Source organism: Chroicocephalus ridibundus, chromosome 3 (genome assembly GCF_963924245.1).
Source record: "Chroicocephalus ridibundus chromosome 3, bChrRid1.1, whole genome shotgun sequence".
Classification (NCBI taxonomy): domain Eukaryota; kingdom Metazoa; phylum Chordata; class Aves; order Charadriiformes; family Laridae; genus Chroicocephalus; species Chroicocephalus ridibundus.
Window position 1 is genome coordinate 79,273,922 of NC_086286.1, and position 144,179 is coordinate 79,418,100.

Consider the following 144,179-nt stretch of genomic DNA (forward strand, 5'->3'; position numbering starts at 1 on the left):
GTTTCAAAACCGAAAATCAGGGCTGCCGGCAGCACTAACTGCGGAGGACAAGTCGAAGCTGCCTCTGGAGGAGGACCTTTCTGACAAGCCCTGGATACACCTACCAAAAGCTGAGCTGCGTGCAGAGCAACGGCCCGCGGTGCTATGGCTCAGCCAGGCAACCAAGCACCCAGAAACTGGCAGGGCTGCCAGTCCAGGGTTGCCCCCTGGAGAGAGAGACAGAAAAAAACCCCTCTGTCACCAAGTAATTAACACAAGGCCTATCTATTCAGAACAACATACCTAAAAATAGCATGAACAGTAAGTGAAACGTTTAGAAAATCTGGATTTGTTAGTTTTTCTTTATTACAACATAAATTCTTCTCAAATAACAGAAGGATTTAACAGTGTTCAGTTTGTTATATATTAGACTCAAAATTATGTATTTTTTAAAAAATCTCTCAGTTTATAACACAAGGAAAATCCCCACAGAACTTATAAAGGCACTGTAGTTCACAAGTACTGGAGCTAAGGCTGTAATGAATCATATAGGAAATTTGTCATTAAAGGTAGAAGAAAAGCCACACGGATTGGTTAGGGTTTTAATCACAAACTTTTTGTTTTTTCGTTTTTCTTTAAAATAGATGCATTATACAAAAAAAAAAAAATCATCACTACAGAGGGGCACGTGGTGTTTAGTTGATGGCATTAATTCTGTAACCCAAACAAGGAAACTAATCCACTTTGAGTAGCTAAATTATTTTTTGCACTGTTTACATACTTTACTGAAGTATTTTCATCCCAGAGCCTCAGCAAGCATCTTAGAATATTAATGAGTGAAGCCTGGCAGCACTCCAGCGTTACCAAATAAGAAAGTAACATCGTTCCCACTTTAGCAACAGGGAAACTGAGGCACTGGGATTATTCAGATCCGGGTAATTGCAGAAAGAAAACTCCTGGATCTTGATCCTCTTAGACAGGTCTTGATGGGGAGGACTAGTCTTCCTCCTTGTTGGATGGCTGGTGACTGTGCTGCGCGCTGTTGGAAACCTGGTCGGGTTTTTTCATGTTTAAATTGCTGCAAAATAGGTGACATCTATCCAGCTATAGTGACATTACGATCACCTTTACTCAAAAAAAGCTCTTAATGGTTTTCCTTTATAGATCAAATAGCGACAACTGCAAGAAGTGCATCTTCAATCCCTGCAAAGACCCGTGGAAGGCGGCTGTCTCGTTATACCCAAAATACTGCAATTGTTCCCTTGATCTGTGCAAAGGTAAATACTGAAAACCAATAGCTTTGAAAGACAGGATTGCAGTATTTATTAAAAAAAAAAAAAGGTAAGTAAGAGCTACTGCACAAGAATATGAAATGAAAATACAGCTTTAAAGATAAAACGTCTATATGGATAGAGCAACTATGCTCGCAGAAGCTGTAATTTAAATTTTCAGGCACAGGGATCATTCCTTTGTCAATCAAGTATTTGAAGTAAGTTAGCTGAGAGATTCTCAGCCAGGACGTGGCCTTTATATACCAACATAAAATGTTGCACGTGGTCCGTAATCACAAGGATTTTACTTCTTGTGACAGCAAAATATCATACCACATCAATATGGTTACTCAAAAAGACCTTTAAAAATAACTCAGCAGTAATGTTTGCTGAATGACTAAAAGGGAAATAAGAACACGTTGCAGATCTGAGATGAAATGAATGTGCAACACTTGAACTTGGGACAGAAGCATCCAGTATAAATCCAGCAATTTTAAGGCCACTAAAGAGTGTGCATAATTTATTCACAGGCATCTCACTGTTTACATTTTGCCAACTAAAACGCCTTAAAGCGGGAATAAAAAGTCATGGAGGAGCAAGCCAGACAGCAGGGGACAGGACTGCTGAGAGCGTAGGTGACCCAGCGCCCTGGGGCAGGAAATACCCAGCGTGGGCCACCGTGCCCCAGGGAGAGATTCTGGCCAGCGCCAATTGCCTGGAAGTTGTTTGGCCTCAGAAGAAGCGCCTCCAAATTTCCCTATTGGAAAGAAACTCGATACATACCACAGCATTATTAGCAGCCTCATAAAATAAGCACACGGGGCCTCCATTTTTTTAGGGAAGCGGATGGACATAAGTATGCTTCTGTGGGTACTGTGGGGATCTCTGCCCTGGCATCCGGGCTGGCTGACAAATTGGTCCCACCAGTCTCTCCTTCTGGTCTTGACCTAAAAGTGGCAATCCACACTCTGCAGTGCAACCACAAATACTGCACAGTCATTCGGGCAGTTTTTCTTGTTTTCAGCCCCCAAACACTTCTATAATATTCTTCATTTCTTCTCCTTGATTACTGCCAACACCTACCAATGGCTCCCAACACACAGTTTCCTTGGTGGCCAAGGAAAGACTGCACTATGGGTTTTTTTAGCAATAAGCCCTGGCAGCAGGGCTGGCTCTGGAAGCTTTTAGGAACTTCCCTCCTGTGGTTTGACAGAGCTCACCTATATCCCAGGAGGCTTACAATGATTCCTCAGTCCCACTGCATTTAGAAGCTTCCAAAAACCTGGGATATCTGAGTTTGGGATGGGTGCTCAGATTGCAGAAAACCCTCAAATACCAACAAGGCAAAGCTGCACCATTTTGAACACAAACAGATCTGCCCGGGGGGCTCCAGGGGGCCCCTGGTTAAATGAGGTTGGTCATCGCCCACACAGACCACAGAGAAACTCTGCAATTCCCTGGCCTAAGACAGTCTCCATGGGAATGCAGAACCTGCCAGAACCTCCTCTCTCACACGTCCCGAACGTCTCACCTGTGTCGTGCAGGATTATGCATTTCCCCTGTACCACGTGACAGAGGTGGACATATAGGCTAAACATATAAACAGCTTTTAAAATAATGCAAATAAATATCAAGATGCTTCAGGGTATCTACCACCACCTCCCATTTTCCCACAATACGTTCTGGTTCAGACAGGGCAAGAGGCATTTGAATGCTACTAGAAATAAAGTCAAGGCTGAAGCTTCAGGAAAGTTACTGGCGCAGGCCCAGGCTGATGCGTATAGACTGCCATGTATAAATATAGAACCACACACACTTAAATGACATATATTACTTTTATCTATATTTTTATATATATGTATAAATTAACATATGTGTGTGTATATACAGACACACACATGAAATCTCAATAGTCTCTCTATTGAGAAACCTAATAAAAATTTCTGAAAATATACATCAATTATTTGGATATTCTTAAGTATAAGCAATATATTCAGATTAGGTGTTTCATAAATACGCTTTAAAATTCTCCATGGTAGTCGCCTTTGTGGGAATAACAACATAGTTGCATAAGTTGTAAATTATAAATATAGGCTTTTAAAATTCTTTGAACAACGGGTATAGCCAGTATAAGGTAACTTCCAGGACAACCAGAAGTGATCAGAACAGAAAACCAGACTTGAGCACGCGGCTGCAAGACACCTGTATTGCCGTAACACACGCAAACGCACAGGACCTCCAGTGCTCCCCCACCCCCAAAAGTCCCTTTTAAAAGCTTTCTGTAATTGCGATGGGGGTTACAATCGAAACAATTTAATTAGGCTTAAAGGCAGAGAAGAGTATTTGTGATAACAGATACAGTACAAGAAAAAGGTCACATTGCAAAATCCAAGAAACCCCCTCAGATCTGGGGACAGCGTGTTATATATTTCCTCCCTAAGAAATGGGGGCAATCTTTTTCAGTCCATCTGCATAATATTTTTTCCCTATTCAGGGTTTCTAAATATGCTTTTAAAATTACTTTTTATAAAAATACAGTATAAGCCAATATGCACGATACCATATTTTGGTTTAGTTAGATTAAAACCAAGAATGACACAATTGTATTTTTACCTAAAAGAAAGTTTCCAACTACAAACACGAGGATGGGTGATGTGTTTTGAGGTATCAGTGAATGTCCCATCTTTTCCATAAAACACATCCCTATCGTCACATGATGAATTGCCTCAGCAGTACTACGTACTGCTCCTCCCAGATCAGAGCAGGTGTGCTAGCAGCAACCGAGGGTTTCATATAGATGAAGTCTGAGAAAATTCAGGGTAGAAATATGTCACTGGTGTTAGAGGCAGCATATCCAGGCTTGCAGGAACTGCAGAATTTAGGAGGAGTATTAACTTGCAGTGTTATGTTAGAGTATGACCTGTCTTATCATAGTTTCTTTTCCCATCCATGATTACTTAGATCTTAATCCTATGCAATTTCCAGTACCTTCGAGCTCCTCCTCAGGCTTCTCTCTTGGTTCAAACCATTAGTTTTCAATGAACCAGACAGAGCAACAGTTTGATTACAAGAAACTCTTAGAGCTTGAAAATCAGCAGATGGCTACACACAGGAAATAGGAAAAAAACCCAACCCCTAATACACTACAGAGGAGTTCCAGGATTCTAGCTTGGACCTATACAATATCAGGAGTTTTATAAAGCAAGCATTTGATTCTTCTTTTGTGCAAACGGCATTGTACGTGACAGAAGGCAGTGCACGAACCACAAAGCGCCCTCTTCACATGACGTTATAAATCTACTGCGAACCCTGCATGGCCCATTAACTTTGTCTCTAGACCAATTCTCCAGAAAAATTCTAATCCCATTAAACTTCATGACTGTCAAAGTTGTATTTTACAGAAAAGAAAATGAAGGCAAAATTTCACATGTCCACAGACTGGTGGTACAGAAAAGTAACTGAGTCCTCATGTCTTAAGCACAAAAAACAACTGATGAAAGAAAGGCATGGTCCAGATGATAAAGTGCAATTATTATTTCAGTTGTGCTAAAAAGCTTTCCAATTCTGTAGTTTTACTTCTTGGTGATTTTATTCAACTTTTAATTATGAAGTTTTTTTGCTTCTGTCCCCATCTTTCCAGTACTGTTCAGTTTGCATTTCTGTAAGCCGTGAGACAGTACGCTGAAAGGCAAAGATTTCCTCTTCTCCTGTAAACATGGAGAGTCCTTTGGCAGAATCCTACATTAATACACAAAAACAGTACCACAAAACTGTGAGAGACGCAGCTGTACCGAAGTGCATCCTATCTAATTCCTAAGGCCGAGCGCTTTACAGGCTTTGACAGCAGCATGGCACCAGAAAACTAACATTAACATCAAAAATTAAAGAAAACCAAAACAGCTAGGTAATCCTGTGAAGGAACATAGCTAAACAATAATTCGGATTTAAAACAACACGATGACATGTTCACCATCTATTTTCACTTTTCGTTTGACTAATTGTATGCTGATTTAGACAAATCATTTAAAAATTCATTAACAATAACTATGTTATAGGGAAAAGGAAAAACAGAATAAGCAGCATGCAAAATAGCACCGTTTGTGAGGCAGTCCTATACAGTCTAGGAAGAAGTAGAACAATCTTTTATTTCTGTATTTTAAATGTAGGAGATAAATCAGTATTTTCATACATGACTGAACGGATATAATGATTAACAATTAAAATGACCCTAAAACTTACGCAAAATGATCCTATATATTGTGACATTTTCTTTGACTATGAATAACTAACATAACATGCAATTATGAGTGACGGATACACTGCAGAAAAAGCAGCAAATCACTAGTTAAACGTTTACTTGATTCCTCTTCCTGAAATGCTGCTGTAATTATGAGACCAAAACCAATTTTGTTACAAAAGGGAGACGATGTTAATATCATGTACCTGGCTCAAGTCCAAATCATCCATCAGCACTCTGTTGTCCTCTAGCTCACCATTGTCATGTTCTACCAGGAACAAGCTTTGGAGAGGAGTCACTGCAGAACAAATAATACGCACCTGAGAGAAGGAAAACAGGCAATACTATCATCACTTGGGCTTTGCAGAAAAGGGATAAAATACATGTTTTATGAAAAGCAAACTTTAAATTATAACATTGGGGTTTTTTTCCAGGTATTTTCCCTTTCTCTTATTAGGACTGCTGTTAAAGATTTACCCGACTTTGTCATTTTGAATATTAACCTTACAGGATCTTTTTCTCAAAAACAACTCATGTAACTTTTACTGAGGGAAGAGCATAACTGCTATTAAATACTCAGAATCTCTACTATATAGGCAATGAGTTCACAATCAAGTTTACTTTCTAAAATTAGAGCTATAAAGTATCAGTAACCAATGCTTTCTTTCCCTCCATAGTTATACTCCTCTAAGCAGGTAAGTGCACCACTCACATATTTCCATCTAAAGAATGTTTAGATTCCAAATTTCCCAGAAGGCTGACCTGAGCCACTCTCGCTTTCACCTATGCCACTCAAGTGCACATTATTTGCTAACAACAATAATGATGCTGCTTTCATGTCTGCTGGGAGGAGATACAATGTGCAGTGAGCTACAGTATCTCTGGGGGGCTGCAATGAAGACAGACTGAAGGATTACTACAGGAGACACTTGTTGAGAGCATGCAGGCAAAACGTTTGCGTTGTGGACAGGTCTCCACAAATACGCTCTCTCAGGTAGTTTTTCTAAACAACTACTTGTGATGGGAGTTTAACACTCACAGTTTTCCTGTGGAGGAAGTAATAGAAAGCAGCTGTTTGCTTGCAATTCTTAATGACAGCACATACATAGAGCAGATCACACATTCCCCCCTATTTCTAATACACTATTACTAGTTTATAAATATAGAGCATATCCTCTTAGAAATTGTCCACTTCCAAATCATAAAGCACAAAAGTATCTGGCTGACCTGAATGAAACTACTCATACACTTCATTCAATACCTTGCTGAATCAGGGCCTTTCTAAACATCTTGCCAGGACATTCTTGAAAAAAAATCTCAATTGATATTTCCTGATTGCATAAATATTTAAGTGTGTGCATATACAATCACACATAAGATAGGGTTTCATATCTTGTATTACTTTTTAAAAAATCACCTTAACTATGAACTTCTCTTTGTTTTAGTAGTGTTGATTTTGCTTCCACGATTGAAACCTCTGTAAATCCACATGAAGTGCTACATTTATCATTACTATTCCATTAGCAGTTCTGCAACCTAATGTAAAGCCTATAGTGACTGTTTCCTTTAAACTGAATGATGTAACGATACTATTAATTCCTCAGTACCCTGTTCAGGAACACACTGATTCTTGACCAACTGCCCATACAGATTAAAATGTAAAAAGTTTAAATTTACTCCAGCCCAGTTGGCAGCACAATCTTTCATTATTAAAATGATGACACGGCTTCTGCGGTTTTCCTGGGTTAGAAAAGAAGTAACATCCCTATTCAAGAAAAGCAAATGAGCTCAGGCTTATATTTATGGTCATGCTTAATACTCACAGAATTAAAAAAAATCAATACCTGCTTATTTGCTTTTATTGCAATGGGGCCTTTTTTGTGAAGCTGGGATGATGCTTCTTGGCAGTGCTCATTCATTCTGTTTATGTTTTCCAAATCATTACTACAGAAAACCTTACTTCAAACCAGTTACAACAGTCAGGTTTTAGGGCTCCCAATATTATTCCTATACGTACAGGAAAGGTTTGGTTCTCACCTTATGCTCATAAAAGGTATCAATAAGAGTAATGAAACGACGAGCTTGTGTCCTTTTTGCCATTGTAAGAAGTGGTATGTCACGAACAAAGACGGTGTCAAAATGCTTTGATACTTCCAAATAGTCACTGGCCCCAAGTGGCTGAAACAAAACAAACCATAAGAAATGGAAACCCAGGATAGAATGAGACATAAACACCGTATCTTGAAATACTGTAATTACAGAAGAGAGGGTGTAAAGTCCTGATCATATTTTTATTTTTGTTTCTTCATATCTTGCTTCAAGAATGCTTGTTTGCCCTTACTGATATAGGTATATATGGGTGCTCATTCATACTGTTGGCTTTACCTGAACAGTGTTCGATAGTTAAAAATGTGGCTCTTCTGCATCCTGACAATGTTACGATCTCTCTGACAATGTCAAACAAAATAATCACTATAAACCATAATCCGTAGAAGAAAACAAAAAACGTGGTTATGCTACAAAGTCAACCTAAAGCATAAATAATTTGAACAGCTATGAGGATGCTTTCCAGCAGCAAGATTTTTAAAAACAAATGCATAGGCTAGTTACTAAATCATAAGCTGACCTGCATTAAGTCCACCCAAGACTAACATAGACTGAATAAAAATCTTATGTTCTAAGTACTGAAAGCAACAGGAAACAAACAAAAATACAACTTTGTAGCAGTTCCTTTGTTCATGGTTTCACCTGTAATGATGAAATAAAAATCTGTAATAAGAACTTACTAGTTTCTATTTGTGTATCTAAACCATCAACAGAAGATATGAACAAAGAGTAGTAGCACATTCAAGTAAACATTTAAATATATTAATTTAAAATTACTTTTTCATTCCACGGAAAGTAATTTTTTCTGCAAGATCTACCCTATTAGTACTGCAGGCAGTACTTTATCTGGAGGTATTAAGTTGTCATATTTAGGAGAAAAACTTAATACGCCTGAAACTCATCCCATTAGTTCTACTTGTGCAAGTACTTCAGTATCTTGGACACAACTACTCCATAGAGCAAGATCAGCAGCATTTTGCATGAAAATGTCACAGCTCCCTTCCCAGGTAATGAAATGTGCTGTACCAACAGTATAATATGGTTATAAAGCACTGCAATATTGCTTATATCTTAAAAACAGGAAATAAAAAATATTTTCTCTAACCGAAATTGCTAAACAAATTTGCTGTAGGCCAAGCATAACTACTTAACTAGAAGCCTTCCGCAAGAAGATATTTTGAGCAATTACTAAGGGCTGTCCATGACCAGGGCTTTTGGTTTTATTTAGATGCAAGAATGAAAAACCCATAGAAATGGTCTATACGCAAGCACAGGAGAGTGAAGCCCTGTAGGCATTCCAAAAATTCTTCTGAAAATTAATGTGAATAAGATAGAGCTTCTCACTAGCTAACCCTCCAGGCAGGTATTAAAGTCTCTGACTCTAAGCCAGTTCTCCCATTTGCAGTCTCACGAATCGCCCTGCTTTCCCATTCACACCAGCACAACTTCCCTGCGGCATCTATGGAAAACAATTATTACAAAAACTTTCAAGTGTTTTTAGCAGTGTTTAAGAGCAGTATATACTATATCCTCTCCTCAAAGTTATGTATACTATTTATTTTCTCCCTCCGTTTCAGGCCCCCAGCCACTATTATGAACTTCTTAACCAGGAATCAAGAAACTGATCATCATGAGGGCCATCAGCAACAGCTTCATGCATCACCTCTGGAAAAAAAAAAAAAATCTCATCTCATCGAAGAGTAGCTGAACTTGAAATGTTTTGATGAAATTAAGCATGAAAAGGTTAAAGAAAGTGAAAGGAACTGGTGGATAGCAACATCAGAGAGCTAGCCCACCACCTATCTCACCATCAGACACAAGTAATAGCCAGCTGGACAACAATCATATCAAGTGCAAAAGAAAACAAGGGAAGCAATCAAAGCAACACATACTAGGATGCTGCTGGAGATTTTAAGATTGGTGGTAGGCAGTTTAGGTAACGGTAATTTTTATTTCATACTTTGGACTGAAGTACTGGTAAGTACAGAGGAGATCAAGTACGGCTGTGTGTACCTGAATACCTGAAAGGAACAACAGCAGCGATACAATTATGTGTGAAAAAGGAAGTCATTTGTCATGTCTCTCTTTAGATAAGAAATCATAGACACCACTGCTATTCAGGTTCATTCATTTATCACATGAAGAGCCCAAGCACTCTCCTGCCAAAGCCCAAAACCCTGAGGAATTACTCTGTCTTGCCCCAAATGTGATATACTTTCTCACCTAATCCATATGAATACACCTTCCTCAAACACAAAGTATCAAATATTAACAGCAGAGTCCTAAAATAAATAAAGAAAAATTAAAGGCTTAAAACTTGCAAAATCTGCAAACTGAAGTGCCAAACTGCTGAGCTATATATATACATCTAAGAACTTTGTGGGCACCTTGGTGGGCGTCCAGACAGGAAAATGGAAAAGCTGGGGAGTTGGAGGGCAGAAACAGGTACAGGACAAAAATAAGGCTAGTGCATTTCAAATGGGAAGAAAGGATGATGGAATAATACTTCTGCTTTTTATACAGACGTAAAACCACAGTTCATAGAGGGTTACAATATGTATCTTTATCATGGGTTAAAAATAATTCAATCTACTTCAGCAGTGCAAAAAGCAGGAAATCCAAAAATTCCTCTAATTAAGGAACTAAAAGGCAGATCATTTCGAGCTGTTTAACAAGAATTTCTGAAACCCCTACACCAGTGCTAAAAGATAACATCCTGTAACTGTTGGCAGAAACGTGCCTTTGGAGACTTCAAAATCTTATGATCAGAAAGATCTGAGCCTAGCAGCCATGAGTATTTTAATAGAGTAAGTTTGTACCTCCCTGACAAGACTCAAGTTTGGTGAGACACAACTGAAACTGAGTCAGCCAGTCTGTTGCTATGTATGGCTCAGCTGTAATTCTTTACATAGAAGAGTTCTCAAACCCTCTCCTTTTAGAGTTTAGAAAGACATAACCCTGGAGATGAAGACAGAGCTTTTAATATTGCTCTCAAAATGACGTACTCTCTTATTGGACAAGTCCTTTAATTCCTTATTCCTTACTCTACTTACTGTAAAAAAGAAGGAAAACCAGCAAATTTGCAAATGCTACAGGGACAGTTTAAAGCCCTTTTTGTATTCCTCTAACCTTGGTATTGGCCCAATTTCCATGCTGTCTGCAATTGCTTCGAAGCTTTTCTAACTCACCAGCTACACTCACAATGCTCCAAATGCAGGAGGACTGTGATGCAGGGGCACCCTGACAGCTTCTCAAGTCACATTCTCACTGAAGGCCTGTTGCCCTTGCAAAACTGGCATGAGGCTGGCACAAGCGCCCATCTGCCAAGTCCGTGCCATGCAGCAAAGAGAGCCAGGGAAAATGGGTTCAAGGCCAGATGACACCACTGCTAGAGATTCTGGCCGTACAGTCCATATACAGAAGCTCCACTGATGAGCAGATTTCTGCTGTTTCAACAGACAACAGCCCTCCCCTCCCCTTTACAGTATTGCCTGCAGGCTCTTTTTCCTCACTTTGCAGCAAGCTACTGGCTGGGCCCCGACTGCCAACAATGCAGGCTTGGGACAAGATGACTAGACTAGTGGCAAATGATTTCAGACACACACCACTGTCCTCTGTATAATCCTCCAAGGCTGACATTTATTTTGCAAACCTCACCCAGTCACAGCAAGTATTCCATTTTAGTCAGCAGCATAAATGAAGGTATTACTTCCTCTGAAGTTGCTAATGAAGCTACAAATCCTCCTAATATTGACAGATATATATGCAATCCTCTTATTAAAACTTTAGCCTGATTAATCTGGTCCTCTGAACAACATTCTAAAAACAACAACTTGATTTGATGTGTGTTTCTGGTACTGTCTGATCTTTTTTTGTTTTGTCAATTATCGATCAACACTCAACCATAATACATTTATGTAACAATTGTCACCATTTGTTACCAGTTCTTTCACATGCTGCAATATTTTATTTTTTTAAAAAAACAAACATTAACAGAGAAGAATCTTTCTTATGGTATTATTGTTCCTGCTTGTCTATCTAAGGTAAAACTGTTGTAGATTTTTGTCATTAACTCTGATGCCAAGAGTCAGTATTTTACAGGCATCATACTAATGCAAAATGCATTAGCACTAACAGGGGCTACCCTCCTCACAAAGTGTTTACTCCACTTCAGGCTGCTTGACTGAGTTCTCACCTACGTTTGGTTTTGTTTCTCTGTCTACTTAATGCATTTTCAGCTATCATGATCTCAGTTCAAGTAGGACGTTTATTATTTGGGGCTCTCTGTGGACTGTTTTAAGAGTTAGTTGTCTCCTGTTTCTATTATATATTCCATTTAATTAAAGTATAAAGCATCCTTCTTTGTTGATACTCATCAATGACAGAGTAGCTCATCTTTTAGAGATTGTCTGAAGAATACAGAACACTTTACATATGTTAGAAAAAGATATTTCATCTCAAGAGAAAATTTATTTTTGTTTATGTTGGAAGATATTCCAAGGCCAGTTCCAGTAACGTCCCGAAGAGTTGTGACTGACAATAACTACAATTTAGTGCAGACACTTCAACACTCCAAAACTTCCTAAAACCAACATACAGTTTAAGATTAGATAATATCTGCAACTTAGACATTAAGCAAGAAAAGAAAAATAAATATAGAGCTCTTTCTGTTATTTCCAAAGCAGCCACACACTATCACTAGTAGGGCTGATAAAATAGGGCATTGAGGTAATATTTCAAGATCATATTTCAAGAAAGGAACAGAAAAACCTAAGGTGTGTTCTGTGAGGCAGCTGCCTGCTGAAGTTTAAATAAAATATGTATGATAGTTAGGGCATGGCTAACTTGGTTAAAAAATTTAAAGACACTGATGGCAGTGCAAATCTATCAGAAAACTCCGTAAGTTACAGGCAAAGATAAGAAGTTCATTTGAAACATTACTAGTGGAATGAGAATTTAATGAAGAAGAAAATTTTCTATCAAGTTTTACTGAAGTTTTCTGGTGGGGAAAAAAAACCCAAAACATGTCACTGTGTAATTAGAGATCACATCAGAGGGTATACTGAGGAAAGATTAAAATAACATGCAGTTTTGTTTTGAGGCTTCCTAACTAAGCATTATGAGTTGGCCCGTAACTTTAAGATCATTATTTTAATTTGTTTGAACACTACTTGACATGAGGCTAAACAACTCGTTTGTTAAAATATTCACTAATTGATTCACTATTCTTTCTTTTAAAATGTTCTTTCATGTACTTTTTAGTTACTAGGAGGGAAGACACCAAAAATAAGCAGACCAACGATGTTTCCAGCAGTAATCACACAAATGAAAGCTGCATTTTAAAAATGGTATTAAAGCTGAAAAGTCAGACACAGATGTTAGACAGCAGTTGCCTGTGCACCCTTAGTCTTTATCTCTTGGATACATGCTATAGTTTTGACTTACATTAACTGATGCTTCCCCCTCTCCCAGGACCCTTGACCTACCCAGTATGCAGAACAGTGGTTCTCACATAACACATGTTGAAAATTGTGCGTTTTGTCCTCATTTCTGGTGTGTCACAAGATCTCGTTTTTCACAGACTTTTCAAACGCTTGTGTGGAAGAAGAATTATGCACTACTTCTTCAGGTTTTGTTACCACAACAGCTAAATTCATCACTGCATGTGAAGTACCTATCTCCACAACTACAGCTGTGAATCAAAAAAGTGATACTACCTCCATTTTACAAACAGAAGACAGAGAAATTCAAGTTAAAAGCATATGCAAGCTCTTGGTGCCAGGTTAAGGACTTCCAAAAGCTGATTTTTTTAGGTTTCAAGCAACACTGCCAATTCACAGTACAACACCCACTGACTTCAGTTAGACTCATCACTACAGCAGTCTAGAACTCAGTGCCTCAAGAAGAATGTCCAGAAAAGATTACAGTTGCCAGCAGTGAAAAGGTGGGCGTTTGGTTGCGGTGTTTTTTGTTGTTTGTTTGTTTTAAATAAGAATAGTATCACGCGCTAACTCTGGTGCAGACTATGACAGAAGCCAATTATGCAAGGCAGCATTCAACTGTATGTGATCATCCGCTTACAATATCACATAGCAATGATTATTATTGCACCGCCTCTACAGAAGGAGGGAAAAACTCAGATAACACAAGCCACAGCCACTCTGGAATTTCCTAACTGCATTTTGGTGTTGATAGCACCTTATCTTATACCTACTGCACATCCTTTGTGTAAGTTGTTTTCCAGCTTTGACACCCACATGGATAAACAGTACAGCACGAATCTGAGATTTTCTACCCTGGGGTAGAAGATATTTTCTAGAGCAAATACAGCCCCTTGCTATCTCAGGTTACCTCATCACAGAATCCTGCTAATAACTGATTTTGCTTGATCTTACAGCAAAAATTTTTTCAGTCACATTTCTCATAGTGGAAAGTTGTTTCAGACCTTTGTTCTTCTGATGATTAAGATGCTGCTTGTAACTTCCAGCTTTTTTTTTTTATTTATAAACAATTTTATATTTGTGTATGACAGTGCTATCTACCAACTGGAATAGTGCTTTTCCATTCTTGGTCTTTATTTGGGGTGACTGATGTGGATAAGGTTCTCACATTTATTTTATTTTTTTCTCCTGTGGGGAGAACATGCACGCCATCCTAGCCTAGACTCTCCCAAGTACACCTTTTCCGCACCTGCTCTGCTTGAGTTCATTTTCTTGCAGACAGCTGAATACTGCTTTAGTCATTGATATTTGCCCGTTTCCCCGTTTTACCCCGAGTTGAAATGTGTCAGTCTCACTAGAGCACACTCCTGTGTTCATTCATCATTCAGCACAATCACTCCTGCCTTAGAAGAGCTTACCTACTAAACAGCAATGGACATCCATACTGAACCCACAAGAAGTGAGACATCTCAAAGACCTATCAGCTGGTCAAAGCTGGCTACAGCCTGGTGGAACAGCAAAAGGCGTGCTTCTGCTCCCAAAGCCCTCACTGACAAATTCCCAGTGCCAACCCCAAAGGCATTTGGCAACAAAAAGGTCTCCAAAAATACTTACTTGAAAAAAAAAGTTTCTGTTACTTTGTACAGTAAGCAAACAAGCCTACAACCAATTTCAACAGGCATAAACAGGTAAAACACAAAAGACCATAATGAAGAAGTGTATATATATAAAAATTACATGTAAGTTCCCCTTAAGTAAGCTACTAGATCACAATTCAAGTGATCTGGTGATTTTTTTTAAGTTTTCAAAAGAACCTGGATTTTCAAAAGAACCTACAGGATTTATATATGGGTTTATAGGTTATTCTATTTATAAGTCTACTTAAATATTGGCACTTCCTGCTAAGATTTCAAAACCATGGCCAAGAAAGCTTTAAAAAAAAAAAAAAAAGTACATTCAGGCATTTAAGAAACAAAGAATTGAATTAAAAAGGCAAACCCATAAAACTACAATCAGCTTCAAAAATCTTGTCTTTGTGTATTCCCCCAAGGTTTATGCAGCTTTCACTGGAGGGAGTGCTTTCTAAAATTAAGCCCCGATACACATAAAATAAGGTATAAAACAGAAAGGAGGTTTGACTAACAGTATTACTACATTACAATATTTCCACCTGAAATAACTTTCTTACGTGTATTTCATAAAACATACTTGTGAGTTACATAAGGCAACTTTTTTTTTTTTGGGGGGTGTAGAAACTGATTAAATTCCACAAAGAAAACGTAGCTTATGAAAGACGGGCTCTCAGTCCAGATGTTAAGCTGCAAAAGCTAATCTCCTGATGGGAATAAAACTAAGATCAAAATCAAACTAAAGAAAACTATGATTCTAAAGTTACTGAAAACAGTGCTCATTTCTGAACAACTCCATGGTATGTTTATTTACACCCAGCAATCCTAAAGATGACACCAAATTATACAGTGGATACATTTAGCAGTTTTTAATTAAGGTATTTTCCTTGAAATGATTCAGAATCATTAAACTGCAAACGCAGCCGAGTTGTGTCATCATGTAGGGGAGACAGACAATTGACTTGAAGACAGACACTTGCATTCCTAAACCACTGGTTGCCTGTGAAAATGGTGACTTTTTTTCTTTTTTTTTTTTTTTTTTTTTTTTTTTTTTTTAAAGCTTAGTTACATCTTTCATTTTGAAGTGCAAGCTATTCAAGTTCAGAACCACATCTACCCCCTGGTCTGCAGAGTGTGCCTTTTGCAATGGAATAACAACCTAACAGAAACTGTTTGCCACTTCTTTGTTGTGTCAATCTACACAAATACTGTGTTTTGCCAATTACAGAAACACTAAACAACTTATAGAAAAAAAAAAATCACAGTGAGATAGCCTTTTAGAACATAGATATTAAATTTATTTTCTTAGCTTTCTTATGCCGTAGCATGTTTGCAAATGGTTCGTAACCCAAATTCCCTGGCTCTGTTTTCCAGCTCAAACTGAAAACATGACCTTACTTAAATTACTTTAAAAATAAGAAACCCCATAGATTCATCCAGCCCCATATTCTCTAACAGGGGCCAGAGGCAGTTGTCTAGGGTGAATACGGGAATAGGATATGCATATGGCAATACTTTGCTGATAAACTTTCCTAGGTACCAGTAACTTGTTGTTCATGAACTTCCATGCATTTCTGTATTAAACCTTTTGCATTTAACATGACTGTTTGTTCTTTAGTTTACCCACCCACAAAATCAGTTATATAGATATCCTTTCCTATCACGTTAAGACACTATGCTCATTGGTACTTGGCAGCTGGATGAAAGCATATATTTACGTAGTGAATTTAATTACCTACATGAAACAAAGTTATTCAGCTTTTGTAAAGAAAAGGCTAAAATGTCTTTGAGTACACTAAAAAGTCAGTATTCCCAGCAGAGGGCAGTAGTTGCTATGCACAAGTGAGAGGAAGACTTTAAAAGATAATATTCTGAGGGACACTGTATCTCCTTACGCCCTTAGGACCTTGGAAGATTACATATACGGTACACTGTTGTCTAAATTATTTATACCAGATCAAGATTCAAGTCAAAGTGTCACAATTACCAGTTTTTAAGCAAAATTTTAGAAGGGAAGTGAAGAAAGAGGAATGGCAGAGGGTGATTTTTCTAAGGCACAATGAACACTGACTTTTATGTGTAAACACAGCGAAATGAAACCACTTTGATGGGGCAGTAAGACCGACATTTGCGTGATTGCTAGTTTAGGACATTGAGATTTTTAAAGTCAAGTTAATATGCACATTTGATTTTAAAAAATATTTTCATCTGAACCTGGGATGTACATACAACTGCTGAGAAAAGGGATACGGGAAAAAAAAGTTTTTTATAAGCACATTGTCAAGTTCAATTTATCAGACCTGACCATCCAAAAAGCTTACCAATATTTGTCAAGGACAATTACAAACTCTACTTGCTTGTGAAGAACTAGCTCCTGAGAATCCACTATCACAGCAATCTTTTATTCACGCACTAACTCAATGTTAATTAAGCATTAACATTGCTTAAAAATTAACAAATTATGTTTTGAAACAATCTAACTCCATTGGTAAACTTATCCCTCATTGTATAGATGGAGAAACTGACAGGAAGAAATGAATTAAAGGCCATGACGTATGGGGGAAGTTAACATTAGCATTAAAATTCAGGAACGGTATGTCAGTATTCTGCTTGGTGCCTCTCTCAGCCTTCTCTGGCTACATTTGTTCATTTTATGGGGCCTTAGAGAAGATGGTAAGATAAAAACATTTTGATAAAAAACCACCACAGTTCTCCTGGATGATTACACTGGAGAAGCACATTTACAGGACTCCATTCTAGTGAGCAGGTAACTACTTCCAAGCCACGACAAACGCTACCACGTGCCATACCGCCACATAAACCCAGGTGTCGCATCTGAAAAACGACTTCTCGTTTTGCTCTGAAGCAACTCAAATAGATCAGTATCCTCTCGTCCAGCATTTTTTAGTTCTCCACGCGTTCACATAAGCCAGTAATGCAAAAAAGTTAAGTGTATCGATTTGATCTTTACTAAATTAGCTAAAACTTGTAATTTTCCTCAACCGAGAAATTATGATTTAAAAATTTCTGTAAACAATAAAGTAACAAGATGCTTCCTACCAAGTCAACTGCATATTGCACCAGCGATCAGCACTGCATACAATATATTCTCTGTATTTCATTTTTAGAAGTAGTAATGGGCAATTAGTAATTTACCAATCTCTGGTGCCTTTTTTTTTTTTTTTAAACGCAAAATACCTTGTTATTTTCTTGACATGAAAGAAATTGAGGCTAACCCATGAAAAAAGAAAACACGGACTATAATACTAGAAGGGCACTAATTCTATCTCCCAAGGTCATTAGGTATTAATTACAAACGCAGTTATTTCAAAAATTACACTTAAAACTAGGAGATGCTTCAAATAGTATGAAGTTACAAATGCTGATTTTCTATTTTCATCTATTATTTATTGGCTGACATTTCATGAAATCATGTGATACCAAAGTGGAAAATGTTTTAACACTTCCCTTTAAAACAGAATTTTGATTTTATTTCAAAGCAAACATCGCTGAATTTGAAAAGAGTTTCACAGACTGTTCAGATGAAATGTCTCATTACAGAAGTTACTGTCTAAATAAGTAATCGTTTGACCAATTTCAAATGCATCTCCTTAATCCTACACCAACAAATTTAGGTCTGGATGCTTACCCCTCTGGACTGTGCAGTAACAGTTATCCAAGACCAGACTGTAAGACATATTGTTGCAACTATGTGAAAACAGAGTCATTTGGGCGACAAGCTATTTCTCAAACGTAACAAAAGCATTCATCCTGTCGCACACTGACTCTTGCAAAACTTAAATTCTTCTTTCTGGAATCACTAAAGGTTATGGATGGCCAAAGGAATAAATTCACCACATTTCGACTACGATGTTGTTTGTTCGTGCTGCAATGACTATTGAGAATGAGCACTGGTATTCACCAGTTTCAGAAGACTCCAAAAAAATGTCTTCCAAGATATTGTTGCAACAATTCAATGTAATCAAAAATAACTTCCTAAAACAACTGATACCTTTCATTACATTCACGGATCCCTCTACCTTAAGTTATATACTGGGTTTGGAATTATGAACCAAATATTACAGAGGAAATAAATTTAACCGCAATTAACCGCATTAACTAAATCAAATTGTATGGTATTTTAAGTTGTTCTGTCAGAAGATTTTGACAATGTAAACTTTTCCACACACAAAAAAAAATCTTGCTATCTTGTATTTAGTAGATGGGAAACGTGCAAACAAAAGCCAAGCCAGAGTTGATATCCACCTTATATTATGAAACTAGTTTTCATCTTCAAACTTTCCCATTCTGAATGGATGCCTCAAACTGACTTCATATGGACATGCATCTCTGTGTGTGAGTGAATATTTATTTGTAAATGTTTCGGTCAATTACTGTATTTCTGACAGTAAGGCTATTACACACACTGCTGCTTAAGCTAGACTTTCCTTTAGCAGTGGCTTTGTGAGAAGTTGCAGTTCTTCCATGTTGTGGACCGGGAATGTCAAATTTGGAGGAAAGGTTGCTTGGTATTGGGGAAATGTCTTATATATGTCCTGTGAAACCTCACTCAAACCCAAGGAAGTTACAAGCCTCAGAAAAAGGCACAAATTGATAGACTAAGCATTGTCTGCTCCCAAAAGCAGGAAGGTGCTGAGTGCAGGTCATTCCCTCAAGACAGACTGGGCACGTTCCCCTGCCAGCTGCTGAACTCTTACTGCAGGTACAGCGAGACAGCCGCCAGCAGGGACCCTGACTCTCTCACGTCCCTAGTTTGTGATGATTTAAGAACAGAACAGATGACAAGATCCTCCAATTTCCCGAATTTTAGAGACAGCTAAGCTCAAACACTTCTTCCTAAAAGGACACACAGTTTTGACCTGAAACACAGTACAGAGGCTCTGCCGCTTCCTTCTCTGTTTCAAATGTGTGCATGGATGCTTCCCCCCTACCCCCCCTTTTTTTTTTTTTTTTAAATCTGAATCTCTCTGTACTCTGCGGTTTTCATTATACCTTCTTCTGCAAGATCAACCTCGTCTAGTGGGAGGTGTCCCTGCCCATGGCAGAAGGGTTGGAACTAGATGATTTTTAAGGTCCCTCCTAACCTGAACCATTCTATGATTTAGGAGCCCACTAATACCTGTGGTGTTTTTTCCCTGTGAAAACAGTTGTACATTATAAAATCATCATCCAGTCTTCTTTTTGATAAGCTGAACAAATTGAACTGTTAAGTCTGCCATCTAACTGTAAGTATGTCATCTGAGGGCCCAAATTTTCCAGCTCAAATGATTTGTGGCTTTTTCAACAGCCTCTTCAGGCTTTTCAATGTCTTTTCCGAAATTCTGATGTCAAAGCCACATCTAACATTCTGACATCAATCTGAAATATTTTCAAAATTAAAATAATCTTTCTACCCTCCTGTTTATTTCCACTCTACCCATCTCAGATGAAATAAGGTCTAAATGCACTACCACTGGACCACAAGCTCCTTTTGAGCTGCTTGTCCATTACAACGCTTACATCTATTTCCAGTCACTACACCTAGAACTGAGCCTCCCCCTCCTGTAGGTATGACTTATGTTCCAAATTTCTAGATGTAAAGTTTTGTGTTTGCTCAGATTTAAAAAAGCCAGAACAAACCCTCTCCCTCCTCCCCAAAATCTCAGTTCTGCTGAGAAATAAACTGCACACAGCATCCTGGTTTTCATTGCTCCCCCTCCATACACAAACCCCACTCTTCGTATTTAGAGCAAATTCGTACCAGCGTTTATATTATATTCAAAACTGCTGCGGAAAAAAAAACCTTACTGTAATGGGCTTAGTATAAAAATATGCTCATTAGAAATGCTGCACTCAACAACAATCCTTCAGTAATAATTCTTTTTATATGTTACTTAAGTAACTTACCAATTAATTTAACAAATACTTTCTTGACATTGCATAGTGCCAATTTCTTACTAAGAACAGCAGCTACAAAAAACTCAACATCTTCCACAAAATCAGGGAGAATGGAATTAATTTCATTTCCATTCTTTAGTTATCCACTGTGTGAATCCAGAACCAGCTTCTCCATTACCCTTTCTGGAGTAAAACCTGAGTGCAGTTATACCCATCATCATGCTTGGGGAGATTTTTCTTATTTATTTTTTTTAATATTGGCACACAGTAGCACTTTTCTAGTGCTGTGGAATTTCTATTGAACATCAACATTTATCAAAAACAAAAAGCTAGTCAGAGATCTCAGCCTAGTTTTCCAGGACTCCAATGATTCAAAATGTATTTGCAGGCTATTTTTAACATATGCTAATTATTAACAGACTGAAAGTTATTTTATTATCCTTTAGTGAAACAAATATCTCGCTCTGCTTCACTATAGAACAAATATTTTTTGCAAAACCTTTCCTTTTTCCACATCATTATTAAAAATTCATCTACCTCCAACTAAGGATAAGCCAACAACATCCAGAAAATACAAACCGCATCAAAACTCCCATTTTACTTAACAATAACAAAAAGTCTTATAGCTAAGCAGACGTGATATTTCCCCATGACCTTTAGTTTCTCTTTAATTTTACCACACTTCATAACTAGCTACCATTTATTCTATACTACTTGATTCTGTCTCAACAGTGACGCAGGATGTACTTTTACTGTCTTCTTCCTCACAAAGTCCTTCTTGTTCCTTTTTGTTGTTATTACGCTTCCCTTTGCAGTTAGTTTTGGTCATATTTCCCTTTTGCTTTTCAAAATTACTCTTCCTGAACACTCTAATATGTAATTTCACTGTTTGGAAGTATCTTTAGGTTACACTGAATGTTAGAAAATTATGGAGAAGATTGTCCCTATGCAACACAAATTTCTAGATGAATTCCTCACTGTAAGCTTCCATAAAGCTGCTCAAAGCAAATGACCTTGTACTGGATGCAGAACATTTTATGCTAGAAAATTATCATTTGCAATTTTCAGGCTAATTACATTTCACCATTTCCTGCATTTCATCTACAACATAAGCTTCCCATACAACGGTATTTTTTCTTTATATGCTTTTTACAGCCAAGTGCTCAAGAAGCAATGCACCTCATTCTCCGCTTGCGACAGACCCCTATGAGTACTACCCTCTTGGGCCTGTTAATTAGTAGACTGATTGATATGTACTCAAGATCCTTGTACTAATTAACTTTAAGGGAGGTACCAGTGTCTTTAACATCGTATACTGTCCTCCGCTCCTTTTAGCCACTGTCCTTAAGGAGGCTATAAGCACTGATTTCGCATTCTTATTTTATTATTGAAACCTCGTGGGACAATTCATATCAATTATATCTCATTTTTCCCCATTACTGGAATTTCCCATTTATCATGCTTGTCACCAGGGTCTTATCACCGACATAAAAACAACTGCAAATCTTGTTTTCAATTCTGTTATACGTTTAATTGGCTCCTACAACACCAACTTTAAGTTGCATTTATCTACCTAAGACACTTCGCTTGGGCTGCCAGTTAAGCCCCCTCCTGGTTGCTACAGGCTCCAGCAAGGCAGATTCCCCACTCCGTGTCCCTTCACACAATCTGCCATCCCATGAGACTCGGTCCGCACATTCTGCACAAAGAAACCTGCAGATTCACTCTAGCCAAATCCAACAAACTCCCCTCCAGTGTTTTCTTTTGTGGATCTTCCTTTTCATTACATCTTTCTCAGCCTCCTAGTTTCCTTGTTCTGAACAGTTGCAATCGTGATGCCTGTCAACTTACCTAGCACTTGGTACCACAAGCAGTACCAAATACGTTGTAGCTACGTATCGCACAGTTTATAGTTCCCACAAATAGTTCCCACTATTAGCCAGCATACTTGAATATATGTGAATAACTTTATACTTCCTGTCATGTTGAATGTTTCCTGACTTTGTTTGGGTTTTTTTGGCTATGAACCACCAGTGCACTCTTCTAGATCCTACCTATTTTTCCTTTTCTTCTGTGGCATTAGTGGGAATAACTTCTTATTTTGACTGTTCAAAAAAGATATGGCATTTATAAATTTTTTCCATCAAAGAGTTAAAAGATTTCATTAAAAAAAAGGAACATGGTTTCATGGTTTGACAACTGAATTTTTCTTTTCCCTTTTAGCAGATTTTAAAGGCAACAGGGCAGGCAAAGTCAGTTTATACCAATGGGAATTTTTTACTATTGCTATGAAGCCCTATAAAAGTTTACGTTCATGAAAAAAAAATCATATTAGAGGCAACTCAAGCCGTTCATCCAAATTTAATGGACAATTCTGAACTTCACAACTACAATTCTCTACATATGAATCATAGAATCATAGAATCATAGGGTTGGAAGGGACCTCTGGAGATCATCTAGTCCAACCCCCCTGCCAGAGCAGGGTCACCTAGAGCAGGTTACACAGGAACACGTCCAGGTGGGTTTTGAATGTCTCCAGAGATGGAGACTCCACCACCTCTCTGGGCAGCCTGTTCCAGTGCTCTGCCACCCTCAGGGTAAAGAAGTTCCTCCTCATGTTTAGGTGGAACTTCCTATGTTCCAGTTTGTGCCCATTGCCTCTTGTCCTGTCCCCGGGCACCACTGAAAAGAGCCTCGCCCCATCGTCCTGACACCCACCCTTTAAGTATTTATAAGCGTTGATAAGGTCACCCCTCAGACGTCTTTTTTCCAGACTGAAGAGACCCAAATCCCTCAGCCTTTCCTCATAAGAGAGGTGTTCCAGTCCCCTAATCATCCTCGTAGCCCTCCGCTGCACCCAGTGAAGCGCACACAGTGATGCTACCTTACCAATACACTAATGTAATACTTATGAAGGTACACCAAGTGATCTGAAGAGAAAAATGATGGCAAAATAAATAACTGTATAAAACAATTTAAGGTAGAAACAAATGGAGGCGTATGCAAAGAAAATAAGTGATGACCGAGGAACCTGTTAAAGAAGACATTTATTGTCTGCTGTGTTGTTTTAGTTTTAAGCATGTGATTATTCCATTAGAGACTATCATAACACATCCGCAGAAGGTACCTGAATTGAGACAGCATGACTTCCCAAATCCTGGGTGATCAGTGTAAGAACAATACTGTTAGATGATATTTAACATTTTGTAAGTATTCTCTTTACTTGTTGCGAGCAAATACCAAGCAACTCAGCTCTGTTACAACAAAATGGTCTGAATCCCACGTCATTCTTCAACAAGATGAGAACCTTCAGACCCAAGGTAGTGCCCACTGCCATGTGAGCTACCAGAACACTTCTCTTAAAAGCAAGTTATCACCCTATTTAAGTACATAAGGCATTTGCTGGACTAAAGAATTTTACAAGCATCTGTCATCAGCGTAGTTTCCTGATACATTAAGAGGCACAATGAAGAATAACTCTCAAAACTTTTAGTGAAAAGCAAGCGGTTCTACCCGTGACATACCTCCATTCTCACAAATGGCTAACTGGTTTTGTCTGAAACTAAAAATCAACAAAGCCTAAAACACAGGTCTGAAACATAAGCAGTGAAATTTCTGGCCAAATAGTTACTAACTTGGTAGCTACAAAGAACTGAAAACATAATGTTATAACCAAAAGGACCGGTCAGCATCCTGAATCAAAGGTGCTATCGGCCGACTTTAGAGTTGGGATGATTTAACAATAAACTCAAGCATCAGCAGAGAAGTCACTGAAGTACAATGCAACTTCTAGGGGACCGTCTTTGAACTCACTGGCAGTCATACACAAAGAGAGCTTTTCAGGAATCACATCCCACATGTTTAGCAGAGAATTTGGCAGTATTTAGCAAAATTTGGCAAATTTTGCGAAGGCCTGGGACCAAACAGCCCTTGTACAGCTAGTCACAACTAAGTCATGCAACAACAGCTTTGCTCTAGTGGTGCCAGGATTACTACTCCTTTGCTTGAGTAGGTTAAACCCCAGATTTTAAAAACAGTATTTGAATGCTATTTACACGTTGATATGTGGTGACTACTAATATTCCAGCATTGATGTTAGCCCAGGCACATACTGTATTAGGATTTTTGAAGACAATCCGTGATACATTTAAGTGAATTTACTGTATCATTAAAAAGAAAATTACTACTGTTCTTTTGGGGAGTTCTTTTATTTTTTCCTGTTAAATTAAAAATCTTTTTGCCAAGTTAAAAAAAACCTTCTTAATTTAGTACGACTTGGGAAAATAATGAGTTTTTGTGTTTGGGGTTTGTTGTGTTTTTTCTTTTTTTTTTTTAAACTGTGAAAAGTCTAAGCGTTAACTGATCTAGATTTGACTGGGTACTCACTCTGTCGCACAGCTCTTCAAACGTGAAGTCTGCAATGGTTCCACACGCTTTATTCAGCCTCAGCTCTCTGCCTTGCACTTTTAGAATCCTTGGTCTAGTTACTATGGGAACATGAACAAAGACTCAATCTTCTCTGGATAATTACTATAAAATTCATCTCTTACAGATAGGAAATGCATAGCTTGATGAATAATAGCACATGATTCAACACATAAATTAGACAAAATGCTGATACAATGACTGCCACTTGAGTGTGGCATCAACCCATATACAGCAATGGAACTTATTAATTGGTCAGTGGAGATTGGGCATTGTGTTCTAAATGTATTCTCTTTCAAGAGAAATTAACTTACGTACAATCATTTTGTTTCTGAGCCAGCTCATCAAACAACTTATCCATGACAGCCTCCACATCAGCTTCACTTGTGCTACAGTGAAAAGAATAATAGAATATGAAATTAATAACACTTGAAGCCAACATCAAACAGCTGCCTGAGCCTGCTTAGCTTTTTGCCCATAAAAAAGAGAACAGGATGTTATGCTCTAAATACAAACATTAGATTTAGAATACACTTAAAAGTAGAGAATATTAACTCTCAGGTAGATGATTCTGCCTTATTTGCATACACTGAAAGACTTCTGTGTTTTGAGCCGTTTCCAGTAATGAGGCAATAGAGGCAGAGCAGATCCATTAACACTATGTGTACACAATGAGAAAAAAGGCTTCTGGCTCTATCTTGCATGCAAAATAAGAGCAAATAGACAAGGCAAGGCAGTCAAGCACCTAAAGAAGTATCCTTTGAAATTTCTGAGGCGACTTTGTGAATTAAATATTGCAGCAGCTTCGGTGGGGGGGGAGGGGGAGAAAAAAAAAAAAATCAAAGTCAACTGATTGTATTGATGAAACAATCTGCAAAATTCAACTGTGAATTCAAAATACCAGCATGATCTCGGCATTAGTAATTTTATCAGTTTCCCTCCTCTGTCCCCAATACTATTTGGGAACAGATCAACCACAGACAGTGAAAATGCAAAATACCTGTGTGCTGGGAGCTGAAGTAAAGTTTATAAGTTTATATTCAACTTCTGGTTGTCACAAGAATTATAAATCAGTCTGATTAGAGAATATTTTTCATCACTGAATGGGTTAGAGGACCAGCCTTTCTGTATTTCATTCTTAGAGAAGACAGATAATACTTGTATCTGAGTTTGAAAGCTGAGCTAGTAAATTAATGCTACAGTAGACAACAAACCAGAACTAGGATATAGAATGCTTCACTGAAGTTTGTATGATCTCATTTGGTGTGAAAAGCCTACTTTTATAGATCATGGATACACTGTAGTTGCATCGCGTCACACAGTTCTAGACCTCCTCTAAATGATGAGTGATGATCAGCGTTGATGATCAGCGTGTTACACAATTACTTTTCTGTTCACCTTAAAAATCTTAACAGCAGAACTGAAATAACTATATTTTAGCTCAAGCTTAATGATAACAAACATCGTTGATACAAAGAATTGGGGAAAAAAAACCCAAACCTTTTCTGAATAGGAGATTATATCAAATTCTAACTTCAAAAAAAAAAAAAGCTTCTCTCAGCATTGATGTTTGTGTGCTGCTTTCCTGTGACAAAATGACAAATGAAAAGGAACAGATAAAACCAGAAAAAAGCCAGAAAAAGGGGAAAAAGAATACATATATATTGACAAGTATGCACAAGTGTATGCTCATAACTATCAAAAAGTTTGACGTAAAGGCTACAAGAAGAAACAGCCAGATATGATGCCTAGGTAGATATTTGCACGTAATTGCCAAGAAAGTTTGTTTTGAAAACAGACACCTGAGACTGAGATCAAGGAAGTTGCTTTGATCAGGAATCTTGTAATTGTGTTACACTGATTGCCTTCAGATGAGTATGAAACAGCTTTAAGCAACCCTTAGCTGTGTATTTTAAATTAAGAAAAGGCTACACAAATTACAAAGCACGGAGAAGATTTTTTAAAAAACGTGATGTTGATACTATAGCCATTAATAGGGGAATGCAAACATGTTGGACAAGAACACTTTCTTTTTGGGGCAGTACTGCCAAATAAATCTTTAAAATCTGTAGCAAAATACTGTATAGTATCTAATTTTGAAACAAAACAAGAAAAAATCCCCACATACTATGCTAGTTCTGCAGGGTTAAAAGCTCCAATGAACAAGTTTGAACAGAAGAATGAATGAGATTCCCGCAGAAAAAAAGAAAGGACAATGAAATAAGTATTTTATTTCCATTGGCAGCTACAGGATTTTTTCTTGTTATCCCCGCCCTTGCTTCCTAATGATTTAAACAAATTCTAGAGGTAACCAACATCCCTTCCAATAAGAAAACGTGATACAGAACTTATCACCAATCTCTGCCACTCACTTGATCACAAGTTTTACAGCGGAACACCACGAAATACTTTGGCTGGGTACTACCTCTGGGGCTTGTTCGTATTTCTTCTCCCCTGAGTACTGATGCCATAGGCACCATGTTTAGCCTGCTAGAAACCACATACATGCTCTTTCTTTCTCTGGAGTATGGACAGTGAGAAGAGAATATGGTAGGTGGTCTCCACAATTATCAAACAAAGTCGCAGAGTGCAACGGGCACAATAAGCAGAGCCATAAGGACGGACAACTACGTAGACATCGGAACAAGAGCCACAATGAGCAATTCTGAGATAACAATGGCGGCTTCAAACAGTACTTTCAAGCAGGCACCGCAAAACATAAAAGAAAGCCAGGCAAAAATATAGAACAAAAGTTACTTTTCTTGGGTACAGATGGAGAACGTGCATTTGACCCATTTTCCACATATAAAATTCTGTCATTTCCTTACCGAAGCAGAAAGAGTTACCTGTTGCAATTCTACTAAGCAGTACTCCTCCTTCCAGATGAACAACTACAACTTCTAACTTTATAAAGTGATGCAGACATACTTGGTTTGAAATATATACCACATCGATGAAAATACTACGTATTTCTTAATGGAAACATGATATTTAAATCAATATTGTATGTTGAGTTGAAAGATACAATGGTTATAAATCTCATTTTAAGTTACTGTTGTCTGCCTTGCTCAGGTTGTCATTGATTAAATAATATTATAAGAGCAAATACAAGATAGAAAAAAGTCTGCAATGCAAAGGTTTCAAATTATTTTCAAAAAAAAAAAAAGGATGTTTCTATTAGGCAGATATAAGCTGCAACCATAAGCACAACTGTGAAAGTACTTTTAAAATATATTTATTTGCAAATATACAATAAAGTGCTAAAGAAATTTTGTCATGATAAACAGAAACAATCTGTCAAAATAGGAGGGTGCTGATTTTTTTTTTTAATCCGCAGCACTGGAAACACCCAACATTAAATGAATCCTTGTCATTGGATTTCTATAAATACTTAATTACTTAAATACAATAAGGATGTTCTTCTATTATAAGAGAATTGTGCAATCTCTTACAAGAGGATATTCATTACTTTCTAACCATCTGTCACTTCAGTTCTCCAAACACCACACCTCCCCAAAAAATCTAATTAGTTTTTATTCAGTCAAACATTATAAATGATGCTAGTGCAGATACTGAAAATGTAGTTTAATGAAGTTAATATCAAGGCATAATGGAAGGCGGTTTGCTGAACAAAATGGACCAGAAGGCAAAGAAAGGAAAAGTCACACTCTGCTAATTCTACTATACATTTCTCATTTCCCATTGACTAGGAAATTATTGGCTAATAACAAGGAAAAAGAGGGCAAATACCATATCATAGATAAACTTACAGGTAGTAGAGTTTTCCAGCAGCAGGAAGCACTCGTTTCCTGTAGTCTATTCCAGAATCAAGTTGGACTGTGCTGCAGTATTTCTAGAGAGACAAAAAAAAAAAAAAAAAAAAAGAGAATAGCTTTCCTCAAGCCAAAGCTGTAGTTATTATTGTCTGTGTTACAGAAAAGACACACTGCTGTGATAAACTATCAGCAGGAACATCATCTGCAAAAATGAAGTCAAGATCACAAAATTGAAGTCTCCTTTACAATAATCGAAGCAAAGAACTAAGCTGGAAATCATTCACATATTCGAAACAAAAAAGTAACCATTTTCAAAAGTCCATCAACTAGAAAATTAATGTAGATTAGAAGCACAGGGAATTAAATGAGGGTAGATATTGGTCATTCTCTCTGGGCAGTGCTTTGTTGTGGGGAGGGTGTAAAAATAATTATTTTCACATTAAAGAATGTATATTTAGAAATAGAAAATTAGGAGCAATAAGAATTTAACAGACCACAATCAAATCCTAGCAGAGACAACTGAAACTACTTCTACATATTTCTTTTTAATTTTTTCTTTTCCTTTTCTCCTACAAAGATTAAAAATTTTGAGTGAAACATCAAATATATGAACCGCGCCAGGTCTTGTTGCAAAATGGACTGAAGCATAAAGGGGAATAAACAAAGCTCTATATCAAAAAGATCTTGTTTCATTTTTGTAATGTCTGAATTGACTCAGAAAAGGATTTTTTTTTTCCCCCTTTAAACAACCTGTAAGATTCCAAGTGTGATACAGATGTCCGCGAGTAGTCACAATAATTGCGTCTTTTAGAAAACTCAAAACCAGCTGCACTAAAAGGTGCTTTTTTTGATTGAAGGCCTGAGGCTGAGAGCAAAATTCTCATAACCTCGGTGGGATCAAGATTTTACACCCTCTGGCAAAGGGAACAGCTCTGCTTATCTGTTATTACTACTGCCAACATACACAACTTCTGGGTGTTATATAGCTAGAAGGGAAAGAAGCTATAAAAGAAAGGGAGGAAAAGTTTTAATATTTTAGAAAATATACCTCTATCAAGAATTTAATTTAAGCAATAAAACTTTTTTTGGTAGGTAATTCAACAGCATTAAAACTCTTTAGATTGCTAGAATCCACTAAATTACTCTGCTGCTTCACTGCACTATGAACTATTAGTTTATCTTTAGTACTCTCATTAAGCATTTCATATTCTGTGTGTCAAATTTTTCAAAGCCTTCTTGAGGCTATTCAAATATCAAAATTGGAAATGTCAAATCTCATTTATAGCAACTACACTGCAGGAAAAAAAACCCTTAAATTTTAGAAGAACTATCATCAGTGATTTAAGGAATTATGGCCTTTTTGAACAAATGCATTGCATAGGACTTACAGATTACAAATATCTGCAGGAGTGTCTGTGATGACGCATTGTACTCATTTTTTTCCCTTGGCTATTACTGAGGGCTGTATACCTATTTTAAACCTCCAACTTGTCTCATACAACTAAAGATAGAGGGTGAAAAGAAATCATCCTGAAAGCACAGAATCCCAGGAAAATCCATGTATCTTTAATTCCAGTAAGTGAAAAAGCCATGCTAATCAAATCATTATCTTGGGCTAAGGCTACTGCAAACACAATAGCATTGGTGCTACAATATTATTATAATCTATTCCCTTTCTTTTCATGAAAGCTTACAAAGAAAGAGAATAACAGAGCAGAAGAAAAAAGTTCCAGAAGCATGTAATAATATGCACAAGGGAGGGAGGATGTTTAAGCTTTTCTTCAGCATCAGTCTAGCAGTCAAAGCTAGAAGGAAGATTCCTGAAATTTCACAGCACAGCCGGTGTACTTAGCTTTTCTTTGCCAGGCACTGATGCTCAGCATCTTTCCACCTAATGTTTTATTTTTCCAAAGTAGTAGATTAGCTCAAGTATTATTTTCGTCGTGTTAGTAGCAAAAAAACCCCAAACACGTTACTACAACTATGCTGACTAGGAAATTATTTAGATTAACTTTAGACATTTGGATAACGCTGTTTATCATTTTGTTTTTTTCCTGGAAACAACAGATAGGGAATTTTGCATGAATTCAGCCTTATCTCTTCAGCCTTCAAGACGGGTTTACAAACTCTGCTGCTCTCTCAGGGTGTCGTGTTGCATATAGGCTGAAGAGTGAACACAGAACTACGTACAATTAAGAGCGTGGCACGGTTATGGTATGGCTGAAAGAAGAAAAAGTCCACCTGAACACTCCAGTTGATGCACATTTATTGTGCTGATATTTCCAGCAATGCTTGTGGCTCAGCTGCTAATGACTGCTGAGTAGGGCAGACATTCTGCGCACTCACACACAGACTGATACTGGGCTTGATTATGCAGGTTACTGTGGCTTCCTGAAATATATAGCAGCAGTTGGTGCTACAGTATTTTCGTCCACTTGTGTTCTGCTTACAAACTTGTAACTCCTGAAATGCACCGGCAGTCTTTTATGACTTCGTGATTTAACATTACAGTGAGTGAGTTCTGGAGGTAAGAACCGTACACGTAAATACTATCGATAGAGCTACGAAGTAGACGCATTTCTTCCATCTTCCTTTTTTTCTTTCTTCAAAATAATTAGTATTATCGCTATTCAGGAAAAATCACTATCATTAGTGACATTAGTTAAGAAGAACTTATGTGCTCAAAAGGTTATTTATGTAAGCTTTTTAAGGTACAAACAGTTGCCTAAATGAAAGATTATTTCTTTTCCCTGTGAACCTTGTCTTGTATACCTACAATGTATGTACTACTATTGATTCCAATGTGATATAAAATTACATAGTTTATTTAAAAAATATCTGTTAGATATTCTGGGCTATAGGACCTTTCAGCCAGAAAGGCAATAGCAGCATCCCGTTCAGTGATATATAGAATACAGTTATTATAGTCCTACTGACTTTTTGCTTCCTTAGGAGGCGAAAGTCAACTGGACCAAACATCAGCAAAATGGAAAAACAGAATTGATATACAACAGTAGTCTGTAACACGTGATATAAGCATAGAAGTAGGGGCCAGTTAGCAGGAACAGAGAAATATTTAGTCCTTTGGAAAACTCTTGGCATTTTACTATACTACTCCTTGGATATTCCTAAATAATTACCAGTTTTGGTTTGGGGTTTTTTTGGGACTTAATTCTGTCCTATGTTTTAAATACAGTTCTGTCTCCTATCTTTCAAACCAGCATTCTCAGTCAAATTCTGGTTTATATTTTACTTTGAATCTCTATCATATTTCTCATCCATTACTGTCTCAAGAACCACTGACTTGAACCTTGAAGTCAGTTTCTTCCCCCTCTTTTTTTTTTTTTGGTCCTCTCCAAGCTGATTCTTTGTTCAGGAAGGTACTCCAGCCATTTGGAGCCCGTGTTCTAAACAAAATTAAAACAGCCACAAGAATTTTCTAACGCCTCTACAGGTTCATGTGAGTAAGAACCTACCACTGCTTGTCGTTAATTGTTTTTACTGAGACACTCCAAAGCTCACTCACACCTATTCTGTATAAATACACATAAAACGCATGGCCCCCTGCCATTAGAACAAAACATTATAATCTACGTAGCAATATGCTCCCAGAAAACATTCCTTTAGAACGTGGTTGCTGTTGTTAAGACTATAAGCTTTGTAGGGTAGGAACAACTTTCTCCTTACATGAATTTATGACAGTAGAGTACAGATCTATAGGTGCTACTGGAAAATAACCTAACAAAAAAAAAAATCAAACAGAAGTGTGAATAAAGAAACTGATCATTAAATAACAATGTAGAAGAAATTAACGCCAACAGAACAGCATACAAACATGCACTGGTGTGGGCAACGCTATTTACGCAAACTGAGTTCTTCATAGTAGAGAAAAGAAAGAGCGTGATAGCAGTACCAGGGAACTGAAGGGCGGTAACGGGAGGATTGCTTGCACCGCCAGGCAATAACAGCAGCATTTCTCCTCCAAGTTAAGAATGTACCGGTGGAGATGGTTCTAAAGGGGGATTCAGGACATGGTCACCTTAACTCAAACGACGGAGTCAGAAAGGTCACAAAAAAACTACGCACTGAACAGGGATCCAAAGGTTTTCCTTTTGGGGTTTCCTTTCTAGACAAGAGTACTCACCACGGTTCTTGGTTTCTACACATGTAAACATTCACTTATCTGCTTCACAGGAGTGCAGAGGGCAAAATGTTCAAATTTGTAATTTTTTTTTTTCCAAGAGAAATGCTTTAAATGTTAAAGAGACGGCATGTAATCAGAATGTGTAATAGAAGAAAATAAACTACACCAAAATATTATATACTTCCAAGCTAAACACTCAGAATACTAGATTATTTTTTTTTAAAAAAGATGGATAATTGCCCAGTATGGAAAAACAAATACTACTCACAAATGTAAGAATTAAATACTGAACCTCAGAGAGGGTGCACTGTGCATCTTCTTGCCCCTTCACAGGTGTCAATGACATTCTACTCTTGCATCACGGAATTAGAAAATCAACACCATCATTTATAAACCCTGCAAAGTCCAAGGGGGGAGGGAGGGTGTAGGTACTTCTCTACTTTTTACCCTTCAGCTTTTTGCAGCAGGGAAAAACCCCTACTAGGATTACATACAGAAGTTCTAGCTTCTCTCTCCGTCTTTGAACTAACTTCTCCAATACTGGACTGATTAAACCCTACAGATGTGATTGCATCCTCACACTCACTAATCACCACCACGGAATCCTAATCAACAGCCAAAGAACTAACCGGAGTGCTCAGATTGTTAGTACTTAATTATCAAAGCCACGACTGTAACTATCGGTTTCCGTTTTTTAAGATGGAAATTTGAAAGTTAAAATCTCATTTACTTGGGCTAAACTTCTACTTTTCTTTTGAAATAAATACTTAAAATTAAAGCTACAGTTAGTCTAGTCTGTTCTTGTGCAACCCTCTACAGTTTCTAACAGATTTTCTATTCTATTGTGATATTTCAAGTCTGACTTACCCTATTCAATTCAAATGCATAAAATTAATTAGTCATACAATTTATTTTGAAGTCATTTATGTATTTATGTATACAAAGAACAAATACAATTACAGAATTGAAAACGCAATTAGTAAGTTAAAAATACAGCATGATCACACACTCATTTCCACTGAAGTGGCAGAAAAACTTTTTATTCCCAAAGGAAAAAAGACAAAGCCTCAAGGCTCAACTCAAGACAGAACACCTAAAGCGACAATCTTCAGACAGAATAGATAAAATTAGACTTTCAGTATACCTACTGTAGTAAGTTACTAAATACAGACTAATATAAATACATTTTTCTTCCTGTAAGCACCTCTAATATTCCTTTGCTGTTACAATCAAGAATGGTAGATATTAAAATGTTTAACTGCTCAAGAAATTAAAGTATACGACATGGTAGATTGTTACATTGAGGAACAAAGGTCTTAGAAAATCTCAAAAGGTAGTCAAAGTTAACTGGATAACCTGCAAGTTCTCAAGACCTGTGTTTCCCATGTGTCACAAAAACCCTTGAAATGCTAAGAGGTGGTCTTGTGGTCCGCTGTGCTAAATACAATGCGTCCCTGTGAGCTCAAATACTGCGATGAGCTCACGACTCTTAATAATGCAGGTGAATAGATAACCTCTCAACCTTATTGAAGACCGCCGTAAGTCAACCCAATTGTCATTGTCTGCCCTGAATTTTAAAGGCATTAAACAAACACCAAAAAACAACATACAAAGTCATACAAATCATCCTGTCGGCCCACAGGATCAGACAAACCCTATCTGAGGACCTGCAGAGAAGGTGCAGGGCAACAAAGATGGGAAAGTGCTTCACCTGGGGATGATCTTAATTCCCACACCAGCTGAGATTCCTCAGCCTTTCACACTCAGGTCAAACCAGACACCTGCAAATGCAGCAGTGGCATTGCATCTTCAGTATCAAATACACTTTCCATATGAGCAAGGACGACTACAGTTTTATCCCCAGGCATGCAAAACTCCACAATTAATACTCTTGGCCTCTTAGTGTAGTGCAGTTCTTAACAAGCAGGTTAGAACACCTGCTATTAACAACCAAGCCATGCCTAACTGAGAAATGCAACTTCTAACCACTCTTTCTGCGCAAAAGGAATCATAATTTACACATAGGTATCATCTTCCCTTTTCCCTTTTTCAAATGCATCTATCTCTTTTTATTAGCTTATACCCAAAAAACACCACACACCTGCCCTGCTAATTTGGTCTGCGTTAACAATACACAGGATCACTAGTATTCCTTCCCTCCAGCAAATCAGAAAATAGTGAGATCGTTCATTGGCAATCATTCTTCTCATACATTTAAATCTAGCCTAAGAGAGAGAAATTCTCTTGCATCACACATCACGTAGACATATGATGAGAACCCTCAGCCAGCAACAGAGGAAGAGTTCCTCAGTTAAAAAGAGCTCACTAGATGTAACCATTTTAATTTTTCGTTATTTGACTCCATGTAGCGTTAGAATATCAAGTAGAATATTATTTCTTCTTCCTTAAAATTCTTTCTTAGGCTATTTCAATAAAAGATTTCTTCATCCAAAGGATACCGTTACAATTGCCATTTTCCCAAATGATTCATAACTGTGGTAGAACAAGAACCCTCTCAAGCAAAAACGCAGTGTGCCATGAAAAAATTATTTCTGACCTATAAAGCATACCCACAGGTTTTAACTTTGGCGTACTCTCAAAGTCATCAGCAAGTGACAATCACCAGCACGTTTCAGAATGTGAAACTCGTCCAACTGGGACTCGAGCTGGGCACGTCTGTCCACAGCCTGCTGAGAGAAAGAAGCGTACGAAGCTAAGTGCAGCGTTTCCTCTCTGGTGCCACTCTAAAAGGAGATCAACCAGACCATTAAGTCACGAGCAAGCATGGTACAGGTGCAGGACCTTCAAAGGGCTGCTCCATTTATGCATGCCTAAATGCCTAAAATACACCTTGTTAAAAAAAAAAAATAAAAGAGTAAATCAAGTTTGTAACACTCCTAACTTTCTGCTACACAGATCCATGGGAACGAGATGTACACGGGGAGAGTAAAGGAGAAAGGGAATCATCAAGTATTTTGTGGTGGATAAAAACTTGGTCCAAGTGTTGTTGGGTGTGCATATACAGTTTTTGTCTCCCTGTTCAGATGTTGTTGAAACAGTAGACTTTAAAGAAAATGTCAATGAATCCTCATAAGCACTATACATGACCTCTGGGGTAATTAGCAATCATTCAAAAGCAACAAGACTAAAATGTTCTATTCTTTATTACTGTCAGCTCTTGTCTTGATCAGCATTTTAATAAAGATGGTTCATTGCTAAGACAGTTTCATGAATCAGTCATAATTACATTCTGACACGCAGTGAATAGTAAAGCAAAACTAAATATCACTTCATCAACCTTTCTAACCTTTATGCAAGTATTAACTGTAAATAATTTTTACACAATCTTACAACAGAAAATCTGCATATTTCTTAGCTTTGTGCATACCCTACCCTAACTGAATATCCTGTGACCTATACCTGAAAAAAATCCCCTTACAATCAGGCATAATTACTTAGTCTTGCATGATATTCAGGTGTTGCCTTTCACAGATCAAATCAACTTCCAGTACAAAAGGCTATTTGTTCTACAAAATAGTGCAATGCTTTAAGGGGTTAACTAAGTTTTTTCACAGTCTTTTCCTCCATATTCTTCTGCAGTAACGAAATATGGGAAATTGCTACAATAGCATTAGACACTTCATGCTTGTTCGAACGGTCAACACTTTAACAAAACAATAAAACGCAAAAAAACACACAAACAAATTTTGAGGAAAACTTTCAAAATGTTATCTGAGAACATTGTACAGTATCAATGAAACTAGTCATGCTCAGGCCAATTTTGAATGACAAGCTTTTTATTTGTGAATTATTTTTAAATGGACCTACAGCATGAAGATCTGGGAAGTGAAATACTGCCAAATATGATTTTTTAAATTAATCTTTCTCTTACACTTGTGACAAGAACATTTAAATTTTAAACTGAAGAGTTCAGCAGAGATATATTTAGAGGCAAAATTAATTCAATGGAAGTTGCACAAGTTTACATTACAGCCGTCGAAACTTTAACAACTAAAAAACCCCACTATTCTTGCTACCACAAGGAACATACGATGCATTGTACAACTTTTCAATAACTTATTTTAATGTCTAGCTACAAATCAGCTACCCCCTAGGAAGAGGAAAAATAGACAATTAACTTGTAAAATAATGGTGCATGAATAAATACAGAGACTCTTAAAATGTACTGTTTTGTGAATAGTATTTCAGATATTCAGACAAAAGTGAAAGAATTCAGGAGGTACAGATGTGGCTGTGCTGGGTAGGAGACACGTAGCCTCTCCTTTTTCCAGCCAGGGAGCAGAAGAATAGCAGAGTAAACTGCCATGCAGTAAGAACTAAACTGAACAGCTCTCCCCATTTCACAGCCCTTAGGGGGAAGAAAAAAAAAATAAATAAAAAAAAATCTTCCTCACAGACTAAGTATAAATACAAAGAAAAAAAAAAGCCCAACCCAAACCCAACCCACAAACCACTGTATAAACATTCAGTTTTGCTGAAGAACCAATAATGACTGAAACTTTCAATCTGCTAGGTAAACAAGCTGTGGTGTTCTGTGAAAAACAAAGGCCAAGAGTTCACTCCAAATTTATAACATGATGTTTTGTAAGCTAAGGGTCAAATTTGCCCCTAATACATGTACTTCATTGGAATTATACTCTGGATTAAACTATTTGTCTAGATTTCTTTTTTGCTCTTGGTTTTCTTTTTAACATTTGATTTGTATTTCTTTTCCCATTATTAGCCTTTGCTCCTGCCAGAACTGTTGGCAGGCAAGGAAAAAACAAAAAGAAAAAAAGTAGTACTGATTTACGAAACTGGATTTCCCAGAATAATAAAAAAAAAAAGCGATATAAGATCTAAACAAAGGCTAAAGATGGCTTACGCTTAGCTCTGATGAGGTCCACTACCTCATTACCAACAACTGAAAACTTCTGATGCATTTTGTTTCTAGGGAATCCAAAAGTCCTTGCTGTAAAGCAGGCTGGGGGGTGCAGGGGCCATTCACTCTTTCTGTATCACAACCATTATGTAAGAAGTATAAAACACTGCCTTTATGCTGCCAAACCACAATGACTCTTCTTACATCAAAGCGTTTTCACCACTAGGGTTTTTTTTCTCTGAAATTTATTCAAGCCAAGGGCAGGGAGACAACAATTCATACACGCTAATTACACCTAATTATCTATTCCTTTTTTTTTTTTTTCCACCAGCTTCGGCCAGTGCTATTTGCTATCTGGGTTTCTCACAACCTCCCCTTGCCCTGTCCATCCAGCTCAACAGTAAAGTCTTTGAAGAAAACAGTTGTGGCTTCTTAGAATTTTAACAATATAAGGTTCGACTCAAATTAAATTATTCTATTATTAGTTTTGACACATTTATGTGTTAAATATGAAGGCCTCTTGGTTAATTTGGCAAATTCCTCACATCTCTTCATGGCTAGAACTGCTGGTAACACCCTCTCTTGTAGGAGCTTCTCCTCATGCTTTCTTTTCATGATCTAAATGAAATGTTTATTGGATTAAAGTTCTTCTCTGCAGACCTCCACGGTGGCCTGTGACAAAGAGCTTAAAAGCTTTATTAATTGGCTCGGGCTTTTTGGAGGGAGGCAGGACCTCATTTCACATTACATCACAAGCAAATAAAACTGCCACGTGTAATTAGACTAATTTACCCTGAGACAGCAGGAATCAACTATTCCATATCTATGATATGCTTTGATTTACTCATTTTAATCAAGGAGTAAACAAACCAAGCAAGAACTTGGAAAACCCTAACGATTAAAGGAAGTGAGAAGGCAGGGAGCCCGACGCTGAGCTACAGTTGCAACTATTTTATCCTCAGATAAAGTTTTGATCTGCATCTAAACAAACTGTCCAGGAGCAAGCATGTAAAAGACAGACACAGATGGTAAACAAGCTGAACAGCTTAATAGCTAGGGAACGCACTAAAGCAATAGGTACATTATAAAATATTGTAACAGTTAAGTGCTCTGAACTACAGAATTCAAATAATCCTGTTTAAATTTAACACACACGCACACACACACACACAGAGGCTTAGAAGGCTGCGTGCAGAAAGGGCTGGTAACTTCTAATCTGACACCTTGCTTTCCAAATACAACATGTTGTTAGTTAACAGTCTTACAAATCTGTCAAACTAAAATTACCCTGAAATTATATTGATGCTCAGTACAAAAATAATCTCCATCATGCTATATTTTCTATTTGTAATTTTTTCCGTGTTTAATTAGGTATGCTTCACAAAAGATGAGTACTTCTATTACTTGCAGAGAGAGAGAACAAGAACAAATGCTCCTTCTACTTAGGAGTTTGCTTGGTTACGTACTAAGAAGGGAAACAAAAGGCCCAACATCTTCAGTAATGAAAAAGTCAATTGATAGGCGAAGCCATCACAATATCAAAGGCCTAATCCCTGCAATTCTGACTCAGGTGACAGTTCACAGGGGTCAGAGTGGCTGACACTGACCTCAAAAGCAGGTTTTAACTATTCAACATACTGAAAGCTGCTGGGCTATCACACCATTAGACTGGAACAAACTGACAAATCAATTTCATCAAGGAGATGACTTTTTTTTGGGGGGGGTGGAAAGAGGCAGATCCGCCAATCAACAAATCCCTGCATTTCTCACACAGGTGGTTGGACAAAAGCTGAATGCACCATCAAAGACATTTTACATCTACCAAATGCCTTTGTACAAAACTAACTCCCACAATTTCCTTAGGGACAGCTTGAAACGTTTTAAACAAATATTTTTCACATATTTAAACCCAAGTTACCAAAAAGCAAAAATACTTTTAAATTCCTCCACTTCTTGCTTTGAATAAAAGGGTATATTTTAATAAAAACCAACCGGAGTAGACAACAATGTAAATAATTATTTATTAACCAATTTCGAGAAAGACAGTGAACAATACAATGTATAAAAATATGTTGCTTTCTATTTGAAAGGAGTGTACAATGCTTACTGTTAAAGGTAATTTTAACCAAATATTTTTAAAATAAATAATGATTTAGTCCCTAATAGCAGAAGAAAAAAAAAAAAAAAAAAAAAAAAGAGTTTGCTATAGGAAGTTTACTGTAATTTCATGTCCTACTGCTAACAGGTTTCTGGTTGATTCTTTAACTAAAGCAAACAATTCAGGTAAGCCAAAGCCAAACATTTTATATTAAAACTGTACCTTTTAAAGGTATACTCAGGCTATGAAAGGCCCTAAAACTTCCTGACTTTCAGTTAGAATTTAGTGCAGTGCAGGTCTACTGCATGAAGAAAACTTGACAAAATGCAGAAGTTACATATTTGGTATTTCAACTCAGCTTGACATTTTAAAACTTCACACTACAGTTCCAGGAAACCTTTGGAAGCTCAAGAACTGCTCATTTAAAAGTTATAGACTCTACAAAACAAACTATTTGAGAAACTTTCCTTCCTGATTGTCCAAAGATTGAATCATTGAATTAGTCACTGCATTAGAATTAGGATTCCAGAACACTTAAGGCTTGATGTAAATGTCTTCCTTAAACATCTGAAAAATTAAAATGTTGCCAAAATTACTGCCAAACCAGTAAATTAAAGCATGCTTGCTTTTTTTTTTTTTTTTTGGAAGACCCTCACTTCAGATCTTATATCAAGTTGTTACAGATACACAGCTTTATTTGTAAACCAGTTTTAAAATGTTTAGAAATTTTTTGTATTTGTTATTGGTTTAGGTTAACAACTTTTGGAGTATTTCTGCTGTAATCATTTGAACAAAGTAACTGTAAGCAATGAATGTTTTTCTTTTCAAGAACTGCCTTTGTTAAAAAAAAAAAAAAATTACCAAGGAGTTCCATGCACTTTAATGCACTCGGTAAGAGATGCTACAAGATTAAAAGCTCAATCAGAAGTGACTGAATCTAATTGCAATTATAGAATTAAAAGATTTTCCTTCCTAATACTTCTTATCTCTTTAAAGCTCTATCTTTATACAATTTCATGGACTGAAGAAGCACTCTCATCTGTTGCAGAAACAAAGCCCTTCCATAAAGAATATTGTGTCCCAAGGAATTTTAGCCACAACAATGAACCGATCAATTGAGAGCTTTTCCCTATTTATGAAAACTACCACTTTAACTCACAGGATTAAAAGAATCACTGAAAAATTACATCTCAAAATATTTCAAAAGATCAGAAAACTGAGATAGGTTCAGAATTGGGCAGGAGACACACACACAGGGCAGAAGAGTTGCCAATAGTCTTACTGGCCTGCCCAGCTACACAGACCTGGACATTTTATGTGGCCCCTAAAAGTTGGAACTGAACAATTGTACTTCCCACTGCAGGCATTCAGCAACCACTTGTCCCCAGTAATCTACAACCTAGAAAGGCAATACAGACAAATTTTGCCAGGTAACTTGATCTTCCCTAGAGTGCTGTTTCACCTTTTCGCTTATTCTACAGAAATTGCTTTGTAGTTTTCTTTGTGAGAAACAGGAACCCGAAACCAGATACTGGAATTATATAACCTAAAGAAAACAAAAATTACAACAAAATCAAGGATGAACACGGGTAATTCTAGATGTAGGAAAGAAACCGTTTCTTTGGATCATTTGAGGAAAGAAAACAGCCTGAAATCTATTTCAAGTGAAGCATCCATTCACAGAAATGTACTGCCATTAGTTTCCATTCATCCCATCTTTCCAAGAATATTTAAAGGAATTCGAAGCTCCTGTGTTGAACTTGAACTACTTCTAGTGATAAAGCCTTACATTAAGATTTATGGTCATAAAAGTTAATTTCCCAAACAAACCAACCCACCCACCCATTCACCCTCATTCAGCAAACCCCAAAAAAAAGCCCTACAGGAGGCTCTGAGTCCAGAGAAAAGTAAGACAGAAGTTAGTCCAAGTTGTCAAAGCCACCGCCAGGGAACACGTTGGGTGACATCGACACTACCACAGACACACGTGGCAGTTGGAATGAGGTGAAGGTACAGAAGACAGTAAATCACATATGCAAGCATACAGTGTAATATTTTTCCATTATATTTCCATGCAAAACCTTGGAAAGAGACCCTAAAGTCACACACGGAACTATACACAGCTAATGCAGAAGCTATTCCATCATTAACACCACTGCCATGAGAAAAGATACAGGGATGCCACAGCACGGATTATACATACATTGGCAAGGCCTAAATCTGCATTTCTCAAACAACTACAGCCAGGGTATCAACTTAGTTCTATCCATGCCTTTGTAATGTAAAGGCCACCTGTTAAAATCTTACTTTAAAATACTTTCCAGTCTGTTTTTTTTTTAATGCCTAATTCTGATGTGTTGAATTAAAAATGCAGATTCAGAAATTTTTTAATTATTATTAAATTTTGCCATTACCCTTCCACTTTGCAACTACGGTCAGCGAAGCATTTGTTGATAAACTTCCTCTGATCCACCTTTCAGGCATTATGTTTTTGGGAAAGAATCATGTTACATTGGTAACATTTATTCAAGTGACATTAAAGACAGATACATTTGGAGCACTGTTAAAACACAAAGATGTAGGGGAAAAAATGGTGATGTATAATCCCAAATTTTAGAAAGGCCCTTGTGAATAGAGTGTTGAGTGAAACTTTTTTCTCCCTTCATTCATCATTATGGTGTTGTTTGTCCATCTCTAGTCTGGGGTGTACTACTTCTTTTTTGCACTACTCTATCCTCTGTTGCAGCTCTAACCCAACCCACCTTTAGGTCTTTTCTCAGCGTTTATCCACAAGGTCCCTTCTAAAAATTTAGATTATCCAGATGAGGTGTTCTGTATGCACAAACTACATTTCACTTTTTTTTCCTTCAGCTAGCCAAAAAGAGAAAAAAAGGAAACTACAAATAAGCATACATGATAAATGTTCTTTAAGTCTGATCATCAGTGAAATTAAAGAGTGTTACATTTATCCAGGAAGAAAAATAAGAGTCAAACAAAGAAAGACACACAGAAGAGAACGAATTGCCATGGATGTTGCATTTCAAAAAGCAAATGCATATGAAACTACTACTGTTCTTGAAAACACTCTATGATCAGGACCTGTCCTGAATCCAATGCAGACAGCTACAGAATAAACCCCTTTCAAGAATCTGAAGTGGAAGTGGTTGTTCATTTATTTTTATGTTTCTTACTTTTCTAAAGCCATCCAGGTAAGAACCACTTTCACCAGTAACCTCCCTGACTTTATACACAGCCATTCTGAGATCTATAGGAGTGCCACATTCATGTCAACGGCATGTTAATTTTGAAACCTGGTAATTGCTCAGATGTCAACATTAGGTGGGATTTTCAAAGGTGCTTAGGCAACTAAGCAATCTTATGTTTCCAAAATGCCCCGCTGAAAACCCAGGACACTGTCCACTGCTTTACTGCTGACTACCTTAACAGAAATATCCAACCAACGTGTCTAATCAGCAATTCCAAATTTCCTCACCTTTCTTTTATCTTAGATATTGATATAGTTAACATTTATGTATTTATGCTGGCAATACTACTGTGAGGTAGTAGGGAAGCATTTGTTATTTCTGTTGTACATGTCACGTCAATCCAAGCGGAGCAGGACACAGACGCTGTATGCTAGCCCTCAATAACGTAACAATACAATCATAGCTTGTGAATTAAAAATATCTGTGACTTACCCAGAACTTCGAGGCATGAGTTCAGCATATGCTCTTTTTAATAGCAAAATAAGCACTGACTGTATTATCCAGATCGAGAGAGGATGCTTCATCTTTTAATCTAAATGAAGCAGTTATAGTTTACGTCCCGTCAACCACAACATGCAGACTCCAGGAAGCTTGCTTCAGAACTGCTGCTTGTTGAACATTACATGGAGCCTCACAGATACCCTTCAGAAAACCACTTACACACAAGAAAGACCCAAAAGCACATAACGAACATCATTTTCCAAAGGAACACCAAGTTTTTATAGCATAATAAACATAAGATGTCCCCAGCTACAACATGGTATAACTATTAGAGAAATACTACGCAGATGGCATACACACACTAGTAAGAAAGTCCTATTCAAACGAACAAATTCTGCTACATCAGTCAAATAGATAACTTTTTGTCACATTAGAAATGTCCAGTTTTCCAGACATGTTAATTCTAGACAGGAAGAGTCCCTTTTTGCCTCACCTTCAATTATTTTTGCTCCAAACAGTTAAGGCATATACCTCTTATCTGGAAACTAGTATCAAAGCAATCCTGTACAATTCTCTAATTTATTAATACAGCAGGAAAAATTGAAAAGCATTTAACAAGTGACTCCCCTTACCTTCAGCACAGCAATGAATGGTACAAAATTAGCTCTCTGAAGACCATTTTTATAGAGATCTGAAAGAAAGGAAAATCAGCACCATTTTGCTACTTAGTCTTAATAATAATGTCGGCTTGCCTTTTAGTCTGGCAAATAAAACTCAGCGTTGCTAGAGAGAGGAGGAACAAAAGGCAGAAAAGGAAAGCTGAAATCGATTTCTTTTCTTTTGCTGCATGAAAATTCAATACGTTCTCAAGGAAGATAGGAACATCCTAAGAAAGTCTGAAAAAGGCTGGAAGTGAAAGATGACTTAAATCTCTAATAACATATAACTGATTTTAGCAGAAGAAATAAGACCAGCGTCTGTTTTAAATTCAGGGTATAAAAAAGGATTTATAATGCTGGATATACATTGGTATGATTACAAGGCTAAAACTATGCATCTGCTAAGTCCCAAGTATTTGGCAGAGGGGAAAAACCCAACATAAACTAAAAATAAGCTATTTGAGTTTACAAAGTTATTAACATTCTTATTCAGTGTACAGAGGTACACTTTATTGTTTAGCAATTCTATCAGGTACACCCCATTTTCCAAAGCAAGAAAAGGGGTCATCCCTAAGGTTAAAAAAAAAAAAAGAAAATTAAACTAATATGTAAACTTATGCAAAGTTGCTAAAAATACAACTGAATAAAAAAAAACTATGTAACAAAATACAGATCTGCACTCAAAGAAAATACAAATTAATAAAACAAATCTGCAAAGCTGCATTTTATATCTTCCTCTGAATTTTTACAGCATAAACTTCTCTTCTCTGGAAACTCTCCAACTGCCCAACATGTTCATAACAGAATGACTTGTTCTTTGAAAATGTTATCACTGAAACTGTATGATGGGCTGCTCTGTTTCATTAATATTAGGAAGCTTTACAAAAAGGCAGTACAACAAAAAGACAGGAGAAATAAATAAAGAGTATACAGACACCTGGCAGAGATGTACCAAAATTCTCCACAAAGACCGTGCCAGGTTACTAATACCACCTATATTCCCCATAATGCCAGAAGGCTACAACTAGGCTAAAGCTTTTATGCTCTACCAACACCTCATGGTGGACAGAAGATAGAGTATGCATGAGAAACCAAGTCGACACCTACAAAATGGTTTTCACAAAATTGGATAGAGACACAGAAACACACAGGAAAATTGTCAGTGAAGGTGATTCCACACCCTAATTACTAACAAAGTTGTATGAAGTCATGTATCATTCTCATTCATAACTCTGCAAATCATGATACATTTGTTAAAACAGCAATCAATTGCATACTTGCAAAAATTAGTGAACATGTAACAGTACTATAAGACAGCTAATTCTGTTAGGTTTTCTACTTAACAAGGCTGTGAATTTTGTATTATGTCTCTGTTTTGTGAGGATAAGAAAAATAAACAGTAATTTTGATGGAGAAATGAAGCCAGCGTTCCTCAGACACTGCACCCAAATATTCCCTTCATATTCTTCTGGGACAGAAGTTTACCATGGTAAAGTGTATCACTAATGGTCAGCAGCTGGGTACATCTGCTCTCTAATGAAAAAGCCACTTTTCCCTTTTGTATCCACAGGAGAGAAATCTCTCAATTCAGTCTTAAACCTTGAAGTAGCATACGACACTAACCCAACTCTCCTTCCTGTGGGAGCATTTCAGACATGTGCCATGAGTACACAGGAGCAGTGAGAAGGGAAGAAAAGACAGGCATTGACCAATGTCTGGACTGCAGCATTAGCTCAGTTCTGGAGATGTCGTTCTTGACATTCTCTGCTGGGCAGCTAGTATGAGTGGATGTCTTTCAGGTTGACACACTGACTTAATATGTATTAAAAAACCCCACATGATGATAATGGTCACAAACATACGTCTTTAAGATGTGGGATACAATCGCCAAGTTACGATAAAAATCTCTCCTGAACTTTAAGGAGTAGTGCTTCAAAACACACAAGGATGGCTCCCAACTGAGTGAGGCAGCGGCATCCACTTTGTCTGTAGTTCACCCAGCTACAGTAGTTATCTCACCCTGTTTGCTCAAACAAGGAAAATAAACCAACAAGAAATTATTTCCCCCGTCTAGTAAGAACATTTGAGTGCATTGTAAATCTTTAGTGATTTTCTTTTGCCCAATTAATTTGGGTGGAAAAATTAACTGGTAGTTACAGTTAATACTGTAACTCTTTAGAATTTTTGGCAAACATTTGAAATTAATTATCAGAAGTGTCATAAAAGTTGCATAGAAATCATGCATTATGCTAACTGCTAACACTACACTACAACAAACATTTTCCTCATCTACAAAAAATTGCAATTACTGCTTGGCTAAAACCGATACAGATTTGGGGGCTTTACAGAAGGATCTATCTAGCTAGTCATACTCTATCTAAAAATATTGTTACAAACGGTAACAACTCTCCACCTAAGTAATTCCCAACAAGTGACCTCAAAACAGGCTGTGAGAATGGCATCTTGATATCGAGTATGGCTTCTCCTTTGAGCTGGTGAATCAAGTCTTCAAGTTTCCTAGTTACATATCAGTAAGGAATGTACTCTCTCTTCCCCGCTCTTATGCTGAATCTGATCTTTTCCTACCCTGGAATACACACAAAACAGAGGTAATATTTCACCCCTCTCTGTCCCTCCTGTCCCCAGACACCCTCCCGCTGGTTTGATTAGAGTAGAAAGGATCAGAAAACACAGAAAGATCTGGGGGGAGGTGCGGGCAGGAACACCTTGAGTTTGATAGAAGACAGGAGTAAGACTTAGTGAAAAACCTTTCTTCCTTAAGAACACCAAAAAACAGGGGACAAATTGGAGTATCTCAGGTTCTTGGAGACTAGAGAGTTTATTAGCATTAAATATGATTTCAATTCAACTGTTTTGTAAGTTACTGAAATTCACTGCATTTGGATAATACTAGTAGCATGTTTGTTTTTACCTTCTGGCGGCCTGTTAGATGTTGCCACAACGACAACCCCATTTTGGAACAGATTTTCAAAAAGCTGCTTCAGAATCATGGCATCAGCAATGTCAGTGACCTGTAGAAGACAACACATTTGTTTTATCTTGCTTTCAGCTTCCGCCGCAATAGATCTGCAAGTGGCTTTATAGCTAGGAAAAATGCTTGTTAGTGAAAGCCATGGAGAAAGATTCTAATTATTGCTTGGTGAGAAAAAAAAATAAAAGGGATAATTAATAAGCAGTGAATGTACCATGGTCTTTCAAAACTTGCCCAGTCTTTATCGCAGAACTCCACCATTTCTTTACCAATTGCTAAATGATTCCATGTTAACCGCTATTATAAAACTACAGGTGGGAGACACAAAAAACAGACCTAAACATTTAAGAGGCCTAATTAATTAGAAACAACATGAAAAAAACAGAAGACAGAAAGAAAATACACACCGATTGTTTTACATTTCTATTACCTTTGAGGCAAAGGTTTGCAGAGGTGAATTTAAATGGTCATGGGACTTCAGAAATAAAGACAAGTAGCCAACTATACATAATCAGCTGCTGTTGAAAATAGAATGATATGACATAGATACTATTGTGTGATTGTTGCAAAAAACAATTCAACAGATGGCCCATCACAAAAATAAGCAATTTCATTGTTCTTTTTAAGTGCCTTCTATTACTGTCCATGAATAATCAAAAGGCACGGCAGTCACTTCCAGCACAGTCAGCCTCTTCTAACCTTCAGGCACAAAACACTAACAAAAAATAAAAATGGGTGGGACAAGTGATACTGGGGGGAAGGGGGAGCAGCCCGAATAAAACAAAGACTAAAAAAAAAAAGCTGTAAAGTAAAATTTCTTTAAATTTCTAAGTTTAGCTTAACTGAGTTGCTTTACAGTACCAAGAAATAAGAGGAATGCAAAACAGAAACCACTCTGTACAAATGAAAAAAATGTAATAAATTTTTCCAAACAAAAAGCCCCCATTGTTACAACAGCAATTTTTTTTTCACAGGAGTTCACCAGCTGAGATAAGCAATCCTAGTAAGTAAACCAGCTTTATTATCATGACACTTGTTTCTCCTGCATTTCCTTTAATTGTTACATAGTCACTTGTTGCATTTTCACTTACCAAAACAGACCCCAGTTCTGAGAAAATAAAAAAGTGGTGGCATGCCAAGAGTTATACGCACAACAGATTGACAGATTGCCATGCTTTCACCAGTTTAGATGTGTATGTTCTGATGGTAATACATCTGCAGAAAGACTTAACCAGTATAATTTTTTTCCTACTCCATCACCCCACCCCAAATTTCTAAATGACCTTTCTGGGCAGCAAAAAAAAATTAATTCTACACCAGAGACAGCAGAGGACTTAAGTTACAATTCTGCGAGCTATTTTGGAAGCAATAATGTTCATAAGGAACCATAAGAAAACAGTTTCCTTCTGCCAAAGATTTCTTCTGATTACGTCTATGGGATGCATTAATACGGATTTTAATTTTCTTTTTCAAAACCAGTTTTACACAATCAGTAACACACCTCTCAGATTCACACACCTCTGACCTGTAAGATCCAATATTTCAAAAAGCATGCAGTGATTCACTGTTGTACTATGTCTAATGTAGCTGCTTATGCACCCACCTATTGATAATTTATTTCTTCTGAATTTTCGTGTCCCTAAAAAACAACACACAGTGTATATATGTGCATTTTAGGCGTAACAGAATTTCGTGTATCACAAAGAAAACTTAATAGCCAAGTTTTAAAAATGTATTATATAAATCATTTTGTTACACACTTTTTTGTTTTTAAATACCATAAGGCATACTACCTTTAGAAAACAGGGAGTGAAAGAATATTAATGCTCATATAAAAGAAAACAATTAATAACATTCTCATATTAATGAGAACTGTTATTTGATGCTGAATTCTGATGCTTTCACTCCGTTACAAAAAAATTGATTCTTGAAAGTTCTGTCAAAAAGCAAGCACGATTTTGAGAACTTGGATCCAAATGTGAGCTCTTTTTACCTAATGTAGCTTGGGAAAGACAGAAAACGTGTACAAGGTAAAGCAGGTAGAAGACAGTAACTAAAGCATTGTCATTTCTCATGTTTTTTACTGTATCCAGCGTTCATTGCAACAGGGAACAAAAGCAAAGGCTACAAATTACCAATAAGGAGAGCCTGCTAATGGAGAGAATGGAGAAATTTCATTAGCATTTAAAAGATTTTTATGACCTAGTGCTGCTTTCCATTATGACTCACGTAAAAAGAAAAAAAAAAGGAAAAAAAAGAAAAAACCCACTAGACTAATAGTTAATTTACATGTGTAAGTGCCTGAGACTCAGTCATCCACTGATTGGTACAGTTCCACGTAATGAATGACAAACATAAGCATGTATTATCAGTAATTAGTATTAGCACAAAAATAAGAGCCTAATTTTTATTAGAGTCTTTTAATAGCATGCAGGTTAGTAAAAACTCCCTAAATTGTAGTTTGCTTTAAGTCCAAGTGGTACCAATGGCATACATAAAGACTAACACTGTATGATCTTCCAGCTTAGCAAGAAGTAGGGATTCTGTTTTCATTATCAATACTAACATAGGTTACAGTCACACGCCAAAATTAGAGCTTACAATTACTTGTGTATAGTTATTTGATCACTAAACAATAACTAGTCTCTTTTTATTGGCCAACCTCTGTGTTCTGAAACATCAAAACTGTAATTAGAAATGGCTTAATTCTAGGGGGTTTCTTCAAAGTGAGGACACATTTTTAGAATGACCTACGTCTTTCATGATTTTTAAAAAAAATAGACTTTAATTTTACGGTAAACGGTATGACAAGATCATTAAGAAGAAGCAATGCTTTAATAACCTGAGAGCCTGTAGCTCAGGCAAATGCTGACGTAAAACCTGCTCCAGAATGGACAAACTCAGAAGCTTAGTGCCATCACTGAGATCCTGGCTATCACACAGTATTTGCAAAAAGAAACATTAAGATATAGCAATTATTTTTTTTTAATACGCCATTATCTTGGAACACACAAAACTACTTTTAAAAGTACTGAAATATTTTTCTACATCAGTTAGTCAACTCTCCACTTGTTCGACAGTTCTCTAGGCTTTGCGAGAAGATTCACTTCAGAGTACTTCTGCTTTGTTTTAGCCCACTGTCAAAGAGGAACACGCAACCTCAGCGATGCTTTTGTCTTTTGAAGTTCTGCACTCGGTTTCCTCTGAAATCTGAGTATTAACAATAGTTTTTACTGTCCCTGTTACAATATCACTTGTCCCTGTGTCTGATCTTAAGATAAATAAATAATTTCTGCTTATTCTCCTTTTTTTCGGACAGGTATTTGGAAAGCAACCTGAAGTGTTTAAAGCAAATCTCTGCAGTTTTCTGATGTTTCCTCCACACACAAGTATTTTGACAAAGTAGTACAGACCCAATTTGACTTTCCACCTGTTAAAACAGACAGTAGCTTTGTCTGCAAGTCAGAGCAGCGTATGTTCTGAGTCTCCAGCTCTCTTTCCAGTTTTATTTTAATCTAGCAATTCTTTAAATAGGAGTGAATCAGATTCCAGTGAAATCTAGCCACTGCAGAAATAAGCTGCAAACATCCTGAATTAGAAATGGCTCCTTGTTATCAATATTAATTGTGTTACCATGTGAGCTTCTCTTCCAGTCACTGCACTACTTTATGACTATTTAAGCAGAAGGTTTCTTATCCCAAATGCAGTGCCTTCCGCAAAATTTCAGAAAGCCGGTACTGCTTTTCAGAGGGCAAAGCCTACATAGTGTTCCATGCCACAGAAAAATCAGTCAAGAAATCCAGCTGTTCAGAAATCTATGAGTTTAGAAAATTAGTACACCGAGAACTAGTAGATTTTTTAAAATTCACGTAAGAATGCAAAGTCTTAGGCACACATTTGAAAGTATAATTCTTGTATTACTTTCCCAACTGTGACCCACGGACAAAAGCAAGTGATTTTTACAACTGAAGTGATTGATGTACCTCAAGCAAGTCAGCAGGGGGAGCAGGCAATCAGTTTGGAAGCAAGAAATACCAGTCTCGCCCCTTAAAATGTGGAAAAATGACAGATGGTCTGGAAACACAGCAACACCAGGACATGAAAGCAGTGGACATTTATACAGAAAAGCAGGTATTTACACTAATACACGGTACAGCAAAGGTGCCTCTTTCCACCATTTGAGCATTTGATGTCATGACAGTTAACACTCTTCCCTGCCCTCTCCAGACCTCCCCATTTCTTTATAGTGTAAATACAACTGTCTCTGTATTTAGATCTTATACTGCAAGTTGTGGAAGCTCAGCATTCATATTCACTAGATAAAGCACAATTTAAATGATCAAACAGCACAAATTGCAGCAACTGCAACGACCCCACACATTCTGAAGCTACAGATCAAAGGACTACCCCTTCTCAAAAAATGCAAGAGGAAGTTAAAACAAGAACACCTACTACTTTACAGCTACAAAAATAGCCTTCATGGGAGCTGATCATAAACTGTTTATTTTCCCGGGCATGCACACTTGTAAAATAATAGCTAGGGCACATAAATTGCTCTATCTATTTCAGTAATGAATTAATTTAACATAACACAGACAATTTACAGTTAATAGATGATTCTTTTAGTATTGGTGATTTGAGAACTAACACAGATATGTTCTTATCTTGCTCTGCATTTTCTCTCTGAATTAAAAAAAAAAAATCTCAGCTGGTTAGAGTTGCCAAGTAACTCTAGTCTCTCTCCTAAAAATTTTTATAAAGTGATTCTACAATTAAATTTTTGACATGCCCTTAAAACAAAACTCACAAGCTGTTAGGTTGGGCAAAGATCATTTTATGAATTTATTTTTAATTTTCATATTTAATTCAATAAAAGTTTCTTAAAATGTTAGTTACGTTGATATAATCTGACACTGCCATGCCAAAGGTTCCAATAACTCTAAGAAAGAATTTAGGTTGAATTTGACATGTTATTTCAACCTCCTTAATCACATTGAGATGATTTTGTTGCATTATATAGAATCATAGAATCATTGAATCTTCATGGCCGGAAAGGACCTTTGAGATCATCTAGTCCAACCATACACACACACAAAACCCCCTACAATCTCTGCCACTAGAGCATGCCCTGAAGTGCTTTAAGTGTTTCTTAAACACCTCTAGGGATGGTGACTCAACCACCTCCCTGGGCAGGCTGTTCCAGTGCCTGACCACTCTTTCAGTAAAGTAATTCTTCCTAATATCTAATCTAAACATCCCCTGCCGCAGCTTCAGACCATTTCCTCTGGTCCTGTCATTATTCGCCTGGGAGAAGAGGCCAACACCCACCTCTCTCCAACCTCCTTTCAGGCAGTTGTAGAGGGCAATGAGGTCTCCCCTCAGCCTCCTCTTCTCCAAGCTAAACATGCCCAGCTCCCTCAGCCTCTCCTCATATGACTTGGTCTCCAGACCCCTCACCAGCCTGGTAGCTCTCCTCTGGACACGCTCCAGCACTTCAATGTCCCTCTTGTACAGAGGGGCCCAGAACTGAACACAGTACTCGAGGTGAGGCCTCACCAGTGCTGAGTCCAGAGGCACGACCACTTCCCTACTCCTGCTGGCCACGCTATTCCTCATATAAGCCAGAATGCTGTTGGCCTTCTTGGCCACCTGGGCACACTGCTGGCTCATGTTAAGCTGGCCGTCCAGCAGCACCCCCAGGTCCTTTTCTGCTGGGCAGCTTTCCAGCCACTCTTCCCCAAGCCCGTAGCGTTGCTTGGGGTTGTTGTGACCGAAATGCAGGACCCGCCACTTGGCCTTATTAAACCTCATACAGTTGGCCTTGGCCCATCGATCCAGCCTGTCCAGGTCCCTCTGTAGAGCCTTCCTACCCTCAAGCAGGTCAACACTCCCACCTAGTTTGGTGTCGTCTGCAAACTGACTGAGGGTGCACTCAATCCCCTCATCCAGATCATTGATAAAGATATTAAACAAAACCGGCCCCAAAACTGAGCCCTGAGGGACACCACTGGTGACCGGCCGCCAAGAAGATTTCACCCCATTGATCACAACTCTCTGGGCACGGCCATCCAGACAGTTTTTAACCCAGCGAAGAGTACACTTGTCTATGCCATGATTCGCCAGCTTCTCCAGGAGAATGCTGTGGGCAACGGTGTCAAAGGCCTTACCAAAGTCCAGATAGACAACGTCCACAGCCTTCCCCGCGTCCAGAGGGTGGGTCACATGGTCATAGAAAGAGATCAGGTTGGTTAAGCAGGATCTCCCTTTCCTAAACCCATGCTGGCTGGCCCTGATCCCTTGGCTGCCCTGCACTTGCCGCGAGAGCTCACTCAAGGTGATCCTCTCCATGATCTTTCCTGGTACTGAGGTCAGGCTGACAGGCCTGTAGTTCCCCAGATCCTCCTTCGACCCTTCTTGTAGATGGGCGTCACATTAGCCACCCTCCAGTCATCTGGCACCTGCCCTGTTGACAAATGATGGAGAGAGGCTTGGTGAGCTCTCCTGCCAGATCCCTGAGTACTCTTGGGTGAATCCCATCCGGCCCCATAGACTTATGTGTGTCTAGGTGCAGAAGCAGATCATTGACTACTTCCTCCTGGATTATGGGTGGGTTGTTCTGCTCTCCATCCTTATCTTCCAGCTCAGGAGGCTGAACACCCTGGGGATAGCTGGTCTGACTATTGAACATGGAGGCAAAGAAGGCATTCAGTATCTCAGCCTTCTCCTCGTCCTTGGTTGCAACCTTCCCCCCCGCATTCAGTCAGGGATGGAGATTCTTCCTGACTCCCTTTTTGTTGATGTTTTTATAAAAACTTTTTTTATTGTCCTTTATGTTAGTGGCCGAGTTGAGCTCCAGCTGGGCTTTTGCCTTCCTAATTTTCTCTCTGTATAACTTAACGAGATTTCTGTACTCCTCCTGAGTTGCCTGTCCCTTCTTCCAAAGGTGGTAAACCCCCCTTTTATTCCTAAATCCCATCAGAAGTTCCTTGTTCATCCAGGCTGACCATTTTCCCCACCCTGTAATCTTGCGACACATGGGGACAGGCTGCTTCTGGGCCTTTAAGATTTCCTTCTTGAAGAGTGTCCAGCCTTCCTGGACCCCTCTGCCCTTCAGGACTACCTCCCAAGGGACTCTCTCAACCAGTGTTCTGAACAGGCTAAAGTCCACCCTCCGGAAGTCCAAGGTGGAGGTTTTGCTAACCCCCCTCCTTACATCACTACAAATTGAAAACTTGACAATTTCATCATCATTAAACCCAAGACGGCCTCCGACCACCACATCTCCCACTAGTCCTTCTCTGTTTGTGAACAGTAGGTCTAGCGAGGCACCTTCCCTGGAAGGCTCACCTATCAGTTGTGTCAGGAAGTTATCTTCCACGTACTCGATGAACCACAGCAAAGGCTAGACATGCCAAGCAAGGATCAGGAGGCTACTCTCCTGGGCACTGTACAGACTCAGTACAGGATGATGGTTCCTGCCCTGAAGTACTCATGAGCCTCTCACCAAACTCCAATACTCCCTTGTATGACCAGTAACTAGACTGGTAAATGAAAACACTATAAAGGGACTTACACCGCCAACTTGCATCTTATCTCCTGGGAAAAAAAAAAATCATCCTACCATGTTGAAAACTGAAATGACTACTACTCTTCAACTTCTACAGTTCACCACTGGCCAGTGATTCAAATGCAGTAACAAGTGTCATATTTTAAGATCAAAAGTAATTTTATGAAGTTTCCCTTGACACGAAGGAGACTTCTTACCTGAAATTCATCAAAACATAAGAGAGCAGCCTCTTCACTTATTTCCTCTGCTACTGGTGCAATTGGGTCATATGATTTGGCCATAAATCCTGCCTTTCTTTTTGGCAAGCTCTGCTTAAGGCGATGTATTCCTCAGTTGATAAAAAGAGAAGAACAAATATTCCTTATTTCTTTTTCTAAGATAGGGAGAACAAAATTATTTAGCTACTGAATAAAAAGTAACCCAGTCCAGGAAAAATAAGAAAGCTTCAAATTCAGCACAATTTCAAGAAGGCAAAACAGTTTTCAACCACATCCAGGCAACTATTAAAACCTCATAGATTCTGAGACTCGTATTTTCTTGTTTAGAAATACGCAAAACAAAAATCAAAGAACCCTTGAATGCTATGCACCTATACTTTATCTTTTAAATATTGATATAAATTACAGTTTTATCTTGCTGCAATTCATTACCTTAGTTTCAGTTTCACTTTGTAATTTGGCATTTTCTGTCAATCTTCTCTCTCAGTATGAAAAACCCTCACAGTGTTTACAAATCAATGGCACAGCTCTGTGCACTGCATGCTCTAAAGGTATACTTAGAATGCATTTAGTTAAAAGAACTCAGACATAGCAACACAGTTGTATTTTAAAATGTAGAGATGATGATACTGGCACAAAGTAAGTAAAGTATGGATGTAATAATCTGTCTTGTGGATTGTATTCCACCTGACTATAAACAAACATTCAGAAAACAAAGATTCTGCAGTAAGCAGCTACCTTTGTTAAGATTAAGCACAAATGACAAGAAATGAAAACAGAAAATTTCAGTAGTGACCCAATGATGACAGAAAAGAGGGCACTAAAAGTGGCAGAAGTTGTTTACATTGATGAAAGCTTCCCAAGAAAAATGCAGCTGTCAAAATACTTGTAAATTACAGTATTACTCACAATTTCACAGTATTTTAAGGTCACAGAATTTAGAAAAAGAAGCAAATTTTGAAATATCTAAAACAGTATCTCCGTCAAAATGAAATGCCTTGTTCCCCCTTGTCAGAAAATTTTCTAGAACTCAGGATGAACTTTCTTCTATTTTTTTTCCTCTAAATTACTGATAGTATTACTAAGTTTGCCAGTTGTAATTCTCCTTAGTGTTTATACCTGATTTAGTTATTGCTTATTCAAAATGCAGACTGAATTTAACCTTTACTGTTCCAGTTTTCGCAATTGCCTTCCTAAGATTGCATGTAAGCTAATTGGTAACTGTAAAACATTTTGTTAAGGATTTAATCGTAAATACATACCCAAGTTTTCTATACAATCAGGTAAACATAATCTTTGAGAAAAGATACATGAGAAATAATATGCAATTAATATCAACTCTGATATGACAGACAATGCTAAAATCCTTTAACTTCTTTCCTATTTTTTACTTTTTTTCTTAAATACTTAAATAAAATTACACTGATTAATATGAGAACGAGACATACTTTTAAATAGATACTGTATTTAACAAAATTCTTGTAAATACCTGTGTCTGCACTTACTCTGGTGTACATCTAGCATGAAGCCATGAAAATGGACTCTCTTTTTCCTTTCTACTTCTAAGTGAGAATAGAACATGTCCATCACCATTGTCTTTCCTGTACCTTCAAATGAAAAACACAAAAAACACCCAACAGGTAGTTAATTTAAGAACAGAATGTACTGATTACAATAATGATTGTTCATTAGCTTTGAAGTAATGAAACTATACTCTTCCATAGAATAAGTACAAGACCAAACTATTTGTGAAGAACAGTTGTATTTTCTGTTCAAAAACTTGGAACAAGTGCATTTTTATTTTTCTGTTTTAAAGTTTTGATCCATACAGAGATGTCCCAAAGGTTGCACAAATGGCTCCGTACGCATACAGAAAACATACTTAGCATTTCCTTTTGAAAAGCAAGTATGTTTTCATGCTGCACTGTTACAATTAGAATATATAAATTCTGTGGCCCCCGCAATTACTTCCCAACTTCTTAAAATTACATTCTTAAGTATTAGTGAGTGGTTAGTGTTGAAAAAAACTACACATGGTAACGTAGTCCAATCCAGCAGTTTACAGAATTCAGATTGTAATTGGATTAAATAATATCAAAGTGGAAGAAAATTAACTCTGGAAAATTCATTAAGGCAGTAATACTACACAAACATAAAGCTCTTAGATGCTTCAGAATTTGATTAAACATGCATTTAGAGAAAATTCCATTGGAATGAATGCAAACAAAACTTACCAACATCTCCATAGACATAAAGACCTTTTGGGGGTTTGTTTTTTGTAAAGAGCTGCAAATCAAGAGAAAAAGAATAAATATGATTATGGGGTAAAATAAAAGCAAGCACATTGCTGTGGTAAAGTAAGAAAGTATCTACGCTTAACCACCAAAGTAGCACTAGCTAGCAAAGTGTAACCTTGAATAAATCATTATCTCAGAATTGGTAGGCCATATTAATGTTGTTATTTGTGCAAATTCTGCAAAAGAGGCCAAATAGTCAGTATTTGTTTCTTTTTTTAGATCATTGTGAAAATATCCCTATCCCCAGTCCTAGCACACGTGCCTTTTTACCAGAACACATATAAAATGATTAAACGTTTCCCAATCCATCATCATCAAAACAAATCCTTTTCCTCATTAAGCCATTTCAAACAGTCCTAGGAAGAAGGATACAAAATTAAGCAGTATTGTAGTATTCACAGATATACACCTATTAAAGCAGTATTGTAGTATTCACAGATATATATCTATTAAAGCAGCTCTGCTTAAGATATAGACCATTAGGATTTAGAAAATCAGTATTGCAAAGCCAGTGAGCATTGTAGGTCCCTCTTCTCTCCACTTTGAATCTTAAATGCAGAATCATCTCTGGCTTAAACATGATTAAAATCAACAGAGTTACAGTAAAAATATGTACCTATATACACAAGTGTGTGTGTGTGTATACGTATATATATATAAAAGGTTATTTTCAAAGTATGCCTTTTATTAATCTTTTTCACAAGTGAGTTATGTTTAACTTGAATGAATACTGCTTAAGAATTTTTCATCTCTTAATATTACTCTGGACATATGTTTGACACCTGATGGCTTGGTTTATTCTATTTTACTCAAATATACATATTTTATAGAAAAATTTGCAATAATATCAAGACTTTAAATTTGAAACAGTCCTCCTCCCCGCAGTATTCTGCATAGCCACTTACAAATATAATCCTAAAAAGAAACAGTTTCTAAAAATCTGGAAATCTTAACAAAATTCTCATAAAATCTATGAAACCAAACTGACATCCACAAAAACACTGCAGAAGAGTATTAGCTTATTTTAAAGTGCTCCACTTTCAGAGTTCTATGAGCTGAGTCAAAACAGAGGAAAATTAAAACTGCAATCCTGCGGTCTCATTTGGAGCTGGGTAATTGCTAAACAACTTGAATCTAAAGCGCTTTTCAAAATACAGTGCCATGTTAAAGAAATGGGGGAGTCAGCAGCAAAACACTAATTAAATATGAAAGAAAATATATGACCAAAAGGTAGCAAGGTAATGTCTCAGGCCTATAGTACCATTTTATTCAGAAAATATGCAAGCATAGCTCTTATATAAGACCCACTTATAGATTTAATCTAGAGCTATATTAATAGGCTAATCAAAAATTTGTATCATCAATCTGTGGCTGAACAGGGTTTCAGAACATCTGAAACCGTTCCATTAATAGACAAGACTGCAACTATTTATTTGCTAGTGCTTTGAAAGCACTGCAAGACAATTTAATTGACGAACATTTTTCAGTGTGCACTTTTTAAGAGCTTGCACTCATTAAAACTACTGATACTCAGTTACACAGTGAAGAAAGGAGAAATGGCAAAACACCCAAATGAGAGAGACATTCTTCCGAATTTCTTTGAGATCAACAATAGTAATTTTAACAAAATAAAAGACTATCACAATAAATTTATTATATAAAAAGGCTGTATTAATGTGATTTGCAGATTCACAAGGAAAAACACAAAGCTAGAAAAACAAATCAATGTTTAGAGTACTGCTTCACCTGTCTTTGTAAAGCTTATATAACCAGAACAAGTAGTAATGCCTACACTTTTACACCATTTTTTTCACTGTAAAGTGTTTATTAATTACATTTAACCATTTTGATGTTCATCTTTTTAGACATATTTTATTCTCGCTCCAGTACTTACCATTTCCAGAAAATACGTTAGAGAAAAAGGTTTTTTTGGCTAAAGGAAAAATATAATGGCTTAGGCTCCATAAAAGCCTAAATCAACTTCTGGTTGATTTAAAAAATGGAATTAGTTTTTTTGTGAAGACAGCAATTTTTGAGTGATATCTAATTGCTTAAGAAAAAAAAAAAGAGAAAAGGATGGCTACTGTGGCAGATTCAAACACATTTGCTGAAGCTGATCATCTCTAAAAGCAAACCGAATGCCAGAAAAACTCTTATCCTCTTTGAGCAATTAGAGAAGTTTGTAGGAAATATTTTACATATACTTCTGCCAGAAGTGACACTATTGACAATTTTAGGATACTCACATCTTCAATCCTGTCAGGTATTGTATAACACTACAAATTTACTTCTATACTCTTGGGTTGTGGGTTGTTTTTTTTTTTTTAATATATTTTATTTAAAAAAAATAAACTTGATTGATAAGACTTTTAATACTGAAACTCAGACATCCTACCGGTCTCAAGCTATTGTGCATGATGGAAAAATGGATTTTTTTATTTTTTTTTTAATAATTTTTTAAAATTATTCTCATGTACCTTCTGAAGCCTGGAAGTTGCGTAAGGAAAAAAAAAAAAAAAAAAAAAGGAGCCACTTCCACCAGTATTTCTGATGAAATCCAATCAATGCTGTTTGGTTCAACTTAGAGCTCGGCAAGTGGTCAAGAAAGCCAGTGGTATGTGGGGGTGAAGAAAGCAGAAGACTGACCTTGGTTCTATAGAAACACACACTCCAAAAGGAGGGGGGAGATCTAATCCAGAAGATCCTCTGGTTACTCTTAAAATAAGGGTAGTCTTGTTTGTTTCAGGGAGGGAAGAGAGAAAAGTGGGAGATGCAGGAAGACAAACTAAATGAATGTGCTTCTCCTCACTTCCATATTATCCTGAGGTATATTTGGGGTTTCAGTATAATAATGTTCAATTGGTTGACAATAAATTTGCTTTTCAACAACGATTAAGATTTAAATACGTTAAAGCTAATATTTAAAATGTATAAACCCAAAGATATTAAGGGAGACACAAAATTTGAGTTTGAAGGAGAGAATTTTGAAATCCTTAGATGTATGTTTTGAATGCTCACCACACCCTTTCAAATGAGGGCATCACCACAATTGTGTCCTTGAGTCCTCCAAGTTTCTTAATTCCCAAACATTCTTTGCAATAACTTAAGAAAGCACAACTTAAGTGCTTCACCGAGTTTCACTATCATCAGGACAAGCCAGAGCAGGAGCTTTTTTTTCCTTTCATAGATCAGTTCACTTATAGAATTTTCTTTGAAAATCATTCATATGCTAAAATATTTACAATTCCACAAGACAACACACACATCAGTGTCCCCAGATTTACAAAATTCTCTCCTCTACTATCAAAATGTTTTACACATTTCTGTTTCAAAACTGCATGCCTTGCTTTGATTATATCACATCAGATTTTTCTGTTTTGTTTAAACTTCACTTTAATCAATCAGTATCCTACTTCATCTAAGGAATTATATTAGTCAAAACATCTCATTCTGACAAATTCCGATTCTTTCTTAAATATCTTTAATAACATGCCATGTCTTCCCACCTTCTCCCGTGCTCCCTATCTCAGACACCAAAAGCAAGTAACTCATTTCCTGGGAATATTTACACTCTGATTCTAACAACTTTTAAGTGAAAATGCATGTCAATACTAAGATGGTTAATTAAAACATGCAAAATTCAAGAGACAAGTCTCCAAACCGCATATTTTTTTTGTAAACACTAACAAAACTGCCTCTTTCTCCCATTCTTTCAGGCCTCCTTTTTAGTTGCTGTTGTAGCTGAAGACATTTTCAAGGTCTTGAATGGCGTTTACTATTGTTCATACCTCTTTTCAAAACATGACCTCACTTATAATTGAGCTTATTTCAAGTCATTAGTACAGCAACTCAACAACTCTTAAGATGTCCCAATTGGTATTATTTGAAAAGCTAGAGATCTGAAACGTCTATGCAAACTCTTACGGCCTTGAACTTCAATTCAGAGGATCTCAAAATATCTCAACATACAAGGCCATGCTTTCACCAAGTTGAAGATCAAAGTCATTGTTCAAATTTGAGTAATAATTTTGAAAAACAGAAGCCTACTTGGATTGCAGCAAGACTAATTGTTTTTTCCCCTCAAATTCATTCTAAGCTGATGCCCCAAAAAGCCTACATCATAAAAAAAATACAGTTTTATTTTCATAAAGAAAACAGCTGGTGTCGTGTCCCTTCCCCCAGACTACTGATTTCAGAAAGCTTTGGTCTGTGAGGTAATGCAAGTCTCTTGGTTAAACACTAAAATACTTCTGTTGTATCTGATATAAATATTTGTTCCCTAATCCTACTTTTGCCATATTTTTAGTGAATAAAACTATTCAGACAGAAAGTGACAAATACAGAACAAAACTAAAACCAAAGCAGACCATTCTTGTAATGGTTCAGAAGTGCAAGAAGCTTCTATTTCTGGAATAACTTATTTTAGAAGAGGCTTCTGCAATTCTATCACAGAATAAATCATGCAATAAAATACAGACTATCAGACTACAGAAGAGGCTGACAGAAAGAAACTTCTCTCTCTCTTTTCTCCCTTTTCTTCACTACAACCTCTCAATCACATTCTCTTCAATGACAGAGCCAGGAAAAATGAGCATGCTTGAATTGCCAAGCACCATTATTTATTTCTAAAAAGCTGCCAGTAGATTCTTTTCAATGCAGGAGATTTCATACTAAAAGCAGGTTAGTCAAGTTGTTCGAAACCTCCTGAAAAAGCAAAAAGCCAATCTACAAACTACTATGTGTAACTGATTAAAGTGTTTGATTTATTTCCAAAGAGTCCTTGAGGAATTTAAAATACATCAATTTATTTCATTTGCATCTATTAAAACCCATTAAGTAATAATGTTAAGCAAACCTAATGGCAACCATTTTATCACAGAAACAACTGAACATCTATAGTACAAGATTTATCTTTTACTTCCTAGCGTATTCAAAGTTACAAAGTACCAGGCCTTCATGGGAGGAGAGTGCCAACGAGCTATTCACAAATACAGGATTTACCTGCGCCCTATGTCATTAGCACTTCCTGGAGACACCTTCTACTAGTTACATGAACTACCTCCACTCATAAGCCTACACAAATCCTATTACGCCCAGGCCAATTCCAGAGATTAGTACTCACCACCTCTTATAGGCACAAAATGCCTTAGTTCTACTCTTCAAAACTGAACCAAGTCTGCAACGGTATCCCTACCCTGAAAGTCCATCATAGAAAAGCATGTATTTTGCTTACTTAGAAAACTCCAACAGATGCAGACCTATAATAAGTATATGATGCCACTGCCTACGAGTGGTACAGTGCCTGAGGGCTATGATTTTACCAACTACCTAGTCACAGCTGTGACACTTACTCTGGGTAAAACCTTCATTAAGGATGTTGATCACAACTTTGCTGAAGCAAAACCTGGCTCACATTTGAATTTAAACCATACTTTATTTGGCTTCGTTTTATGTCAAAAGGAGCTCTGCTTGAACTGACGAATAACTTCCTCAAAGACAGCAGAAGAGAAACAAAGTTGTTGCGACTTCTCCATCATGAATCATGATTTGATTTAATTACACAAGCTAGCAGGCTTGCTTATAAATCTGTTAAAGATTTACACAAAACTCACTGCTCTCCTCCTTTCCTGGGGTTTTGATGTATGGCACAGCATTGTAGTGCTCAACCTGGTTATCAATCTTCTTAAGGTTTCCACAGAGATATCAAGCTCTAGAAGAAAAACCTCAAACTGCAACAACATTTATCCCAATAGCTAGTAGTTCTACAGCTGCTTCTCGCTCACTGCGGCCTTAGTTCCAAGGTATCTGAGAGCCATGCAACCATTTTTAATAGCTGGTTTAGAATTAAAGCATGGAATTGAAGCAATGTTAAATGAGAGGAGTGCTTTAAAGGAACTAGTAAAAACCACATTCTCAATCTAAAAAAAATTGCGTTTGACTTCTTCCTTTTAAGAAAGTGTCAGTCAGTCTGGCTTTATTGTGATTAGCTCTGTTATACAGGGACAAAGTAGCATCACAATTTCCTAAATAGAATAAGATTAGTATTTGTTCTCTGCAATAGAGACTTTCTTCCCTATTCATACTTCTCAATCAAAGAAACAGTAAATAACAAACCCACATAATGCTTGATCTACAAAGCCATTAAAAGACACCTGCTCTAACAACTATAATGACTCAGGGCACTCCAGTTAACACAAGTCAGCTCTCAAAACTATTCTCAAAGGCAGCGCTTTTAGAACAGAATACCCACGTCCAAAACAGTTTACCAGAAAAGATCAAAATGCTCTAGCCTCCTGATCCTCAGGTTTGACAGTAAGACAACCACCTTCACAATAACATCTTTTCTAAAGAATGAAAATGAATAGTCTAGCAGTATGTCCAAAAGATAATGCAGCAGCAAGCCAGATAACTGTCCTCCTTTGGAGTGACCTCCTCTTTTACAGTCCAGGTACAGTCTAAAGACACTTTTGAGATAGACAGTTTTAAAGATTACAACCCCAACACCAAAGCTTAAAAAGAAGGCCAGACAAATTAAAAAACCTTTTCACATCAAGCATCCTCAAGATACAAAACTCCAGCCTACTGGATTATACTTACAGAAGCAGTTTAGCAAGCTGAATCCAGCTTGATCTCCTTACACTTAGGCAAAAATAGTTCTCATTCAGGCACACTGCCATATTGCTTTGGATACCAAAGATAACCGATAACCATTTTTGAAAGAAGAAATTCCTATTTTTTATTTGGTACTTGCCCAAATTTAACCAGGAGGCTGGTTTGTACGCAAACTCAAGAGCTGGCCTATAAAGACATCATGACAACATGGATCCACAGGCACACACCCACATACAATATAAATAAATGTTTTAAAATACTATAAACATACAGCTTACAGACTATATTTATCATTTTTATACTGCTTTTATGTTTTAAATAATTTTAATTAAAGAAATCCCAAAAGTAAAAAGATAAGCAATGTGATGAGCTCACACACCAGCCAGAGCAGACAAAAGTATACCCCAAACCATTGTTTGGCTCCAATTCCAGCATCAGAGTTAGAAACATCGAATTATTTAGGTCGGCAGGGACATCAGGAGATCATGCGGCCAAACCCCCTCTTTAAAGCTCAAGTTTAATATCTCAAGTTGGAAGGGACCCATAAGGATGATCGGGTCAACTGTTTCCAGAACAGAACTTCTGAAGACACATTCGTTGCCCTCTAGCAGCAGTCCTGCCTTAGCACTTTGCTTCCTGTACTTCACTACTCTTGGGTTTTTCCTTCCAGAGTGCCTGACTTCAGCTCCATGGAATTATTTCCCATTCGGGTTTCTTCTCACTGTATCTCAATAAAAAAAAAAAAAAAAAAAAAAAAAAAACCAAACCAAAAAAGGCTCTTTCCTAGGTGTTTAGTCTGCTTCCTTTTATCAGGAGGCAGGAAAACATTTATGGCATTTCCAGTCAAGCACGTGGTTAGCAAATACATGATCTTCAGCTACACAGATGAGTTCAAAGCATTCAAGGGATGCTGGAGGCAATCTAATAGGCAAGAATGTGTCACAGCGCTATCCTGCTATACCCAGTGCACCCTGCTATATTTGCCTATTTGAAACAGGCACATCTATAGGTATAACACAGGCTGTTATAATACTTGTTCTCATAGCAACAGTCTCTTCTCTACTTTTTTCATGCCTTGAAGCTAATACATATCGCAAGAGCCTCAAAGTGTTAACTTGTCATTTGGTGCAGAAAGGGCAGAGGACAGCACATCATTTAGAGGCACTTGAGCCCTGTAGACTTTGGCTCCCCTGATTTCACGCTACACCACTTAGGCTTGCCACGCAAACAAAATACAATATTTGTGCCAGGTAACAGGAGAATCTGGGGTTCTAATGGGAAGTACATGGTTAGGTAACAAGTTCAATAGAGTTAAGATACTTAGATTTATGCCCATGAGATGAGGTGTGTTGCATAATGGATGCTGACAAAGGCTGGCATGGAGATTTAATAGCAAGGTCTGCAGCTGACAGCATACATTGACTGTAAATGTGAAAGTTACTTGTGACAAAAAATAAAAACAGAAGCAGTACAAGAGAGAAAGGAAAAGGAAAACACTCAGTCACTGGCTGGGGAGAGCAGTGACAGCTTTGAGACATCCTCCTCTTAGGGGTAGGGAGGTGTCTCTCCAGTGCAAAGCAAAGATAATGATGGCAATGAATATTTTGCCATGCTTTTTTCCTAGCTCTATACTTTTATCATCAGACTCAGTCAAACACCCTATTCTTGTTTCCCTTCATCATGTTTATGACTATTTGTGCTAACAGGAGTATGTTAATCAGGTGCAAATGAAGCATATTCACTGGTCGTTCAGCTTCTGTGCACATCTATGATTGCCTAATATTTACCAAGCAACTAAATGTCTTGTCTACTTTACTGGGCACTATGTTTAGTTTTCTAGGATATAAACTCAAATCTACACAACAAGAGGCAAGGAAAGCCGAGGAGGGTTTCTCACACCAGTTCTAGTTGCTTCCCATGAGAACCTGCCATAACAACGCTATCAAGATTTGCAGGTGCAAGGCCATGAGAGCAACAATCTGAGAATACAGCATGAGAACAAGATGAAAAATACTGCGACAGAGGTTCTGGAAAACACTGTGTCAATAGCTTCAGGGAAAAGTTACAGAGCTGCAACAGCAGGCTATTAGCATTACTAATGCTAAGGCAGTATGGTTGCTAAGGCGCTGTGCAACAGGGATGTGTCCGAATTTTTCTTAATACTTTGAAAAGGAGCTGTGATGCACCCAAAAACGCAGATCACACCTCCTCCTTCTTTCCTTACCTCACCTGGAGACTAACAACACTGGAAAGAATGGACATACTTTAAAAAAGTCATGTCTGATCTATATGACAATGTTTTGCAAAGCCAAATTATTTAGACTCTGCTGGCTAATTTCACTTATATTCATGGAAGATCTATTAGAAGAACACACAACATCAGTGTTCAGTATGTGTAACCCAAACACACATGTGTTATATCAGTGCTTGAGAATTAAGATCTGGTCTAGGCCCCCTTCTCCCATAGCCAAATGGCATTTTTGGAAGGGCAGACAGTGGACATAACCAAAGTCATATCAGTTTTTCTTACAGAATTATTTCAACAATATTTTACTTGGTTGCTTCTAGAGCGTCACTGGAACTTTACGAAGCAAAAGAGAAATAACAGAGATCCAAACACAAACAATGATCTATCTGTAAAGACCCAGCTGGAAAACTAAGACTCATGTTAATGACAGAAATTTATGTATTTTAAGCACATTCTTAGAAGCAAATATACATGCAAAAAATATTTTTATTGTTATAAACCTCACCTTTGAGAGAAGATTTTTGGAACTGATGCTGTAGCCTTTAAGGCTTTCATGCAACTTCTGCAGGTGCTGTACAACTCTTCTCTGTTGCTCATCATTCCTCAGCTCTTCCTGCTTAATCAGAAAGTCATAATGTTCTAAAGGTCCGTTGCAAACCAATAAAGCTCTGGCATTAGCATCTGTAGGAGTACCGGGGACCGTCTTCTCATCTCCCTGAGCTGTGTATGCTGTAAAATGAAAAACAGATTATTAATAAAGAAGTTCTGAAAAGCATTCTCTTATATTCATAAACTACACACATTCTTAACAGTTTACACCAAGACAAATATACATTACTTACCTATACAACCACTAGAGTATGTTACCTCTTTGGTTTTCATTAAATCAACCTCTAACTTCAGTAGTAAACACTTTTAGTGGCATGTTTTAGCATTTATTTTTATTATTAACAAGCACACACACTAAGAGCTGAGCTGGACAGTTGGTAAGATTTGGAAGATTTTTTTTTGGCAAACTGTGGCAAAATGATTTAAAAATACCAAAGTGCATTTCTCTGAATAAATTAATCCTTTAGAGAGCAGTGGGCTAAACTAGTCAGAAAGAATTTTATATCCAGCAAACAGGAGACCAAAACAGAAGTTGCGTAAGCAAGTTGAAAGAGTCAAAGACCACACTAAGCAAGGCAATAGCTGTGAAGCCCTGCAATGCCATAGCCTGCTCTGCTGACATTATCATCTTCCTAGAAGAGACAGGGCCATGCGCAAGTAGAAATTCTGTTTATTAAAAGAAGTCAGAATTGCTAGACTTAAAATGAGATATAACTAGGAAAGGAAAGAACATACAGGATTACAAAGACGGCTTGCTAAATAAGTAAGATCAGAAACTTAACAATGAAAAGGCATTTACTATCATCTTTGCTTCCACTGTCATTTAAAAGGTTAACCATAATCTTGAGTAACACAATTTGTAGCAATAATAAAAGAAATAGATTTGAGTACGAAAAATGTGTATCATCGACTACATAGATATTTTGCACACTGTGAGATCTAAGCAAATTAATCCCTAAAGGTAAGTTTCCTAAGCAACACAACGGCCTCCAATAGCTTTCTCTGAGGCCTCACTGAAAGCAGGTGAGGTTCCAAAATAATAGGAAAATGAAACAATTTTTGTCTTTAGAAAGGAGATTAAGGCAAATCCAGAAATTCATTCATCAGTCAAATCAACTTCAAAACACTCAGAAATACTGGAACAAGTACAAGCAAATTATTATTTTTTTTTTTTTAAATAAAGTACTTAACAAGATAACTACGTAACAAATATAAGGCAACACCAGCTCCTCAGGAGCAGCACTAGATCAAGAAGTTTTCCTCTCTTATCAGATAACATGCTTAGTGGGTAGATGAATAACATCTTAATTGCAGTAACACTTTTGTCACTGGGGCACGTAGCATTCTCATACATAAAGTAGGAAAATAAGTTGCAAATGAAATTACTTGAGCAGGTATAAAAACAGCAAGAAAAACTACATGTAATGAATAATTACTACAGTCAAACCAAGTGCATATTTGCAGTAGAGTTTCAGAGAGGGTCAGAATCTCAGCTTGGTGCAATCCAGAATTTCCATTTGTGACCTGTATATAGCAAAATAAAACTAACATGGACTGGAACACAAATAACAGCAAGTCAGGAGGGGACTGCAAACACCCTGGGAGGCAAGGCAAGTCTGACAAACTGACAAAGAATCTAATACAAATAGATTGCAATTCAACAGGAACGAAGTATAGTGCTTAGGGGAAATAAATAACAGAAGAGACGGGGAACGATCAGCTAAAGAGCAGCTCTGCAGAAAAGGATCCAAGGGCTACACCAGATCACAAACTGACAATGATAACACTACTAGAGGAAAAAAATAAAATAAAAGAAAATAGATGCAAGTACTCTGACGTATATATATGAGGGGCAATATATGCAGACATGAAAAAAACCTGTTCTATACAATACTGGTATAGTCCGCCCTGGAATGCACTTTTCAATTTTCACATCGTATTTCATGAGAGGTATGAACTAAATGGGAGAGCAGAAGATGATTTAAAGGACTATTTGTTAAACCGTAGGTTGTGACCCACAGAGAAGTTGCAAGAGACACAAGAAGAGTTTTAAATTGTTATAAGAAACATAAAATGAATATAGTTATAAAAAAGAAGGATAAAACTGAGCAATTAGATCAAATCATGTTTATTTATTGCAAGTAACACCTTAGTTTCTTCAAAGCAAGACAGTCGGTTACATCTTCAGCCAATCATTACACACCAGTGGGTGTCAGGAGGATGGGGCCAGGCTCTTTTCAGTGGTGCCCAGCGACAGGACAAGAGGTAACGGGCACAAACTTGAGCATAGGAAGTTCCACCTAAACATGAGGAGGAACTTCTTTCCTTTGAGGGTGGCAGAGCACTGCAACAGGCTGCCCAGAGAGGTGGTGGAGTCTCCAATTCTGGAGACGTTCCAAACCCATCTGGACACGTTCCTGTGCAACCTGCTCTGGCAGGGGGGTTGGACTAGATGATCTCCAGAGGTCCCTTCCAACCCTACGATTCTATGAAATCCTCCTGCCCTGAAGGAACTGAATTACTGCTATGAATTAAAAGTAATTAGCTCATCCCTAGCTAAAGAGATCGCATAAAGAAAGGTGAGTTCAAAGTCTATTATTGCAAAAATTTGAGTGAAACCTTTAGACGTGACTAAAGAAAAGCACACAGCTATCTCCAGATACACACGGGGTACTGAGAAAAGGAAATAAGCTGTATTTATACAGCTACTTCAATAACTGTAATTAAGGCAGTGAAATCAATTAATAGTCTAGAAGTTATAAAATCTTCATTGATGGGGAATGAATTTTAAAAATAAATTTGACAAAAATCTGTCAGGAACAGGACAGCAATACCTGACCCACCTCCAAAGGGAAGGGGAAAAGGCATAGATGATCTCTCACAGTTTTTTAATCTTGTTTTCAGCCATTCCACTCCAACGTAAATCAACATCAATTCTGTGGTCTGTACCTCTAAACTATTCGTGCCTTCACAATGCATAGGGCTTGATGGCTCCGAGAGCTTCAATCTGAGGGACAGACAGTGCCCCATAATACCTATAAAGCCACCAGTTCCTACTGCTTACCACAAGATTGGAGAAGAAAAAAAAAAAAAAAAAAAAAGCTGATTCAGGGATAAGAAAGGGTTTGTGGCTCATGACCTTCCTGGCCATGGACAAAGTACACCAGTGGGACTGCTCAGAAGTGTGCTTTTTGTCTCAGATTACATGTATTTACAGCTAACCATCCTGGGAGTGGAAGAAAATACTTTGTCATTAACAGATGACAGAGATGGAGAATATGCACAAGTGATGACAGAGGGTGTCATGGGACAAATTACTCACTGTTCTCCTAAAATAATATTAAACACTGGTATTTAAATATGATGAGATACACTATAATACACTACCTGGAGATACCCAGTAACTGGTAAGTGATAAACTCAAACTTGTAGCTGCAAAATAAAGGCATATGCTCTTAAAAAGCGTGTGGAGGTTTTAGAGGTAAATAGCAAAGACAGCTATTCAAGTGATAACTATCCTAAGAGACAAAAAAAAATGAGGGTCTTCAATTCTAATCTGCATTTTGTGGGATAGATTGCAAAAATCATTCACACAACTGTGCTTTTATAGTAGTCTATTTCTGAACCGATACAGAAAAGGAAACTTCAGAAATTTTAATATATAGCAGAGGAATACCAGGCAATTACCTACCATAATTTTACATCAAGGAAACTACTGTTAGAACAGGAATCACTTACAATTCAGCACATTAATCTTAGTCCTACAGCCTTCTCCTTTATATTGCAAAAGATGGGTTTTCATTTATCTCTTCCTGTTTCATTACCGAATCTTTGTCTTACATAAACTGTTAATTGATTTTTATTAGCTCCCCTCTGAAATCTTTAAGTGTCACACACAGAAAAAGCATCTTCTATCTCTATGCAGCATTCTAGATACAACAAAATCACAATGTCAATTCGTTACTCACCTAGTTTTACATAAAACAGTGTGCTTATCCATAACCTATCTTTCCCACCTCCAGGGTGCACGACAGTGTTGGATGTTATCACATTTAGCCTGACATTAACTGCTTCTTTAAGAGTTGACACCAGGTTGCAAGCTTTTATTAAATTCCTGTTCCTAAAACATACATATTTAAGTGTAATCTCACTTTATTTCAAACCATAAAATTAACTGCTTGCATTTGCCTTTCTGTTTGCCTATCCGAGGATCACAGACCAAGCTGCAGCGAAGACCTACTGTGGTACACACAAAATCCTGCCTTGGAGAAATCAGAGAGGAAAAACTCACTAAAGCCATAAAAACTTATTAATGTATACATGCCTAATGAAAATGCCAGTCTGAAACTATAAAAATTTCCTTTAAAGTGGGGAACTTAAAACACCATCAGTAGACTGGCATTAATTTACCACTGCCAATATAAGTGCTAGATAAAAATATAAAAAGTGTTCTTAACTCCAGGGACCTTCTGCTCTGGAAAAGAGCAGCAAATTAAAAAAACTAATCAGTATGTTGTTGAGTTTTCCTACTGCCACTTAGAACTGATGTCTGAGATGACACAGGAAAAAAGCATGCGAGTTTCAATGACACCGCTTATGAAAGCAACAGTCACAGCTGAGGCAGGCACTAGAGTTATTTATGTAAGAAGACAATCTGAAATGGAAGCTAGGTTGTGGCATATCAAAAACTGATCTTGACAGTAGCCAGGAGGCTGAGAGCACAGAAGGGTAACTGAAGTAAACACCACTCACCCTGGTAATCCTTTTTTTTTTTCCCCTGGTAGTTGCATTTCATTATGTAAGGTTTTGAACTGTGATGTCTAAAATTTGTCAGAAGAGAATTACCATGAAAAAATCCTAGCAGGTCCTTGTTCCTCCATATTTCAGGGCCTAGGAAAAGAACATGGGCTTCCCTGACACGAATTTTATCTTTGCTATCTTTCCACGACTGCAGAATTTACTAATCTGTGAGTTTTCAAGTAACACAAAAAGATTTCATGTGAATTTAAGATGATTATTCACTTCTGAGAGAGAAAAAGTATTGTACATCCACAGAAGAATTCAAATTTGGCCTGCAAGTTCTCTTACTGCCCTCAAACTAAACATCTTTTAAACACACGATTAGAATTGTAGACCTTCAATGGGACGAAAAAGAAAACCCATGACAGATAAGTAATATCCAGTTAAAGAGGCAACGATCAAACAGATGGAACTGAACTCCTATTGTAAAAGGTAAATCACGCTTCAGATTACAATATTCACCTCTCTAGATACTTACATACAGTACACATAAAAACACCTACTATTAATTCTAGAAACAAAGTTGAAACAAGCACTTCAGGGGACTGAGGATGAAAAATAAAAAAAATCAGCTTTAACCCTTGTGCTGTATGTATGCTTCAAACCGTTCCCTCCTGAGTATGATTAGACATAGTCTTCATTCACGGAGATTAAGGCTGAAGACAACATTCACCTTTCTAAGTATAAGGGAAGCTAAATTTATCTAATTACCCCTGAACCACACTCAAGAATTGTGTTTGATTACAGCATATTTTGAAGAGAATATATTCTGAAGACATAAGAGATGGAGAATTAGCCATTTTCTGTGCCACTTTGCTGTAATGGTTAATAACTATTTGTCTTAATGATAAAACATATCTACAACTAATAGTTACTCAAGAACCGCATCTAAACCAAACTCACGGCAGTTATAACTGCATCGAAGTTAATGACCCCAAAATCACCCAACTGCCATCTTTGCGGACAGTCACAATCAAGAAGCTGGAACAGCTTCTGCTAAAACAGTGTTAAGGGAATATACAGGAATAACGTTTCTTTCATTACTGCTCTGCCAACAGAATTCTGCCTTAAGAGCTTTTCACAAACTCTGGAATTGGGGGGGGCGCAGAGAGGAGAAGGTAATATACAGCATCTTTTAAAAACTGTCCTGTTTTCAACAAGCCAAGCTGAAATTCATAATACTAATTTGGGTCACAACGAAGCCAAATTACTTCAAACCCCCAAACCCTTAAACTGCTAAAATTGTCTATGAAACACATCTGCCATGACAGAAGAGGACTTCGAAGTTAGAGGGCACTTTTACGAACAGGCAGATGGTGGTATCAGAGACCTCGCTAAACTCATAATTAAGCTGGTAACAGAACTGCTGCATAATCTTTCCTTCTTAGATGATACCACAGTGATGGGGAAGGGCAGCGGTACAGTCTTGTAGCTCCAAAGGTTATTTTCCTGCAGGAGAATGTGACTGAAGGTAGTAAAAGATCAGAAAAGACAGGGTTTTTTGCAGGCTAGTACCTGTAGATAATAACGTTTTCTAGTTTCATCTGTTATTAAATATATGTGTAAGTTTTGCAGAATCAGTCTCAAACAGGTAAATTGCCCCATGGCATACAAGGATTTGGATGAGTTCAGCATATGCACTGAAGTTAAGTACATACGTTAAACCTACAGAAGAACAAAGACTTGGCATGTAAGCTTCTAGGGAAAGAGAGCATGTGCTAGTCATAAAGCAGAAAATACATTTATAGTCCTACAATAACACCAAACAATTGCTCGTTTCAAAATATTTTACAATGCTAAATGAGAAGAATGGGAGAGGAGGCCATCTGAAAAAATATTTACTTTCCAATGCTTAATAGAATGCTTAGAAAAGCAAAGTCCAACCAATCATACTGGGGGGTGCGGGGGGGAAAGAGGCAAACTTATCTGCACAAATTGAAAATGTTAAGCCAATATCACACAAAACAAATGAAAAAAAAAATACACCTGGAAGAATGAGCAGTTCAAATCAAAGAAAAGGCAGGTTGCAGCTAAGGTACGAGAACAAGGACATAGACTGTCCTCCCACCTTTGTCTTATTATATGGCCTTGGGTGAATCACTGAACCCCTTTTTAGCCTTCTTGTAGTCCATTCATTTGGGCAGTATACGAAGCAGTATTTAAGCTTTTAGAGAATCATATCAGTTGGAACTAGAATTCTGCTTTTTTGCATACATGGCATACATGCCTGTGACATTATTCTGTAAAAAGATTACTTGTACTATTTCTATGCACACCCCATTTAACAATCTGACCTACTCACGAAAAGTAGAAAAAGACAGAGAAGTTTATCAGTCAAATTGCAACTCTACACAAATACTACTTGTGAAGTCTTTTCATTAAGGAAAAGGTACAGAAGTGAGGAAAGCAAATCACAAAACCAAATAAAAGACTATGAACTAGTGATCATAAAAACAAGACTATAAATCAATTCAGTGGTTGCTGCCCACCCCTGCAGATGTCCTTAAGTAACATATGTAAGGACTGCCTTCCCTTTAACATGAAAGCTGAGGATCTATGCCTGAGTTCCTTTAACATGGAAGCTGAAGAACTATGCTAAAGCCACTGGATTTGCTCTGACAACTTTTTAAAAGTGGTAATATGTTGGCTACATATCTACACAGATTTAAAGCGTTAGACCAACACCAAATAAAACATATACAACTACAGTACTGATTGTAGTACTATATAGTACTACTACTACTGATTGTAGCTTGCCTATTTTCTTTAGGATGTACAAATATTGTACTATTGCAACATAACACGTGTAAGTGAACATGTATCATCCCTCCCAGATCCACTGACTGACTTTCAGGCCTCTGGGACCCACCGTGAACCCACGTGAATCCCCACACTTCTGTCAGACCTGCAGCGGACGAATCTCTCTCACTAAAAACAAAACCTCTGCTTCTAACCTAAGCCTCCAGTTAACAAAGCCTAGCTCCCCATAAATTTGTGTATTACACTCACTTTTTAACCCAGACAGAGCTCAGCTCTATACATCGGAGAAACCTTTTAAGGGTAAAAAAAGCCCCCGAGACAGCCTAAAGCACAGCGAACGCCTTGGCAGGCACCGGCCCACTCGCCACAGCCACCTGAAGCCCCTATTTACACGGGGGAAGCGGCACCGTTAACTCGAGAAGCCGCGAGGCGGCCCACGGACCCCCCGCTGCGCCGGGGGCCGACTCCCAGCGCCAGTCCCCGGGGACCGCCGTGCCCCTCGGTGGCCGGCTCGGTGGAGAGGCCGCCCCGGCCTGCCCCGGCGGGAGAATGTGAAGACACGGACAGGGCGCGCTGCCGCGGCGGGGCCAAGTACGCGTCCCGCCGCCGGCTGCCGTCCGCCCGGCCCCGGCAAAGCCCTCTCCCCTCAGCCCGGCCCCACCTCCGCCTGAGGGGAGACCCGCGACGCGGCGGGGAGGGACGCACCGGCTCCCGCAGGCGCTCCACGGTGCCCTGTGTGCCTGCCTCCCTTCCTCCCTGCGCGGTGCCTCAGCAACCCGTCGCTCGCCCTCCCTTCGCCCGGCAGCGGGGCTGGCGAGCCCCCTCCCGCGGCGGTACTGACCTCTCCGCAGGGCGGCGGGCGGCGCCGGGAGCCCCAGGCGGGCGGCGCGCCGCGCCGAAGCCCGCAACAAGCAGCGCGCAGTAACCAAGGGCGACATGGACGCCGCCATCTTCCCGGCCCGGCCTCTGCGGAGAGGGCGCAGGGCGCGCTGGGAAATGGAGTCCCGGCACCCCCTCAGGGGCAACGGCCGCCGGCCTTCCGAGGAGCCGGGCCTCGGCTGGTGCCGGCTAGCGGGGATCCCCGGCTGCTCGCCCTCCCCTGGCCCCACAAACGGAGCCGCAGGCTGTGAGGCAGCCCCCGGGGGAGGTAGAGCCGGCTGCGCCAGCCCCGGGGCCACGCTCCCCACACAGCCGCGCCGGCTGCTCGCTGGGCACAAATCGCACCTTACAGACCCCCCAGGTGCCACACTGGTGCCATTGACAGTCCCTTCCTGCCGTATCCACGCACTCCAATTTTCCGAACAACCTGCATGTTGGCTGTGATTTGTACCGTGTTGCACCGTGGCTGTATCAGATGCAGCAGCTTTCCGTCCTGCTTGGCCGTCACTGAGGAGTTTTGGCAACTGAATTTGCTGTTTGTTGACGATTTCCAGCTCATGTTGTTTGTCTTTAAAAGCATGGACCATAAAATATTAAGGACAAATATTTGTAAAACAGTAAGGACAAATATTCCTGGCCAGAGTTAACAGCCGATCTGCACATTAGCAGTACAACCACGTTTATGCCAATGAACGTATATTTAAACCCTGACAGCAAGATACGTTAACATAAAAGCAATTTTCCTGAAGACTATGCCAAACCTAGAGGCTGGTTCAGCCCTGTACAGCCAGTGTGTGCTCGGCACACAGTAAGTAAGCCTTGCCCTTGGCAGTTCACCCACTTGGGGCTCCGGTGAGCTCCTCTGGAGAACACCGACCACCTTCCTCCTTCGGTAGGTACCTGACGTTCTTATTCAGCCACCTCCGTTGTGGCTACAAAGCTCTTTTGGGCAGAAAGGCACGATGCAAAGAAGCCCGCTCTCTAAGGGAAAGGCGCTGGCACTCAGGAATCACTGGCTGGCCCTCCGTAACCATCAGAAATGCACCCAAAGGTCAGGACGGGGCTCCAAAAGATGTTGCGACGGAGGGCATTGTGCAAGAAACGGATAACAAAATGTCGGCTCATGGTAAAAGCACACAGGAAATGCTTTAACTGACTTTTGGGTTTGCAATATCAGAATTCCTATATCTTATTCTAGCATTAAATTTCTGTGCAACATGAGAAAGCGAGCAAGTCATTTTCATAAGACTATTAAATTTATTTTTTACGAGAGTATAGCAAAATGTTGCATCAGGGCACTATGGAACAGCTTGCAAACAAAATTTGATTACATCCTGAATAGTATTGCTAATTTCAAAAATAATGTTTATGATCTTGAAAATATTAACAGTGACTGAAGTTATGTTCTAACATGTTCAGCTGTTTTAAAATATGTAGTTGCTCCAGACACATCTTCAGTACTAAATACCTAATTAAGTAGTGAACTAAAGTGCCAATTTATCACGTCTTTAAAAAGCTGGTTTCAGTGCATTTTCTTTCATCTTTCTTTTATTGAGCACTTACTGGTTTTGACTCATTTTAGCATGTTATAGCTATCAACACCTGTGCCCATTTAGGAATGAATTCCAGTACAAATCATAGTGAATTGAATAGACATCTCAAAGATGCATCACAATTGTTGCAATATTTTTAGAAACTCAAACAAGGAAACAAACAACTTCAGTAAAAGTGATTTAAATAACAAATAACTTATCTTTATAAACAGCTTATCTCCTTGAGAACAAAGAATAAACAAGGCAACAAGAGCCGTTTTTTCTTCCATTATTAACTCAGATCACAATATGAATGGGTGAAATGTCAGGAATAATTGGAGAAAATGACAGCATAATCTTCAGCAAAACCATCTGATTTATTTAAATTGTCACTGTTTTTTTCTTAACCTTGTTATCCAAGGCAGCACAGAAAAACTTCCCATTTGGGTCTACTCTGACATCTTCTACCTAAGTGAATAAATCCTCTGCAATGCTATGAGTCTTCCATACACTGTCAAACTCTGTAATGCCACCGCGCACTGTATTGCGGACCCCAGCAACCAATCTGCATTGGCTGTAAGCACTTGGCAAAAACATGTTTTGGTGTTAACCTAAAAGAACAGGACTTTCAAGTATACTTCTATAGATTAGCATGGTCAATGTCCTGTAACAGATACACATCCATTCTGCAATGCGTTTGTATACTTTGTTCACTGCACCTGTCCCTTTGCTCACCTCCAAAAATGTGACGTTTCAATCGTGTAGAAACTAAATTGACACTTGTTCAACCCAGCTACCCAGCTGCATTATTAGTCTGCCAGCTTGCCAAAAGTATAGGTGGTCTTTAACAGGAATAAAAATCAAGGGTATAATAAAACCCCTCCAGAGGCCCCCTCTGGCCTCTAGGGGTATAAAGTGCACTCCTTTTAGAAATCCTGAGGTACTGAATCCTATGGGGATGTAAGTGTCCAAGGGTCTTTGGGCCTCTGCCAGACCTTCTCTAAGTTTCTGCAGAAGGTGGCCAGGGTCTACCTGCCAGCAAGGCTCCAAGATATTCCCACCATGGGAAACATCTTTGGCTCCCATACGTAGGCGTACTTTTGATCTAATACTGACCAGCCTACTCTAAAAAAATGGATTTTGTGGCTCAACACAGTTTCCATCAGAAGCCTTTTTCCTGGGATTAGAAACCCTAGAAATTCTTTGCACAGTTTTCAAGTTACACGGACACTACTCACCATCTCTCGGAACAAGGGGTTCACAGTAGAAATGAATGCCTGCGAGTTGGTAGATGACATTTTAAACACTAAAGAATCTAAAAGTGTATATGAGAATCATCCCTGTTGAAAGGGATAATATAGCGTAAAAAGGAAAAAGAGGAATTGAATGCGACACTTAAATCTGAATATATAAAAAATATGTTGATGTAACAAATTATATTTATATGCTTAATATTTTTATCTGGATGATAAGTATACAATGCAGACATCCAAACACCATGCGTCAAACCACTGGCAGCTAATGCAGGAATCAGGAAGTCATTTTTCCACATAAAGCATTGCACAATTAGTTCAATGCCTTGTGGGTTTTGCCTTATCCTGAGTCAGCATTCCCCACAAGTTTTGACGAAACATGCCTGTGCCAACTAAAATGTGTTAACCTGGGCACTTGTCAGAAGGCTGGAGAATCCTAACTGGATAATAGAGAGATCTGGCTTCCTTTCCAGTTAAATGTGACTTTCTTTTAAAAGCAAAGAAAGAAACAAAAAACTACTTGAGAGGTATTACTATACCAAATTTAAGAATTAATCATCTGTTAATACCTGCTTCTGTAGGTACATGATATAAGACTCTGGTATTCACATTGCCACTTGAAGTTATGCCAGAAAATCTTTGTGTCATAGCTGAATAAATAATGTGTAGTAATAAAACCATGAGTACCTAATCTCTTGGTTGTTACTCTCAACGCTTGATTTCTTGCATCTAATCTTTGGACCTACAAACACAGCTGACCTCTCTCCCTCCAGATTTGAAATTTGGCCCAAAGTTCATGTCAGAAACAGAATTAAAACTTTCTTTTCTGAATTTTTGCTCACCTTCATCCTGAGAGAACCTTTCTAGCAAGCAGAAACAGCTACAGATAGTGTAACTCCAGTCTTATGGATTGCAAAAAGCCATCTGAAACAGAACTCGAAATAAATGCATTTTCCGAGGGTTGGAAGGAAACAAGGAGGCTCACAGGACTCTGATTTTCCCACCTTCATTCCTTCTCTTTGCCTCGTTAGCCAGCGTGGCATGCATGCTTTCACGTGATGTAAGGGGGCGTGTCATGAAGCAGGGCATCTTCCTATTTGTCTCCCAGGTCAGAGGATTTGTATCTGACCTTGATTAAAAAAAAAACAGAGATATGAGACCTTACCAAATCACTGTAACTTCCTTACTTACCAATGCTATTGACATACGGGCACTAAAACATTCAGTCCCTGTAGCCTGCCCCCATACGGCTCTCCACCACCAGTTATCTGTGTTGGGAAAGCAGATAGAACAATGGTGCTCAGACGGTATGCTGTGAGAAAAGCATTCAACTTCAGCCTCGCTCTTGGTATTTACCCACTGTGAGAACAAATTAGATTCTTGATTCATCATAGGCTGACCAACTAGCAGTGGATTAATATAATTTCTATTCAGTGATGTCCGAGATGCATCAAGAAGGCAAACATTCCACTTCTTTTGGCAACACACCATCTACTTGAATCAGGTACTGAAGAATCAAAGACCTTATGTCTGGAATGGAACAATTCCGTCAGCTCCCCTTCTCCCTTTCTCTTTTTTTTGTTCTCTCTCTCTTCAAGTTACTAAAATACCTTTTCTTTTTAATTATTCTGTAAAACCATTTTTCCTTTCCTATCCTTTATGAATGAAATGTAAACAAACTCTTAATCTTTGTAAGCTATGAGGATACAAAATCTGGGCCAGTTGGTTATACTGCTATTAAATGCATATCATTTGTGAAAAATCAGTAGGTTTTAAAAGCTTTAATGCTACTACAGACAATATTGCCACCTTGCTTGCAGCTTGGGTCAATAACCTAGACTTTGTTTTCAATGCAGAGCTTTTGGTAGGCATCTCATCCAGCCTACATTTGTACCTGACCAGTTCCTTTTGCCCTACACCTTGCATATACAGCATTTCCTATGCATTCTTTTCATTCTGGCTCTCACTGTGTCGTACCCTGATTACAGCATTGCCTTTTCCCTTGATCTTGATATGTGGTTTTTTTCATGTCCATTAACATTTAGGGCCATGAAGATGATCAGAGGGGTGAAGCACCTCTCCTATGAAGACAGGCTGAGAGAGCTGGGGTTGTTCAGCCTGGAGAAAAGGCGGCTCCATGGAGACCTTAATGCGGCCTTCCAGTATCTGAAGGGGGCTACAAGAAGGCTGGAGACGGACTTCTTATCAAGGGCATGTAGCAATAGGATGAAATGTAATGGCTTCAAACTCGAAGAGGGTAGATTTAGATTAGATATCAGGAAGAAATTCTTTACTCTCAGGGTGGTGACACACTGGAACAGGTTGCTCAGAGAAGCTGTGGATGCCCCATCCCTGGAAGTGTTCAAGGCCAGGCTGGATGGGGCTTTGAGCAACCTGGTCTAGTGGGAGGTGTCCCTGCCCACGGGTTGGAACTAGATGATCTTTAAGGCCCCTTCCAACCCAACCCAAACCATTCTGTGATTCTATGACAATGCTGTTGCAAAAATCACTTATTCTCTTACATCGAGACCTAGGTTACATTTCTGGCTAATATACCAGCCTAACCATGTTGGGATTCCCCACCTGTAATGAACAGCAGTCCTTCCTTTATGCACTCTTTAAGGGCCGCAGGTGACAAGCTGCAGCCGGGAGTAATGCATTAGTATTGTCATGTGTTGTCAAAACCTTTTTTGGTTTTAAAAAATAAACAAAACAAAACCGTTACGTTGCTGCTGCACTGGCTGAATCGCATCGCCGCTGCCTGTGCCCCCGATCCGCGATACAGCACCACCAGAGACGCCCCCCTGCCCCACCTCGGCCTCAGCGGCGGCGGGGCCCAGCCGAGCCGCCCCGGGCTCGCCTCACGGCGCGGCCTCACGGCGCCGCCCGCACCGCACAACCCTCTGCCCAAAATAACGCGCCCCGCACAGGGGCTCCTTCCCTGGACGACAGAAGGGGACTCACTGCGGGCCCCAAGGCGGAGGCGGGGAAGATTAGCTGGACGACCCTGGCCGCCCCCTCGCAGCCCCCGCGCGCCCGCTGGAGCCAGGCCGAGCTCCGCAGCCTGCGCTGGGCGGGCGGGCCCGACAAACCAGCTTTCAACAGCCTCCGCGCCAAGCCTCCCCGCGCACGCCGGGATCTGTAGTTCGGCAGGCGACGGGACGCGCAGGGCGTAGCGAGGGGGATGACCCGTGAGGACTACAGTACCCAGGCTGCCTTGCGCGCGGGCGGTGGGCGCGTCCGCTGGCGGCGGCAGCGTGGGTGCGCGTTGCCGGGCAGTCAGCTGGCCGCGGGGCGATAAGAGGGCGGGCGGCGCGGGGCGGCGGCGCTCGGTGCTCGCTCGTATCCTGCTGCCCTCGGGAGGGAGACAGGGAAAGAGCGGGAGAAAAGAAGAGACGCCCGCTCCGCCATGGCCGAGACGATCGCCGACACCCGGCGGCTGATCAGCAAGCCGCAGAACCTGAACGACGCCTACGGGCCGCCCAGCAACTTCTTGGAGATCGACGTTGGCAACCCCCAGACGGTGGGGGTGGGCCGCGGCCGCTTCACCACCTACGAGATCCGCGTCAAGGTGAGGGCCGGGCCCGGCTCGGTGGGGAGCGCTGGAGCCGGTCCTGCTCCCCCTCACCGAGGGGCCGGCCCTGCCGCCCCGGCCCAGGCGTGTGGCCGGGGGAGCGCCACCGGGTGCGTCCCCGCGGTGGGCCCCGGCGCCTCGGGAGCAAATACGGGGCTGGAGAAGGGGAATGTGTGTCGGTGTTGGGGTCCGGCCCCCTCCTCTGTAAGCGGGAGGGGTGTCCCCGGGGCCGGGGCTGGCCGGGGTGGCGGTGACAGGCCGCTGCCGTGTCCTTCAGGGCCTGTTTTTGAGGTAGTGTGGTGAGCGGTGCTGGGGAGGTGATGGCTGAGCAGTGGTGGACTTCATCCTCGGTGTGAGAGCAGGCCCCAGCTTCTGCGAGCGACTGGAGCTGATAACTGGTGTGGTAGCTAAGATGACACGTCTCGGTCAAGAGATAACCAAAGGGCAAATGTTCTTTTGGCACTGCTGGGTGCAGCTGCCATTAGACTGAAATATTGCTGTGCTGCGAGCAATTGTGCAGGTTTTGGCTGGGATAGAGTTAATTTTCTTCCTTGTAGCTGGCACGGGGCTATGTTTTGGGTTTGTGCTGAAAACAGTGTTGATAATACAGAGATGTTTTCATTATTGCTGAGCAGTGCTTACACAGAGTCAAGGCCTTTTCTGCTTCTCACACCACCCCACCAGCGAGTAGGCCACATTAAGCCACAACAGCTTGGCTGTCTCTGAGTAAATAAAAGTGCAAACTCTCAGCAGTCTGCGATGTAGTAATATGGGTGTATCTGCCTTGAGAAGGAGGTCAAGTTCAGGATTCCAGCAGCCTCAAAAGTCCATAGAGAATGTGTAAATAAGTCTAGTGGGCACATTTGCTAGATCAAAGTTAGCTGAAGTGATAAGGTGAGTGTATATGGGGGAAGCATTCCTGCTTTCTTTTGCCCCTGAAATATAAATTGTGTGCCTAATGAACAGGGCTGTTTCTCACCATGGGCTATCACATACTCTCTCTCAGTAGCATTAGAGCCCTTCCTAGCTGAAAGGGCTGTGTTCACTGACTTGCCCCAAAGGCTAGTAGTCTTGACTTCACATAGCTTTTCTCAAGCTCATTACTGTGTTCCCTGGATTTTCTAGTTTCATAAACAAGGCCTGGAGGAGTGGACAGAGAAATGCAGTATCTATGGCATGGTCCTCACCTGTGGCTTGTAGGGACTTGAGACAGGGCAGCTTTTTAGTTTATGCTGCCAGGGATAAGCTGGGTTGAGGAAGATGACCTTCTACAACTTTATCTTTTTTGTAGCTTGTGGTTGAGTCTACTGCCTTGTATAGCTTTACTCTGTCACAGCTGATTGAACCTAGTCAGTTATTACAGGCTGTAATAAGAGGGGGAAGAAGCTTCATTAAGCCCCTGCACACGCTTTCTGCAATATGAGTTCAGCTTTCACTGAACGCCATGGAGTGCATATGGCTTCATGGCAGGGAAGGCTTCAGGTGAAGACTGCTGCCTTGGTCACTAAAATTCTTCAGACAAGACTAAAACCCTGTGTGGATATTCCAGTGTTAAAGGTCTAAGTTCTCAGCTTAGTGTAATTTTATGTAAAAGAGCAAAATCAACTGAGATCTAAAGCTGCTAGGGAGGATACTTTTTTAATTCTGATGCTCCTAAATTGTCATGTCCAGTAGCTATTCTCGTGTTTCAGGATGTCTTCATAGGGCAAGAAGAATAAACTAAAATAATTGTAGCCTGTGTTTGGCCTCTGTGTGAGGGCAAACTGGAACTTGCCAACTTGTGTTGCATTACACTGCCCTTATCAGGATCCTAGTTGTCCACTTAGCAGAAAGATGTAACTCTACCTTGCTGGGAAGTGTTTGTGCCTGAAGTTCCTGATGACTTTTCTTTCCATGAGACCAAACATTTGGAATTGCTGGATCCAGGGAAGATGATACAAAAGGGACTGAGCCGTCATATGGCCTTGGGAATGGGACCTTTGCTGGGATTAAAAAATAATATTTTTTTTAAAATCCCCAACTGAAGTTCTTCAGCAGAAAGGAAAGCAGAAAAACAGGTTTTGAGACAGGTTACTCTTAGCCCGTGTGCTGGTTGGTGTAGAAAATTCTGGATTCCTGTTGTAACGAAGACCTAGAAGTGACTTGAACAAACAGACCCTGTGATAGTACTGTGACCTTCCTCAGTTCTTCCTCCCAGTCCAATTACTGTATAAACATTGCTTCCTCTGCCCTCCTTACTTGCATCTTTGCATGCCTGTATATGGGACTATCTCCTATAATATATGATCATTCCCTTTCCAGTTGTGCACTACTGTACACGTACTGTATCCATGCTGTATACATTTATAGCTATCATGAACTATAAAATTGGGTTTTATGGCTGTATGCTGGAAGGCTACAGAGCAGGTAATACAAGTCATGCAGAATTATGTTCACTGTCTAAACTTGTATCAATTAGCTGCTTCTCAGCAGAACACAGGCCATGTTGCTAATATGCAAACTGCAGCATGGGAGAAGAGTTCGAACTTGAATTGCTGTAGTATCATATTTCTAAAAGGTAGGCCTTGTACTATAAGCCGCTTGTTGGAGCGTGGCAGACAATAGCCACCAGCTAGCCTCTGCGGTTTGACAATTGCATGTGGTCACAGAAAGTAGCAGCTGACATTGGCAGTTTCCCCCAGCAGTGCTAGAAGTGTCAGCGGAACAAACCTGAGAAGATGGAGCGAGTTACCTGTGTCATATCTGGAAAGCTATGTCTTCAACTAACACCAATGTCAAAATGTTCAGTGGTGCAGAAATGGATGGGTTAACTGCTGCCAAGTTCTGGTAAAAGCTATTGGATAGCCTCACATTATGGTGGGAGGTCATGCTAAGTCAGAAACATTGTCAGAGAGGACACTGAGATTCAAGTTGGTGTTGAAGCAATTAGACTTGTACCATTGTCATGGTGTTCACAGTCTTGGTCCAAGGGTAATTCTATTTTTATTGCTTTGAATCTCAAAGCTTAACTTTTTGGGGGAAGACTGAGCTTGCTATCAGACTCTTGAATTGATGCCTGATAATTAATATCTTGCAAAAAGTATTTGTGTTGAAATACTGCAGGGTTTTCCCCAAAGCTTTTTATTGGCAAGCTTTCTACTGGTATTGCAGATAAAGCATATCTGTTGCTTGGAGAGCAACAAGTGGAACAACTTAATGCTTTAGTTCTTGTATCCCTGTACTCATCAACTTCTGGTGGAAGTTAGAAAACCGAATGCGGAACTCAAAGGTTTTGGGTAGACTGCTCAGCAATATACTACTGGATAAGCAAGTCAATTGTATTTCAGTACTTACGAAAGTTTTTCATAGCGTGTGTCTCTGTGCAGGCTAGTAGGATGGCTGTGCATTGTGGTAAAGAGGTAGGTAGGGGGCCTACAGGAAGGATGGGGAGGGACTCTCTATCAGGGAGCGTAGTGGTAGGACACAGGGTAACGGTTTCAAACTGGAAGAGGGTAGATTTATATTGGATATCAGGAAGAAATCCTTTACTGTAAGGGTGGCGAGGCACTGGAACAGGTTGCCCAGGGAAGCTGTCGATGCCACGTCCCTGGAAGTGTTCAAGGACAGGTTGGATGGGGCTTTGAGCAGCCTGGTCTAGTGGGAGGTGTCCCTATCCATGGCCGGGGGATTGGAACTAGGTGATCTTTAAGGTCCCTTCTAACCTGAACCATTCTATGAAACGCATGGTGCTTTCACAAGAAGTCAAGGTCTGAGTGCTGCAGGTAGAAATATACAGTAGTTCTAGTGGGCAACTTACTTCACAGATGGTCAGTTGGCCAAAGTACTGACTTTCTGAGCCTGAACTTGCATTAAATAACATTCTGTTATCAGCAAACTGGACAAGGTGGCGAGAGAAAGCTTCCCACTGTAGCAACCAGTATAAGGCGCACAATGTGGCAGTGTGCCACTACAGTGCAGCTTGGCAATGAAAGTCAAATGTCTTGTTCAGTAATGGTAGATAATAGAAAATGCCATCCTGCAGTGCTAAAATAGCAGATTTGAGTGGGTCATGTTCTTGACAGCGTACTTGAGAATTTGCTTTCCATCAGCAGCATTAGGCAGTGAGTTCGTACCATTCTAAGGTGTCCTTTGTGTGAAGGTTTAGGGTGAGCTAAAAAGGAGAACAATGCAGTAGGGTATAAAGCTCTAAGTGCTCTTTCTGGTGAAGTGAAACTTGATAAAGTAGTCCTCTCATCTAAAAGTATCTAGATGATCACAGCATGGTGACTGTGCAGTGGTTAAAACTAACACAATCAACTAGACTGCCTGCAAAAGCAATACAACAATCCACTGCCTTTACCTCTTGAGGCAACAGTTAAGTTCTCAGTGTAAATAACTTTGCATGACATATGCTGTTTCTCAGGAGTTCACTCAGGAACCACCACGAGAAGGGTGGTGGTTCCCTCTACTTGTTATACCTTTTCAGGGTGGGCTTGTGCAACAACACTCAACACTCTTAAAGGGCATGTGGATACCTGTTACTATTTATAGGCTGTAAGCCAGTCCTCTCTCTTAATTCCAGGAAACATATGTAGAACGAATTACAGTTGTCATATAATCGTCCTACAGCATGTCTGTGGTGCTCGGTCCAGTTCCAGCTATCCTTTAACTTCTACTGTAGTTGAGACAAATAGTTTTCCTGGTAAGTGGGTCAACAGGAACATCTTTGCTCAAACAGATTCTGTGCAACAGCTTCAGTTGCTAAATCCTTTAAGGAGACAACATGTAAGCTTTACAAGCTAACTCCAATCCCAGCAACTGGTGACACACTTCAGAGCCATACACCCATTGTAAAAGTGGTGCCGTAGGAGTTAAGCACATTGGTTAGAATGCTGTCAGCAAAGCTTATGGGTATCCAGGAACTTGCTGCATTTGGGAAAATACCCTTTGTTAACACTGTTTCATCTGTTGCTGTAGAGGTAAAAGTGACTTCTGTGCTGCCTATTCTAGTTGGGTTTCTCACCTAGACTAAAAGCTTACATTATCCATTTATGGTTAGTGAGAACTTGCAGAGAAGTCATTAATATTCAAACTGACAGTTAGAACTAAAAAAAATACCTTTTACAGGAGCTATTAGTCCAAGTAGTTAAAGAATTCTTTTTAGTCAAACCAAAGTTAAACAAAAAGCCTTCGTCTTAATTCTGTTTTTTAATGTTGAATGGCCTGTTGCCTCTGATCGTACTGACTAAACTCGGTACTAAGGTACACCTTAGTTTCTTGAAGTTCCACAGCTCAGTAGCTTGTCTTGAGATGTAGAAAAGTAATGCCTTGCTGCTGTGCATCCAGTTGTTCTGAAATGTATCACTTGGGTGGTGCCAATGCTCTTTAAGGCAGCAGTTGCCTTTCCTTTGTCTTCTATAGAAAGACTTCTGGAGACCTGCAGAGGTGCTTGGCTACATAGGCCCAGCGTGGGGAAGGAAGTGAATACACAGGCTAAGAATAGTATTGGTCCCAAAGGATTGGGGAAGTATATCAAAATACTGCTGAACTTGAGCTGCTTTTGAAAGTCTGTTCTCATTTTAACACATTTTTTTCAAGACTTAACTTTGATGCAACATTTGCATTTCAGCATACTTATACTAGTCTGACTTGAGTGACTGACTGATTTGACTCTGACTTCTGTGATCAAATCAAGTCAGGGTAAGATGGTAAATGAACTGAAAATGTAACTTGCTCAGAAAGTGCTTGTCTTATGCCATGGTTTTGCGAAGTGGCACTTTTTATCTGGTGAATGTCTTTGAAATGTTCTGTCCTTGAACAGTACAAAATTTCCCATTCTTCATGTGTTCCTCAGGGTTTGAAGTTGCAGACTTTTCTCCCGCTATGGGAAGAATCTGCTTGTATGTGTAGTTGACTTCATCATTGTTCGGTTTCATAGTTAGTGAAGCTTGTGGTGGAGTAATGACTAAACACTGACTCAGTGTGGATGTGTTTAGGAATGCATAATCAGCACTAATTCTCTCTTTCTCTACAACTGCAAATCTTGCATCATGCTGCAAGGCTGCTCTAAGTGTAGTTAATTACTCTTTTAACACCCCACTCTAGACACTGCTGCCAGTTAGATATTTTTAGACTCCTCTTCAAATAATAAAAATGCAGTGATTCAGGTGGCTTGGTTTTTCTGTTCTGCAGCCCAGGTACTGCACCTTCACAAACACTAACTGTTCCCTTGAGCAATAATTCAGAGTGGGATAGCTGGAAGGCTAAGATCTTCCTAGGACACTGTCTAGGGAGACATGGAAGTGGCTCGGAAGAAAGAAAATTCCAAAGCAGGGAGAGTGGGTTTCCATGTCTATTGCATGCATTTGCTCTGAATAGCTGACTCTTCTGTAGAGGTTTTTGATTAAACTAGGTTCAAGAGCCTAGTCCAAAGGTACTGAACTAGTTTGGAGTTGACATCTGTTACTGTGTAAATAAAATAAGTCTCTGAGTAGTGCTTCTTATTAATATATTAGTTTAACTGGTGACTTGGACTTTTTTTACTTCTGCGTGTACAATGTGGGCCTTGATTGTCATGTATTAAGAGGGCACTCTAGTACAGTGCTGAACAGACCACATCAAATGGAACAATGACTAATCTTTGTAGGACAGATGGCTATGATCCAGGTAGGCATGTGGTGCCAGAGTATTTTCATACATCTTTATTTTTAGATGGCTTGCCAAAAAAGTGTCAGCTTGGACTTTAGAGCAGGCAGGTCTCTACCATTTTTCATCTGGGGAAATAAATAATGCAGTGTAGACTTATGAGCTTCTAACTCTAGGGTAAGTATTTTCTTTAAAGTTTTTTCACTTGGTAATGCAATGCCAGTTGTACTACTGGAGGCTGTTTTAGCAAGTACATAATCCAAATGCCCTACAGAGCACTGAGTGAAGGGTAACTTTCTTGTTGTGAGAATGATGAAGAAACCATAACTTTCTGGTCAAGGTATAAAACCAAGTATTTTATTAACTGAAGACAGGTCCATGAACATATTCCTTCTGTGGTTATTTGAGAACCCAGCTCAAATTCTATTGTAGGAGGATCATCTGGGGCACATGACAGTATAGTTTGTGTTGGCCATGAAGCCAATTTTGAAAGTATAACTACAAGCTAGTGTAAAATCCAGAAGAAAGTGAAGCTACATCTTAAGTGGTTTAAAGCCACGTCTATATCTGGAAATAAAGCTTCAGAGACTATTTCTATGGGCCTAAGCTGCAGCACCCCCTAAGTGTTAAGGTGTGCTACAAATTAATTAACAGGAGCTATTGGCTTTTATGTAGCTCTGAGGTGGCTACTTGAAGTGAATTTGCTGATCCAATAAAACTGGAACTATGAAGAGATTTTTTTGCTACTTAGTATACTTACTTCTATACTAGTTATTTGTCTCTTGTTTCTTGCAAGTTCTGAAGTGTAGGGATAATGGACTGTCTCCAGCTCGCAAAGCACATTAAAACTTTTGTTCCTGATAAAAATATCAATTGCAGCAATTCACTGCAACTTTGTCAGCCCCATTTGACCGTAGCTGGTAGATGTCAGCTAAGGATGCTAAAGCATCAACTTAACGTGATCCCTCTTCAGTCATTCTCAATGAGAAACAAATGGTAACCTGAGAGTAGGCCAAACCAGAGCATATGGCAGTCGTACCTTGCAATTGTGTAAGAGTAGGAAACCCTTCTCTTTAAAAGGAATATTTGGTATTTCAAAGGAGGCTTTGGCTGGCTAACCCTGAAATAATTTTCTAGAGTTACTAATTCTGTCTGGGTATTATAAAAGCTTTTGCCTGAATGTGTCCTTCTTGAATTGGGTTCCTGTTCTTACCCTTGGCTTCTGAGGATACAACCTGAAGAATAAAGAATCACTAAACAATCTGTTTTTCTAGACTTACTCTGCTTTGAGCCTTTTGACCGTGGCATACCATAATTCAGCTGTTTGTGATGTTGGTGAACTTAAGCAGCATCTATCATTGCCTGATCGGCAAAAACACAGGCAACCCTACACTAATTTTGGTAGAGCAGCTCTAGCTAGGCTCAAGGCATTGAACTTGGCACACGTTAACTCTTGTCTAAAGACTGGTAGTCCTTGTGGTTGTGTTGCTATTGGGATTTTACTGCCCTTAGTCTTTAAGATGGAAAACATACTACCTCCATGTCTCAGTACTGTGGAGTGGGAAGTTCTATAGTTCTTGGTTTATCTTAAGTCAGTATTGTTTAAAACTTGGGTGTATACATATGGTCAGTTTTTTCAGTGTTCTATTAACTTTAGACTTCTTGCACGTAATGTACTTCCAGTAGACCTGGACACCAAGTGGATAAAAGGGGAGGTAGGACTCTGGTTTGATCAAAAGGACTGAAGCTTAGAAAAATATCAACCTCTTATCTGACCTTTTGTGGTGGAGAAAGAGGTTTTCCTTCAGTAAAGTACACAGCAAAAATCTAAACTTCTAGCAACTGAAGTTTAGAGCATGTTTGCCTTCTTTCTTGCTTTTTATAATTGCAGGAAATGGGGAGGTAGCTGCTTATGTCAAGTCGGGAAGGAAACAAACCACTGGCAAGGGTTCTGCAATAACAGTGGACTGCTGGAGCCAGTTTCTTGTACTAAAGGACAGCAGGCTCTTGCATTAAGAAAACCATAATACTTTTTTATCCACCCTGAATGCTACTTACTGGAATACTCCAGAATTCCCATTGGCTGACTGTAAATGTAGCCAAAGGGTGTAGTCTCTTGAGAAAGATTACAGCTTGTATGAAGAGATAGTAAGAAGCTTGAATTTAGCTTCTGAGAGTCAAGGCCACAAACTTCTATCAAAAGTGAGCTGAGTGCTTTCTTTCACTCTATTTTAATGGAAATAGAGTTGTATCAAGGCTACCATAACCTACTTGAAAAGACAACATCAAAGTAGGTGCTATGGCAACAGTGCAGCTTTATTCTCAGTCTGTTAAGGAGTGGGAGACATGGGCAATGCAGTGCTGCTGATGAGTGTTACACTGGCAGATGAGAAAATGAATCAAATTTACCTCGAACTATCCTGGGCAGCTACAGCTGTGGAGTTTCTGCAGTTGTGGGGGTGGGCTGGGCTGCAGTGACATTCAGAGTCGATCTTGTGGAGTGTCAGCATGATCTTTGAAGGAACCCAAATGCTATTTGCATTCAATTTGTCTGAAAACAAATTTGTAGGAGCGAGTCTGGCTACTTGCAAGGCTTTTTCCACTCACTGGGTAAATTAATCTAGTCTAGATAACAGAACACTTAAAATTAATTAGAATTCTAAACTAATGTATTTTAATAAAGTATTCTGGTTTTCCTCCTGCATTTAAGGTAACTTGCATACCAGTATGGCTGTATTGGTGAGCTGTGTATCTGAAGCTGAATGAACAGTATTGACTAGTACTCAAATTACTTGCATTCTGCCTGTGAAAGTCTCCTCACTTGTATACATAAATGACTTTTGGATTTCTGACTGGGCATAGCTCAGGGATTTACCACAGTAACAGCTGGAAGACTTATCTGTTTATCCAAGCTACTGTCTTAGCACTGTCATTTGCTTATGAGCTGAATTGGGAACTTCCTGAGCTTGGAGTTGAGCTTGTAGTTTGAATATGTTACAGTAACATAAATGTAGCTGAAGAAACATGCGTGGGTGTTTTTTTTTTGGGGGGGGGGGGGGCGGGGAGGGCGGCTGCCTGGAAATCTATTAGCAGGTAACCACTGCTTCCCATTACCAGTTTGTTGAACACTAGCCAAATGACTGTAGAAACTTGTTTGGCATCTGAGTGGAGGAATGCAGGAGTGACTTGAGGGTCTGGGTTTGTCATCTGCTGTTTAACTATGTAATTTAACTTGGCACCAGTTCTGACAATGTTTATTCCAGTATACTGGCTTGGCCATTAACTCACCCAGCAGAATACAGAATATAAGTCCGACGGTAGTCAGAGAAAGCCTAATGGTTGTATACACATAGTCTGACACAGAAACAGTATCTAGACAGAATCTGTCTTGCCTTGGCACCTTTCTGTGCTTAATTTTGTGTTACGTGGGACTTCTGCAGAGCTGGTTTACTGATCCTTCTAGAATTGCTTTATCTGCAGTTCTGGCTAGTGACTTTTGGTTGTCTAATGTCTTAGGTAATGCATAATTCTTTCATGTTGAGGACTTGCATTCAAACTGCTAGGAGGCATGATTTCAGACTAGGAAGTTGTTGAAAATGCTTTTGATAAAAATGAGACTAATTATTACAGCGTAGAAGAAACAATTGCTGCAGTAATTATGCTGAATTTATCAAAGGAATGAGCTATGTTCCAGGGGCTGTGCCAAACTGGGTCATGAGTTTCATGACAGTAGACTTAGCAGATCAGCAGGCCAGAAAAATGACACTATAAAGCTGAATGAACGTGGGGAGAAACGTTTGTAAAAAATGAAACTAGCCTGACTTCAAGTTTTGTGCCTTAACCTCATCTCTGTTCTAGCAGGCAAACAGGCACTAACAGTGTTCAGAATAGCTACTGGCACCTCAGTAACTAAACAAGGATAACTCTCAACATAAACTGTGAAGCTGAGAATTACTTTTTACATACACTGTATGGCCTTCAAGTGACACTTCAACAGAAATGGAAAGTTTTTGTTGTCATCTTCTACCAAATTCTTGCCCAAAGATAGCCTGTGCTTCAGCAACTGTCTAGCTTGCTTAATGAAAACCATCTATCTGTGGTAGATGGAGGCAGTAGGACATGCAGAAACCCTTCCTACTGAAGGAAAAAGTGGTCTGCTCAAAGAGGGTAATAATCCTTAGTGAGAAGGACTTCAGTTGTGAATATATGCTGTGTTAAAAATAGGGACCTAAGATGTAAATGGGTTAAGCAGTATAAAACAGGAGTCTCAAATTGCTGTTTTTAAATGGATCCTTTCTATCAGCTGCTTATCTGAAGAATACTGCTCTATCAGTACTAATTTCTGGAGGAAGGAAAATTGCTGTGGTTTCTGGGTTTTAAGGAACATGAGGCTTAGAAGTTGATCTCAACAGATAGCTCTGATTTGTATCCAGACCAAAGGACACGCGCTTTCCTTTAGCATGTAGTTGTCAAGACTTAATTTAATGGGAGCCTTCTAGCATACGCTTCAGTTTGAACATTTCCAGTGCTTATGATCAAAATTGGAGAAGATTTTTCAACTCAAAGGGAAAACAAGTACTCTCTCTCTCCTTTTCCCCAACTTGCTAGCTGGATTAGCATGTCAAAAGTTCAAAAAGGAATGTAGAAGGTAAAATGAGCTCAATTGGCACTTCTACCCCTGCATTGTACCTGTAAGCCTGATATGTTATTTAGAGATTAACTTTATAGACTTCATGCCCAGAAGCATTAAAAGAGTTCCTGAAGACCTGGGAACTCATTGGGACTTAGCTGCTTTTATTCAGTTCTAATCCCTCTTGTAAGTAATTTGAGAGAAGAATGGAATATTTTCTGCAGGTGAGAGCCTATATGTTAAATATTGTAAAGGACTTTCTACCCAAGACACTGACAAAGAATTGATGTTGTAATGTGGAAGGCTGAACTTGGTTAAAAAGCCAATAGCTGAAATCAGAGAAAAATAATCCAGTACTTTACTTCTGGGAATCTCCTTCATGCACTGTGGGGGATCTAGCTTTATTCACTCTTGAGTAGAGTATTCTTATCCTCAAGATGAGAGTGTTTATAAATAAAGCCTGACTTCTGACTTCTGACTTAAGTGCAATTTTATTATTAGTCACTAGTACAATCAACAGTGTTTTATCTGGGAAGGAGAGCATGAATACTTCTAAACATTTAGCAATAACAGATTTCATAACAAAATACTGTTCTGTACTTTATAATCTGTAAATTATGGACTAAATAGCATAATGTGAAAGTAAACAACTAACTTCTCAAGTACTTTTGAACAGTGACAGCCAAAAAATCATTGGCTGGCAGTAATACAATGGCCTGTAGTCATAGGGCTGCCTGGCGCAGGAAAGTATCTCTGCAGTTAAGCCTGTTTTGAGCGGCCAAAAGCACCACTCGATAGCTTAAACATAACAGCCTACAAATGGCTTCGTATAGGGATATCCACTCAAACTGGGACCAAAAGCTGAGTGAGGTGGCTTACAACTTAAAAAATAAAACAACAAAAACCAGAAGGCAGTAGCTAAGAGTGACTACTGTGCTTCTGCGAGCAGGAAAACTGGGGATAACTGTAGTCTCATGTGAACATCAGCTTGCTAGGGTACTCCTCAAGAGTCTTTCAAGGTTTATAAGACAGTGAATGTGCAGTCTGACAATGGTGAGCTTTATTCTGTTAGTGCTGGTTATGTATGGTAAGTACAGACTCTTGGTCTTGCTGTCAGTAGGTCATAACTTCTACAAAAACGTTTGTAGCACTCTAGCCAGTTCGCCATCTCAACAACATTTAAGCTTCAGATTGTGATCGTGGCACTTTCCATTCTGGGGATGTCATTAGGAGAGTGCTTTCTTGATGTCTAATCTTAAAATGATGTGCAACTTGGATTACAGCAATGGGATAACCTGCCCCCAAAGAATGAATAGCAGTAATATAGGTTTTTAGACAAGTTAGTGTAGGACACCTATCAAAATGCTCATGTATTTAACATGGTCTTTTGCAGTATTATAGCTTGGCTCCCATTTGATGTTTCTTTCAAGGCTGTTAGAGTTGGGTGCTGAGGAAAATTCTGCTTGGTTTAACTTTGTAGCAAAATAGTCTGCCCTCATCAGCACTGAATGTTGTGTTGCATCTTGGCCTTGTTGGCTTCCTTGGAGCTATCTAAACTCGGCAGCTTGGACTAGCAAATCTTCAACTTCATCTGGCCTGAATGGATTCACCATAGGACTTAGTGGTTTTGCTTTTAAAGATGTTGGAGGCCATGTTGTATCTGGTAGCAAAGAAGTACAGGAAGCTTGGTTAACGTCCTACGCTGGTACCTGAAACACTCCATTGAATGCAGTAAGAGGAACCTGCATGGATTAAGAAGACTTTTTCTTCCCCCCAAAGTTTGTGCATTTATTGGCATTGGGAATCCAGCTCCTGCGAAAGTAAGAATAGCAGATGCTTGTGCAACCTTAGGAACATCTCATGTCACCAGTAAATCTGTTATTCTACTAGGTGATATGGTGACAAAATACCAGTGATTAGGATGCCATATAAATGAGGCCCACAGTTAAGCAGTTTGAGGCACAGCTTACTCATGTAGCTTACAGAGCTTTACCTGTATTTCTGTATTTTGAGTGGTTCTCAATACTGTTGTTGCTGAAGCAGAAATAATTTGTGATTTAACAGCTTGTTTCTTGCCTCTGCTTATCAAAACTTCTGATTTGTCTAATCAATAGCTTATGTTCTTGTTTTCAGACAAATCTACCTATCTTCAAATTGAAAGAATCTACAGTCAGAAGAAGGTACAGTGACTTTGAATGGCTAAGGAATGAACTAGAAAGAGAAAGCAAGGTGGGTAAAATGAAAGGTAAATACAAGTCTTCATAGACTTAAAGCATATATATCATATAGAGCAGTTATTGTGGTAGAAAATGTCCAGAACTAAAACACTGTCATTCAGCAAACTTCAGTTGTACAATGCTAGAGACTATTTAGTGGTTTTGAGTTAATTTGGAGTTAAACTACTTGAATTCAACTTACCTCTATGGCAAGTACTGTTCTCCTCTGGTCATGTTGTATTACTTCACTAGGGATGTGATTGATGAGTTGGGTCCTCTAAGAGGAAGAGGTGGCACAGGAGGTATGTAAACTTATTTACAGGCTGCACTTAAGGATACTTTTCTAAATCTTTCAGGTTGTGGTACCACCTCTACCAGGAAAAGCTCTTCTCCGTCAGCTCCCCTTCCGAGGAGACGATGGCATATTTGATGATTCCTTTATAGAGGAAAGGAAGCAGGCTCTTGAACAATTCATAAACAAGTAGGTGTTGGGTCTAGTTATCTGGAGACATACTCAGAACTCAGCTCTGGAAAACTGAATTAAAGCTGTTAATCTTCTAACTGTGGTAGCTGCACTAGGTTCAGAATAATAACTTTCACATAATCCTGCAGTAGAGCGTACTAACATTGCTCAAACAGTGTTTAGTTTGGATATCTTAATGCTTACCTGAACAGCTGAAATGAATGTTAGTGTTGTTGTTAATTTATGCAAATTACTACTAAAATTATAGCATTCAAAATAGTTCTACTTTTTCATTTCTGAAAAGGTATCCTCCATTGGGTGAACAATGGAGCTTACAATGGGCTTACAGCAGTTTACTTTGATTGCAGATGTGAGGCATTATCAGCTTGTGTAATGATGCATATTTTCTCTAATCATCATGAGAATCTTTCTGAAATGTAAAAACACTACCTGAAGTATACACATATATAGTTTGAAATAGACACTTAAGGTTTTGTCACTGCCTTTCAAAGGGTGAGCAGAAATTATAGTAACAAAGTCTTATGATTCTTTTTCTACCATCTGACACTACTAACTGCTCTCCATGTAGTAACCTGAAGAGCTACTTTAATCTCTTTAACAATGTGGATCCAAACAGTGGGTAAGAAGGAATACTGTTGGTTAACCAGCTCTTCTGGTCTCTAGAGCCAACACTGTTCAGACCCAACTGGATTTGAGACTGCTGTCTTTAAACCTTCAAGCTTGTCAGTTCCACTAGCATTTTAATGTCGTTCAGTAGTAATGCTGTTTAACAGGGACAGAGGATGTCTGTGAGTTAAGCCAGAACTTCATCTGCTTGTCAGTTATTGTTAGTTCAGGCATGTGGCTTGGAGTTGCAAGTGACTAATTTGCATCTGTCTTGTGCAAGTAAGCTAAGTGTGACTGTATGAAATCTCAAATTTTTCTTCACACAGTTGCTTGTTAGCTCAATTTAGAGGTATTGCTAATGGTTCTGAGCAGGTAAAAAAAACCAAAACTTCAGAATGCTCTTTCCTCTAGTCAAAGACAAGCGGAATGAATTTCCAGGGCATCTAGTTTTGCATTTATGCTACATGAAGGCAGATGTGCTTATAGTAAGATGGAATGTGGGGTTTTAAGTGTATACAATCAAGGCATTCATGACTGCAAAGTACAAATTTTATCTGTGCAGGCTTGAGACTCTACATTAAATGTGGAAGAAGTGCACTTACTGAAGGTTTTGTATGCTGAGTTTAGCAATATCTGGGGGAAGAAGGCTGTTTACATTCTGAAGCAGCTGATAGTGAAACAGTCATCTTAACTGAAATCTCTAAAAAAACTCAATATAGGTGACAGAAGTGGAGTGGCCAGTTTACTGGTATCATTTGTTCAGTCCTACAGCAAGTAATACATTGATCTTGTAGAAGTGTAAAACTTCTTGGTCAATTTTTCCTCCATTGAGACATAAAAGCAGGCTGTTACTGTAGATATTGATGTAGTGGCAGGCTTGAGTACAGCTGGAACAAGATTCTTCAGGCAGAACTCCTAGTTATTCAGCTGCATCAATTTACTATAATGGCATGACCAACTCATCAAGCAAATATTACTAGTTAAAGTTTCAAACCATGTAGAAGCTTTAAGACTTATAGTGAGTACTCTAGGTACTAGTGAAATTGGTCCTGGAGTTAATTTACATAATATGTCACACTACTGCATTCTCAAAGCTGGTCTTTGCTGCTAGAACTAGAGAAGAGTCCCTCAGATAACTGATATCACTATCTAAAAAAAGATCTTGATGCACCAATGCTAGTTCTTGATATCTAGGATGTTATTGAGAAGCTTTGTCCTTCTAGATGTAAAATCTAGGGGGACTAAATCACAGCAGTGCAGGTTGCTTGAGTCAGCTCTCTTGGGCCAGCTTGCTGGCACCACTACCTATAGTGACATTCACAGGGGTAGCTACATTGCAAAACATCTGTCTGCCTGAATGTGACTTTAGGGTCCATGAACACTTTTGAAGTAGCAGCTGCTCTGTGTAAGGGTCACCTTAGAGAATAATTCTGAGGAAAAGCCAATGCAGAGTGAGGTAGGTATTCATGTGAAACCAAGGGCTGAATCTGAGACATCAGATCTAGTCTTGCAATTCAGCCACCAATTTGCAAGCCTCCCTGAAAGGGAGAAGGAATATGCTGCTGCCTCATCTCTTGTGTATCTTTCTCTTGAAGTTCAAGGCCAGCAACTGCAGTGTGATGGGGGTGAGAAACTCAAACTAGTTATTCCAGACTGTCTTCCTCATGAACTAGTGCTTGAGACTGCTGCCCATTTACCAGAATGTGGCAAGATTAATAGGCTTAATGACTGCACTTGAAATAATCTGTCAATGCTGAATAGGAGAGCTCAGCTTCCCTATTAAAGGGCACCCTCGATGACAAGTGAGTAGTGACAGGTGAATCTGTCCTGTTGTGAAATAGGCAGTAATAGGTACATTTGGAGAAGATGCACAAAAGTGCTTGGAAGTACCGATGCTGAGCCACTGGAGTTGACTGTATTACACGTGTTCAACTAGATAACTTCCATTTGAAGTAGAAATATTCTGGCAGATATGGAGGCCATAAGGCTGACACAAGCTGTCCTTGGGAGGGTGGGAGGCTTTCTCGCTTAAAGGGAGAAGCCTGTCTTGATTGACCAAACTGGATGTAACTTTTTTCAAACCAAACTGCTTTAGGTTTTTGTATCCATAAGCGATCAACTTCCAGAGATTTTGAGTCTCTTGGATTTTTACTTACACAGAAGACTGCATGGTATTTTAAGGGCTTAAATGCAATAACTTGTGGTTTTCTTCCAAGCCTGGGAGTGTTTTCTAATTCAATGTCAGCTTCTTTACTGTTAAAAGGATGGTGTCCCAGTCTATATGTGGAACAAAACTAAATCTGCAGTAGAGGTGGTGGTCTCTTCTAGAGCCAGACAAAGTCTGTGTCTCCCATGTTTCATATCCAAAGACACCAGCAATTAACAGAATGGCCAGTACCCTCTGGCTGTGCATCAGTGCTGCTTGTGCATGCTAGGAATAGTGACCGTGGTAAGTCACAGTGTCAGAGCCCTCAGAAGACCTTCACACCCTCTGGTGGAGTAAGTCTTTAACTCTGCCTGGGCTAACTGCTACTGAATTAGACTGAGAACTGAGGGGTTAAGCTGCCTTTAGAAAGGTGTCCTGTGTCAAAGGTATCAAGACCTGTAAAAATCCACTTGGCTTGCTTAACTCTACGTTTCCTAATGCTAGGATGGGCATTTTGATAGTCCTCAATTGCAGGTGACAGATGATAATGACGTGACAAGCTTCCAAATGATCAGAGGTAGCTCAGGGTTCCTATGGACTAACTTCATCTGGGGGAGAATGGCAAATCTTGCTGCCAGACATCATTCTAATTGCCAACAGTGAACTGGAAGAGTGATCTATGCCTAAGTGCAGAACCATAGGTTATAAGTATAAAACCTGCTGACTGGCTGCAAGTAGACTCGATTTGTTAGCACTAATGCTTGTTTTTTCCTCTCCAGGGTTGCAGGCCACCCACTGGCACAGAACGAGCGCTGTCTTCACATGTTCTTGCAAGATGAAGTAATAGACAAAAACTACACACCATCCAAAATAAGACATACTTGAGTTCCGAAACAGTCTTCTCAAACATTAGTGGTTCTTATGCTTGGTTTTAAGAGGTTGTAGTTTGTCTTAGCATGCTGAGGATAAACAGGCACGAAGTCTCCACTAACATCAGTACACTGCTTGGGCTTTTGCATATGCTTTATAGCATTAAAGAACTCACTTGTCTTCTAGCTAAATCCCTCTGACTCCTTGATTTAAGAGTATTATACTATGAGACCATCCACCCCTTGCAATGTCTCACAGACCTTTCCACTCTTATTTGCAATGACTTAACAATGTTTACTGACTTGGCCTTACTTGAACTTGCACAGTTGTAGTGTCACGTGTTCACTTGTATTTGACTAAACTGCTATGCTGTTTCTGAGGTAGTAATCTGTCTGAACTTCTGTAGAAAGATTGCTTTATTTCTGATACCCTGTGTGAGAAACACTTATGCAATTGTCTTCAAGCTTGTAAAAACACTTTATACTGAAGTAATGAGGGAATTATCTTTATATTCTGTAAGAGGGAAAAAAAATCAAATTTATATACTAAAGTAACTTGTCTAAAGTTTTGAAATAAAAGTGAAAATGCACTTCAAATGTTTTGTCACTCTTGACCTTGAGTGTGGGGTATCTCATGCTTTCTGAGAAGCAGGGACTTGACTATACTAAGTGAACCGGTGTTTCAGCCTTGCTGTGATGCTCTTCAATGTAGTCTTGTGTTACTAACAACCACTAAATACCCCTAGGTGCTGGCACTCACTGATCAAGTGGTTTGGGAAAAGAGTACCTTTCTACTTGTTATGAGAAGCCTCAATCTAGCTTCGACTAGCAAGTGAAAATTATACCGTCCTACAGAGAAAGGAATGTTGACATAACCAATTAGATTAAAGTAGCTCTGCTCTACAAATACAATTATGGAGATGAAATTGTACAAGCCAGCTCTGAGATGTGATTGTAGACCACTTCCCTGAACACTAAAGGAAGGGGAAGCTGTAGCATTGTGCTTGTATGACCACAGGTGAAATGCAGGTGGTTGGTGCCTGAACTGCAGTTCACAAGCAACGCTGCTGAAGTCATCTTTCTCACTAGATGCCTCTATGGCTGGAGGAGCTTCCATAGTGCTTCCAGACATGACATTGGAGTTTCCTATCCACATGCTCTTGAAAACAGATCCAAGAACACTCTAGTAGCAATCTGATACAGTGTTTTGTGCTATTTGGTAACAAGCTTAGGCTTGGCTCTGCTTTTCTTTCCTTCTTATAATACTACTTATCACTGCTGAGAACGTCCTGCGGACTTACTAGCAAAGTTATTAGTTTCCTTTAAATAAGACTATTAACTTCAGTCATGGAAATCTGGATGTAGAAGAGCGAGCTGACAAAAGTGGTGGCTGACTGGATTATATGTAGTACTAGTGACTAGCTCAAATAATCGCTCTTTCCCCCTCATACTTAACAAAAACTGTGTTGAATCTTTCCAACAGTCCTAATAATGAAACCAGGGACCAAAACTGACACAGTCCACTTGCAGCCTAGAGCTGTCTAGCTTTTCAAGAAGTTTTTGATGATGTAAAATCAATTCTAAAATTCCATGTGCTTGCTGAATCACACTTAAAATTTGAGTTACTCTTGGAAATGGGGGAAGAAGGGCTAAATGTATATGAAGTTTTATTATTTAGGTTTACATACGTAGTAAAGTGTTTTTTCTCAAATGTTCTTTTCTGAGAGAAGCTTCTTTCAGAAATCAAAGTAAATGCCCCATCTTATCCTTAAAAGATGACACAATCTGTATCATCGGCTGTGGAAATAAAAGAGTTAAGCTGAAGAGGGAGAAGCTGTGTGCTTGATGTCAAAGTATTCCTAGTTCCGAGGTGAGGACTTGGAGATTGACAGGGCATCTGCACTGGACTCTGGGATTTTGCCTGGGCTTCCATCCTTCAAGGCTAACTGGAGACCCTAATTCTAGTGTAGTGTAACTGGTTCTGTGTCTGTGCAATCTGCAGTACTGGGAGGAAGACATGGCCTGAGATCAGCTGTGCCTAAACCACAGGGATCTGGGCATTGTTCCCAGCTGGTGAGTCTGCTTTGCAGCTGGGCTAGGTTCCTGCAGGTAAGAGGATGAGATATGGATGTGCACTCATTGCTCTCCCTGCTCTGCAACTGGGAGAAAGCCAGTACACTCCGTTGCCTCCTCTAGCCTGGGTGATGTAGGGAGTAGGACTACAGTGCACTGCAGAATACGGTTGCCTTGCAGCATGAGTGCAGTTCGTGTTTATTGCTGCTCCGGGACAGCAGCATGAATCTTATTGAAATTAGTGTTCTGTCATGGGTTCTGCACAGCACTGGGTTCAACTGTTTTAGCTCATAAACTGAATTGTCGCAGAGTGGAGAGCCGCAATTGATTTTCTGCCCTGTCTAGTTCTTTTTAGTGTGGAGAGCAAAAAATGGTTGAAGGTTTTTACAGGTACAGTAAGAAAACTTCATAAAGTGTTTGTTGGTTTCTTTCTAAGAATGTGCTAGGCCTTGTGGTAAATGCATTCTCAAGTGCCCCATGCTGGTTTGTATAGAAGATGATTCAAAGTCCTGTAGTCCATACTTTGTCTCACCTGACTCATTAAAAGGCTGGTCTCAGATACTTTATGGGCCTGGCTGTCTTGGAAAGGGCAGAATGTGAGACCTAGCAAACTGCACCAATGGGAGAGAGATGGGGTGGAAACTCTGATCTCTGAAACACGTGAGATTTTTGTGGAGTCTTTTGTTTTTTTGGAGTCAACGGAGCTAGGGTTTCACTTGTGACCCTTGACGCTGGAAACCAAGGAGCCATTGATATACACTACATTTTAGCCTGTCATTTTAGCCTGCGTGGCTCTTTGGTCACTCATTGCCACATGAATACTGTGTTATATTTCCATTCTCCTATTGCCAGCTTGTTCCTGTGCATTGGGAGTTGCTTAAGTCTTTCTTTGGTGTGATTACACAATTGGACGCCTTAATAAAACCTCAGAATGTTTTTAATTGAAGCAGTGGTTTTGTACTCATCACCCTTTGTTAGCTGCACAATTCACCAATATTAAAAATTGTAATAACATGAAACGGAAGACTTGTACTAGGTTAGTCCTCTGATCTGTTTAGTATTGTGTCCTAGAAAAAGCTCTGTGTTAGCTCCTTGAGAAGGAAACCTTGCAGCAGGTGTATATTTTAATCATAGAAAACAGCTCTGTGCAGGACCTCAAAGTCCCTTTGCCCCAAGGCAGGATCACCAAAGCTATTTCTTAAACGTTTTTCTAACCTATTTTTTAAAACCTCTTTTGTGATGGAGACTCCACAGCATCCAAGGCAATCCATTTTAGTAGAGAATATTTCTGTTCCCTGGTAAACACGGTACAACGGAAGAAACTAATCCAGAAATAGAAGGACAAGCATTAAAAGAACAGTGGAAAGTAATTTAAATTCAATATATTTTTATTCTTTGTAAATACAATGAGTACAACTTTTTAACTTCACAAATCAGTTAATCCACTTTGTACAGGAAAAGTTTTACTCATTCTATGATAGTCCAAGTGCTGATTTTTCTCAGTGCTAGTTCCTAATAACAAATCAAATTTTGAAAAGTACAGCAGCTATCTTTAAATGGTTTTTTTTTCTACATTTTTCTTACATCAAATAAGCAGCTTATAACGTTTTTGTGTGTGAGAGGGTGTAGGCGAACAAGGCTTCAAAATTAGAACCTGGAGTTTTCTAAAAAGGCATTGGAGACTTTTGGAAATTGTTAGCATTGTATCAGTCAACAACTCTTATTTCTTTGAAATAAAATTCCTTCCGTTGATTTTTTTATTATGTTTTTTTATAGTCATTTCACTTCACTGCACATCTCATTGACAAAGAGTTTGGCCACCGTTGCCTTTGGTTTCAGCACTGTGCCAACGGGACACCCAGCAGGTCACTGACGCGGTCATCTCCATTGTATTTGGTTTTGCTGTTTTAGTCTTCCTTTCTTGACTTGTATCTTTTCAGGTGTGTGAACGTGTGTGTCTGTGTGTGTGGAAAAAGGAGGAGGGAAGGTCGGGGGGGAAGTGTGTAAAGCTCTTCTGTCTTTGAGATGTTAACTAAGTGCATTGTGGTGACATCCGCATCAAAGATCACCAGTTCGTTTTGCAGGAAGAATGGAGCTGCCGTCATAAGCTACTTTTTAATCAGTTCTGAAGGCCACTTCATGATGTATTATAGCAGAAGCAATGTTTTGGTAACCTGGTCTTAAATGTTGCCTATCATATTACAAACGTTTTCCCAACATAGGCTACTTTCAAAACAGTCCTGAAGGCCACCGCATCTCATGTTACAACAGAAGCCAAGTTTGGTCACCCGGTTCCAAATACTGAACAAACTAAAGTACCTTCTTTCACATTTTGTCTCAGATCTGCCAGTTAAATGAGAGAATAGCGGAGTCTTTGTTAACTATGACTGGCATCTGAATTGCCTCCATCCTGTAGTAACAGGAATAGCAGCCAAATTCCAACCACTTTCACTTTTTCTGTAGAACAAAGCATTCTCTCCATGATCTAAATCACTCTGTTCAGAGCAGCAGAATCATATCTACTGGGGTATTTTTTGTCAATGGGTTTAAAGGCTAAACATTCCCAGGCTTATGCTTCCTGTAGATTTTGTTAGTTGAGGCTTATTCTCCATAGATAAAAGTTCTTCTCAAACTGTCCATCCTGATTGTTTATTTTAAGGTAATTTATATGTCACTGGATTTGTACATATCTGAAAGCAGTCTTGTAATTGGTACATTCCCAATGGTCTTTTTGAAAAACACTTCTTCTATCGTAGATGGACTAATCGAACGTAAAGCTGGTAAAAGCAATAAAAGTTTTCCAAAACGACAGGGTTGTGTGGGGTACCTGTGTGGGGAGACAGAGAGAAAAACATCTTGAAGTTTTTAGATATTTTTCCAAAGAAAATCTTTTATTTTACAGAAAATACCGATACTCAGCAAATTTTTCAGATGGGTGCTAACCTGTGCTAAACCCCTGTATTTTGTACTCACGTGAGCAAGAAGGTTGACCCCAAGGAAAACTCTCTTAATGGAGGGTAGCAGAACATAGACCAATGTCTCTGAGTTTTGATTAGCTCCTTTGTTTATTCCCTCAGAACTGTAGTAATAGAGAGACAGGATCTGCTCTGACTTGTCCCTCAGACAATAACTATGTTCTTGACGCAGCTCAGGGAAGAGCTTGACCTACAATAAATACCCTGTCATGTAAAATGCAATTTAAACCTAGCTGCATTGTCATGGTAATCATTTTGCCCCCTTTTGGTTGCCTTATACATAGAAAACCAATTCACATTTGGAAATACTTTTTGTTATTAAAGAAGCTGTGTGTTATCCCCAGGTAATATATTTGTGTAACAGGATATTTTCCATCCTTTCTCCCAGCTTTTGAGGCCAACACAACATAGGATATGTATTCTAGTTGTGTTTATGCTGGCTTTATGCCAGCGTGGGTCTCAAACCTCTGCTTACAGTGGTCACCCTAAAAGGAGTAGATCATTTGGAGATCATTTCCTTCTCCAGCCTGCTCTCCCTTGCGTCCTGTTGAGAGCGACTCTACTGCTGTAGAGGTAAGAAGGTAAATTGGAGCCTGAGGATGAAACACAAGCTGAAAGCCCTATCCTGTTGGAGTCAATGTGACAGTCTGTCAATGGACTGCGCTTTCTTCCTTGTCAAAGTGTATCTTTTGCAACAGATGCCGTTTAGCCCAGTAGTTAGGTATTTCCAGCAATGCGGAAGTGCAATGGAAAAGTTGCCATGCCTGGAAACCATGGCCATGTAAAACTGTTGCTCCCTGGCTTCTTTCTCCAACAGGCCCCGGCTCACGCAGAGTCTCCAGGGAGCAATCTTCATGGGAAAGGCCTTCCGTAAGACTAGGAAAAGGTTGCTATGCAGAGGTTATTCTTTTTGCTCTGAACTAGCCATAACTGGATGGTATTTGCATTTTTGCTCCCATCCCCAGGGCAGGCCATTCCCTTTAGACTAAATAGAAGTGCTTCAGAGACTGCTGCCATCTAATCCCTGATACTGAGTGAACTTCTGCTAGACAGAGACATTATGAAAGCAGATCAAAGTTTCAGAAGGAAAAAATGGTGTAAAAGTTTCTCTTCCACTGCTCCATCTCCCACTGTCCTCATCTCATGGACATGCACTGCAGCTAAAGGACTTAGACCTGGACTTGACCAGACTGGTTGCAGCTCTCCACAGAAGCCCTGAACCAACCAGAGCAGCTGTTGCAGAAGATGTTAGGTGCAGTCTTCAGGCTTCTCCCCTGTCCCACCACTCTGAAATGGTCCATACGAGGAGACTACTGATCCGTTCACAGCCAGCTATTCTAGGGTGTGGGGTTGTACTTTGCTTACTAAATTTTGTGCGTTCCTGGGCTCACCCCTGTACTCTTTGTGGGATGACAGCTGCAGCTTTTACAGCAGATTTTAAGATTTCTGTATCCCATGGGACTTATCCTGAATGAGATGGGGGAATATTTTCATCCCAAACAATGATTCTTATCACTCTGCTGCAGCACCAAAATGGGATTCACAAGTTCTGGGCTTTTCATGTCGACCTGGAAACAGACTCAGGGCAGCATCTTGGAAGAGCCATTTAACTTCCTTGTGTCCTGATTTCTGTGTCTGCAAAATGGGGGAAATGACATAAGGATTGGAGAATTTGGGTGAAGAGCGCTCATACTGCTGAGAGATGTGATGTTGTTTTGAGCATCTCTATTAGCAGTATTTAATTGAATAAAATGTGGAGGGAAATGTAGCTTTCTGAAATGAAAGCATTCCACAGCAGGTATCACTTCCCAGGGGAAGATCTCTCCTTTTATCATTTTTCCATTTGTCTGAATAAATTGAGGTGCTGGAGCGTGTCCAGAGAAGGGTGATGAAGCTGGTGAGGGGTCTGGAGAACAAGTCTTATGAGGAGCAGCTGAGGGAGCTGGGGTTGTTCAGCCTGGAGAAAAGGAGGCTGAGGGGAGACCTTATAGCTCTCTACAGCTACCTGAAAGGAGGTTGTAGAGGGGTGGGGGGCGGTCTCTTCTCCCAAGTAACAAGTGATAAGACAAGAGGAAATGGCCACAAGCTGTGCCAGGGGAAGTTTAAATTGGATATTAGGAAAAATTTCTTCACTGAAAGAGTTGTCAAGCATGGGAACAGGCTGCCCAGGGAAGTGGTTGAGTCACCATCCCTGGAGGTATTTAAAAGATGGGTAGGGACATGGTTTAGTGGTGGACTTGGTAGGGTTAGGTTAACAGTTGAACTTGATGATCTTAAGAATCTTTTCCAACCTTTTCTATGATTCTCTTTCACCAGGAAATGCCAAACCCCAGCAGGCTGACAGCCAAGGTATACTTGCAATAACAGCCTGGTCCCCATTTCAGTCAGTGGAAATGTCACCTTCACTACAGCAGGAGCAGGATTTTACCCCTACACCTGCAAGAAGTATTGAGAGAAGACATTGCTCACCTGGTATGAATGTAGCTGTTCAGAGTGAGCTGGGCTTCATCTTGAAGGGCTGCTATGGCGGCAGCGTTTCGGAAACTCCTCAGTTCGGAACCACTGTGTGTAGGCACTGGAAAGCAGAGCAGTTACTAGTTCAGCTTGGCTCTTGGGTGGGTCAAAACAGTTCAGCTAGTGCTATCAGTGGAAATTAAATGTTCCCATTAGTTCCCCAGCACTGCACTGTCGGCCTTTCCTAATGCAAGACTGGCTATTGGAATTCAATACCAGGAAACCTGTTGGATGATATAGAGCTCTGTCTGATATAAAACATCATTTTTGCTTTAAAGTAGCAACCTCATAGTTACCAGACCAGACAGGCAAGAGATTCTTTCTGCTTACCAGCTTTAAAAGTGACAATGCATTTGAGACAGGCAAATTCGGTAGCATCTAGCCGAAGTTGTCTAAATCTAGCCACAACCTCCTGTAAAGCCTGTATTTCTGAGATAATTTTATTCAGCTTCTGAGAATCTGTATTGTCACCATTCATGCCTAGAACAGAAACAGATGAAATAAATAATATTAAAGGCATTTGCTTTATTTTATATTGATTTCTGACAAAATCCTCTGTATCAATATCCACTCTATTGTCACACTTGTCTATCTGGTTCCATGTAAACTGACTATATTGTATGAAAGTTAATATAAAATCTTCTCTTGGATGATAACAAACACAGTAATTTGCATCTAAATGACAATGCAAGCAGTCATGAATACAACAAAACAACATTATTTGCATTTAAATATAGATTTATAAATGACAGGTATGCTCTATTGTTCAGTAGGAATTTGTTATTCTTTACATGTTGTTCTTTTTTCAGTAATGTATTTTTATGGTAATTTTTGTAACAAAGTCATTAAATTGTGCAATTCTTACCAGATACAGCCAGTAGAGTGTTAGCATCAACTGGAATGGCCCATTGTGCTATTCCTAGAACAAACAGTTCTCTCCAAGCATCTTCCAAAAGCATCAGCTGTCATACAATAGATGTACAATATAACATAGTGTATAATTTATAGATTTATAAACAATTTAAATATGTAAATTTCTGTTATTTTAAAAATCACTTTAAATGCCTGTCATGGTATTTTCCCCACAGCATTCGTTAGCTCTTCTCTTAGCTTTTCGAGAAGGTGTCTAGAAATAAGTCTATGCATTGTAGAAAAACACAGAGGGTTGGCTTGCTGTGCACCATGTTGTGGACCAAAAGGGATGAGAAAAAGGGAAAGGAGAGTGAGAACTCCCACTCCAGGGAGCTTGCACACACCGTGAACGCTCGCCTGTGTTTCTCAGCACAGCATGGGCTCTCTCCTCCTCTCCCTGGCCACATAGACCCGTCCTAGGACAAGTTGGAAGAGTCTGCTCCTATTGCTCTCTAGGGATTACCCTCCTTTCCCTTGGGAAGGCAGGATTTGTGAAGAAAAGCCTGGAAGACGTCCTGAAATTACATCACTTGGAGCACTGCTTTAGAACACATATTTATCTTTAACCCCTTCCTTACTAAGCAAGTCTTTATCTCTTTCAAGCATAGCATCTCAACACATATACGGTTTCTCAATGTCACCTGTTTTCTTGCTTTTTGCTTGAAATCACTCAGAAATTCCAGGTTCTAAGAGCTATTTCCTTTCAGAGAACTGAGTATCCAAGCATTGACAGCATTGCTAGTTCTCTGCAATTTTTGTGCACTGGCTGGTTTTGTGGAGGATGTGTTTTTCTCCGTTTGGAGGCAATGCCTTTGATTTCCGTGGAGAGGCAGTGGTGCGTCTGAAGCGGAGACGGGACTCCTGGTAATGCAGACTGGCAAAGCCAGAACAGACACGTTTAGTCTTGAGGGCATTTATGGATTGTTGTCCCAGACCAACTCTTAAGAGGGGTTTGGAGAGCCTCCCGTTCAGGTGAAGTCCACAGCCTAAAGGACATTGCTGGGACCTCATGTCTCACAATAGGGTGGGAGAGGGTTGGAAGGGCAAGAACTGTAGTGGACTCGGGAGGGATCATGTGGTGGCTCCATGCAGTGAAAACAGATTGCCCAAAACTCACGCAGAAAAAAAAGCAAACCACAAGTATTAATATTGCTGTGGTCCCTGAAAATATTGGCAGCTTAGCTTTTAGGAAAATAGGAACGAGGGTATTTTAAGTCTATAAAGATTCTGTAAAAGGAAGAACAAAGCAAAAAAATATGCCTTACCAAATAAATTATGATTTCCTTGGGATCAGATATGTGAAAGTAATAGATGATACAGAAAGCATGCAGTGAGAGTGAATCCTTTATCTATGTGCTAAATCTTAACAGCATTATGAGTTTTAAACCACCCTGTTCCAATCGGAATGAGAGGAAGATCTCTCAGAGTCTCTGCTCTCAGTTTATCACTGCAGGCTTATGCCCGTTTTGTGCCCTTTTGTGCTATGTGCTTTACAGAACTTCTATATAACGTGACTAAGGAAATGGTGTTGGGAAAGTATTTCTGTCTCTGTTTGCATGTAGTTACTGTTTGAAATAATTACATTGGATTTGACAGTACTGGAAGCTGCCCGGATTGTTGTACGTAATACAGAGGGGAAGGGGGTCAAGGGCGCAGCGCCCGTCTCAGACCTGTTCTGGGAGCAGCTGAAACTGCTCGTAAGGCTCCTGACCGCTGCAGCCTGCGAACCCAGCCCCTCCTCCGGGTAATCCTGCCTGATGGATGTGCAGGATTCTATATGACATAGGAAAAGATTCGCCAGCCTTTTAATCGCTTTTGTAAAACTTTTTTTGTCATTCATTCATGCAGATACAATGGTAATGAATGGTGGTTCCTGGAAGATATCAATTTCATATGTTCTTTCCCACTAAGTCTTTAAAGTCAGAAGACTTTAGAAACAAGAGACTATTCCAATAGCTGAAGCTTTCTTCATGCCTATGCATAAGTCTGTAAAACCACCAATTAAAATAATTCATGCTGAAGTCATACTCAGCCCTCCTTCTTCAAAGAAACAAGAAACACCAGGATTTATGAAGGGCTGGTTTTTCCTTGTTAATCGACCCCATCCTGTAAGTACAACCTTTTGTTGGTGACCTGCACTGAGCCAACCTGCCTTACGGACACGGTGGGCAGATGTGCAGGCCAGCAGAACTTGAAGAATGGCATTTTTGTTGTGTGGCTTCCAATCCACGATGGGATTAGCTTTAGGGAACTGGGGAAGGGATACAGCCTCGCTTTTACTGAGGGCAGTAACACAGCAATCCTTGGGCTTGTGTTTTGTCAGCAAATTGGCTTTCTACTTATTTCCTTGCCTTCGAGATGAAACTGACACGGAGTCCTGGAATCACAATGAGCTTGCCTTTTCTGAAGAGCACAAACAAAAGCAAAATCCAGCAAAAGGTTTTAGATTCTCCTTGGCCAGATGTCAGGGACACAAAAAGAGAAATGCAGACATTTACAGCTGGGCCACTGACAAATTAAATAATGCAATGGCATTATTATAAAAATCAACCATCTGATTATTCAAGAAATAAGGTGATTAAAATCAGAGTTATTTCTTCTCCAGCTCTCCTGAATACGACAGGTGAATCATGCAGAAAGAGGCCCAGGTCAAAGCTTTAGAGCTGAACAGCTCTGAGTTTTGAGGAAGCTGGCTCGCATTGAGGTACAGCAAGTCAAGGTGGTGTTAAGGAAAAGCTGGGATTTTGATATGTAATTCACTAATTTTAGTCCCTGATGTGAAAGTCAAAGAGGCAGTGGGTTATTTAAAGATAAAGGGAACACTCAGGTACCTACGCTGTCTCAGGCATACTTGATCATGTGCAATGGAGACTTCCCTTGCTCCCAAATCCTGCTGCCCCCTCCTCCACACACTAACAGAGACGACCTTGTGGGAAATGCATCCGTTTTATGTCAAATTAAGCCTTTGCTTCATTTGGAAGGACCCTCCTGTGGACCTCACTGGTCTAGAAAAGCCGAGCCTGCTTTGCCCCTGATATTTCGGCCTGTTTCTTCAGTTGCTTACTGCAACAGAGCCAGTGCTCTGCAGGATTAGCAGCAGCAGAAGACAACATTCAAGAACAGCATGCTGCACTGGGACCACTGTCTTCCTAGTAGCGTGTGTAACTTCCCGGGCCCCATCTCCTTGCTCCCCTCACGCTTCCTCCATAGCAGTGCTGCAGCTGGAGCTGAGCAGCGTCCCCCTTTGTCTAATTTCACGACAGGGATTTCAAAACATGGGTCTGGTGCTAGAACAGGAACATTTCAAGGTGCCTTAGCTTTATACCACATTGTGACAGTCATGATTTACCTTTTGGTAGAAAACACTATTGGTTTCCTAAGAAGCTCTTCTCTTTGAGTTCAAAATACGTATTTGCATCTCAACTGCAACACTTGCAACGTGCATCAGTGGAAGGGAACTAGTTCCCCTGCTGACTGCTATGTAACATCTAAGGCACAACATTTCTAGTTACCATTTTGGGAAATTAGCTTAATCATATCAAAGTATTAGACGTCTTTTATGATTGGAGCTTTGTGTAGATTTCTCCCCTTCCATTTTATAATTATCTGATTACTTTTTTTTTTTAAATTAGTGCATTATACAAAGTACACTAAGTCCTCATCAAGAATCAAGTCATTAAGAAATTGCTTCAGCTCATATGGTTCACATATGATTTACCTGAGGCAAAGGCAAATTGTCATAGAGGAAAACAAGAGAAATTAAGGAAGATATTCATTAATGGTGAAAAATATTGGGGGCTGGCCAAATTCTGCTTCTGCTGTATTGGCGTAATTGTAAGTTCACTGAAGCCAATATGAATAAGAAAAAATGTTGGCTGTGTAAACAGAGGAGAGGAGAGGAGAGGAGAGGAGAGGAGAGGAGAGGAGAGGAGAGGAGAGGAGAGGAGAGGAGAGGAGAGGAGAGGAGAGGAGAGGAGAGGAGAGGAGAGGAGAGGAGAGGAGAGGAGAGGAGAGGAGAGGAGAGGAGAGGAGAGGAGAGGAGAGGAGAGGAGAGGAGAGGAGAGATGGTCTTCAGAAATCACCTTAGTCATATCCTGAGACCATCTGCTTAACTAAGCACTTCTCATCCCAAAATAGCAAAGTAAGATGCTGTTCCCCATTTTATGGAGGGGAAAGTTGTCCCACAAGTAGAGAAGCAGTTTTGACACCCTGAGCTTGGTCTGCAGCCTGGTGATTTTTCCTCTAGAACTTGTCCTCCCATAATGTTCACTTTATATTATATTTTTTGCTGGCTTGATTTTCCTTTGCTTCATGAAATAATAGTTGGAGAAAAGCAGTTTCTAAATTTGTTTTTTAGGAACAGACCAAAACTCTGCTCTGAACTTCAGAACAGTACATTACAGATTCAAAGGTCTAGGGCTGAAGGTTCAGGACCCAATCTGAGCTCTAACCATTCTTTAACAGGCAGTCCAGGCCAATGCCACTAGCACCGCAGGTGCCTTACCTGGTCTTGCAAGGACAAGGTGGAGAAGGCTGGGACACTCTTGGCCCACTTGATGCTCATGAACAGAAGTCTGGCTGCTGACTCGCAGACGGATTCGGTGGCCACTTCATAGAGATACATAGGGGTACCGTTGACTTCATGTGGGTACTAATGCCAAAAAGAAAATAAAGCAACTTCATACAATGTCACCAAGGCAGCCTGGTCTTCCTCTCCTCTACAGCTGCCATTCAGTGCATCGTGCTTATGCCCAATACAGTGTGCACTCTCTTATTCCACAAGCAGAGGGCATTGCTTTCAGTGGGCCCCCTCCAGCCTGCTCTCTGCTGCTCATCCATGTGGATGAACTGTACTACAGAAACGGTTCTCCAGAGGAGGTTGAAGGGAGAATGAAATTACTACATCAGGGGAGAAAAAAATCATCAAACTGCGGTGTCATCCTTTACCCTGTTACACAAGAGCACACCTCTGGTAGCAGAGCTAAAAGAATACAAATTTGACTAAGAATTTGGTGGTTTGTAACCTGTGCTTCAGAAGCTGATTTAGCACTCCAGCCTTGCTCAGCACAGCAGTAAGTACTCGATTAGCCTTAACCTTCATCTGGCTCCCTGACTGCAACAGGCTGTAAGCAGATGCGTAGAGCTAAGCATAACTACCTAAAGGATGTGTAGTGTTGGAATGGAGTTACGTTTTCAAGCATGTGCTGTTTTCTTGCTAAATAATTTCTGATTCAGTATTTTCCAAAATTATAGTATAAAACTATATGTTGTGATCACGTTCATGATGGGTTCTCCCAAGATACCAGCTCTGGAAATGGAGAACTATTTAAGTTGTCTCTTCTTTGATTTTCTAGCTGCTATAAATACGCAAAATGCCATTGCAAATGAGTTAATGACAAACATCACCTTATGGCTAATTCCTGTGCAGTTGAGGGCACAGCAGCACTTCCACTGGGCTGCTTAGGAAATGTCACAGCTAAGAAGCTCAGAGACAGCTTAGAAATGTTTGTGTCTTTGTGGACAAGCTGCAGGCTTGGTCAGTACAGATAGTACTTTCTGGACTACACCACTATGGAAATGGGCATTTTGCTGAAGAAAACTCAGTGATTGCAGCTTGTCCTCATGAAAGAAGGTCTAAAATTGACTTGTGGATGGGCTCCAGGTGGGACAAGCACTTCTGCAACCATGAGGGTTTGAAGATGTAGGAGAAACAGAGAGACAGGGTTTGTATGGAGTAGGTTATCAGTTGATCCTTCTGCATACCACTTCTGCAGAGGGCCTCTTACCCCTTGCACCTCATATCTTCAGAGATTTTAGGGACATAACAAGAGAGTTCCCACCACAACCTGCAAGGCCTCAAGCCTTGCTCTTTGCCACTTCTACCCTGGAGGGTGGAAGGACCTGGTGGGTTGCAGACACCCCAGCAGCGGGGTCTGCAGGCCCACCGGGGGCTGGGGCAGTGGCTGACCTTTGGGGTGGGCTGCGCCAGGCCCACCAGAGCCTGCCTCTCGGGGGTGCTGGCGACGGCAGCCAGCTCCAGGCTGTGGGGCTCCAGCTGGGAGACAGCAGTGAAGAAGGCGGGTGCTGGCAAGGCAGCAGCAGGGAAGTGCGGGGCACCGCCACTTTCTTCTTTGTGCCCACGGAAGTAGAGGGCCACCTGCTTCCGTATTGTCGACGTCCGGGGGCCTCGCTCATGCTGCACCGCTGTGGGGCACCAAGAAGAGGTGAGGGGGTCACCATGGGGTCCCGCACCAGGTACCCCATAGTGGTTAACTGGGCTTCCCTCCCTCCCCACAATTTCTTGGAGCCGGCCCCATGCCCAAGGGGTGTCTGGGGAGAAACGGGTGAGGCTGCCAGGGGCCTGGGAGGGGAGACCCTGCAGTGACACACTGCTCCCTGGTACAGAGCAAGGCCCAGCTCCCTCCCTCCACCGTGACGCCCCGGCCCGGGGAGAGAGAGAGGGAGCAGGTACCGTCTTTGTTCATGTTGACCTCCAAGCACTTCTTCAGCCGGCAGGCCCGGCACTGATTCCTGTGCGTCTTGTCCACCGGGCAACCTCCCTGCAACACAGTCATCCGTCAGGCCGGGGCGACCAGCGCACTCACCTCGCCGGCCCCGCGGCGGGCCGTGCCGGGGGAGTCCGTTCCGTGCCGCACCGGGGTGCTTGGCCCCGCGGCGGGTCGGGCCATGCCGAGGGGGGCCGTGCCGGGCCGTGCCCGGCGGCGGGACGGGACGGCCGCCTTCAGCACCCGAGACAGCGACGGCAGCGCCGCCCCCTCGGGGCTCCCCGGTCCCCTGTGCCCCCCCCCCGCGCCGCCTCCCCATCCCCGGGGGCGGCAGGGGGCGGCCGGGGCTCCACGCATCTTCGCCGGGACGGTCCCCGGGGGCGGGAATGAGCGCGGCCGGAGGAGGAAGGGGCAAAAAGCGGAGCTGCCTCCGCCCCGGCTGCGGGCGCGACCCGCCGGGGATGGAAATCGTTCGGTTTGTCCATCGACCGGGTACGGGTTGTGGCTTACCGAGGGGCTGCCCCTCTCTTTCCTCGCCCCCCCCCGCCATCCTCCCCTCTCCCTCCTTGCGCATTCCCCCCTCCCCGGGGCGCAGCGATGGGCTGCACGGCCCGGAGCGGGGGAACGTGCCGGGGGGAGGCGGGCTGGGGCACCCAGCCCCCGGCCTCGGCCCGGGACCCCGTGGGAAGGGAGGGGGAGGCTGCGTGGGCAGCTGGATCTTACTGCTGCGGGTGTTTCTCTTGGCGGGGTGGGGGGCAATACGGGGCCCTGGGGAAATGCAGGATAAGAGGTGCAGGCGGTGAAGGGGGGCTGCGCTGCGGCTGGTACCTGATTTCCCGATTTGCAAACATAGGTCCTATTCCTCCTGATGCTCCGCTTGAAAAATCCCGAGCACCCATCGCAGGCGTAAACTCCGTAGTGTTTCCCGGAGCTGCGGTCCCCACACACTTTACAAGGGATGTCTAAAATGCGGCCTGAAAGCAGAGGAGGGAGAGAGAGAGAGAGAGAGAGAGAGCGCTCAGCAATCTGACCTCCGGAGGGATTAGCCCCAGAGCCGCAGTACAAGCAAATAATGAAGTGATTTTATAGCCAACTTTCTTTTCCTTGAGCAAGTGTCAGTTTTCTACAATGAGCATTATTCATGCCCCGCTACGTTTATTTGGATCTTCTATAATCGCCAAGACCCACTTTGGAAGGGAAGATTACAGCAGCGGGAGCAGCAGACTTGCCTGCTAGAAGTGGGGATACAGGGGAGGACGCGGGGGGGGGGGGGGGAAGACGGACGGACTTGAGGGGGGCGGGGCGCGGTTCCCTCGCTTTCTGGCGCTCGGCAAACAGAGGACGGCACTTTCCCTGGGCAGGAGAGCAGTCAGGAGACCGAGTCACAGAATAAACCAAAACAAAATAAAATGACGGGGAGGCCAAGTAACCTCCTCTCCCCCCTAGCAACCCCGGGGAAAGGGGGCTGGTTGCTGCCGCAGAGGAGGCGTGCCATTTTCTTCACCCCAAAACCTGCCGCAAAACTTTCCGCCTCGCCTTTGTGCGCGGAGGCGGCTGCGGGCGGGCCAGGGCGCGGGGCTGGCGGGCGGGCAGGCAGCGACCCTCCGCGACCCTCCCTCCGCGACCCTCCGCTCCGCCAGTACCGGCTGCTTTCGTACCGACTTTGACTAGAATTGTAAATTCTCTGAGGGTGATGTAAAAATTCATACAAAGATTATTGCAGCCCGGTTCAAGAAACCCGCCAAAACCCCACTCGGCTTCTGCTCTTTCTCCGATTTCTCTCTTCTAGTGCTTTCTTTTTCTTTTTCTTCCTTTTCTTTTTCTTTTTCTTTTTCTTTTTCTTTTTCTTTTTCTTTTTCTTTTTCTTTTTCTTTTTCTTTTTCTTTTTCTTTTTCTTTTTCTTTTTCTTTTTCATTTTTCTTTTTCTTTTTCTTTTTCTGTTCCTTTTCCTTTTCCTTTTTCTTTTCCTTTTTCTTCCCTTTTTCTTTTCCTTTTTCTTTTCCTTTTTTCCTTTTTCTTTTTCCTTTTCTTTTCCTTTTCCTTTTTCTTTACCTTTACCTTTTCCTTTTTCTTTTTCTTTTCCTTTTTCTTCTTTTCATTTTCCTTTTTCCTTTTCCTTTTCTTTTTTCTTTTTCTTTTTCTTCTTCTTTTTCTTCTTCTTCTTCTTTTTCATCATCTTTTTCTTTCATTTTTCCTTTTCCTTTTCTCTTTTCCTTTTGCCTCTTCTCTTCTCTTCTCTTCTCTTCTCTTCTCTTCTCTTCTCTTCTCTTCTCTTCTCTTCTCTTCTCTTCTCTTCTCTTCTCTTCTCTTCTCTTCTCTTCCTTCTTTTTTTTTTCCTCTGCCTCAAACAGCCTTCTTCCCTCCTGCTAGAACTTAAGCTGGAGATTCAGTCCCTCTCACCAAACCTTGGTCTCCAAACTCCGACGAAGAGTGTTCGGGACCACTACATTTGGAAGTATTTCAGTGAGAGCCCCGGCTGCGGGTGGGTGGGTGGGGGTGAGGGCTGGAGGGGGAAGGCGACAGCGTGCGGTGCGGAGCACTGCTGGGGAGGGGGGCCGGGGCGGGGGGGGAACAGGCCTCAGGGGCTCCTCTCTCTCCCTAGAGAATTTAGGAGCCCGAGATATTTTCAGACATGTCTACGCTAAGGCTCTAAGACAATGCCTGCTGGCAGACAATAGGGACATTAGATAAAGTGTTAACTTAATGATTTTGCCCATTGAAACTCGTTTGACTGCCTCCAATGAGCACAAGCTGCCAGCTTCTCCCCTAAATGAAACCCGACAGCTGCTATACACAACACGGCGAGAGGGACGGGGATTAGGTTAGGGACTGCGAGAGGGAGGGGTGGCGGAGGGGAGGGAGGGAGGGTGGGAGGGAGAGAGGTTAAAGAATAGAAAACTTTTATGCAATTAATAAGGAGCGCAGCTAAAGGCAGCCCCCCCACCCCACCCCACTGCCGCGGCTTTGGAGCTGCAGGTAGGCGCCCGTGAGGAGGGCTGAGGCCAAGGCACGGTTTCTGGGAGTGTGTAATTACAAGCCCTCCTTGCCACCTGCCCATTGGGGCACCAGTGACCCGTCAAAAAGTGTAGCATGGGAATTCGGATATCGCACAATGCCAACGGGGGAAAGCGCTCGACTTCCCTCTCCAGCCCTCAGCATCCACGGGGAGAGAGAGGGTCCACACGCACGCACACAAAGGAGGAGGAGGAGGAGGAGGTTGAGGAGGAGGGGCAGGCTGGGGGTGGGGGGAGAGACACTGGAGCGGTACGTGCAGCGGTGGTGCATCCCGGCACCGCCGAGCCGCCCCTGCGGACCCCGGCACGGCGCCGGGGACACCCCCCCGCCCCGCTCCCCCTTCCCTCGGAGCGGGCCCCGACCACCGCCGCACACCCGGGCCCGCCGTGGGGGCTGCCGCCCGGGGCACTGGGCAGCCGCGGGGGTCCCCGCTTCCCCGGCCGGCCTGCGGCAAGGGGCAGCCGTCTCGGCTTCGTTGGCGCTGAAAGCGGGCGGCGGAGAGGGAAGAAACTTGGGTCGGTTTTACAAAACAGTTTTTCCCACACGGATTTTAAGTTTTGGGAGCCGCTTTAAAAAAAAAAAAATCATATGCATTATATACGTACACATCCACACTATATACGTAAACATATGTTCCCTATATTCCTTACACGTTCACATACTCCATCTATAAAAACCGAGCACCTGGGGGAATCTCGCCAAACCCAGATAACCACGTTTCCAGCCGTCGGAGCGGCGCGGCCCGACCCGACCGATCAACTCCGCGGCCCCCGACGAGGCGGAGGGCGAGGAGAGGGGGGACAGCGGAGGGGGCGGCTGGACCCCCCCGCCCGCCCCCGCCCCGAGGGGCCGCCCCGTCCCGCCGCCCGCAATCCCGGCCGCGCTCTGCTCGCCCCCGACACCCCTCCACCCCCCCCCCCCCAACCCCCATCCCCGCCCCGCGGAGCCTGTTATGAGAAAACTTTCGTGCAGGGCAAAATATGAAATAAGTAGACGGGGAAGAGGCAGGGCAGGGGGTGGGAAGGGAAAAATGTAAGCTTGACACGGGGTCATGAGATAACTGATTAACTCTGTTTAAAAAGCGCTCCGGTTCCCCGAGGTACCGCTTCGTCTCAGAAGTTTAGCGCTAAGAAAATGGGATTTCTGTTCAGCTGGGAAGCCGTTTTGAACATCCCACGACAGGGGGTCCTTGGGGGCTTTTTTTGTGTGTCATAATTGCTTAAAGGATATATGGCAGCCCCGATTACTGTAATTACCATCAGAGGCTGTTGAAAGAAGTTAGTCTGGGCTCGGGGGACGGCGGGATGGGGTCTTGTTACCACCCAGGCAGACATCGCAGCTGACATCGCCAGACGCCCACCGGCGGGCAGAAAACCTAGGCCGGAACCCCCTTACCCGGGAGCCCACCGGGACCCCCGGGACGGGCGCCCAGGCCTCGGGACAGCGGGTCGGGCTTTCGCATTCGCTGCCGAGGCCGGCCGGCCTCGGGCCCCGGGCCGGGGCTGTCTCGGCCTGTCCCCATCCCCGCGGGGCCTGGCCGGGTCGGGCCTGGGGGTCCCTTTAGGGCTGTCGCCGGGAGTCTGGGGGAGCATGTCGGAGTCAGCAGCGAAAGCGGCGGCGATGGCCAGGGGTCGCCCGGCGCCGTGCGGCCGGAGGCGCGGTCCAGCCCTGCGGGTTTTCTCCTCCGCAGAATGTCTCCGGTAGAAGCTCCGCCGTCCCTTGGGGACGAGGCTCCCCGGCCCTTCCTGCCCGGTCCCCGACACTCAGAAATCTGCCGGGAGCCCCGACAACGTCTCGGGGCGGCTGCCCACGGGCCCGATCCCGCTCCGGCTCCCCTCCCGCTCCCCGGCGGGAAGCAGCCCCGGCCGCCGCTGCTTTTTTTGCCGCTGTCCCCCTTCCCCTCCGCCGGTTATTACCCCCACGGCGGCTCCGCTCCTATCTTCTTTTCTTTTTTTTTTTTTTTTTTTTTCCCCTCAGGGGGTGGCTGGAGCGGAAAAAACGCCGCTCTCAGCCCCACGGGGGGAAGAAGGCAAGTCAACCCACGCCGAAGCGGAGGCAGCTCGGCCGCAGCGCCGGGCCCCCGCCGCCCGCCTCTTCCACGCGCGATTTCCACTTCCACGCCGCGGCCCCCACCTGCCCCCGGACCCCGCCGCCGCCGCGGACCCCCGGTTTCCCGGATCCCCCAGACAAAGGGGGCACCTGGGTTAAAATGATGGAGGACAGCGGCAAGGAGAAGGCCGCGGTGCTGGCGGGGGGGGGCGGCCGGTGGCAGGTACCGCGGCGGGTCCCTCCCGGCCCTGCCTCCCGTTTTCCGCCGCTCCGCAACCCCGGGACCCCGCCGGAGAGCAGAGGAAATAACTGTCCGATCCATCACTTGTCAGACATTAAATTGGATTGGGTATTTTTTTCCCCCCTTTGTTACTGACTCCATCCATATTACAAACTCCGAAAGTCCCATTGGGATTATACGGATTGAGCCATTCTGTAAGAGCGGTTAGTCATGCTTTAAATTCCCCAGTTATGAGGTGCATGGATTTAGGATTAAGGAAAATGTGACTTTTAAGTTGTTTCTGCTTTCCTCGTTGCAGGATTATTTGTTGTAACTGGAAATGGTGTGCAAAGTATTGCATTTAAATCCTCCTTCAATAGAGTTGCTTACGCGATTCCGTGCAATTGAGTGACCGGAGTTTCAAACTCTTAAAAAGAAATTATTATGTCGCAGAAGATTGCATAAAGTCCGTGAGAAAAGCAGCACGTTTCAACACCGTAATGCCCTTTAAACCCAAACCTTCCCCCCTCCGCCCCAGTACCGGAGACCCACAGACAACCGCCCGCGCCCCGGCGGGACGAGCCCCCTCCCGCCGCCGGCGACGCTGCATTTCCCGGGGCTCGCTGCTCCCGGGCTCCTGCCCCCGTTCCCGGTGCGGAAAGCCGGGGTCGGCAGCCGGAAAGCGGCTTTTCGTAAGCCCCGGGCCCAAACTCCATCGGGGCAACTCCGAGCCTATGTATTCGTTGCCGCTCCAGATGGAAAAATACACTTCTTTTTTTAATTTGGGGGGGGGGGGGAATGCAAACCCGAACCACAACACCCCCCCCTCCCCTTCCTCTCCCTCCCCTACACCTCCCGCCCCCCAGGCCAGGCTGCAAGCCGGTCTCGGAAAGGCTGCTCGAAGCCTCCACCGCGTTATTACCCACTTGTTGATCCCGCCGGCTTGCTCATGCTCGAAGCCCCCGGGGAGTCGTTAAACTCGGGGCGAAGCGTCGGCGCCGGGGCGAGGCGGCGGCCCCCCTTCCACCTCCCCCCCCCACAACGCCGGCTCCGCGGGGCAGGTGCCTCCCTCGGGCGCTCACTGCTGGCTCCGCCGCGGGGGCCGGCACATCGTCGCCGCTGCCCCGCTCCCCCAGCGATGTCCTCCCCGAGGGACGGGGACACAAGGCAAGGGAAAAAAAAAAAAAAAAAGGAGCAAAAAGAAAAAGAAAAAAAAAAAAGAAACGAAATGACCCAAAGTCGGCGGCCGCTCGTTGCCCCCCTGCAAGCAGATGCTCTCGGGACCCCGGGAGGGTGCAGAGGGGTGCGAGGGGGCTCGCCACCGCGCTCCTGGAAGGCAAGCGAGAGCCACAGCAGCCAGGACAACAATGAGGCGAAGGAGAAGGTAGGATGGGGAGCGGGGCTCTGCGCCGAGCGCCTCGGTGCAGCGAGCAGGGAGATCAGAGCCTGGAAAAATAATGGAAGGGGGGAAAAGGCGTCAGAGGAGGCTGTCTCTGCCTCTCAGAAACTGAATGGTATAAAAAGGGAAAGGTTTCCAGAAGTTCATTACACTGGCTGACTTTCCGCTTTGAGCTCCAGGCTTCGGCCCCTATAATATCGGCAGAGAGGCTGTGACAGGCAGCGGCGGGGAGGGGAGAGGGACGCCCCTTGCCCACTGAGCTTCCCTCGCTTTCCCCCCAACTCCTGCCGCCGCGTGACGTCACCCTGCGCTGGGAAGGGGAGGGGGCAGGGAGGGGGTTAAATGCTAATGATATTAATGAACCTCCGAGCGGCTTCCACACAGAATGCAGCGGCTGCCGAGATGATTCCGCCTCCTCACTCGCCTTGTGCCCTCACTGTCATAAAAAGGGACACCATCACCCCCCCCCAGAAAAAAAAAAAAAAAAAGAAAAAAAGAAAAAAGAGGAGACAAAAGAAAGGCAGAAAGAAGGGATCAAGATCCCGTTTCTTTTGCATTTTCCTGTGTCGAGGTGGAGCCCGCCTGCGGTTCGCCCCTGCCCTTGCCCTTGCCCCGTCCCGGGCAGCGGCAGCGCTGGCGGCCGGCGGGGGCAAGCGGGGAGCGGGTCGGGGCTGCGGGACCAGCCGAGACGAACCTGGTCGAGCCGGGCCGGGCTGCCAGCCTTCCCGTAGGGCGTCTGGACCACTCTCCCTCCCTCCTTCCCTCCCTTCCTCCTGCTGCGGGAGCCGGGGGCTGGCAGGAGGGGACCCGAGGCGGGCTGTGCAGGGGGAGCAGGGCGGGAAGGCTGTTTTTACTCCTGGGAGAAGCGGGGAGCGCTCTGCCCTGCCCCAGCCTGGAAAACCTCCTCGTTTCCCGGTGCCCGGAGCAGGAATCGCCTCCTCCTGCCGCCCGCTCAGCCGGGTGACCCGGCCCCCGCTTCCCGGCGCCGGGACTTGTTGCACGGCGGCCGTGCAGGGAGCCCGCCGGCAGCCGGGGGTCACTCCTCCCGCCCCGGCCCCGGGGGGATCGTAGAGAGCCCCGCCTGCCCCGCAGGGCTGCTCTGATCCCTGTGCACCGCCGCGCTTCAGCAGCCCCCCACCCCCTCAGTGTCTCAGCAGCGCTGCCAGGGCCGGGGTGCAGAGGCGAGGGGTCGAGGGGGGGACCCGCTTCCCAATTCGTCAGCTCTAGTTGCACCGAGAGGCTGCCGAGCTCCCCCAACCCCGTTGGAAACTCTCTGGGAGGTGGGAACTGGTAGAGCAGCCCAAGGGTGGGAGAGGTGAGTATCTGGGAAGGGAGGAAAGAGCATCCTACGGATGCAAGCTGAGGTGAGCAACAGCACCAGAGAGCAGGGCCAGCAGTTGCTGAGGAGTTTGCGAAGCCCTCGGATGTCCCTTGGTCACTGCTTTCTCGTCCCTGCCATGGGTGTGAGGTGTTAATGCACCACAGCTGATTTCCCCCTCACTGGTTGTGATCTAGGGGAATGTGGTGCTCAACCCAGCCCCAAACACACTGTCTCTGTCCTTCTGGACTTCATATTTTGTCCTTCCATCCTTCTGTCCCAAGTCATGGGTGATTCCTCTTGTGCCTGTACCATACCTGTGTCACAGGGCTGCATGACTCTGGACATCACTGGGACCTCAGTGACTTTATGCTCTTTAAACCCAAACCTTCCCCCCTCCGGGGCAACCAGTGCCTCCATGGCACAGAGGGAAGTCTTCAATCTGGACAAGCCTGGTCCTGCCTAGCACTGAGGGACACTGTCCAGAGGGCTGGGAAGTTGCTCAGGGAGATCCCAGAAGGCAAAGAAACTGGTGGATCAGGGAACGCAGACAGATTTTCACTCCAAATCTGCTCGCAGGGAGGCAGGGAAAAGTTCACCTCCTTGAGCAATGTTCAAAACAACAGGGAAGGAGAGGACCATGCTACATTAGCAGGGTCTGGAGACAAAACCAGAGAGGATTAATTGGCAGGAGGGCCCAAACCTTGCCCTGGGCATCCCTTGCGCTAGTGAGGCAGATCTCTGGCCCTAAAGTAGCCACAATTTTTTTGCTCTGTAAACTCAAAGCCAGCTGAAAAACATTGCATAGGCTGGTGAAACTGCATTGACAGTTTCCAACCACACCTGAGACAGGCTGCTCTGAACATGAGCAGGGCTTTCCCTCCCATGTACAGCATCAGGCTCTGCCGAGAGGGAAAAAGAAGAGCTCAAACTACCCACCTCTCCACCCAAAACTCCACTAACATAACCCAGACATCCAAAGTTGGTGTCATGGTTTAACCCCAGCTGGCAACTAAACCCCACACAGCCGCTCACTTGCTTCCCCTACTGGGATGGGGGAGAGAATCAGAAGAGTAAAACCAGTAAAACCTGTGGATTGAGATAAGGACAGTTTAATAGGTAAAGCAAGAATCACGTGCACAAGCCAAGCAAAACAAGGGATTTGGTCACTACTTCCCATTGGCAGGCAGGTGTTCAGCCTTCTCCAGGAAAGCGGGGATCTGTCACACTTAACAGTTACTTGGGAAGGCAAACACTGTTAACTCTGAACGTCCCCCCCTTCCTTCTTCTTCCCCCAGCTTTATATGCTGAGCATGACATCATATGGCATGGAATATCCCTTTAGTCGGTCCTCCCAGCTGTGTCCCCTCCCAACTTTTTGTGCACCCCCAGTCTGCTCGCTGGTGGGGTGATTTGAGAAGCAGAAAAAGCTTTGACTCCACATAAGCACTGCTCAGCAATAATGAAAACATCCCTCTATTATCAACCCTGTTTCCAGCACAAACCCAAAACATAGCCCCATACTAGCTACCATGAAGAAAATTAACTCTATCCCAGCCAAAAGCAGCACAGCCGGCTCTGCACATGGGCTGGGGCTGCCAGTTGCTGAGGAGGGAGCAAACCATCAGCCCTTCCCTGTCCCTTAAGCTGTGGCTGGTGTTGCTTCCCAATCCTGCACCAGCTGAGGTTTGTCCTCTGTCTCTTCAGAGCCTTTCCTGTGGTTTCCATGGTGGCCAAAAATATCTCAGCCCTGAAAGTGAAGGCAGGGTGCATCCTCCAAGAGTACGGGGAAGAGCTTCCTCCCCACTCCAGCTTTTCACTGCAGCTTCTGTCAAAGCTGTTTCCATGGCCATTCGGTGGAAAAGTATACCAGCTCCAAAAAGGCAGAGAATTTGTTTACCATTATTACCATTATTTACCATTATTCTAGTGGGAGGTGTCCCTGCCCATGGCAGGGGGGTTGGGACTAGACGATCTTTAGGTCCTTTCAACCCGAACCATTCTGTGATTCTATGATTCCATGATTACCATTTAGCATTTACCATTATATTTAGCATTTTGTTTATTAAGCAGTTCTACATATACAGAAGATGCTAATAGAGTAAAGAAATTCACTGTCTCCTTGTAATGCCTTGGAAGTACAAAGAGTTATCAGTTCTGCTACAGAAGCTGGCATGTGTTCCCTTTTCACTATATCTCCTTCAGGGCTCTGGACTATAACTACAATTATGTGGTGACATTTTTCAGCATTGTGCCACAGTCTCTTGCCAGCTATCTTTTCTTCTGCTGGAGTATTAGCAGCAGGAAAAATCCAACGGGCGACCCATCTCTAAGTACACCATTCCTTCTGCCTTTGCCTTGATCGTCTTCTCTGCTCTTTGGATGGGGTCCCAGATGATCTGCAGTGAACAAAAAAAAGGAAAAAGGAAAAAGTGAAGGAGGTCAGGTGAGGGAAAAATGTAAGCCGCCAGGGGTGTGTGGATGTAGCAGCAGAATATACAGATGTGCTGTTTTCATCCGTTTCGCTCAATGGGAAGCAGGTGGGTAAGATCAGGCAAATCTAACATATCCATTTTCTTGGAAAGGAGATGAGGAAGGACAGGATAGAGGTATTTTCTCCTGGGAGGAGGAGCTGCTGTTGCTTTGGGGTGCAGGGGAAGCTATCTTCGCTCCCCTCCTTCGGTGCACGTGCCAGGGAAGAGCTGGGGGCATCCTTCGGTGCCCCCGCCAGCCCCGTGCAGGGGGGTGAGCACGGCAGCACCCTGGCAGTGTAAATACCCACCGGGTTTTGTCCTTCTGGGTTGCTAAATCGCCTCTGAGGCCTGCAGCGCCTTCCCTTCTTGGTAGGTCACCATCTGTGTTTTTGCGGCGTCCCCACAAGCTCCTCTCTGCACCCACCTGCAGGCAGATGGAGGGGCAGCGGCACCGCGAAGGCCGCTGAAGGGACCGTGCTGCTCCTGGGCCGCCCCGCCATGCTCCTGGCTGCGACATGGCTGTGCTTGATGCCCAGCTTGGGCTGCCCACCACGAGGGTGGTGTAAATGAACCTAACAAGCTCTTCTGCGATATTGAGTCTCCCTTGAGAAGCCCTTCCCTCATGGACACCTTCTCTGGAGGGCTATGCCTGGGGAGGTGTGTGGTGACACGCTGAGCCTGCAGTGCGCACCCATCGATGGCGGCGTTGGCCTTCCCCACACCCTGCCTGGGCGTCACACCCAACATGGCTGATCCCGGGGGCTGAGGACACTGTCCGGCAACTGCCCTGGTGGCCATCTTGGCGCCACCTCATGGCTACCCTGAGGCTGGGCACCTTCGGGAGCTGTAGGGCCCTGCTGATTTTCCCTTCTAATTTTAAAAACAGTAAACACCGCAGCTTCATGCTGTAGGTTTTTTCCAGGCAGGGCTTGAAGGCAAGGCTTTTTTTTCCAAAAAGGGAAAACCTGAGACACAGAAAAATGATCCTGTGAAAAGACTCTCCTGTGAACGCTCCCTCTTCCCTGGCACAAGAGGGGTTTCCTCTTGTTTATGCATTCTCTATAAAATGAATCCACCTTTCTGTCAGCCAGGGATGCCTTTCCCTGTGCCCTGTGTTCGATCCCTGTGTGATGAGGTGTCCCCATGAATGCACCACTTACTTACCTCTGGTGGCTTTTGGGCTTGGGCTGCTCTCAGCCCTGTCCTCCCCCTTGAGTAATCTGTCCAGCAAAAAGTTGGGAAAGACCTGCGTTCCCCACAGATGCCAGTGAAAAAGTGGCGAGTTTCTCCCTCATGCGTGTGCATGCTTGGTTAAATAAGTTAATGACTGTGTGAAACAGCGACCATATATCTCTATTTCCACACGTGCACCTGATGAGTGCACGTTAGCAAAGCTGCCTTTAATAGCAGGGAAAATTATACCTAAGGAAGATACTGGGAAAACAGTACCTCCGTAAGTCATGGCACTTCTTCTCAATACTCGTATTCAGGGGTGGAACAAGCCTGAGTTCACTCGCAGCAATGAAATGCCCCATTAATCACGTATGCCTTTGAAAGGGATATGTCAGGCTTGGCTTATACGCCTACATTGGTACCTGATCCCATCTAGACAATGCGAGACAAGCGCTTAACAAAGCGGCTCTAGTTAGTAACTTGACTTATTTGTTAGTTTGCTAGTTAGATATAAATCAAAGTGTCGTAATAAGCCAATGATGTAGCAGCAGCTGCAATCTAATTTAGAGAGAAACAGCCTCATTTTAGTTTTCCTGACATGAACACAAAAGACAGTATCAATACTGAAGCCGGTAGAGACACAGCTGTATAAAACTAGTGAAAGGTCCAAACACAAGGGCAAATATATTATTATCTCAATAAAAGAAAACTTAAAATTAGATAAGGTCCGTACTTTAACAGTTTTAAATTGCCAACAAAAGAATGCTGACTACAAGGAATAAATACATCTTGGAGCTATGCTGTGACATTTAAAATTCATTTTACCAATCAGCTAAACGAATAGCTCTGTTTATGTCCTAAGCACTTGTGTGTGCGTAGGAAAGGGTTGCCTCAGCTATGACCCTGATTGATCGCACTTTGAGCATAATCATTTCTATGGTAGATTGGCCTCCCAAATTTTGCTGTAGAAGCCTATTAACAAGCTGACCTTTGAGGCGATTGCACAAAATACTGTGTAGTGGCAGCAAAGAATGCTCCTAGGAAGGGCCGTCTTTCTGGCTGGCAATGTAATGGCTCAGCTCCATTGACTTCAATTTAGCTATATCTCTTGATATTGGCTGGAGACCAGATCTGTGGTATCTATTTTGGGAAACGAATTCAGAACCAACAAAAATAAATACTTCCAGATGCGGCATTGAGTCAGCATATCGCATTCAGTGCTGCTTGAAAGTATTGAGTCAGTTGGTGCAGATAGATTTTTAAGAAGAGAGGAACAGTTTTATGACTGTCTATGACATTTATAGACACGCTTGCTTTATCTCTTGCTTCATACAATATAGGTCACAGGATGTCTTTGCAGGTAGAGCAGTTACTTGCAAGTCTAAGCAGAGAAGAGCACGGTATGCGTCATTCTGCGACTAGCTAGATGTATTATGAGGTTGGTTGAGGTTTTCTGCCTTTTGAGATTTTGGACGTTGATGAGGCCAGGTTGGTGAACTTGAGGAATCAGTGGTCTGAGTCTGCATAACGAAATCCAGTGCTCCTAGCTCTAAGAAAAGAGGAAAGCATGATCCTCTGTAAAATGATTTAACTCCTGCAGCTATTTGTATTTGTTCTAACTGAACAGAAAATACAGTCCAATGAAAATGCACCACTGAGACAGATTCTGATGCTGTGGTCCTCCGTCGGAAATATAAACTAGGTAGTATTTTAAAGGGCTTCAGCAGGATTTCGGTTGTGCACAAGGTCTGCAGAATTTGGTATGAACATGGTTGCAGGCAGCCTCTCTCAACTGAAAAGTCCTGTCAGTTCTCAGCTAAGGTTTCACCACTGAAATGTAATGCATGTCCTTGAACTTGCAGTGTATTTCGGTGGTTCACAAACCCTGGTGCCTGGAGCGCTTTCTGCGGCGTGGGGCAGTCGCATGCTACCAACCCAGGGATTCCAAGCTCTAAGTACTCTCAGATATTTTCACTGGTGTCCCCACGCAATTTTGCGAGATGTGATTTTTGCTGCAATTGTCACAGGAACATTGTGTCACTGTAGATTAGGGAATGACACATGCTTGGATACGGGAAAGGATCTGTCTTTGGTGAGATGTGATCCAACAACTGTATGTCCCTCTTTTTCATGAGGAATAGCTCTTAAAAAGAAATACAAATCAGGGGAATGTGTGATGGGAATCCCAGGCAGAGCTTTATCTTGTGGCTTAGTCCTTTATGCTGCAATACGGAGCACAAAGTATTGAAACATTTAATCTAAAACTCTGAGGGTTGGCACGGATGGTAATTCAGCGTGGAACGGGGCATATGGAGTAATAACAGGCAGCAATGTTTCCGTTAACTGCTTTTCATAATTACTCCGTTCTGTGGTAGTGCTGACACTGGTAAGCCAAGTTGTATGGCAGATCACTTCGTTACAAGCAGTAGAAGTCCAATGCACAGATTATTGCTCAACAATGCTTTTATTCCAATTACAAGTACAGAAACTATACTGCATGCTGTCTAAGAAACCACGGGAGCGACCCAAATACTGCAGTTTGGCTGCAAATACACATGGGAAGTTGTTTAAAATCTACTATACAGTTAATTAACCAGTTTTGTACTGTCAGGAGCATTTGTTTGATTATTATTGACATTTTCTATGTGTGTCATTTCAGTCAGTGTTTGCTGATGCTGCTCAAATCCACCTAGCACTTTTGCTGGCTTGAGGTTGATGTGATTTAGCACCTGACAGACAGGCAGAGGAATTGGGTTCTTCTTCTGTTCATTTTTTCTGTGCACACGGTAAATACACTGTAGCTGGTAGAATATTTTCTATCGTATCAAGTAGATGTATTTTTCTGCTATTGCAAATCGTAAGCAAACTCAATACTTGAGGAGGAAGGAGAGTTGTGGTCTTGGGAACCCTGTCGATTTGATTGATGGCCAGGGCCAGTCGTGGTAAGGGAATAAAAGGTGGGACAGCTAAACTTCCTTGGGAATACTATTGTCCCTGGTACCAGTATTCTTCCCATACCAAGGAAGAACAGTGTTAGTTTAATTTTATATTTCCAGGAGAGTTGAATGAGTGAGGCCTCCACAGGAGAGATTACACATGGGCATCTGTCTCTCCTGGACTTCCTGGAGAAAACTGTATTTTAACATATTTGCAATTATACCACTTGACTTTTAGCCCATCTCAGTGCCTTGCACCATTGCAAGGCATGTTCATCCTTACTTACCTGCCTTCATGATATCTTAAAACTCCTCTGCAGATGGGGAAGGTCTTAGGTCTTATACCTGCTTGCTGCAGCTGACGACACTGCTGTTCTGCAACTGTTTGTTGAACTTTTTGTCCCCTGTGTTGAAGGCCACCTAGAACGTGTGACACCTACTGGTGTCTTCAAGGGTGGAGCCCAAAATTTCAGTTTTAGCTCAGCGTATTCTAGTTTTGCTGTAAACCTATTCACTTGAAATAGCCCCTACCTAATTGTAAATGACCCCTGCTTCTGACTGGCTTTTAATCAGGTTACAACCACTTGTACTCTTTTCCCTTTCCAAGAGAAGCAGGCTCAGGGCAACTTGGTGGATATAAAGCAGGCTGGTGACATTTTTGATGTCAGTTTGAAATTGGCCTTCATTTTTCTTCTGTCTTTCAGGAAATGCCTTGAGAAGGCCATCAAATAAACACCAGTGGGCTGGGCAATACCTAAACAATGAGGTCCTTTGACTACTGTAGATCAAACCCATTTAAGATACAGCGAGACAAAGTAGTCTGACAGAAGAGCTGGACCGGCTGTCACCCAGCAATGAAGTTTCCAGAGTTCATTGCAAAGTTTCAGGGCTGTGTAGCTGCCTTGCGTCCATTTCTCATGCCCCTCCTTTTGGTCAGATAGCTGCAGCAGAGCTACTTCAGCAAACTGGGTTTCTTCAGCTTTGTTTGGGAAGCCAAAATGCTTGAATAGCAGTAGACAAGCGCCGTGACCACAGCAGAACTGCATGTTCTCCTGTGAATTTGGCTTCTTTGCCAAACAAAGGCCTCTAGAGTAGGAAAGTCTACACTTGCAGTCTAGGTGATGAGATGACAGACTCTTGTACGCGAAGGTGAACCTATGTAGGGCTGAACAACCTCTTCCAGCCTTTGCTAGGAAGAAGAAGCAGGGCTCTAGTTTTCAGCCCCATGGTATGCAAGGAAACCTGCCACCTCCTCGCCACCCACCCAGCCAGTGTAACAGGATGGGAGGTGGAGTCACAGGTGAAATCAGGCTGCTTCTTTTTTCCCCAATTTTTTCCAAAATTTGTGCTATAAAGAGAGATTAGTCGGACAGGGCTGGGGCCCTCCCAGTTGCTACCCTCTAACGTGAGACCAAGGCTGTCTCCATGATGTTGGGAGAGGCTGTGTGTATAAGGACCTGGATCTGCTGCAGCCCAAGCTGGGGAGAGAGTTTCCTGCGCTTTCTCCCTTTCTGGATTTGGAGTATGTGGGGAGGTGTTGTGGGGAAGGGCAGGTCCCATGTGTGAGCCAGGGATATTGGGCAATCCGAGGCTGGGGGCAACAGCAGTGCATGTGAATAGCTGCAGTTTGCAATAGAGCGGGTTCAACCCTCAGTTCAGGCTAACAGTCCTTGAAGTCCAAAGGGGATTCTGCCCTTAAGGAGCACAGCAGCATCAGTGCGGGGACAGAAAATACGTCTGGGTTTGTTTCACCATTTTCTGCCTGGGATATGAGCCCCAGTGCACTGTGCATAAGAAAAGTTACACCAGCCTGTTTGCAAAAAATGTCTTGTATGGATTTAAATGTAGATTTTGGTGGCAAGACCACAGAGAATGAGGCCTGCTGCTCTCAGGGTTGAGCTGCCAGTGGAGTATTGAAGGCTGGGAAACCCTGGCCAGCCTCGCATAGAGCTGTGTAGCAGGCATGACAATGCCATGTAAAAGAAGTTCCCTGAAAGGCTTTCAGAAGTCAGAGCAGCTATACAGCAGCCTGGGAGCTTGTTAGCTCCCTTGCTACATCTGCCTTGAGATGAACAAGAGCCCCCATCAATGCCATTTCGCCCTTCTGTACCTCAGGCCCTGCGCCCACCCCACCTGCTCAGGACAGACCCCCAGACAGACAGACTGATGGACAAGGATGCACTTGCTCTTACCCCCACACTTCTTTTTCTCCCCTTTTTCCTCCATGGCTTTTTGCTTTTAAAGGTTGCTGCTGACAAATCTATCTATTTGGGGCAAATTGTCAGTGAGAAACTTCCGCTCGAACTCTTTGGGACAAAACTGCCTCTTTGAAAGGGTAAATCCCGTTGCATGAAGGTCTGAACAATGGCCAAATGTGTTGCTGCTACTGCTGCTGCTGCTGCTGAGGCCGGGGCTGTGACAAAGAGCGGATTAATTGGTGCCGCGGCTGACTGGTTCGAGATGGCTCCACTCAGCCCGCGCTGCGGGGAGCCCCATTGACTGGGCCCCGAGTCCCACTTTTCACAAACTCCAAACAAAAGTCAATTTCTTTTTTATAAGGCGAGGGAAGAAAAAAAAAATCAGTTCATGTTTGAGCTCGGGAAGTTGACTTGTTGGATTATAGGGCGTCATGCTCTTTCTGTCTGTCTCTCCCATGCTTTAAAGTTGCTTCTCCCTCTAAGAGAAGAGTGAGGGGGGAAAAATGGAAGCAAAAGTGAGCCGTCCTCATCAGCGTGAACGTGAGAGTGGGTTCTGGGGATAGAAAGCTACCAAACAGCCTGGACTTTGTGACTGTGCTGCGGACTCAGCTGGAGCTCTTATTTAGTGGAGTTAAACTTCTCCAGCCATCTGATGCTGTTCTCAAAGATGTCTGCAGCACATTCAGTCTTTAGGTAGAGAACGAGACAGAGTTAGTGTGACCAAAGTCAGCATATCCATACAGGACTTCATGACTGGCAAAGTCTCCTGCGCTCTTCTAACAGGGAAGGTTTTCTCATGTGAAAGTGGGCAACACAACTACATGTCTTGCACCCTCCTTGACTTCCTCTGCCCACCTTTGACTTCCTCCTACTCTAAGCATGTCCCACCAGGGAATGCGGAATGAGGTTCCCAAGTGGTACTTCTGTGCACTCAGGAGAACTATAATACATATAGGAGCAATCAGAGAGAGAGAGAAGAAAAAAGAAAGAAAACCAAGGGATTACTCTTGTGCATACAGTTGGCACAGTTTCTGTAGCTGAGGTTATACTGGCGCATTTTGGGAAGTTAATCCCTGTAATTGGTTTGATAATCTTGCGGCATTTGAGATATCGCTTAATCAATATTTAGCTTTCTTTTGGAAAGCAGTGATCCCCAAATAAAAGAAAGAGGCTATTATCACATGTAACTGCTGACCCTTTCCTCCTGGCGGTAGTATAGCATCAGATCTCCTAGTTACCTGCGATTTATTTGCATATGTATATATTTTGTCTTTGCAGGGGGACATTTCACACTGGATTCTATTTCTCCCTGTTCCGCAGAGTGGATCCTTTGATCTGACTCTCACTAATTGCTTCGACACAGGGGGAGGGAGTAGTGCATCGAAGAGTTAAAGTTAATTCCTCTGATTTTTAAACATAATTTTCTGCAACCTACTCTTACTTTAATGGGAAACACTGTGTTTTATCATCCACAGCTTTGCTGCAGACTACATGGCAAGGCAAACAGAGCTTGAAACTAGGGTAGAAGGGTACAGAGTGTGGCAGTTTGATTTGAAGATCGTGATAATTCTCACGTGTTACACCTCTGTGCACTCTGAGCATGAACTTCTGATTTTTTAAGGTCCACATAAAGTGATTACAGATTTTATTCCGTCCACTTTTCAAGTAGAACTATCTTTGTAAAAATGGGTACCGTGAGAACCGAACAGTAGGAACGTCTGTTCGCATTATCCATGTAGCTCTCTGCAAGTACAGCCTAACTTGAAAAGAGCTCCTGGCTTCTTTGCTGAGCTATAGGATTTAAACACACACACACACACACCCTGCCCCCGAACCTTTGACTGTGACCTTCACTACGCCACTGCATTTGCTTTTACCCTGTACGACATTCTTTGGCTTTTGCCAAACCTGACACTGGAAAGACTCTGCTATCTTCCTAGCCTGATCTGCTTTCTGTCTATATTGAACATCTACATATGGTTTAGAATTAATCCATCTCTGATTTTATCAGTGAACAGAGAGAGCCATGAAACAACGAATCTGTAGAAAGGTGAAATTACTGGTTTCATTATTCTCCCTTTTCTTCCTCCTTACAGGAATCCATCAAGGAAAGTGTGAAGATATGAAAGGTGAAATCTCTTGAATTATGTGTTAAGTCCAGCATAGAGGTCTGTATGAAACAGAGAGATCCTGTGCTGGGATTTTCCTTACTGTTGGTTTTGCCCTTAAAATCTTCATGGCTTCCTAAGAGGTGCTTCATTAGTGTGCAGAAGGCAATACAAAGAATTATCCTTTTCATTGTGCCCCTCTTACGCTTCTGGCTGTCCGCTACCAAGCTCTCCTAAAACTAAGGATGGCAATTTTCAGCAGAACAGCTGAGTTGTGGGGAACTCCAAGGGAAGGAATAGTCTGATATGTCAAAGGTGTTGGAAAAATCAAAGGGAAGGAGGCTGGAGAAGAGGCGGTTAGAATTGACTAGAAGGACATCATTAGTGATTTTAGAGAGAGCAATTCCTGCAGAGTGAAGTGGCTGAAAACCAGACTGCTGAGTGTCAGAGAGGTGAGTTCAAGAGAATGGGAGTAAACTAGTCATTTGAAAGGATAAGAGGCAAAGGAGATGAGAAAGGCATAATGGTATGTAGAGGAGGGTTGTTTTTGCAGGGGCTTCAGAAGCTTATTTGAAAACAGACGAAGAGGGCGATCCATAGAAAGTGTACGCTGGTGAGTCCAGAGAAGGAAAGTGCTAATCAAAGAATGAGTAGGGATGGGAGGAAGCTGAAGGGATCCTCGCAGGGAGTGGATGAAGAAAGGATTTTTCTCCAAGGATAAATGCAAAGATGCAGAGGATGAACACAAGGCTCCAGAGGCATTCACCAGACCATGTGCCTGGATGAAACAAGGCACTCTAGAGGCAAGCAGAATTAGTAGTTAGTTGGTGTGGAAGGGCAACAGGGGAAATTGAGAGGAGAGTTATGGGTAATTATCACCAGATTGATGGGCTAAAAGGAGGACAAAGCCAGACAAAGAAATCAGAGCAGCCAAAAGGTAACTGGAGAGTGCACAAGGTGTAAGAGGCAGAAACAGCCAAGCAGCAAGGTCAGTGACTGTTGAGCTGGCAACCGAAACCTGAAGCTCTTAAAATAGGACTTGAGCTGCAAAAATCAACAACAGAAGTGCGATCAGCAACAGCGAGGAGAAGGAATGGTTGCCAGGAACACACTATAAGGCAGCAGATAAGAAAACAGGGGAGAAACGGCTTGGCAGCACAGCTGGCGAACATAATGTAGTGAGGTAAAGAGAACTGGGGAGATGGCGGTGCCATTAGGTACCTGTGATTTTGACATATTAATCCAGTTTCAGGTGTGGCAATAAGGGTTTCCAAAGCCTGTAGTCCTGCCTCAGTTGGTGTAGTCGGGAGATATAAAGGACACCCTTCAAATAAAACAACAACAGCAAGGGAAGAATCTATGGATTATTTTATTTTCTTTTTCATCCATGTAAAACCCTTGGAATCCTCAGAACTTCTCAGATACTAGGATTTGCGTCTTGGACAGATGGAACCGCCTCCTGAGCCTGTCTTGGTTGCTCCCTACCTAGACAGTCGAGTGTTCAGCAAATGGCCTGCTACGACTGAGCAAAGTGCTTTTGTTTCACTCCTGGCTTTCCCTTTGGTGCCTAAGATCAACACACAGGTGCCTATATCAACCCGGAGGCACTTAAAGTACCTGATTTTTGAGATAGATTCTCTGTTTTCCCTACATCTCTGCCATTGCACAGTGCTGAGCAGCTCAGTTACCTTTCTTGTGTCTAAGACTGCTTTGTAAGTCTAGCTCATCCACAAAGCTCTGGCAATACAAAAGGGTCTGAAGAGAAATAAGAATGAGTTGTGGTTTTTTGTATCACAAGAACCATGTGGATGGCTCTTGGCTTCCAAGAGAAGCAGGCCTATTGCATTGAAACTTCACTAAAGTGATCCATGCTTTGGGTGCTATGTTAGTCGGCATAAGTCAGGCAACTGGGTAGAGTTGATTTTTCATGTCTGCCAGACATGCAGATGTTATAGTATCTGCCAGGATGCCGGTTGCACTGGTTGCACTGTGCTCACCCCAAGTGGAGCCATCTGCTCAGCCCTACTGGGCAAACATGTAACTTTGGTGTGGGAACGGTTGGGTATTGCTGAGTGTGAAGACAAGACTGCTGCAGAGCATCAAGGTGATCAGAAGTGATCAAACCTCCTGCTTCTCAGAGCCCAGGCTGCCAGGTAAGGAAAGAGACACCATCTTTTTTCATCTAAATTAAACACATCCGGTATGGAAACCACCAAGAGGAAACAACTGTGCGGCCTTGCTCTACTTTGTATGAAGTCACTTTTGAGAGTTGAGCTCACTCTAAAGTTACAAAGGACAAGAACTGACATCTCTGTTTCTGTGGGGTCCATGGGCTTCTCCTCCACAGAACAGTTCATAGGAGAGAGAAAGCCCATACGAGCCTCCTGGGCTGGGAAGCCAGCTTATCAAACACCTCAGGGGTGAGAAGATGGCAAGGTGGAATTTCTGAGGTCCAACTCCAGTCCTGCCAAGGCAGTTGGATTCAATGAGCTATGTGCCCAAGACTTCACAGTTTGCCCTAAAAAAGATAATTTTTGTGTTGTGAGATGTCAAAATAAATGCATTTCATAGAACCATAGGATGGTTAGAGTTGGAAGGGACCTTAAAAATCATCTAGTTGCAACTCCCCTGCCATAAGCAGGGACATCTTCCACTAGACCAGGTTGCTCAAAGCCCCATCCAACCTGGCCTTGAACACTTCCATTGTAGGAGCCCTGGTTTACGCTCTCTGCCTGTAACTTCTTTTTTATGGTTATTTGTATGAAATTATTGTTGTTTCTGGATGATAACTGAGCATAATTTAATTTAACTGCACATCACCAGTTTCTGCAAGGCTATCTGGTAAAACTAATTGATTTTCTTCAGAAAAGAGTAGACTGAGCTGGAGGGAGATGTCAGCCTCTAGCTGCTGCCTCTTTCACAGGCCATGAAATATGACTTTAATGTCAGAGTCAGAAAGTTAAGTCCAGTTCTGGGTACACACAACCCTGTGAGTTGTGTCAAGAAGAGATAATGAATGTCTCAGTTGCTGCGGTGTTTCCACAGATCATTTATTTAGTGTGAAACAAAAAGATTTAAAGTGTCATGTTCATTACCAAGGAAGACATCTTACACTTTATTCTACTGAGTCTTAACCAGGTTTTCCCAGTTAATTAGTCATTGGATTATTTAAGATGCAAAGGCATCAAACAGTATTACAAGATATCTAAACTGTTTTCATCAGAGCCCCCTCTTGTATTGTTTGAACAAACAGAGGAGATTAATTTGACTTGCCTTTAGAAACCCGAATTGCAGAGTTGGTTATCTCCCTTTATGCTGAGAAAAAGGCATTTTTACGATGCATTTCTCAGATCTATTTTAGATTTTGAATTTTGGATGAGATTAATTGCATCATAAATGTACCGATTTAGTAGGCACCCTAAAAGCAGCTGTCTACTTCTGCCAGGTGAATCCCAGATGAAATATTTAAGGACCTTACTGTTTAAGAGGGCAAAAAGGGCAAAAGGTAAAAAACCATAAATATCATTATCTCCGTCTCACAAATGGGGAGTAGAAGTACAGAGGGACTGAAGGTGGGATTAATCTGACCACAAAATAGACATTTGCAGTACTAACTGCAAATATTGGAGTTTGGTATGTTGACTCTTTATAGTCAATTGGGAGAAATCTCTTCTGGGGCACAGTTCATCCTTCCTGTACCAGATAGCCAAAACAGGTACTTCTGGGTTAGTAGTTGTATAATGCCTTTCCTTCCACTGACTCTCAAGGCATCTAGTCTCACAAGGCTCAGATGCAGATATCTTCACCTGGACATTAAAAGCCAGGTGAGATGAATTCCCTCCGGCTTCTTGTCACTCAGGAGGTTTGTGTTGGTGCCTGAGAATGAACCCAGTTTTCCTGAGAACGTTAATGGTGATGCCCTTCTCAGAAAACCTCTTGTTTTAGTACAAATACTCTTTCTGAGGCAGACCCTGACACTGAGGACCCCGAAAGGTTTCATCAAGCTATAAAGGGCAATACCTAACCATTGATGTGTCGTCTCTTGTCTCCCAAAATGTCTGTCCTCTGAATGGTCAGGTAGCATGGTAAAGACCTGGACATCCATCTGTCCTCCAGCTATCTGGCGGCAGTGACCTCCAGAGGGAGGGAAGGTGTACTTCTTCTTTTCCGTATCTTGATCCCAGACATGTCATTTGATTGTCTTTTCTCAGCAAACTCACACAACACCAAACCTCCTTTGGGACCTTGCAGGCAGAAATGTAGAAGGCATGTTTATTTGAAAAGTGTCACAGTTCAAATTTCCTCAGAGTTACATACCTAATCCCAGGCTGTTCCTAGGACATGCAAGAGACACTTGGGAGGATAATTAGTATACTTTGCCCCACCAAATTGAAGAATAGAGCAAAGAAGCAGTAGATACCATCTTACATACAAATTATTCCATTAGAAAATGTGTACTTGGTGGTAGAATCAAACCATCAAAATGAGAATTCGGCTATTCGAAAACTTTGACTTTTGGTTTGGCATGTTGCATTTTGCATGTCTACAGCTTTCATACCCGATAAGTTCAAGGCCTTTTTTTTTAAATGCTACTTTGGTGAAAGAACTCCTATAAAGATGGAGAAACTGAATCAAGGTCAAAGTGACCATTTTCCTCTGTGAACCAATGGCAGTGAGGGATCAGACTGAAGATAGCCTCATTTTCAGGCTTCTTTTGATCACCTTATCATGCTTCCTCCTCAGTTAATCCAAAAAAGTCTCCAAATTATTCTGTCCTAGATTTGTTTTTTTTTAAATTTTTTTTTTTTGTGATGCAAATTTCAAGCTCAGTACGTTCTATTGAGGGATATGGATCGCACAGTCAGATGTTGGTGCAGGGATGTACATCTATATGTTTATATTAGGGACTAATTATTACTGTCTTCTACTCTCTTCTGTTGTTCTCTGCTGAGAGGAGAAAACTAGGAACAATTAATTTCATGTTTCTTCTGTAAGCCAAAGAAGCACTCTCAATCTTTACTTTCAAGAAGCAATTAACTTCAGGTTTATTAGTCAAGTTGTGCTATGAAGTTTCAATCTTTCATTGTACACTGTGAATTTTAATTACAATTTATTAAAATAATTTAATTGACTTCAGTCAATGGGCGTGAATGAGGGCAGAATTTCCCTGAGAAAGCTGTAGACAGAAGAAAAGGCCACCCATCCTAAATGCCTTCTGCCTGCCCTTTTTTGGGTTGCATCAGACTGTTTGAAAGAGGGCTGCATTTATCATCTTTGATGCCTCCAGCTCAATGGTCAATTCATATTAGATTCCACAAAAGGCAGTGAACCAAATTCATCTCTGATACAATTCCATTGACTTCAATGGTCTTACCACAGGGATTAATCTGGCCTAATATTATAGTATTAGAATGCATGTGTGTGTACTATTAGCCCAGACTCTTTGCTGGAGATCATGCCGTGTAAAAGCTGATAGCTGTTGCAGTTGCAATTTGCTCAAGAAATCCAATTCCTTTTGTTGACCCACTGAAGTTCACATTCCAAAAAAAAAAACAAAAACCCAAACCCCCTCCAAATCCCTAACCAATTTGAAACCACAGCTGAATTTAGATGCATATTCGCTAATTTGGTTTATTATGCATGCAAATATTGGTATAAAAGATGTTTCAATTATTTTCTAAGGCAGGGACCTATGCATTCTCCGTAGTCACAATGAGTTTAAATGGAGTTATTTTTCCCTGCCTATAATCGTTCTCCCTTTTAAGTACCCAGGCAGAAAAAGTAAGTTTACTGCTTCTAGCACAATGGCTCTCTTCACTTTTAGGTTTGGGAGACCTGGGTGACCTACGAAAGTTAATTAGAAGGTTAACAAAGACTAAGGCAGAGTAGAATACAGAGCCTCTCCTCCAGCCAAAGATGTCATCCATTAATTAGGGAAATCGTTAAGGTGGCCTTTATTGAATCCATAGAAAATTGGCAGTTGGCGGTCGACAGTTTTGATCAGATTTTCCTCTCCCCAGCAATACTACCCTTAATCGTAGGAGACACGGAGGGTTTGGGGTGGGATGGGAGGGGTGAGGGGGAAAGTGTGTGCGCGCGTAGGGGGAGTATGTGTTTCAGCGACATTACAGTTAAACAGCCGCCAATTGTGACGGCTTTGATTCTCAGGCTTACATGGCATACTTTTTCCATGATGTAATCTTTATTGAACCTGGAAGCTTGGGGGTGGGGGGCAGGGGGCAAGTGAAACTCGCTGCCGCTGCTGCTGCTGCTGCTGCCGCTGCTGCCTCTCAGCCGCAGGAAGCCCTGGGAGTTAATATTGCAGTCATCATAGGCAGAGCTTGCTGCTTTTGCATGGTAATACGCTCTCTGACTCCCCTTCCCTCCTAACTGAAGACTGTCTGCTTCTAGCAACGAGAGCAAACAGACATCTGCACAACAGACCCTTCATTTCTCCACGAATACATTCACTTTAAAGTTGAAGGGCCTTTTTGAAGACCTTCGATGTTTTTTTATACTTTTTTTTTTTCCCGTTATAGTACCAAAGTGGTGTTGCTATGGAGAATTTCAAGTGAAATGTTAGACAGTCCTGGCATTTTAACATGTATATTTTTTAACCTAATGGGAGAATTGGCTGGGTGGAGGTCTTTACTGGCTTAGTTTTCACGTTTTTCCTTATATGTTGAATAAGTTACGACAAGGACAGTGATTACAGTAAGCCCAGCCTGTTCGGTGTTGTAACCGAGTGACCTAGCGTTGAAGTAGGGTTTTGTTTGAACATGGGAAGCCATCACCTTCCAGGGAAGGAAGGCAAAGACAAGGGCTACTGCAATGTAGGATGTTTATGTTAAAGCAATGCCGTCCTGGAACATACTGGCTGGAGCCATTGGTTTGAGGGTTTTAAAAAATGCGGCTGTTTGGATATCTAGAGGACTGTATCCTATGCAATACAAAATGTGTTAGAAAGATGAAAAAAATAAAACAATTTGATTAATAATACTTTAATTGACAGGTCTTCTTCCAGATAAATTATACACAGTTTCAGTCCGTTAAAGACCAACCAGCTACTAAAGAACCTTGTACTTCTTGCTCCTCATGTTCTGATAAAAAGCTTCTTAACATTGTAATGAATTTCTTTACCAAAAAGGAGTCAAATGTGAAACACCAAGAAAAAATGTCTACATTTTAGAAAAGTTTTAATATGCACAGGGCATGGCATCTGCCTTATTGCCTGTATCTTTCTGTATACTGCAGTAGATAGTACTTTATTTTATATATAACCTATAATTCAAGCTCTCCCATAAAATATTTCAACTTTTACTTAGTATTTTTAGTATGCCAAATATGACATATTGAAAGCACAGAAACAGCGGCAAAAAAATGCCAAGCTGCTTCCTATATGCTCCACGCGCCCCTTAGCTTTTCTGCATCCTTCTCCTTGCATCAAAAGGGAGATGGAGCAAGATATACTCCATGAGTAAGGCTTTCTCCATGCTTTGAAGAGCTCCCAAAGAACTGTGATTTGACCTGGAGAGGCGTTGTGTTCCCACAGCTCTGTTTTGGACCTTTTTCTCTTTTAGGCTAAGAGACAAACTAACTCACGCATTGTGTAGCCACGGAGGTCCCCCGATAAAGTGCTATAAGAGGGTCACAAACTATTATTCTTTTATTATGAAGCAGCAGTGGCTGTTCAAGAGTTACTGTGGATTTTTATATGTTTTCCTACTGCCTTTTGTCTTCTAGTAGCAGTCCTGTGGCTTTGAGAGCTTTGGTCTCTGACTAGAGGAGGTTTCCTAAATTTAAGGTGGCATCTTTGGGAGGCTTTGGAAATCATTCTGGGTAGGGAAGCACAGGGTCCCCGTTGCTTAGACATATTTTTGTATCACGGTAGCTTCCATATTAAAATGTATGTGAGGGTGGAGAGCTGGTGTCAGTATTAACTTCAGCACTCCTGCAATTAGTTTCCTGGCAATGTTGAGCAGCATTTGTACAAACTCCCTGGTAAGCAGTGCATTACTAATGGAGATGTTGCCGAGAGTATGAACAGGATGAAATATCAAGGGTGGGAGGACGTTCTTGTAGCTATAGGTATAACAATCATACCAAGGATGAGAAGGTGACTTACAGATGTTTTTTTCTCAGCTGATGCTCCTGGAGTTACAGCCCAAATTTGTATCTTTAGTATGGAATTTTACTGGTTTTTTGCGTGATTTTTTTTTCCCTTGGTGGCTGTGACTGGGAGCAAAGAAAGCACAAATCATTGCAAACACAATTTTACAGTGATTTCACAATTAATATGGCTTTGAGAAGGCTGGTAAAAGGTGCACACTAGTATTACTTTTTAACTGTGTTCAATATAAGTGACTGAGAAGGGGGAAAGTGGGTCTGGGTTTTTTAATCCACTTAATTTAAATTTCCTAAAACGGCACAAGAAGGAATCAGTACAGGAGACAAGGCAAAAGAAGTCCAATCAAAACTGTAGGAAGTTCTCTGGATGTCCAGGAGCCTGGTTTTGGCTGTTTGTGCAGTTTTCCCCCCTGCTATCTTCTCTAAAACCATTATAAAATGGATTCCTGGGGAAGTCCAGGTATCTAGAAGGCAGATAATTCCACCTAGCTTTAGGCATCTGCTGCTGTTTTAGTGTCCTGAGTGTCTTTTTCTATTCAAGGGAGACAGAGGAACACTTGTAAAGCTTGTTCTTTTGTCCTGTTTCAGACTCCCATGTCCAGATGAGGTGAATTGTGCCCTCAAACATGACTATTCCCCTCCTTGGAGTATAAAGGGAATCTGGAAAACGGCTTCATCTGAATTGGGCTCAACCTTGAAATTGAATGCTGTAGTTAAACCAGAAGCATTTTCCAGTAAATGGACTCCAGCATATAACACCTTGTGGAAGGAATGGAGTATCACTGGAGAGCTACGAGGTGGAAAAGGAGCTGGCTAGAGAAGAGGAGACAGTTGGCTATGCTGAAAGGGGAGCTGACACGTCAAGGAAAATCACTCCTGGAGTTTCTCAAGAAGATTTATATTTTTAATTAATATCTGAGTGCAAAACATAGCAACATCAGCTATGCAGAGAAGCACAGGAATATTCAACAGGAAGAGCCGATGGCCTTTACAAATATAATGGAAACTAATTGTAATCATGTAAAATGCCCTTAAGGATGAATTGGAAGGATTTCTGCTTGAAGCCAGAAGTTCATCACGTAGAAATGCAAAAGGGAAAAAAGAGACCTCCTCCTATTACTGACCACACTCCGACCATGGGACACTAAAGTTATAGGGTTGCCAAGCAGGCAAATGAAATTCTAGTTTATATCAAACGAACTGTTTCCAGTAGAGAAAGGAAAACAGGAATGCTGTGCTCTGCCATGCACTGAGACTTCCTGTGGAATTCTGTGAACAAAACCTGCAGAAATGGAGGGTATCACAAGTGACTAAAATAAAGTCTAAAGACCCGAGAAAAGAGCATGAGACCTTGCAGAAGGGATTAAAGCAACATCTGAAGGCTTTGCTGAAAGGCTTGTGAGATGGCCTGAGACTGGAGGTAAAATTTTTTGGGGGCAGAAGAAGCTGGAACAAGTCCAAAATAGATGAATAAGGAACCAGTAACCAGATGGCTGAGGACCAGCAGCTTTTCCGGGGACAGGGGAGGCCAAGGAATCTTTGGCAAGCTTGGAGGTTACTAGCTGAGCAGGACGGCAGCAAGGATTTAAAAAGCTAAAAATACCAACAGCACAAGGAAATCAGAAAGTTGCAAAAGTCAGAAACCTGATGTGGAATTAAGGTGGTCAGAGGACTTCTATTGCCTAGACTTACCTAACACTGTCACAGCTGCAGAAACTGGAAGAGAAGCAGTCAAACAAACTGTCTCAATATATAAGAAACTGAAAAAAAAAATAAATGCAGTGAATGATCTGAGGAGGTAAGCCCAATCCTTTATGTCATCATTTAATGTGTAGCCCAAATCAATGGCAGAGAAGATGGACAGCAACTGTGTTTCCCAGGAACTAAACAGGTCTGAAGCACCATCTCCAGCAAAAAAACCCAGACTCAGTTGTCCGCTCCATTTCTGAACCAAGGCACGTGGTCCAAAACCAGAAACCAGCCCAGTAGGCTAGGGGTCAACAGGGATCTTGGAGAAGAGAGGGGGACAATCTACCTAAGCTGGGGGGGAACCTGAGGAACCTTCCCTCCTGACACCCCTCCAGCAAGGACTGCCAAGATGCTTTGGCAATGGACCAGTTTAAAGGGACTCAGCTGGACTTGGCCTGTCCTGCAAAGATCAGCGAAAGGAGGCCAGAGCCGTTCTGAGAGGTGCTGGAATTTGCAGCAGGGTTTGGATGCAGCTGTATGCTGAAAGGGGACATCGCTGCGGGAGAGAGACAGGAGCTCAGCGCTGCAAACGCGGTGAGTATGGACAAGAGTCTGATATGTGGGGTGGGAATCCTCCTGATGGCACTTCTGAGTGATTAGGAGGAATGATATAAGCCGTTTGTGTGACAAGGAAAATGGTTGCTAAGGGAAGCAGCCCTGATAACTGCTCATTTAAGGGGGGCAGGTAAGGAAATGCCACAATAAGGACAGCCTGGAGTGTGGCCAAAATGGAGTAACTGGTGGTATTCAGTGAAAGCCCCTGCCCAGCTTTGAAGGGGAAAAGGTGCAGCTTATTGACCTGAAAGTCAAAGCGTGGAAGTACGAGGGTCAGAGCTGCTGACCCAGCCATCTTAGGCAGGTGGATTGGCTGTTACCAGCTCTGAGGACAGTGGGCACCAGCTGAGCATACAGGTCATTGGGTGGGCATGGGCTGAAGTGAGGAGAGACCATGGTGGGGACCATGCAGCCTGCTCTGCAGCGTGTTGTGACAGGTCAGTCTCCAAAATGTGGTGTCTAGACTGCCGCCCTTGCAGATGCTGCATGGATGAAGTACATGAGCTGAAAGTATTTGATCTGTAGGGCATGAGTGACTTTGCTTATGGGAAAAGAAGGTGTTATAACACAGGCTGTACTCTGCTAGTACGAGAAAGCTGAGGAGGATCCAAGATGTGCCTTGAGATCTGAGAAATCTTGGCAGTGAATGCAGCTGGGCGTCAGCGGCGGCGCCTGCAGAAGCAGGTTGCTTTGGAGCAGCCCTGCAGCTTT

General features: G+C 41.5%; 3 protein-coding genes across 4 annotated transcripts; 1 reads left to right on the forward strand and 2 right to left on the reverse strand.

Annotated features, from left to right (window-relative positions):
• Positions 1-323: 323 nt before the first annotated feature.
• Positions 324-75,329, reverse strand: AFG1L (AFG1 like ATPase). The gene is made up of 13 exons (XM_063329836.1): positions 75,196-75,329; positions 66,691-66,914; positions 57,263-57,314; positions 56,534-56,635; positions 55,008-55,138; positions 47,184-47,283; positions 44,225-44,283; positions 28,756-28,838; positions 25,304-25,374; positions 24,947-25,047; positions 7,525-7,665; positions 5,694-5,807; positions 324-4,988 (listed from the first exon to the last, which is right to left on the reverse strand). The coding sequence occupies exons 1-13, from the start codon at positions 75,302-75,304 to the stop codon at positions 4,854-4,856; spliced, it is 1,422 nt and encodes a 473-aa protein (XP_063185906.1). The 5' UTR covers positions 75,305-75,329; the 3' UTR covers positions 324-4,853.
• Positions 75,330-81,275: 5,946 nt separating this feature from the next.
• On the forward strand, positions 81,276-102,186 carry SNX3 (sorting nexin 3). 2 transcript variants are annotated; one of them, XM_063329839.1, is made up of 4 exons: positions 81,276-81,589; positions 94,980-95,075; positions 95,419-95,543; positions 99,078-102,186. In XM_063329839.1, exons 1-4 carry the CDS (start codon positions 81,428-81,430, stop codon positions 99,181-99,183), a joined length of 489 nt encoding a protein of 162 aa, XP_063185909.1. In that variant the 5' UTR covers positions 81,276-81,427; the 3' UTR covers positions 99,184-102,186. The 2 variants fall into 2 exon arrangements, with proteins under 2 accessions (XP_063185909.1, XP_063185910.1); XM_063329840.1 differs by lacking the exon at positions 95,419-95,543 and having other exon boundaries at positions 99,078-99,137.
• Positions 102,187-102,879: 693 nt separating this feature from the next.
• On the reverse strand, positions 102,880-121,053 carry NR2E1 (nuclear receptor subfamily 2 group E member 1). Its single transcript, XM_063329838.1, has 9 exons — positions 120,358-121,053; positions 114,976-115,121; positions 114,114-114,201; positions 113,610-113,845; positions 112,146-112,292; positions 107,595-107,691; positions 107,060-107,209; positions 106,685-106,790; positions 102,880-104,067 (listed from the first exon to the last, which is right to left on the reverse strand). Exons 1-9 carry the CDS (start codon positions 120,380-120,382, stop codon positions 103,905-103,907), a joined length of 1,158 nt encoding a protein of 385 aa, XP_063185908.1. The 5' UTR covers positions 120,383-121,053; the 3' UTR covers positions 102,880-103,904.
• Positions 121,054-144,179: the final 23,126 nt, after the last annotated feature.

Bases quoted from the DNA above. Each gene is read 5' to 3' on its own strand.
- AFG1L (XM_063329836.1), bottom strand. From the start codon at position 75,304: ATGGCGGCGTCCATGTCGCCCTTGGTTACTGCGCGCTGCTTGTTGCGG. The intron at 66,915-75,195 runs GTCAGTACCGCC...TTCATTTTACAG, and splicing joins GCCCGCCGCCCTGCGGAGAG to CATACACAGCTCAGGGAGAT. The intron at 55,139-56,533 runs GTAAGTGCAGAC...TTATCAACTGAG, and splicing joins CATGCTAGATGTACACCAGA to GAATACATCGCCTTAAGCAG.
- SNX3 (XM_063329839.1), top strand. From the start codon at position 81,428: ATGGCCGAGACGATCGCCGACACCCGGCGGCTGATCAGCAAGCCGCAG. The intron at 81,590-94,979 runs GTGAGGGCCGGG...TCTTGTTTTCAG, and splicing joins CCTACGAGATCCGCGTCAAG to ACAAATCTACCTATCTTCAA. The intron at 95,544-99,077 runs GTAGGTGTTGGG...TTTCCTCTCCAG, and splicing joins CTTGAACAATTCATAAACAA to GGTTGCAGGCCACCCACTGG.
- NR2E1 (XM_063329838.1), bottom strand. From the start codon at position 120,382: ATGAGCAAGCCGGCGGGATCAACAA. The intron at 114,202-114,975 runs GTACCAGCCGCA...ACTGTGTTGCAG, and splicing joins TTTGCAAATCGGGAAATCAG to GGAGGTTGCCCGGTGGACAA. The intron at 107,210-107,594 runs GTAAGAATTGCA...TTTCTGTTCTAG, and splicing joins CACTCTACTGGCTGTATCTG to GCATGAATGGTGACAATACA.